This window comes from Chanodichthys erythropterus, chromosome 9, assembly GCF_024489055.1.
Source record: "Chanodichthys erythropterus isolate Z2021 chromosome 9, ASM2448905v1, whole genome shotgun sequence".
Taxonomy (NCBI): domain Eukaryota; kingdom Metazoa; phylum Chordata; class Actinopteri; order Cypriniformes; family Xenocyprididae; genus Chanodichthys; species Chanodichthys erythropterus.
Window position 1 is genome coordinate 37,064,990 of NC_090229.1, and position 144,179 is coordinate 37,209,168.

The 144,179-nt window shown below is 37.9% G+C and overlaps 6 protein-coding genes and 2 long non-coding RNA genes across 11 annotated transcripts; 4 read left to right on the forward strand and 4 right to left on the reverse strand.

Annotated features, from left to right (window-relative positions):
* The first annotated feature begins 18,744 nt into the window (after window positions 1-18,744).
* On the forward strand, window positions 18,745-24,807 carry bcl2l16 (BCL2 like 16). 2 transcript variants are annotated; one of them, XM_067394093.1, is made up of 3 exons: window positions 18,745-18,876; window positions 22,289-22,886; window positions 24,547-24,807. In XM_067394093.1, the coding sequence occupies exons 2-3, from the start codon at window positions 22,419-22,421 to the stop codon at window positions 24,676-24,678; spliced, it is 600 nt and encodes a 199-aa protein (XP_067250194.1). In that variant the 5' UTR covers window positions 18,745-18,876; window positions 22,289-22,418; the 3' UTR covers window positions 24,679-24,807. The 2 variants fall into 2 exon arrangements, with proteins under 2 accessions (XP_067250194.1, XP_067250195.1); XM_067394094.1 differs by lacking the exon at window positions 18,745-18,876 and adding an exon at window positions 18,898-19,016.
* Window positions 24,808-25,801: 994 nt separating this feature from the next.
* On the reverse strand, window positions 25,802-28,803 carry tubb2b (tubulin, beta 2b). Of its 2 annotated transcripts, XM_067395512.1 has the most exons (5): window positions 28,652-28,754; window positions 27,485-27,521; window positions 27,291-27,399; window positions 27,092-27,202; window positions 25,802-27,009 (listed from the first exon to the last, which is right to left on the reverse strand). In XM_067395512.1, exons 2-5 carry the CDS (start codon window positions 27,488-27,490, stop codon window positions 25,949-25,951), a joined length of 1,287 nt encoding a protein of 428 aa, XP_067251613.1. In that variant the 5' UTR covers window positions 27,491-27,521; window positions 28,652-28,754; the 3' UTR covers window positions 25,802-25,948. The 2 variants fall into 2 exon arrangements, with proteins under 2 accessions (XP_067251613.1, XP_067251612.1); XM_067395511.1 differs by lacking the exon at window positions 27,485-27,521 and having other exon boundaries at window positions 28,652-28,803.
* Window positions 28,804-47,472: 18,669 nt separating this feature from the next.
* On the reverse strand, window positions 47,473-48,892 carry LOC137026677 (endonuclease domain-containing 1 protein-like). Its single transcript, XM_067394095.1, has 2 exons — window positions 48,584-48,892; window positions 47,473-48,306 (listed from the first exon to the last, which is right to left on the reverse strand). The coding sequence occupies exons 1-2, from the start codon at window positions 48,890-48,892 to the stop codon at window positions 47,728-47,730; spliced, it is 888 nt and encodes a 295-aa protein (XP_067250196.1). The 3' UTR covers window positions 47,473-47,727.
* A 9,663-nt stretch (window positions 48,893-58,555) lies between these two features.
* On the reverse strand, window positions 58,556-79,718 carry wdr46 (WD repeat domain 46). Its single transcript, XM_067394096.1, has 14 exons — window positions 79,588-79,718; window positions 78,649-78,795; window positions 77,937-78,017; window positions 77,504-77,616; window positions 73,083-73,170; window positions 72,529-72,590; window positions 71,351-71,455; window positions 70,302-70,452; window positions 69,412-69,647; window positions 67,850-68,003; window positions 64,951-65,101; window positions 63,245-63,435; window positions 59,313-59,426; window positions 58,556-58,897 (listed from the first exon to the last, which is right to left on the reverse strand). Exons 1-14 carry the CDS (start codon window positions 79,654-79,656, stop codon window positions 58,784-58,786), a joined length of 1,776 nt encoding a protein of 591 aa, XP_067250197.1. The 5' UTR covers window positions 79,657-79,718; the 3' UTR covers window positions 58,556-58,783.
* Window positions 79,719-85,916: 6,198 nt separating this feature from the next.
* On the reverse strand, window positions 85,917-111,451 carry nadka (NAD kinase a). 2 transcript variants are annotated; one of them, XM_067395515.1, is made up of 12 exons: window positions 111,250-111,451; window positions 106,822-106,997; window positions 102,261-102,344; window positions 100,255-100,384; window positions 97,535-97,640; window positions 97,195-97,280; window positions 95,402-95,501; window positions 94,562-94,701; window positions 92,006-92,105; window positions 88,942-89,099; window positions 88,784-88,866; window positions 85,917-87,355 (listed from the first exon to the last, which is right to left on the reverse strand). In XM_067395515.1, exons 2-12 carry the CDS (start codon window positions 106,995-106,997, stop codon window positions 87,208-87,210), a joined length of 1,311 nt encoding a protein of 436 aa, XP_067251616.1. In that variant the 5' UTR covers window positions 111,250-111,451; the 3' UTR covers window positions 85,917-87,207. The 2 variants fall into 2 exon arrangements, with proteins under 2 accessions (XP_067251616.1, XP_067251615.1); XM_067395514.1 differs by having other exon boundaries at window positions 95,402-95,504; window positions 111,250-111,450.
* Window positions 111,452-115,251: 3,800 nt separating this feature from the next.
* Window positions 115,252-116,263, forward strand: LOC137026680 (uncharacterized). Its single transcript, XR_010895906.1, has 3 exons — window positions 115,252-115,349; window positions 115,510-115,699; window positions 115,845-116,263. It is a non-coding gene; the product is annotated as an uncharacterized lncRNA (long non-coding RNA).
* A 500-nt stretch (window positions 116,264-116,763) lies between these two features.
* On the forward strand, window positions 116,764-118,108 carry LOC137026679 (uncharacterized). Its single transcript, XR_010895905.1, has 4 exons — window positions 116,764-116,841; window positions 116,924-117,028; window positions 117,137-117,210; window positions 117,304-118,108. It is a non-coding gene; the product is annotated as an uncharacterized lncRNA (long non-coding RNA).
* A 17,135-nt stretch (window positions 118,109-135,243) lies between these two features.
* LOC137026681 (polymeric immunoglobulin receptor-like) lies at window positions 135,244-136,715 on the forward strand. The gene is made up of 3 exons (XM_067394097.1): window positions 135,244-135,522; window positions 135,619-135,945; window positions 136,069-136,715. The coding sequence occupies exons 1-3, from the start codon at window positions 135,273-135,275 to the stop codon at window positions 136,128-136,130; spliced, it is 639 nt and encodes a 212-aa protein (XP_067250198.1). The 5' UTR covers window positions 135,244-135,272; the 3' UTR covers window positions 136,131-136,715.
* Window positions 136,716-144,179: the final 7,464 nt, after the last annotated feature.

Sequence of the window (144,179 nt, forward strand, 5' to 3'; positions counted from 1 at the left end):
TCTCGTGTTACGCAGCACGTTTGAGCTTCTGTAAGAACCAATGAGGTTCATTCTCGTGTTACGCAGCGCGCTTGAGCTTCATCAAGAACCAATGAGGTTCATTCTCGTGTTACGCAGCACGTTTGAGCTTCTGTAAGAACCAATGAGGTTCATTCTCGTGTTACGCAGCACGTTTGAGCTTCTGTAAGAACCAATGAGGTTCATTCTCGTGTTACGCAGCACGTTTGAGCTTCTGCAAGAACCAATGAGGTTCATTCTCGTGTTACGCAGCACGTTTGAGCTTCTGCAAGAACCAGTGAGGTTCATTCTCGTGTTACGCAGCACGTTTGAGCTTCTGCAAGAACCAATGAGGTTCATTCTCGTGTTACGCAGCACAATTGAGCTTCTGTAAGAACCAATGAGGTTCATTCTCGTGTTACGCAGCACGTTTGAGCTTCTGCAAGAACCAGTGAGGTTCATTCTCGTGTTACGCAGCACAATTGAGCTTCTGTAAGAACCAATGAGGTTCATTCTCGTGTTACGCAGCACAATTGAGCTTCTGTAAGAACCAATGAGGTTCATTCTCGTGTTACGCAGCACGTTTGAGCTTCTGCAAGAACCAATGAGGTTCATTCTCGTGTTACGCAGCACAATTGAGCTTCTGTAAGAACCAATGAGGTTCATTCTCGTGTTACGCAGCACGTTTGAGCTTCTGCAAGAACCAGTGAGGTTCATTCTCGTGTTACGCAGCACGTTTGAGCTTCTGCAAGAACCAGTGAGGTTCATTCTCGTGTTACGCAGCACAATTGAGCTTCTGTAAGAACCAATGAGGTTCATTCTCGTGTTACGCAGCACGTTTGAGCTTCTGCAAGAACCAATGAGGTTCATTCTCGTGTTACGCAGCACGTTTGAGCTTCTGCAAGAACCAATGAGGTTCATTCTCGTGTTACGCAGCACGTTTGAGCTTCTGCAAGAACCAGTGAGGTTCATTGTTGTGTTACGCAGTGCGCTTGAGCTTCTGCGAGAACCAATGAGGTTCATTCTCGTGTTATGCAGCACGTTTGAGCTTCTGCAAGAACCAATGAGGTTCATTCTCGTGTTACGCAGCACGTTTGAGCTTCTGCAAGAACCAGTGAGGTTCATTCTCGTGTTACGCAGCACGTTTGAGCTTCTGCAAGAACCAATGAGGTTCATTCTCGTGTTACGCAGCACGTTTGAGCTTCTGCAAGAACCAGTGAGGTTCATTCTCGTGTTACGCAGCACAATTGAGCTTCATCGAGAACCAATGAGGTTCATTCTCGTGTTACGCAGCGCGCTTGAGCTTCTGCGAGAACCAATGAGGTTCATTCTCGTGTTACGCAGCGCGCTTGAGCTTCAGCAAGAACCAACGAGGTTCATTCTCGTGTTACGCAGCACAATTGAACTTCATCAAGAACCAATGAGGTTCATTCTCGTGTTACGCAGCACAATTGAGCTTCATCAAGAACCAATGAGGTTCATTCTCGTGTTACGCAGCACGTTTGAGCTTCAGCAAGAACCAATGAGGTTCATTCTCGTGTTACGCAGCACGTTTGAGCTTCTGCAAGAACCAGTGAGGTTCATTCTCGTGTTACGCATCACGTTTGAGCTTCAGCAAGAACCAATGAGGTTCATTCTCGTGTTACGCATCACGTTTGAGCTTCAGCAAGAACCAATGAGGTTCATTCTCGTGTTACGCATCACGTTTGAGCTTCTGCAAGAACCAATGAGGTTCATTCTCGTGTTACGCAGCACGTTTGAACTTCAGCAAGAACCAATGAGGTTCATTCTCGTGTTACGCAGCACGTTTGAGCTTCTGCAAGAACCAATGAGGTTCATTCTCGTGTTACGCAGCACGTTTGAGCTTCTGCAAGAACCAGTGAGGTTCATTCTCGTGTTACGCAGCACGTTTGAGCTTCAGCAAGAACCAATGAGGTTCATTCTCGTGTTACGCATCACGTTTGAGCTTCAGCAAGAACCAATGAGGTTCATTCTCGTGTTACGCAGCACGTTTGAGCTTCTGCAAGAACCAATGAGGTTCATTCTCGTGTTACGCAGCACGTTTGAGCTTCTGCAAGAACCAGTGAGGTTCATTCTCGTGTTACGCAGCACGTTTGAGCTTCAGCAAGAACCAATGAGGTTCATTCTCGTGTTACGCAGCACGTTTGAGCTTCAGCAAGAACCAATGAGGTTCATTCTCGTGTTACGCAGCACGTTTGAGCTTCTGCAAGAACCAGTGAGGTTCATTCTCGTGTTACGCAGCACGTTTGAGCTTCAGCAAGAACCAATGAGGTTCATTCTCGTGTTACGCATCACGTTTGAGCTTCTGCAAGAACCAGTGAGGTTCATTCTCATGTTACGCAGCACGTTTGAGCTTCTGCAAGAACCAATGAGGTTCATTCTCGTGTTACGCAGCACGTTTGAGCTTCAGCAAGAACCAATGAGGTTCATTCTCGTGTTACGCATCACGTTTGAGCTTCTGCAAGAACCAATGAGGTTCATTCTCGTGTTACGCAGCACGCTTGAGCTTCAGCAAGAACCAATGAGGTTCATTCCCGTGTTACGCAGCACGCTTGAGCTTCTGCAAGAACCAATGAGGTTCATTCTCGTGTTACGCAGCACGCTTGAGCTTCAGCAAGAACCAATGAGGTTCATTCTTGTGTTACGCATCACGTTTGAGCTTCAGCAAGAATCAATGAGGTTCATTCTCGTGTTACGCATCACGTTTGACCACCTATACCCATGTATTCATTCTTCAGAATTTCTTTTCCTTCCTAAAGATCTCACTTCTATAAACAGAACCAGTGTGAGAAGTGTCTTAATGACATCATCATTCTATGATAACAATTTATGGAAAGATAGAGTGTGTTTATATATTATAAACTGTGTCAGTGATGCCAAACGCACCTAAAAGTGTGTGTAGTGTTTGTATGTGTTGATCATGTGATGTGTGGGCTAATTAAGAGGATGCACTTGTGTACTGCTATCTATTAAAAATAAACCAGCGTGTGTCTGTAGGAGTTAACAGCTTGAAGAGATGGCTGAGGATTAAACAACCTCATCTCATAATCACTAATGGGGTTTATCATTAGTTCAAAATGTACTAATTCTTTAGACTTGTTTGCTAAGCCAAGCATCATCACTTTTCAAAACCCCTAACCCTTGTAATTTACCTAACAGATATGAATTATACCTCAAATTGTGCAAACTGTTGAGGTGAAATGTACTTTACTTTTCTAAGTCATCAGATTACCTGGCACACAAAAATCAGACTTACAGACTCAAGCCGAATTGTCATGGAAGCCTGAGGGTGAACACCACAGAAAAAGCATAGCAACATACTAACAACTACTAAAATCACCTTAGCAACCACCTAGAACACCTTTTTGTTTTTACATTCCTAAGCAATTCCATATAATCAAGTCCATGGCAAGAAGCATGTGCAAGTTCTGAAAATATCTCTAGGTTCTGTAAAACCTGCCGCCATAATAAAAAAATAAAGGGCTTGTAGATCAATAAAAGCTTTTTCCACATAAGGATCCCCAATTTCCTCTTAACTACCCAAACTGCTGGTCCTGCTGGGCCCACAGATACAAAGTTACAGCATCAATACCTGCAATCTACCATGGTGGGGTCTTTGTGTGTGTGTGTGTGTGTGTGTGTGTGTGTGTGTGTGTGTGTGTGTGTGTGTGTGTGTGTGTGTGTGTGTGTGTGTGTGTGTGTGTGTGTGTGTGTGTGTGTGTGTGGCAGTAGACAGTGTGTTATCCTGCAAGCAGACAATAATTGGGATGCCACCAGTTTGCATCAATTCAGTGCAGTAGGGGACAAAACAGGGGACCATTTAATGTGCTTCAGAATAATCAAAGAGAAACGCTTGTCCTTTGTTTGGGCTGGTGCACGTGAGTGAACGGCACAGAGAGATAGTCGCCGACCAAAGAAAAAGCCATGTCTTTTCATGCTTGGAGGGGATCAGACCATAAGGTGTGATCGGCATTTTAAATGATTGGAAGATTCAGTGTAATTTCTTCCATTCAGTGGCCTGGCTTCATACTGAGAGAATAATGGAGGCCTGAGAGAGCGTCTGGATGACCGCTACCGTCCTGCTGCTACAGTGAAGAGGAGAGGGATGCTGGGTAATCGCACACACCAATCACCTGTTAGCTCTCCTGCAGTCACCTTCAACTCACTGTCAACACCACAGTAAAAGAGGAAGGATCATTTGCAAATTTACACTGAATAGTGAAGGTCTTCTGACAAACATTCGGACTGTGTCCGAAAGTCTTGAAACTTTTGCTTTTGCTGAAATGATGCACTTTCAAAAGCATGAAAGCACATTTTAAAGGGGAGGTTACATGCGATTTCACTTTTTTAACTTTAGTTAGTGTGTAATGTTGCTGCTTGAGCATAAACAGTATCTGCAAAGTTACAGCGCTGAAAGTTCAATGCACACAGAGATATTGTCTTTGAAAGTTATGGCATTTTATTGCCTACAAAAATGGGTGGTTTGGACTACAACGAGCTTCTTCCCGGGTTGGTGACATCATAAACCCTTGCTATTAACATAAACACGCCCCCGGGAACACGCAACAAAGTGGGCGAGGCCATGTGGCGCAGCATAATGAAAGCGGAAGAGTTGTTTACACCGAATGCGAGCTGCGCGACGCGATGCGTCAAAAGATATAGAACCCATTATAATCTGTAATATTTTCTACACTGGATGCGGTGCTGAAGACAGCTTCCAGAATCTACACGAGTTTAATGCTGGATTTGCACAAAAGCTTTTACTGAAAGATGAAGCAGTTCCTACTTTAAAAGCAGAAGCTGCTGTTTATTGTCTTCAAACTGTAAGTACATTTTATTGTTTGTAACTTACATGTCTTTTAAACGTAATGTTATAGTTCTGTTGCTATTTTTAATGTATCTAGGACATATACAAGGAGCAACTCGTTTTTGCTAGCCAGTTAGCTAAATTTTAGTGCAACAAACACCAACAAACTCCTATGTTCATAGACAAACAGTTGTTCATGCTATAAATTAAACGCTACCTTTACAAAAATGTGACTACTCAGGCATGTATTCGGCTACAGTAAAGCTTTAATCAGGATAAAACTGTATAATAAAAGCTAACAAACAGCAGTGACAGCATTATCTAAACACTTTGACACAAATACTAAATGAAATACCATTCATAAACGTCCTTTAAAAGCCGCGATTGGAGAGGTTCTGCTTTTTCCTCTTCATCTGGGTCTGATTCGGCTCAATTTGATACAGCAATATAGGCGCTTTTATTTACTTTCCACCTAAGTGCGTAACTACGAATGGTAAGGGGCGTGTCGTTTCCGCACGCTTCAGCGAATCACGACAGACTGGGCCAGTGACCAACCTGCTAACCAATCTGAGCACACTGCGTATTTCGGAGGGAGTGGCTTCATAGAAGCAGGAAGTCAAACGAGCCGTTCATATGACAGTGGAAACAGAGGTGTAGAATAAAGATAAAATATATGAAAAATACAGCGTTTTCAAAAAAACGAAGCATTAAGACATGTTATACTGTGCCCCAAAAACACAATCAAGCCTAGAAAAAAAACACGTAACCACCCCTTTAAGAAAAAGCTCCCAACACCATATCATTTCTTATGATATAAAAGTATATAAGGACATTTACAATAGGTGCATCCCAAACTTATGCACTATTCTATAGTAAAATAGATTGAGTATGTTCACACTGAAATTCCAACAAGAAGAAGTGCACTTTAAATATGTGGATGATGCACAAAATATGCTGGACACTTCATGAACTATAACAGCTATTCACTGTTTTGATAAGAGGTAAATGTTATGATGGCACAATTAAACTGTATCATCTGATCATTTAAACATAAATTGCCCTCTTAGATAGCTTTAATGTAGTTAACTACTTCTTAAAGGTTAGCTTGACTGTAATTTAACTACTTTAAAATATGAGTAACTTGTACCATTTTTACAGTTGGATTGCATGTGGTTTTGATCTATACAACTAATTTTGCCCTTCATGACAACTCTGAGGGGGGGTGAATTTTTTTCTAACTCATCCGTTTAAATTATACTAAGCCTTATTAATGTTCTGCATAATTAAGGGCGTGGTCACTTGAGTGGCAGGTTTGGCGCTGCTTTTTTCTGGCCTTTTCGGGATTATTTTATACAATTATCAAATATTATGGCTTGCTGTGTGGTTATATGGTCGAGACAGATTCTGCGTCGGTGTAGATGTGCACACAAGATAAACAGAACACACGTTGTTGTATAGTGGCGTTGGCTAAATGTTTTGTTCGTGAGATTTACTACAATGACAATGGCTGGAAAATATAAAACTCTGACAGCACTGCTTGGATATTATAACTAAAACTGCTCTAGTTTGAAAAATTATACTTTGAACAAGGGCTCATTTGTTTGTTAGAGTCTAATGTATACGATCATACAGTTTTACAACATAAACGCTGCTCAGATTGCATCATTTCTTGAAGAACGATGATGGAGAGCAGATCATTCAGAAGAAATGTGATGCAAACAATGGACAATATATCAATATTTTATGGATTTAATGCTTTTGTGGTCAAAAAGTACTGTTTTTTGTTTTTCAGTGGACACTCATGGACATTTTACCCAAGTGCAATGGATTGGATTCATCTCGCGATAGCTATTTCATTATAAAGGCATGAATTCCCGTTCTGATTTTGTGTGTTGTCATTTGCACACCCTACACAAAGGTTGAACCACTGCAGTCACATGACTGTTTTAACGATGTCTTTAGTACCTTTCTGGACCTTGAAAGTGTTGATTATATTGATGTCTATGGACGAGTCATATACCTCTCGGATTTCATCAAAAGTATCTTAATTTGTGTTCTGAAAATGAACGAAGGTCTTACGGGTTTGAACAAGATGAGAGTGAGTAATACATTACAGAATTTTCATTTTTGGGTGAACTAACCCTTTAAATGTGAATTGAATGTAATCTTTTCAGACACTTAACTGCATGTTATTTATATTCAATGCAATTAGAGTGTTTTTGGCCCATTTACTAGAACTTAAATATGTTTATATGTAATGTCATATGGTTAAATATATCATTATGGTTAAAGTCACAGTACTGCTGAATGTACTGACAAGCATTTATGATAAACTAATAATATATTATATTATATGTAAGGGATGTTTCTATTTAAAATTGCATGTCACATATTTATAATTGCAATGATGAAAGGTAACTTTGTTAAATGTTACGTGTAGTTACTATAGTTATTACTATAAATTGTGCTTAATTACATGCACCTAACCTAAACCACAATCTAACCCTATAGTAAGTACATGTAATTATTCATTATTATTACTCAGTGCTTAAATGTATAATTACACTGTAACACAGACACCTTAAAATAAAGTGTAACCTGATGTAGTTGCAAATTTAGTACATTTAAAACATATAAAATAAGTGTACTTCTGTAAAGCATGACAAAAGTTTATTAAAACATGATTTATTAAAGTAAAACTTCTAATTTGACATTATTTCATTCTAAATGTGTACTAAAGTGTCATGAAAGTGAAGTCAGTGGCGTTTTATTTCAGTAATATTATATTATCTGCATGTACAGTTTTCAATATACTTTAAAGATTTGAAGTACACTACAAGTGCACACTCAGTAGAATTAAGTGCACTTCTTTTTCACAAGGGTTTCAAACAGCTTACCCAAGAACGGCCTTAATGCTGTCCTACGCTGTTTTTCTGTCAGATGCAATGTGTGTTTCAATCACAAATTTTCGGGCTAAAACATTTTAACCAGCGTCTGGCCCTTTTTACCCCTTTGTGTCGTTTCTCATGTTTTATAGATTCAGTCTCTCTTTCATTCTCTTTATCCTGCTCTTAATGTGTCAATAGGAAGACTTAGCTTTTGTTTGAGTTTAGCACTGGAGACCCAGTGAGGCCATTAGCCTAGCAGTCCCAAACAGCTAAATTACCTTCTTTCTCTTCTTGTCTCATCCCTATTTTTATAGTAATAACACAGAAAATTTCCCCTCTTTTCTTCAGTTCGATGCCATCCTCCACTTTGCTGGAGCGATTCAGAGGCTAGAAAGATGAACTGTGAGAGGCAGGGGTTTAAAATAAGTGATAGGTGTATAGAGAGGAGGGAAATTGGAAGCCGCCCTTGGTGCAATACAATAAAAACATCCTGTAATTTGCAGTGACTCCCTACTCTTCTCTCTATCAAATCAGACGTGCTCAGCCGGTGAGGTGTACTCACTCGCTCTTTTATAAAATCTTCTCTTTTCCTCCCTCTGTGTCACAAAAAGATTATTGATGTTTGCTAACCCATTTCAGAAATCACAGCAAATGGAAAATATACAATAAAACTAAGGAACTAAACAAAAAGCCCAACAAAGTTATTTCAAAGAACGTGTTGTTTTGAGGCTCACTTTTAGATGTTATGAAACAGCAGTGTCAATGGTGTTGTACCACAGGTAAAACTGTGAAAGGCATCATCTTCAGTATTACAATCTTCAATAACCTTACCATTAAACGGTGCATATTAGAACCTTACAGTACTATATACCCTTAAGGTAAACCTTTTAGAGGTACCTTATAGATAATTTTTTGAGAGTCCTTTCATGAACACCAATCTTGTTCAGTGTTTTTCTGACATATAAATAAAGACTTCTGCAGTTTGTATAGTTTTCTGGAGGTCATTTGCTGTTCTTCTTGGGTTCCTTCTCATCTATTTTAGGATTGCGTTTAGGATTGAGTTCTTCAAATGATCTTTGCAGGAATCTCTCTGGAGAACAACCAGGATTTGTGTGCCTTTATTTAAAAGGCAGGGCACCTGTGTGACCCACACTCCCAATGCCATCTACTTAACTGATTCTCGGTAGCTTTTGGTGAAGTTGTAATTACAGCTAATTTCATATCTTATTTAGTAAGTTTCACTTATTTTTTTCAGTCTGATATTTTTAGAGGGTTCAAAAACTTATTTGGTAACACTACTTAAAGGATTAGCCCAGTTTCAGAAAAACATTTCCTGATATTCTCCTTATAGTGGACTTCAATGGGCACCAAATGGTTGAAGGTCAAAATGACAGTTTCAGTGCAGCTTCAAAGGGATTTAAATGATACCAGACGAGGAATAAGAGTCTTATCTAGAGAAACCATCGCTCATTTTCGAAAAAATGCTGTATGTCCTACACCTTCCCTACTTACGGAAAAACAGAACTGGCACTGTGTTCGTTCCATAGGTAGAATTGGGAAGGCGTAGGACATACAGCGTAAGCTTTTTGAAGAATACAGAAGTGCCGTTTTGGCGGAAGCACGTGCAAGGCGATCGTTTGTTTATATAAAGCATATTGTAACGATTCATCACTCGACATGGGATCCATTTAGCAAGCTTTATTGAAGTACTCGTGGTCGTACAGGCAGGGGTCAGAACCAGCAAACACAGCAATGTAGAACAGGCAGAATCGTAATCAGAGGCAGGCAGTAGATCAGGGTCACAAGCAAGTATCACAGTCCAGAGAACAGGCAACAGGTCAAAAGGTAGGCAGCGATGAATCAATAAACGGTAAACAGACAGGAATGGCAACGGGAAACAAACAGGGTATAAACGCTCAGAAATGATAGCCGGGGCAATAAGCGGTGAAGTGGTGTGTGTGACAGTCCTTTATAGTCCTGGTTATGAGCTGCAGCTGGGTGTGGTGATTAGTGTGGTGTGCTAGGGTGGATGTGTCAACAGGTGATTGGTGTGATGTGAACATGTGACAGACAGGGAGGATTGTGGGAAGTGTAGTCCGGGAACTGACAGGAGCAGGCGATGATCGTGACATAACGCCAGTGCCCAAGGAAGTTGACCGGAAGTTGAAGTCGGCCGGGTGCCGCCATCTTGTAGCAGAACTTCACTTGCGTTAGCATCCCCATTGACTCCCATTCATTTTGGCGTCACTTTGACAGTGAATAACTTTACATCTGAGGCGTTTAAAGACTCAATTTGTCCATTATTTATTTCCAAAGATACACAACAATGTATAAAGGGCTCCATTACCTTCTATGTTACATTATGGCCCCGTAGAAACAGTTTTTGTAAAAATAAGCTAACGATTGCGTCATAACCACTCAACTCTCTGTCGCACAGTAGCGAAATTACCGTACAGACAGGAGGAGAAACTCGCAGGCAATCGGGGAGATTATCTTAATATTGCGTACTGGCGTTATATTTTAAAATACTATACAAAATAATTAATCAGAATACTTACTCCTGCTCACTCACGCCAAAGAACTCCCCGCTCAAGCTCGCCGTCTCTGCAAGATTAACGATGGCAGTTTGCACGCACAGCTACTAGAAGATTTACATCTGTCAGACAGGTTGCGGACGTCATCAAGCTTAGTGTGAGTCTGCGCGTCAGAAGCGGAAGTGCTAAAATTCGCTAAAAATGGGCTTCACTTGACTCAATTGAGTTCCAATGGGGTCGCTGTGTCCATTTCTTTTACTGTCTATGCATAACTTTTACTGTGGGTGCATTGGAGATCTAACAGCAGACGGGATCTCCAATGCAGCCCCAGGGACTCAGGCAGCCACGGTGGGTCAGGTGGTTCGGGCGGCCACGCCAGGTCAGGCGGCTCGGGCAGCCACGGCAGGTCAGGCGGCTCGGGCAGCCACGGCAGGTCAGGTGGCTTGGGCAGCCACGGCAGAACAGGGTCTATAGGTGACCCCAGCGGTTCAGAGTCCATAGATGGCCATAGTAGGTCAGGGGCCCTTAACGGCCATGGTTGAGCAGGGTCCCCACCCACAAGCTCCCCACCCTCAGGTATACTGCCCCCCCCCAAAAAGTTCTTGGGGATTTCAGCAGGGTCCATAATAGGTTCGTGGACCGAAGGCCTGGATGGCACCAGCAAGGCAGAACGCTTGGGCGGCGGCAGCGGCAGTGCAGGCGGCCTGGCTGGCGGCGGCAGGGCTGACCAAGAGTGTTCAGTGGTCATATAAGGGAGAGCGGACAGCTCGGTGACGGCCTCCGTGGCCGTATCAAGGAGAGCGGACAGCTCAGTGATGGCAGCAGGCTCAGGCTGGGGCTGCTCTGGCACGACAGCGGACGGCTCGGGCTGCGGCTCTGGGACGACAGCGGGCTGCTCGAGCTGGTCTGGGACGACAGCAGACGGCTTGGGCTGGCAGACTGTTACAAAGTCCATAGAGCTCGAGTTCCTCAACGCACGCAGGACAGCCAAGACATAGAAAGTGAGCACGACCCTCTGGGCCAAGACAGGACAGACCAGGAGAGCAGGCTGTGCTGGAGCAGACTCACTGGCTGGATCGGACTCTGGAGCGGGTTCACTGGCTGGAGCAGACTCACTGGCTGGAGCAGACTCACTGGCTGGATCGGGCTCTGGAGCAGACTCACTGGCTGGAGCGGCCATCTTGCCCGTGGGCACTGACAACGCAGCCATCTTGTCCATCGCGTCCAAGGCGCTTGAATCCATGGCAACCGGCGAACTGGAGAGCGTTGCAACCGGCGAACAGGAGAGCGTTGCAACCGGCGAACAGGAGAGCGTTGCAACCGGCGAACTGGAGAGCGTTGCAACCGGCGAACAGGAGAGCGTTGCAACCGGCAAACTTGAGAGCGTTGCAACCGGCGAACTTGAGAGCGTTGCAATAGACGAACTTGAGAGCGCTGAAACAGACGAACCTGAGAGCGACGCGGCCACCGGGCTTGAGAGCGAAGCGGCCACCGGGCTTGAGAGCGAGACGGCCGGTGAATGCTTTGGAATGCAAGCCGCTTGTGCTGAAGACAGCGGTGGATCAGCCACACTGGAACGTAACCCTCTCCGCTCCCTGACTGATCTAGAGACGTGACGTGACTCTGGGCGATCAGCGGAGACATGAATTGTTGCTGTTGTGATGGTAGCCGCCATTTTGTGTGTGTTATCTGGCGCGGCGGCCATTACGGGGTTCACCATGGTGTCGCATTCCTCCGCGACACCCACAGTAAACGGAGAGCCAACAGTCAACAATGCATAGTCCATAAAGCTGCTTAGTGACGAACGCGGTCCCTCTCGTCTTAGTTGATTTTGGAGAGGTTGGTTGACGCCGTCACAGAAAAAGTCAATCAGTGCACAGTCCGGAAGATCAGAGAGGTAAGCAATGTCCAGATATTCCTGCACATAATCCTCTAACGATCGCGTGCCCTGCGTACTCCACAATAACAACTGATCAATGTCCATACCGTACAACTGAACTCCGGGAAAGCTGCTGGATCGTTGTTGTGGCAAAGTCTTCTGTAACGATTCATCACTCGACATGGGATCCATTTAGCAGGCTTTATTGAAGTACTCGTGGTCGTACAGGCAGGGGTCAGAACCAGCAAACACAGCAATGTAGAACAGGCAGAATCGTAATCAGAGGCAGGCAGTAGATCAGGGTCACAAGCAAGTATCACAGTCCAGAGAACAGGCAACAGGTCAAAAGGTAGGCAGCGATGAATCAATAAACGGTAAACAGACAGGAATGGCAACGGGAAACAAACAGGGTATAAACGCTCAGAAATGATAGCCGGGGCAATAATCAAGACTTTGCGGTGAAGTGGTGTGTGTGACAGTCCTTTATAGTCCTGGTTATGAGCTGCAGCTGGGTGTGGTGATTAGTGTGGTGTGCTAGGGTGGATGTGTCAACAGGTGATTGGTGTGATGTGAACATGTGACAGACAGGGAGGATTGTGGGAAGTGTAGTCCGGGAACTGACAGGAGCAGGCGATGATCGTGACACATATACATTTACATTTTTTTTTCCGAAAATGACCGATGGTTTCTCTAGATAAGACCCTTATATCTCATCTGGGATCATTTAAAGCTCTTTGAAGCTGCACTGAAACTGTAATTTTGACCCTCAACCGTTTTAAAAACCTTTATTTCTTTTCGTCTGAAGAAAGAAAGACATGAACATCTTGGATGACATGGGGGTGAGTAAATTATCAGGAAAATTTTATTTGAAAGTGGACAAATCCTTTAAATCCTTTGTAAAAGTATTACCAATGTATGAATTATTTCTTATAATGCATTGTATGTTCTCATGAATAACTATAGGGTTGTTTTTTATGGAGGACAGTCTCGTAATCACCGTTATAATCAATGTTTGGGAAAGTTACTTTTAAAAGTAATGCATTACAATATACTCCCTAAAAATGTAACTAATTGCGTTAGTTACTCTTTATGGAAAGTAGTGCATTACGTTACTTTTGTGTTACTTTTTCTCACCTGGGCTGGGCTCGCTTGTTTGTTTTTTAATAACAACAAAAAAGTTCTATTTTTGGCAAATGTTAAAGGGTTAGTTCACCAAATAATGAAAATTCGGTCATTAATTACTCACCCTCATGCCGTTCCACACCCGTAAGGTCTTCATTCATCTTTGGATTCGGAACACAAATTAAGATATTTTTGATAAAATCCGCTGGCTCAGTGAAGCCTCCATTGCCAGCAAGTTAATTAACACTTTCAATGCCCAGAAAGCTACTAAAGATATATTTAAAACAGTCATGTGACTACAGTGGTTCAACCTTAATGTTATGAAGCGACGATAATACTTTTTGTGCCAAAAATGTTTTTATAAATAATGACTTTTCAACAATATCTAGTGATGGCCGATTTCAAAACATTGCTTTACAAATCTTTTGTTTTGAATCAGTTGTTCAGAGCGCCAAAGTCACGTGATTTCAGCAGTTTGACACGTGATCTGAATCACTGATTTGAAACAAAAGATCCTTAAATCTTTCTATAGATATATTTCTCATGTCTGTGAGGCAAGTGTACGCTGAGTTTTGGTTCATTTTTGTTACGTGCTAAAGTTTACTGAGACGGCAGAAAGCTCATCCTGTTTGTTTTTTTTATTTTACAAACCTCATCATTGAAGGTCAGCAGCAAAGACATTGGTTAATAAAGTGAGATTAAATACATAAAGTTGTCAGGTTGGGTGGGTGGTGGAAGGAGCGAGGACTCAAATGCAGGGAAGGAAGGGCTTTTTATTAATAATAAAAATAAAACAAAAACACAACAAAAACTACCCCGTGGGGGAAAACAGACTTGACAAAAACAGGACACGACTTGACTTGACTTGACTTGACTTGACTTGAGGAAAACACGAGGGAATAAACGACAACGAACCAGCAAGCAAGAGAACCAGACAAGAGAGCGCACAGCCCCGAGAACACTCGAGACCGTACGCTCACACAAAAACACGACAAGAATGGGAGTGTCAGAGCTCTGTCACAAAACCAAGAAATAAACTAGACCGAAGTGACAGAACCCTGACAAAAGTATATTTGTGTAATTTAATATATTTTATTATTACAGGTTTGCAAAAAAATCTGAGATTGCATTTCACTGTTTTTATTCATTTTGAGGAAAGAAAAAAAAAAAAACTCCTGCACCTCCAGCAGGCAGTCCGGAGACACAAGGAGCAAGCTGACGCCCGCCGACGACCCACTCCTCAATATCAACCAGGACAGCAAGTTTGGCTCTCCACTCGGGACATCCGCCTCCGGCTGCCTGGCTGTAAGCTGAGTCCCCGGTACATCGGACCATTCACCATCGAAAGGCAGCTGAATGAAGTGACCTACCGTCTCCAACTCCCAGCACAGTACCACATCTCACCATCCTTCCATGTTTCGCTTCTGAAACCCTTCACTGACCCTTTGTCTCCTCCTTCTACAGAGCCTGGTGATGATGCCGTACTTCCTCCTCCTGCCATCGATGAAGACACCAACATCTACCGGGTGAGAGCTATCCTTGACTCGCGGCGACGTGGGTCCCAACTGGAGTACCTAGTGGACTGGGAGAACTACGGCCCAGAGGAGCGATGCTGGGTCAACCGCCAGGACATCCTTGACCCCAGTCTACTTACCGAGTTCCACCAAGAACATCCCGACCGTCCCGCTCCTCGAGGCCGTGGTAGACCCCCTCGCCGCCGTCGTTCCCAGCCGTCAGGAGCCGCCCGTGGAGGAGGGGGTACTGTCACGGCTACACAACCTGCACCTTCAGACACAGACACTTACGCCACGCCCACTCGTTCACAATCACCGGAATACTGAACACCTGTGCATCATCACCAGAGCCACATATAAGCACACCAGTCCCATTCACTCATTGTCTGGTCCTGCACCGATCCATACCCTTTTCCTGAACCCTTATTACCTGGACATTGTACTTACCTGTTGTCTTCTTCATCTTCAGTCCTGAGCCCTTCGTTGTCATCTGTGCCATCATCTACATCTGTCAAGGAAAGTTATCATCATTATACCAATTGTCTGTTATACGTGTCAACATTCCCTACCTGTTTTATCACCTGTGTCTGAAACCTCTGTCAATAAACACTGTTGCACTTACCTCATCTGTGTCCTCGTCTGTGTCTGACAATAGTAATGATAAATTATGTTGTGTTAGTAAATTATTACACAGGGTTACTATTGTGGAGATGAGTGAGCATTCGCTCAGGCTGTGCATGTAATTTCTGCTTTGCTCAAAGAGTAACGTTTAGCACTTAGCATGTTAATATGTGCTAATGCTAACTAATATTTTGTTAGTTATAGCTAGTAAGTACAATCTTATTATTCAGTCATGTGACACAAATATATAGTATACTGAATAAATTAATCATGTCAGGGAACCATATAAAATCACTTTGATACTTAATTGGGTCAATGAAAATGACTTTACTCCGTGATGATGAAATTACGTGAACAAATTATGTTTGTTTAACTTAATTGATTAATGTGGGGAATGATGCACATGATAAAATCATGTAAATCCAGCACACTTTTTTTTCAGTGCATAAAGCTATGTAAAACCAGTTCAATCTACATTTGTAGCACAAGAGGAAAATGTTCTGCAGTCAGTGGGCTGAGCCAGATTCGATCTAATAAAGGACGGACATGCCAGTATAGTTGTGTCAGAGTCCCGAAACTGAATTATCCCGGTTTAGAGCAGAGAGAGTAAAAACATGAGGTAAAACAATCAACGATATGGGACCAATATGAGGGAAAGCTGATGACACAAGAGCTATGGGGAGCGAGGCTTGAACATGCTTCAGACCCAAACCTCCCAGACTGTCCCACACTTAGCAATGAGAGCGAGCAGAGGCTTTGATCTCTATCTTAGCTGCTCCAGGAAATGAGCTCCGTATTAAAATCCTACATGACACACGAGCCCAGAGCTGAGCACAGCACGCTGTAAAAACAAAAACACAAATCCCCCGCGCGCGCACACACACACACACACACACACACACACACATCTGAGCGCACTGAACTCGACAGGAAATTAAAAACCTTTTAAAATTACCCATAAACCACAGAGGCTTCGAAATAAGAAAATAATCAGTGATTATTCGCAGCGTTTTAAAGTGGACCGGTGAAGAATTTGACGACGGCTCTCGATCTCTCACGCTTGATAACTTCTTTTAATAGGAGTCGTCCTGCACGCGCTCTCAGGCTTTCCACGGTCCTTTCCAAAACTATATGCAAATAAATGTCAGCACCTTTGCAAATCAAGGTCAATCATTCAAACACAGAGGGTAATCATATTAATTAAGAGAGACTATTAAGAGAAACCATGTAGTCCAAAAAGGACCCTTCAAAACTGTAATGCATTGCATTTTACATTTTCAAAACACACTGAAAATCAATTTAAAACCGTGAATAATATTTTGTAGCTCTCATCTATTGTGGTTTTAGCACAGTAGAATAGATCACATTGTGTTTCATGTTGAATTAAACAGTGGTGTAGTACCCTATAGCTTATTAATGACTAATGTACTTGGAATCATTCTTATTAATTTACCCACCCTGTGTGAAACTAGTAAATAGGCCTACTTGAAACGCTCTGTGGGTGATGTACATGTTCAGAATATTAATGATTCATTAATTATCACCGTTTAAAATGCATTCAGTGAATAATTCACACACATGGCAGCAACCCATCTGATGTTGTTATTTCTGACAAGAGAATACAACTAAAGATATTGGGCTGGTTTTGCAGGTCATTTGAAAGTATAACAATGCCCCCTAGTGGTCAGTAAATGTCTGGCTGGAGGGGTTTATTTTAAGGGTTTATTATTGGGTCTTTTAAAACAACCAATCCTATGCACTGCCATCCGATCCATTTGAACACACAATAATGGTGAAAAAAAATATTACTGCGTTCAGTTCAGTCAATTGATTTAATAGTATATGAGTATACATTATATCATTGCATTACATTCAAAATATCCAAACCAGTGACAACTGCAAACAAATCAAATGTAGACTTTTTACTAAAGTATCAAGGTGATTTTTAGAGGATGCATGAAGCATCTCAAGCTTGAAATGACTTTTATTCTATATTTATTTTAGGAAATTTGCATTCCTATTTTGTTATATGATCCATAGACATGCACACAATTTAAATTGTGACATAAGTATCAATTTTTGGGGCCAGTGTATTTGAAGAATTATTTTAGACATTTTAGATTTAAGTCTGCAAAAACATTCCATTGTTTGCAGGGTTTGAAATGAACTTTTTCACTCATCAGGCAATTTAACTACTAACTTTTTAAGTTACCGACCATTCAGAACTTTTACTACCAAAACAAAAATATCAGAAATAGACCAAATTATAAACCAGAAATCACTGCTTGGATTTAAATATATATCATTGAATTTTAAGTTTTCAGTTTTAAGACAGTCATTCATTGTTTGCAGATAACATAAAAATAGGGTGACTAGATTTCTCATGGTGGAATACGGGACGAGTGTGCAATATGACCATGATATAAGAAATTTTATTTCACTATATTATATATATATATATATATATATATATATATATATATATATATATATATATATATATATATATATATATATATATACACTGCCCTCCAAAAGTTTGAAAACACCCCTGGCCAAGTGTGGTTTTGGACGATATCAGCATAAATCCTTATAATTTTTTGGTGCAAATACATTACAGTAACTTGACATTATCCAGCAAAATAATTTTCATTTTGATTACATAATAATGGCAATATGTACATGTCAACGTCAGACATGCCCCTTTGCCAGCTGTGATGCTGGTTACTGGTTTAAACTTGGCCCAGTTTTGTAAAAGATTTTTGGGTCAGCACACCTTAATAGCTTCAACAATTGATTGCCAATTAAGTTTAGAATACAATGAACCAATCAGAACCCAGTTTAGGTCAGATTACTACGGAAGAGGATTAGGGCCAAGCAATAATACAATTTCGAGAAAAAAGTCGAGATAAAATGTTGAGAATAAACTTATTAAATTACGAGAATAAACTCATTAAATTATGAAAAAAAAGTCGTTAGATTATGAGAACAAACTTGTTAAATTATGAGAAAAATGCCGTTAAATTTCGAGAAAAAAAGTCGAGATAAAATGTTGAGAATAAAGTCATTAAATTATGAGAAAAAAAGTTGTTAAATTACGAGAACAAATTCGTTAAATTAAAAATTTCCAAATTAAAAGCCATAAAACCCCTTTAAATATATTGTTCAATTTCAATGCAAAGTAGCCTGATATTACTCTGGAGCTTTAAGTTATAGACAAACACACCGTGCGGGCACTGAATGTGGGTTATGTTCCTGCATGTTGAGTATTTATAGCTGTACCCATGCAGGACAGTGTCATGTCCCAAAGGACTGAGCATGCTTTTCTGTATCTGTTACAGACAAGGGAACTAAATATAGTCCGAGCCGGACAACAGCATGCAAATCTCACAGACCTCGACTCACTCTAGAGAATCTCCACATTGTCCTTGGGTCAGCTGTTAACCAATCCTAATTGTTTGGTTATGGCATGATTCACATCTGCTCAAGAAGGGTGAGTCACTGGGCCTTCACTGCAGTGTGTGTGAATTTGATATTTCTTTTCATTAATGATCGTATCAGTAACGCAACAATCTGGACATAAATGAAGTGCTTCTGCTGATGATAATCTGATGGTCTAAAACTTTTCGTCAGGTTAAGATGTTTTATTTCCTTTAATGTTAGACCTTTTTATAGTGAGGTCAAATGCAATCAAGAGTTTAAGGAATATTCTTCTTCTTTTTTTTAAAGTCTAGTTTACAATACAAATGCCAAGTTCTTAGAAATGTACTTTTTGTATTCATATTGGGTTTGAAAACGTTTATACCATTTTCAAGAAAAGAACTTTAATGATGGTTTGAAGTAAAAAAAGTATTGATATTTTTTTTTACACCAACAATGAATGCACATCTCATTAGTTTTAAATATAATTTTCAATGTGGAAAGTTTTATTTTTTATTTTTTTATATCATTAATTAATAACTTTTTGGGGAGTAGCACCATTTAATTTTACGCCACCATTGTACAACTGAAACTAACATTGTCACATAAAGGTCAGATTTGCTGATGTTTTAAGAGAATTATTGACCTTTATAAACAGTCATGTTGTGCAGTCATGGTCTGCATGAGCACTTTCTGTGATATCATTTCCTGTTTTATTTTTTGCATGTTGGTCACACCACAAGCAGTTTCGTAAACAACAACTAAGAAATAATAATAAAAGCCAGTAACTACTTGATAGTATTCAAGAATTTAATTTAAAAAATATCAAAATGTATTTTAATACAGAAATTTAAACGGACGTTATAGAAGATGTGTACTAGGAGTGTGACGAGACACGAGATTAAGTTCACGAGAATGAGATGAGATTTTTACACACTATTTTTAAGAAATCCTCATTGATCCTCAAAAAATTGTCTGCAGGTGTATTTGAAATATTTTAACTAATCATCTTGTAATGAATGTCATTTCAATTCTACTTTCTGAGGATGAATTATCATCAATACTCAAGCACTGTAAAAGGTTTTGCCACAAACTCAACTGACTGGCTTCTCTCCTTTCATACGAGTCTCTTCAGACCTTGCTGTACATGATTTATGAGCTTCTACAACTTCTGACCTCCTAACTGAACTCCTTTCCACAAAATTGATCATAGAAATAAAAACAGTATAAATAAAAATGAATAACACAGTTTTCTCTTATTAAGTGCAAACAATAAGCGCAGCCATAATCAAAGTACTCTCTCAGTATTCAAAGTGCAAATGAAGACCAAATTTTTCTCCAAGCATGAAACAAAGCTTGGTTAAAACTACACATCCCAGCCTAAGATAGCTTTCAGACAGGGAGATATTTGCATGCATGTACAAGATAAGACATTTGTCAGATGCTTAGGCTCAGTTGTGCAACGAATCCTCCGCTATGGTCTTGTCAGTCATCTCGACACGTGATCAGTGAACTCTGATTCCTGCTGCACTACATACGATTCTGCTGCTCATGTTGGATGAGCTGGATGGGATTGAAATGACCGTTATCCAACTGAATGAAATGGTTTTTATTTCTATAAAAAGCAAAACGACAGTGGAGGCGTAATGTTAAAGTAGCGGTGGCATATTCTGTTTCAATTTCACCCTCATACTCAGTTTACATGTACACTTGTCATTCAGATTAAAATCATTCCGATTGGAAGATTTAGTTTACATGAGAATTATGAGAGATTTTCAATACGAATTACTCTGTGACATGCGCACATTAGCCTATGTCCTGTTTTCCACCTTTTATTCCTGTCAACATGGAGTTCCATTATTTCTCATGTGCGCTATTTTTATGTAAAGTGTTGCTCTTAATAAAGCAATAGCGTGAATTTGTAGCATATTACTGCTGTAAGTATGGGGAAAAGACGAGCGCAGGAAGCTGACCTTTTCAGTGGCTGTGCATCTCTAAGGAGCATCGTGTGGATGAAGGTCCATAGTAATGACGACCCCTGACCTCTTGACGTGATGAAGTAGATGCAAAGTAATCGGTTTTAAAGGGTTAGTTCACCCAAAAATGAAAATAATGTCATTTATTACTCACCCTCATGCCGTTCTACACCCGTAAGACCTTCATTCATCTTCAGAACACAAATTAAGATATTTTTGATGAAATCCGATGGCTCAGTGAGGCCTCCATAGGGAGAAATGGACACTTCCTCTCTCAAGATCCATTAATGTACTAAAAACATATTTAAATCAGTTCATGTGAGTACAGCGGTTCAATATTAATATTATAAAGCGACGAGAATATTTTTTGTGTGCCAAAAAAACGAAATATCGACTTATATAGTGACGGCCGATTTCAAAACACTGCTTCAGGAAGCTTCGGAGCGTTATGAATCTTTTGTGTCGAATCATGATTCAGATCGCGTGTCAAACCGCCAAACTGCTGAAATCACGTGACTTTGGTGCTCCAAATCATGATTCGACACACTGATTCATAACGCTCTGAAGCTTACTGAAGCAGTGTTTTGAAATCGGCCGTCACTATATAAGTCGATATTTCGTTTTTTTTTGGCACACAAAAAATATTCTTGTGGCTTTATAATATTAATATTGAACCACTGTACTCACATGAACTGATTTAAATATGTTTTTAGTACATTAATGGATCTTGAGAGAGGAAATGTCATTGCTGGCTATGCAGGCCCCACAGAGCCATCGGATTTCAACAAAAATATCTTAATTTGTGTTCCGAAGATGAATGAAGGTGTGGAATGGCATGAGGGTAAGTAATAAATGACAGAGTTTTCATTTTTGGGTGAACTAACCCTTTAACACATTTACATGGCAGAGTTTTCCCACCCCTCTCAAACCGATTAGAATTTCATTCAGTTTGGGCATTTATATTCTGATTGAGGTGTTTAAATGGAGCATTTTCATTCGGATTGGACTTTTAAACCGATTAAACGCACCTAGTCATGGCAACATTGCACAAGACAGATTTTCACCTCGATGAAAAATCTCGTCACACCCCTAATGTGTACTGAAGTCACTGCCTGCAATGTAATTTGTAATAAATTAATACATAGGACAAAAAAAGAGTGTTACGTCATTGACGCAGAGACATAAGGAAAGTGTTTCTCAATCAGGAGCCAGTTGGCGCCCAATAAGTTTGCCAAACTGAACAGCCAATCAGAGTGATCTTTCTCACCCACGGCATCAACGCCGTTTCAACATGCTGAATTGAGCAAAGTCCTGCCGACATGAGCCCGATTACAGCTGATATGTGGAAAACACAGCAAAAACTACCCCGACAGACATGGTTTGGTGTGCCCCGGCCCTTAGACTGGAAGACCTGAATATTGTCTTGGCTCTTGGAGTCTAAAAGGTTGAGAACCACTGATATAAGGTTTATCTGAAGCATCTGATCTTGCATTTTCTTTTATTCCCAAGGAATTGGATTATCAGAACAGGCAGTTTATGTAGATGATCAATGGAAAGTGACCTTTACGTCTAACATGAGTGGGTGCTAAAGAAAGACACCGTGACATTGACATTGGTGCTTTAGCTGCTTATTGTTGTGATGGGACTGTCGGATAATGCTGTGATCGGCCGAGGCCTGAACAGTCCTGACCCGCTGGTACGTGAGGCCTATTTGATGGCGTACGACTATATCAACTATGTGACGGCCAAACCTGGCGTCCCATTGGGTGCAGCACCATCCCAAGCCACGGCCGCCCTGCGTCACGCTGGAGATGAGTTACTCGCTCGCTTCCCAATCTTCTTCCGCCGCTGGCCGCGTGTTTTCCAGGACGTGACGGACCGAACGGCCTGCTCGACCCTGATTTCCATCCTGGACGAGCACTTTGCACCCACACGACGTAGAGAGCTGGCCTGGAGCGCCGTGCTGTCCGTGTTTGTCCTAGCTGGTCAGCTGGCACTGCACTGCCAGGAAAGGGGCATGTCTGCTACCCTGCCCCAGATTCAGGAGTGCGTGGGTAGCTACGTAGAGAGGGTCATCTGCCCGGAGATCAGGGACAGAGGAGGATGGGTAAGTGTCAAGGGTCAAAAGATGTTTTGTGTTTTCCCCTTTGGTTCCTGTCTGAATCATTATGATGATTCATTAATGTCAGCAGATGCTTGTTTCACTGAGGCAGGTGTTTCAAAAATACTAGGTAAGTGAAATCTGGAAGAGGCTGTGGAGAAAGATCCGCTCTCCTGCAGAATTGGAACGACACATTTAAATATTTTGGAAATTAGTTTGTGCTATTAGTTTAACGCACTGTAACAAACAGATTTCTCATGCTAACCTTCATGGGACATACTTTATTATCATACCTATCATCACTCTCATGAATTGAGCATGTGAAAAATTCTTTATTAGAAAAGATTTAGTGCTGCAGTTAACTGCACTGGAAAAAAGAAATAACTGTTTATTTACCTTATTTTTAAGGTAACACTGGGCGCATCCTTTTTTACCTGAATGTTGTCATGAGAAATTGGGTCCTCCCTTTAAATCAGGTCTCCACAAACTATCGGTTAATGATTATCCTAAGTATATACGAATTATATTAATTTAAAATGCACATAGCTTACTATAAAATGTGTAAAGAAACAAATTAGTGCATAGTTAAACCAATTGAACGTAATTTCTTAAACTTAATAAACTGTTAATTAATAAATAATAATAATAATAGGCTATTAAGTGAATAATTGAACATCATTAATTTATTTTATTTATATCTGAAATATTCAGACATTTAACACATAATATATTAAAGGGTTAGTTCACCCAAAAATGAAAATAATGTAATTAATTACTCACCCTCATGTCGTTCCACAACTGTAAGACCTTCGTTAATCTTCAGAACACAAATTAAGATATTTTAGTTGAAATCCAATGGCTCCGTGAGGGCCTGCATTGGGAGCAATGACATTTCCTCTCTCAAGATCCAATAAGGTACTAAAAACATATTTAGATCAGTTCATGTGAGTACAGTGGTTCAATATTAATATTTTAAAGCGACGAGAATATTTTTGGTGCACCAAAAAAACAAAATAACGACTTGTATAGTGATGGCCGATTTCAAAACACTGCTTCAGGAAGATTTGGAGCATAATGAATGAGCGTATCGAATCATGATTCGGATCGCCAAAGTCACGTGATTTCAGCAGTTTGGCGGGTTTGACACGCGATCCGAATCATGATTCGATACACTGATTCATTTATGCTCCGATGCTTCATGAAGCAGTGTTTTGAAATCAGCCATCACTAAATAAGTCGTTATTTTGTTTTTTTGCCGCACAAAAAATATTCTCGTCGCTTTATAATATTAATATTGAACCACTGTACTCACATGAACTGATTTAAATATGTTTTTAGTACATTAATGGATCTTGAGAGAGGAAATGACATTGCTGGCTATGCAGGATTTCATCAAAAATATCTGTGTTCTGAAGATGAACGAAGGTCTTACGGGTGTGGAACGGCATGAGGGGGAGTAATTAATGACAGAATTTTCATTTTTGGGTGAACTAACCATTTAAGCCCATCTCTGAGTTTACTGCAGTTACTCTTTAGCCATAGCAACTAATGAATAGGAAGTCTCGCACATTCACAGGAAATAGCTTACTTCCGCGGTGCAAAATAAGGTGGATACTTATTTATTGTAAGTTGTTATTACATATCTGACTTTGTGTTTTGTTCTTAGTCAGGTTTTGTCAGTCGTTTTGGCCAGAAGCAGAATCTTGAAGACCAGGTGATGCGGGTGTGCTGTTGGTCTCTGCTCTTGCTGTGTTTTGGGATCTTTTCCTACTTTGTATGGACGAGAAGGAAAACTTAGACAACAGCGCCATCTGCTGAGTAAATGTAATAAGGACACTCATGGTTCACATGGTTGTGTAAGATTACTAATATGGTTTTGAAGCTTTAAACCCAAATTGTTATATAAATTGTGAAGAATAAAACTTCCTTTGTTCATAATTACAATTTTTTTTTTTTGCTGCACGTGACTGAAATGTTTCTCATTATCTCCCTTTGATATTTAAGGGTTTATTTGCTCTAAAATGAAAATTGGTTACCATCATTCTTCAGAATATCGTTTTTTTTTTTTGCAGAATAAAGTCGCTTGTAGAGGAGGATGAGTAAATGATACTTAATTGCCTGAAATTAGCAGTGTAGAGTAATAAATTATGTGGCATTTTTATTTTGCTTTTTACACACACACACACAAAAAAAGTATTTTCAAAGCCAATGTATGTTCAAACTCCAATAAAATGGCTTATAAACATCCACCATGGAGTTATGATACATAAAAAATATCAAAAGAAAATTGGATTTAACATTTCAGGTCTCTACATAACTACCACATGCGTTATTAGTTTTGGGTGATGAAGGTGATTGCACCAAGTACAACATGGATCAACATACCAATCAACCAATCAGGTTTGAGGGACAAGTTTACCATTTATGTCAAGTTTAGGCTTACAACCTGGGTAAGCTGCTTCTACATCAGTGTTATTCAACTATCATTTCCCTCTGATTTTAGGGATGTTATGGGTAGGGTTAGGTTTAGGGGTTGGGAAAAAGGACTAAATTTTCAGATAGGAATGTTCCAGGATCAACAAAATATGGCAAAATCAATGAACCCTTATTAAAATGTTTAGTATTTGTTTTATATAGAAATGAACATCAAGACTGAAGTAAAACACTTTATTTCATGTTAGTAGCTACTGTTGATGTTCTTCTAATAATGTGTGGGAAAGTTATGACTGGAAGATTATCAAACTTATGACTGGTAACATAAATATACTTTGGCACGAAATGGTGTTAACTCAACCAGTGATGTCTGGAGGCAATCCCAACAGGTTTGACAAGGATCTGTCAGTGTATGTGACCCGTGAAGTATGAGGATGGGTTCAAAATATTTTCATTCACAAGTGCAAAGTGATTAAATAAAGACGACGTATTAACAGAAGAAAAAGCCTTTTAATGACATCTGTACAAACAAGAGGCAAGAACAGAACAAGAAAATTGAACTTTGGAACATTTTTTTTATCTTGTACAGGAGCAAAATGATACAGCCTGAAAAACGACACTTATATTAGAGAGATTTAAGCCAGCTCCTCTTCTCCCTCCTCCTCAAACTCGCCCTCCTCCTCTGCAGTGGCGTCCTGGTACTGCTGGTACTCAGACACCAGGTCGTTCATGTTGCTCTCGGCCTCGGTGAACTCCATCTCATCCATACCTTCTCCTGTGTACCAGTGGAGGAAAGCTTTGCGCCTGAACATGGCTGTGAACTGCTCGGATATGCGCTTGAAGAGCTCCTGGATGGCCGTGCTGTTGCCGATGAAGGTGGCTGCCATTTTGAGCCCACGGGGCGGGATGTCGCAGACAGCGGTTTTGACGTTGTTGGGGATCCATTCCACAAAGTAGCTGCTGTTCTTGTTCTGAACGTTGAGCATCTGCTCGTCCACCTCCTTCATGGACATGCGGCCGCGGAAGATGGCGGCGACTGTGAGGTAGCGTCCATGACGTGGGTCGCAAGCGGCCATCATGTTCTTGGCGTCGAACATCTGCTGTGTGAGCTCCGGCACGGTTAGGGAGCGGTACTGCTGGCTCCCCCTGCTGGTGAGAGGTGCGAAGCCAGGCATGAAGAAGTGGAGACGAGGGAAGGGCACCATGTTGACTGCCAACTTGCGCAGATCTGCGTTGAGCTGGCCGGGGAACCTGAGGCAGGTGGTGACGCCGCTCATGGTGGCGGAGACGAGATGGTTGAGGTCACCGTATGAGGGTGTGGTGAGTTTGAGTGTGCGGAAGCAGATGTCGTACAGCGCTTCGTTGTCGATGCAGTAGGTCTCGTCTGTGTTTTCGACCAGCTGGTGGACAGACAGTGTGGCGTTGTAGGGCTCCACCACGGTGTCAGACACCTTGGGCGAGGGCACCACGCTGAAGGTGTTCATGATGCGGTCGGGATACTCCTCACGGATCTTGCTGATGAGGAGGGTGCCCATGCCGGAGCCGGTACCTCCACCCAGAGAGTGGGTGAGCTGGAAGCCCTGAAGGCAGTCGCAGCTCTCGGCTTCTTTACGAACAACGTCCAGGACGGAGTCAACCAGCTCCGCTCCTTCAGTGTAGTGGCCTTTAGCCCAATTGTTTCCAGCACCACTCTGACCTGTCAAAGTAGTTAAAATATTTAAAACATGTTAATCTTGAATAAATATATGGCATTTCATCTAACTAATAACAATACCCACCAAAGACAAAGTTGTCTGGCCTGAAGACCTGACCGAAGGGTCCGGATCTCACGGAGTCCATGGTTCCAGGCTCCAAATCCACCAACACAGCACGGGGCACGTATTTGCCTCCTAAAACATTATAAAACAATATGGTTTAATATATTAAAGATAAAAATGTCTACCATAACGTGTTGGTTGTATTGATATGTGGACGTACCTGATGCCTCATTGTAATAGACATTGATCCTGTCCAGCTGGAGGTCGCTGTCACCATGATATGTGCCGGTGGGATCAATACCATGTTCATCACTGATAACCTCCCAGAACTGTAGGATATAATAATTAATATAAGTGACTTGTGTAGCTGGGATAGTTCACCCTAAAATGAAAATTCTGCCATTATTTACTCACCCTCATGTTGTTCTAAACCTGCATGAAGTTCCTTCTTCTGTTGAACATAAAGGAAGATAATTTGAAGAATATGCGTAACCTTTTGACTTCCATAGTATAGAAAACAAATACTATGAAAGTCGATGAGGACCAGAAACTGTATGGTTACATTCTTCAAAATATCTTGTTTTCAAGAAAGAAAATCATACAGGTTTGAGGGTCAATAAAGACGACAAAATTCTCATTTTTGGGTAAACTATCCTTGCTACAGGCAACAATTAACAACGATGTTATCAGTAATTAATGTCAGATTTAAAATTAACAATGTATGAGTTCATATTGTGCACTGAAATATTTATTTAAAACTGATGTTTTTCAAATATTCACCGAGTGGGCTTTACAAAATACGCCAATTGTTCACAAACTCCCACGCAGATTCCACATTAACATGCATTTAGGCCTCATAAGTTGAATACAAAATCGTTGGCACATCATCTGCGCTTTTACACATAATAACTTAATTTGTTTCAGCATCACAAACAACTGAACGTGTTTGAATTGCTCCCGCGCAATTCTCGCGCGCGCGGCACGCGCACCGGTTGGCTGACATCCATTTCCGGCGCGTTCATACCCTAATCGATTTAATGGGGCCTAAATTTCGGAAATAATGAAATATATATTTGAGTTAAAAGGTCAATTCTATTATATTTTAGTTTTTTTAATATTTAGTGCGATTATTTAGTTAAAAAATCTGGGATGTGGCTGTTTTTAGACTGCGCGTAAACGTTCACTTCCTTTTGTCGCACTGCAGTGAATCTCACAAAGGGAAGCTCCAGACAGACGCCGGCGAGGACGAACAGTTGGCATCAAAATATCTCCCTTTTTTTGGGCAATTACTCAATTTAATCGTCTTTGAAAATCTTCCAAGCGTTTCACAATGTAACAAAATAAAACTCAAACGAGGAAGCACATGGATGACCTAGATTTCATTCAAACGAGATCAGAATTTCCTTTTATGCGGCTCGTATTGGATTATACAGCACAAAAGAAAAAATAATAACGATTAGATTGACTAATTAGATTAGATTTCTATACATATTCTGTTCTATAAATACTATATTAAATATTAACCCCAAAAACAACAGCAAATTTCGATTTAAAAAACAAAAAACAAAAAAAAAAACAGACCTTGGCTCCAATCTGGTTACCGCATTGTCCGGCTTGAAGATGCACGATTTCCCTCATTTTCACTTTTGAGTGATAAGATTTCAGAAGGTGGTTAACCTTTTTCTTTCTTCAACTGGTTGGGACTGGAGACTTCCCCCATATAAATAGACTCCTCACCCCCCCCGCCCCGGACACAAGGTTAGTATGTATCAGCACACCATTAGCTGTAGTTCTAACGCCCGCCCACAAACGACATTCTGCCCAATCACAGAAGAGCACGAGAATGCTGATTGGCCCTCAACCACTGTCAATCAAATTTGATGTCAACGTATGATTTTCTACGGCAGCACTTTTTGTAAAAAAAAAAAAAAAAGAAAGAAAAAAAGAAAAAAAAAGGGAAGAAACGAAAATACTTGAAATACCACTGAAGCAAAGCTCTATAATGAAGCTGTAAATGTTCGAAAACACTTCTTTGTTTATGTCTCTGAAACGTTGTGTGTGCCAAGGCTTAGTATAATAACAGGAAGTAAAATGTAACATTTTATTTACAGGCAAAAATATCATAACATAAATAGAAAAATGTATAGAATATTTAATAAACACAGAATATCTCAGTACCCATAAGTGTTAAATCAAAATATTATACATTTGTCCTGCGTTTACTACATAGAGCACTTGTTTCATTATTGAGTGCTACTGTGAAGCAAGTGCAAAGAGCCAGAGATAAAGCAGCATATGATGTTTATTAATGGTTTGGCAACATGAAGCCCAGTCAGGCTTCTCAAATCAGAAGTTAAAGGTCTTTTGTGCTTTCGTGTATGTGGAAATGAAGAAGTGTATTAATAGAGATTCATGTTTCTGGTTTGGCTGCAGTTGTATTATTAAAGCTAATCTGACTGTAGGAGAGGGAATGCATGGTAATGTAATCTGCTTTGGCGCAGTTGCTGTGACTTAAACCTGGAGAATGAGGGTTTGCCCCATGCAGTCGTCCTGCTGTATCATGGGCAAAGTCCTCAGGGGTTTTCAGAGGGCTGGCCAGATAAGACTGCAGATACGGTTACAGAAGCAGATGGTTCACTGATGCGTTTGTGATTCAGATCATTTGAAGTGAGGCTAGTTATGCACTCCTATTGTTCCACAATTAAAATAGGTTCATTACAGTGAATACTTACAGATTACTTAGGTGAGTCATGGCAGTTTCATGAGGTTTGTTGAGCATTAATGAGTTCAGCCTTCCAGTTAATGTATGCTTACAATTTTGCCAAAACTGATTCCCCATCTTGTCGTTCCAAACCCATAATATGTCTTTCTTCTTATGTTGAACACATTTGAATGCTTTTTGCACCCTGACAAGAGAAGAGATATAAAGAATGAGGAATATAATATTTAGTAAGTATGCAGTGAGAAATATGATGTGCCAGTTTCCCAGGGAAGGTGTGAGTAAAAGAGGGTGGAGTGGGTCAGGGTTATGAAAGTGAGATCTGGGTGAGAGTCAAACATATTTGAAAAATAGATATATTTTCATTTTTTATGATGTGTGTCATGTTTGTGAGATCTAATATATTAGACTAGTGTTAATTTTTACTGTTCATTTTACCTTACCTTCTACCAAATTCCCTTTAAAGTCAACATAACATGCATGTTCTTAAAGTCGTCATGAAAATAAAATTCACCATATCTGTTTTGTTAAAGCATGTTATAGATCTTACTGTAAAGGAATAGTTCACCCTGAAAAACGAAGTCATCAGTTACTCACCCTGGTGTTGTTTTAATGCAATACACCCTTCTTTCTTTTTCAGACCACAAAAGGACAATTAAAAAACGTCCCGCTCGCGCTTGTTCATATAATAGCAGTGAATAGCGACCAGCGTCAAGCTTTTTAAAAAAGATGCAAAAGTATCTCAGAATGATCTCATGTAACATGTGAGATATATTTCAAGTGTTCTGGGGGTTTATGATAGGGTTTAGTGAAAAACAAATTAAATTTAATGTGTTATTTAAGGAAAATCCTGATCTTGACCATTGGTCTTCTGTGCACGACTGTGCATTCATGAGACACTATTAGTGCCGCAGTTCACTCTGACTGTGAGAAATCCAGACTAATAAAAATGTGAAATGAAGTATAATCTATGTACTTTCTATATACATACAATATATACAATATCTGTTGTGTTCAACTAGTTATTGTGTTCACATCCGTCAGCTGTTATTCTGGAGATATTCAACTGTGATGAAAGTACACAGATAGTGATGGCATGGGATTTATTCTGTGATACTTTACTTTTTTAAAAAAGCTTGATGCTGGTCGCTTTTCACTGTCATTATATGGATGAGAGCGAACCGGTCTTCTTTTTTTAAAAATTTCTCCATTTGTGGTCCGAAAAAGAAAGAAGGGTATACGGCATTAGAACAACACCAGGGTGAGTAAATGATAACTTAGTTTTCATTTTAGGGTGAACTAACCCTTTAAACCCACCTCTCCACAATTGAATACAAGCTCACATTCTTTTTTCAGTGCAATTCAATCAACAACCGATGCAGAGCATCAAATCCTTGCCCTGTATTGTTTTCATTATTAATAACCCATTACACATGGATGTACGTCACAATACAGAATAAAAGTTCCACTTCACCACGACTTTAATCAAAATGTGAAAACTGACTTTCCTTCTCTATTATTGTCACCTAGGCTATTCAGTAATGTTTAGCAATATCCAGATCGCTACAATCTAATCGACCCTTCGCCGGTAGTTTGATTGACAGGCGATCTAACCAATCATAATGCCATATCCGCCGTTATGTCCGACAAAGCAATCAGGGGAGTTAAAGGGGTAGTTCACCCAAAAATGAAAATTTGATGTTTATCTGCTTACCCCCAGTGCATCCAAGATGTAGGTGACTTTTTTTCTTCAGTTCAACGCAAATTATGATTTTTAACTGCAACCGCTGCCGTCTGTCAGTCAAATAATAGCAGTAGATGGGAACTTCATCTATAACAGTAAATAAAACTTGCTTAGACAAATCAAAATTAAAACCTGCGGCTCGTGACGGCACATTAATGTCCTAAGACACGAAATGATCGGTTTGTGCGAGAAACCGAACATTATTTATATAATTTTTACCTCTAATACACCACTATGTCCAACTTCGTTCAGCTTCCTGTTAGTGAGGTCAAAAAACGCATTCTGAAGACGGAAGTGATGTCTCGCCCATATACTTCAATGAGCGCGAGACATCACTTCCGTTGTCAGAGCGCGATCAGACCTCACTAGCCGGAAGCTGAACGAAGTTGGACATAGTGGTGTATTAGAGGTAAAAAATTAAATAAATAATGTTCGGTTTCTCGCACAAACCGATCATTTCGTGTCTTAGGACATCAATGTGTCGTCACGAGCCGCAGGGTTTAATTTGGATTTGTCTATGGAAGTTTTTTCAACTCTTATTCAAGTTCCCAATCACTCCTATTATCTGACTGACAGACGGCAGCGGTTGCAGTTAAAAATCATAATTTGCGTTCGACTGAAGAAAAAAAGTCATCTACATCTTGGATGCCCTGGGGGTAAGCAGATAAACATCAAATTTTCATTTTTGGGTGAACTATCCCTTTAAGCCCTGGGTATACTTCGTTTTATACGTACACTAGTGTGCACAGTCGAATGCACAGCCTTGCAAAGTATACTTCACTTGACTCGTACATGTAAACAGGCATTTGACGCATGCGCAGTTTTGAGAAATGACTCACCACGAGTTACAACCCATCTATGTAGGCCTCCATCGTCGCTGTAGCTTGCATGTGTTCCGGTCTGTTCTGTTTATGCAGTTTTTTCTTTGACTATCTTTTGAATCGACGCCCCCAGGGCACGGCTGCCACCTTGTGGAAAAACTAATTACTGCAAAAGAAATTAAATGTGCATGTGCAATCTGCACATACAAGTATGCACGGTTACAAGAACGTGGCGGTGTGCATACAAAACGCGCATAATTTTCTGATGATGAAATTCACATCACACACAATGCACGATGACCTTCATGTACGTGTAAAAAGTGAACTGTACTCCGGGCCTTAGTAGCTAGATTAACATGCGGTTGAAACATCAGAAACGATCGGTTCATGAGCCGTTTGAACTGAGTCGCTCTGTCACGACGCATTAAAGAGCCACAAAACTGTATTTATTGCTTATATTTCTTTAAAAATTACTTCTTTGTTTCATATCAAAAGTAACCTGCGTTGTCAGTGTCCTCTTTGCTTTTCACTGTGTGAGAACATGATGCGTGTGTGTGAGCGGCATGGCTTGTCAGACATAGCAACAGTAACTAAAGGGGGCGGGTCTTTGCGAACAGTCAATTACAATCCAATGAATTCACCATGGATAAAATCATGTTCTGCACTATTTTTTTTTATTTTTTATTTGGTTTCATTTGGAAATATGTGACATTACAGAAGTAAAATCGGTTACAAACAGGGACTCACACTGACTCACACTCAGTGGCCATCTTGCAGAAAATAACATTTTAAAGACAATTTGGCACACCCTGTCTACCCGTCTCTCTTCACGCCTCTCTAATAGTCCCACGCATCAAAATATGTGTACGTCATTACAGCACAACAAAAGATTATTAAAACATAATGATTTCAATTCAAGGTAAAACATCTAATTTGATATTATTAGAAGCAGTCATGAAAGTTCACTTAAGTGGCCTTTTATTTCATTAAAATGATCTGTATAAAGATTTGAAGTACATCAAAAGTATTACACACTCATTACAATTAAACTCATTTCTTTTTCACAATGGGATGAATGCTGTTAATGAGGAAGTCACAGGCTCGTGTCTTTTCTTCTTTCACCACTTCTTCTTTGATCCAGCTGTCGCAAAAGCTTTTTTTTTTTTTTGCCTGCTAAATGAATTATTTATGCCACAGGGGAGCTGAACCTGCACATTTGTGTTGTTACACTGTTTTGTTTGTACATTTTAAGTGATTCTGGATAACAGCAGTACAGAGCCATGAGGACATTGTAGTCTATGTTACAGTTTGGTTTTATTGAATTGTCTGCAGTGTCCTTGTCTTCTGTTGGTTGAGCGTCTGGTCAGAGATGCCCTGACGTGACACACTGAATGACTCTTGTACTGATTCAGCATATGTCCTGCCAGTGAACCATGTTTGTGCTTACGAAGGCAAGCAGTAGTATTACTCACACTAAAGACTCAAGATTTATAGTTCTCATGCAGTGGATGATAAAACAGGGTAAAAATGATAATTTATCATAATCAGAATATCTTCCCCTTGCAGCATCTCTTCTCTTCTTTGATGATGAGGGCGGGGCAACCTGTCACTCACATGAGATCCACCAATAGCAAACCACAACCATCCAATCAGTTGCCCACAGGCAAAATCAAGCCCCGCCCTACATTTGTTCTTGTTCGAGAAGCATTTCATTCTGATATATGTCACAATAGGGAAAAACACCAGCACAACTTTATTACATGTTATTTACAATTCAGTGAAAATGTATTATTGTTTAAACTAGATATTGGATATTTTGACCCACTTAGGAGTACTTTCTTATATAGTATATTTAAATAATATGCTAAAATATACTTCAGTGTCACTTGTATGTCATGTATTCAAGTATATTTGTAATTGCACATTTATAATGATGAAGGTGAAATTTTGTAATAAATGTAAAATATATTAACTTCTATCAACACAGATAAAATTATTTTAAATGTGCTTTAGTATGTAGGTAAACACATTAAAATACTATGTGTACATATTTAAAGCAATACAAATGATTATTAAAACAATGATTTAAAATGTACTTTAAAGTAAAACTTTTAATTTGACATTATTACAAAGTGCACTTTTTAAAACTACATAAGTGTGTTAAGAAATGGTCATCAAAGTGTATCTCTTTAAGTACACTTAAGTGGCTTTTGATTTCATTAATATTATCTGCAAGTAGTTTTTTTTTTTTTTTAATGCTTTTAAGATTTAAGTACACTATAAGTTCACATTTAATACAATTAAGTGCACTTATTTTTCCACAAGGGAAATCATCATACAAAAATGTCCTTTAGTAGATTAGTGTTGTTCCTCAGAGTATCTCTCTCTAAAACGTGTGTGTGTGTGTGTGTGTGTGTGTGTGTGTGTGTGTGTGTGTGTGTGTGTGTGTGTGTGTGTGTGTGTGTGTTGGGTAAAGCAGACATACTAGGCTGCAGCTCTTCATTAGTCATGCTAAGATCTCAGTGTGGAATATCTTGCATATGAGCAGCTGTTTCTCACTGAGCATCGACTGTAGATGGGAAATTCATCCAGATCCCACAGGATATCATGATCCACACAATCAATATGTCTTGATCAGTAGTTCACCACTGTATATAACACATTAAAACTGCAGTGTGACATAAAGCACTGCGTCAGATGCGCTTTCTGTTGTCTATTATTCAGGAACTGTTCCTTTAACGTGTTGCTCTTTGTCTCTGGTACAGTAACGCTGCCCTTCCCCCACAGCCTGAGTCACAGCCCTTCATATCACTTCCCAGAGTCAGCTGTTCTGGACGCCACTGCTTAGTCTTCTTACACCGAACTCACAAGTGAACACCAGATTAGTCTCTCTTTATACAGCATTGGCTAGAGGTCTTGAATTCTGTAAATCAGTTTTAGGCTGTAATCAGCTCTCTGTTTTACCCTGTTATTTAAGGTTAGGTCCACAGATTTAAAGGGAAAAGCCCTGCATGTTTGACTGGGAATGTAATGAATGAGACAATAGCTCTGTTTCAAAACCTAGAGATTTATGTTGGCATGTTGCTAAGCTGTAATAATAAGCATAAAATAACATCACACACAAATATCAGTTAAACTGTAGTTATTTGAAGTAGACACAGAATATAAAAGGGCAATTCCAGCGTTATGGACATGACATTTGGAGTCAAAACTTGAAATATAAACGCTCAAAGAATGCATTTAATAGCAACATATTGAACCGTCTATTTGTATATTCATAACCCCTTACTAAAGGAGTCCAGACATTAGAAAAATGTCAGACTATACAACTGTTTTATATTTTAGATGAGGAAAATATACAGCGTTACGGACGTGACAAAAAAAGTCACTAAGCTTTGGGTGACAACATATTTTTTACGAATTCTGTGAATTACATTGAGCAAACCAAAAGTAATAATGCCCACCGAATGAAGAAGGGTTGGCTCTCCACAGAGCATAAAATAATAATTTTATTTCATTTTTCGTGTTCGCATTAATGAGGAAAAAACAACGTTACGGATGTGACAGTTTTCCGTTACGGACGTGACCGGTCTGAAAGCGGCACAGAAGACTGCTTTAAAAACTGCTTTAAAACTTTCACAGAGACCTCAAGCAGGCATTTAAACCACCAAATATTGAAATCTGGGATACCAGTATGGTAAGACCCCACAATTTATTAACTTTTTACTAAACTTTTTACAACTTTATACTCTGTATTGCAAAAGGTTATAGATTAGACCTATTTCTCATGTTGACAAGCGTGTGCGTTCAAGATTCAATTTAGAGACCATGATTTTCCTTCTTACAGAACTGCTTGCTAAAATACATTGACAAATATTAATGTTTATCATAAAGCAGTTTAAAATCGCAAGTTTTCCCCACAGGTGGACCGATTGACGTAGCCTACACTATTGCCAATCGCAATCATGTCAGTTTTGTGTGTGAATGAACCCACGGTTTTCGGCTAGTTTCACAGTTTAAGCGGAGTCTTGAGTCAAAATGATCAAACTTTATTTCAAGTCAAAATTATTGCAATGTTATTAGCCTATTTTGTTAGCTTGATCGCACGGATTGTGATCAAGGCTAGGCCATTCATTTTTTAACCAACAGGTAAAAACGCGACATCCCAATTCCCGAGGGAAATGTCCTATGAGACACAATGCTCTTCTATAAGTTGTACTGTATCATATAGGCCTACCTTTTGATGTTCATATTTCGTTCTGTAAATGAAGGTCTAGGCTACACGGTGCGAATTTTGACGGTCAGAAGATCGTATGTCCACGTCACGAGTGAGTTTATCTGAAAATCGCACGGACGAGGTGATAGGCTATACGACACGATTTTTCGACCTGCCGATTTCCGAAGCAATCGCACAAAGTTCAGTGTGTGTGAGCATGCGAGCAGAGCGCGAGCTCAAATCAGAATAGCCTACCCTTTGACATGCTAAAATAGGCCTATAAGTTTTTTTTTTCTCCTTCAAGTTGTTCAAGCCATTAGTTGACTATCACATTTAATTACTTAAATACTGGAGAGAATATTATAATTAGCATTTATATAGGACTCAAGCGCAAGCATAAAGCTTGCCAAAGAACTGGCAAAAGAAATTATGAATGTGACAAAAAAAAAAAAAACAGCAAGGAGACATTTTGATTGTTTTTTTTTTTGTGTTTTTTTTTTTACAATCTAATGTTTTCTAAATCAGTGTCGGCTGCAAAGATGAAGTTGACATTGCTGACTCTCATCATCTTCGCAGTGGATGTGCAGAATGCACTTTTCATTCGGATTACATAATCAGAGAGTAGCCCATTTCTTTTAGTTTTTAATTATTTCGTTTAAAAGAAGACATTTCGAGCTTTCTATAGATATTTTTCTCGTGTCTGTGAGTCAAGCAGCCTATGCTGAGTTTCGGTTCATTTAGCATATAAGACGCGCTCCAGATCAAGTGATCGCGCCCGCGCATCCATGAATATATTTGCTTCTTATTTATTAAATCCAGGCAATTTGTTGATGAAACATTGATTAAAATTAAGATTCAATTTTTACAAAACGAAATTCACTTTAAAGAAAGGCTTTCTACAAAAGAAAACTTAATGAAGCGATCAAAATCATGTCTGACCCACTCCATGGGCCCCATAATACACCCGGCGCAATGCGACGCAAGGCGCAGCACAAGTGTGTTTGCTAGTTTGCGTCCGGCGCCGTTCGCGTTTTCCCGTTCAGCGCCAAGTCCTTAAATTAGTAAATGCATTTGCGCCAGTTAGTGCTCCCATGGGCGTGCTCGTCTAAAAAAGAGGTGTGTTCAGGCGCATTGCCGGCGCATTGCTATTTTAAGGAGCTGAAAATAGACTGCGCCATAGACCAACTCAAACCTGGTCTAAAGTCTAAAGTCAATGGCACAATATTTTTTTGTTAGAGCGCGTTAAGAAACTGCGCCTCTGGGCGCGTCCACAGTGCGCGTTGACTTTGCTTATTGGGATGCGCATCAAACAAACATGCCAAATATTAAAAACAAAAGGATTACAGTGTAAAATAATATTATTGCGTAGGCTACATAAATATAAAAATGTAATGATGAATAGTCATTGCGTTTATTAGAATTAGGCTACCTATTTTCAATTCAGCCTATTAATAGTTATAATGATGAACGAAAAAGGCTAATTAATTGAACAATCGTGCCAATACTCATCGCGCGGAGCTATTTGAAAGCCTGCATCCAACGCAGACGACTGAAAGATTGACTGGCCACTTAACAGGTAATTTCAGCAAAACACCACTCGTTGAACTCCTCAGTTGAATCGGTGTGTTTAATAAGTCAGTGTATTTTATAATGTTACGTATTTTCGAATTGTTCAGCCAAATGGAGTACCTGCTCGGCCAAAGAATCGAAAGACGGAGGAGGCATAATAAAGGAGATGTCCTCCGCTGGCGTTAGGTCTGGGGTGGCTGTATGTGGCTTTTCCAGCTTTTCCGCCAACAAATTCCGCCATGTAAATAGCAATCCGCCATGGCTCGAGTGCATCTCGCTCTTAAAGGGAATGGGAGATGACACTGATTGGTTTATTGAACGTTATGCCCATTACTCATTAAGAGAATAGGGACAACCCATTTCAAAAATGCACCCCGGCGCACGGACCGTTTTCCGTCTTTTAAATAGCAAAAGTGGATTTGGACACGCGCCGTGCGCTTTACACTTTGCGTTTAGATCGTTAAAATAGGGCCCCATGTCTCCAGATGTATTGCGCATCTTATGATGAAATTAAAAATAAATAACATTATAGTAGGCATATTTAAACATAAATATGAAATTAAATATGTTTTCTTTAATGGCTACCAAAGTACAGTAGTACAGAGAAATGTCATGTCGGGATCAAGAGTGGTTCATGAGTCGAGTCGGATAGCTTAATTAATAGAAGCATAATTAATTTTTTAACCTGATAACTGTAGCTCTTGGGCGATCCGCTGTAAAATATCATCTTCAGACAACCCTGTCATGGTACACACTGCTTGACACAACATGCTTGATCAGCTCTTGATCAAGACATGAAATTTCTCTGTACTACTGTACTATATGTGTTGGTAGCCATTAAAGAAAACATATTTAATTTCATATTTGTTTAAATAACCATATTATAATATTTATTTTTAATTTAATCTATTTGATTAAGACAAGTGAACAGCATGACTAAGATAGAATAAGATGCGCATTACATCTGGAGACATGGAGTAGGTCAGACATGATTTTGATCGCTTCATTAAGTTTTGTTTTGTAGAAAGCCTTCTTTAAAGTGAATTTCGTTTTGTAAAAATTGTATCTTAATTTTAATCAATGTTTCATCAACCAACTGCCTTGATTTAATAAATAAGCAACAAATATGGATGCGCGGGCGCGATCACTTGATCTGGAGCGCGTCTTATATGCTAAATGAACCGAAACTCAGCGTATAGGCTGCTTGCCTCACAGACACGAGAAAAATATCTATAGAAAGCTCGAAATGTCTTCTTTTAAACGAAATAATTCAAAACGAAAAGAAATGGGCTACTCTCTTATTATGTAATCCGAATGAAAAGTGCATTCTGCACATCCACTGCGAAGATGATGAGAGTCACCAATGTCAACACTTTGCAGCCGACACTGATTTAGAAAACATTAGATTATAAAAAAAATAAATAAATAAATTAAATATTAAAATGTCTCCTTTTTTTTTTTTTTTTTGGTCAAATTCATAATCATTTCTTTTGCCGGTTCTTTATGGCAAGCCCTATGTGTGTGAATGTGAATAATCAACTACTCAATGTGATTAGTCCACTTATGGCTTGAACAACTAGTCGGAAAAAAAAAAACTTATTTCACATAGGCCTATTTTCTATCCAGCATGTCAAAGGCTATTCTGATTTGAGCTCGCGCTCCGCTCGCATGCTCACACACACACATACACACACTGAACTTTGTGCGATTGCTTCGGAAATCGGCAGGTCGAAAAATCGTGTCATATATCACCTCTTCAGATAAACTCACTCTTGACGTGTGCGTGGACATACGATCTTCCGACCAATTCGCACCGTGTACGCCCGCTTAACTGCCAAGAGGAAGAGAAGATCGGTTCATGTGCGCCTGATCCGCCGCTTACAGGCGCTGCAGCTAATCTGTCACGCGCCATAGGCTATTAAAGAGCGACATCTATTGCTTGAATTTTGTTATAAAATCGACTGAATTTGAAAGTTAAACCTTTTTCATATTAAAACTAACAAAGCACAAAGAGTATTGCGATTATTTGATATTTTCTGATATGATAAGCCTGAAACAGATGATAGCAATATAAAGAAGCAAACTCATAGGATTTAATATGAAGCGTCCGTAACGGTCACGTCCGTAACGCTTATTATGGTTGTTCAGAGCAACGTAGTGAAATTAATTGTTGATCCCAATAAGCATAAACATAATTTAGCTTTGCATATAAAGTTTCAAGTTATTTGCATTTATAATTGTTATATGACATAAACTTAATCTTTAAAACGTTACGGACGTGACAGAGCACTGAAGCGTCTTGACCTCTTTATTCCAGCCCTTATAAATTCAACAGGCAGTGCTGTTATGACTAAATGAGTGTATTTATTTCTCAGGCATGCCTCCATCTTTCTACACAATGCTTACTGTTAAAATAAAGTTTAAAAAGGGGGGGTCTTTGATCCCTTTTTTGAAAGCATGAAATATGGTGGGTTGAAAATTAAATTTAAGCATTGTTGCTTACCACATATATTGTGGATAAACAAGGCAATTTTCTTAAAATTTCTGTTAGAGCACATTATTACAGTATATTACAGACCTAAATGGACAATTTAAAAAGGGTTTTGTTCTTTTGGTTAAAACTTTTTTTTTCATGGTAAAGTTGACATTTGCGTGGAATTGCTCAAAACTATTTTAAAAAATAAAATTCAGTATCCTGTTGAATATCACCATTCAAAAGTTTGGGGTTGGGAAGATATTTTAATTGAAAGACATCATGGCTGCATTTATTTGATCAAAAATTACAGTAAAATCAGTAATATTGTGAAATATTATTGCAATTTAAAAATAACTGATTTCTATATTAATATATTTTAAAATGCAATTTATTCCTGTGATCAAAGCTGAATTTTCAGCATCATTACTCCAGTCTTCAGTGTCACATGATCCTTCAGAAATCATTCTAATATGATGATTTATTATCAATGTTGGAAACAGTTGTGTTGTTTAATATTATTTTATAACCTGTGACACTTTTTCAGGATTCACTGATGAATAAAAAGTAAAAAAAAATCAACATTTATTTAAAATAGAAATCTTTTGTAACAATATACACTACCGTTCAAAAGTTTGGGGTCAGTAATTTTTTTTCTTTCTTTTTTTTTTTTGAAAGAAATGAATACTTTTATTCAGCATGGATGTGTTAAATTGATAAAAAGTGATAGTAAAGATTTATATTGTTAGAAAAGATTTACATTTTGAATAAATGCTGTTCTTTTTAACCTTTTATTCATCAATGAATCCTGAAAAAAGTATCACATGTTATAAAATAATATTAAGCAGCACAACTGTTTCCAACATTGATAATAAATCATCATATTAGAATGATTTCTGAAGGATCATGTGACACTGAAGACTGGAGTAATGATGCTGAAAATTCAGCTTTGATCACAGGAATAAATTATATTTTAAAGTATATTAAAATAGAAAACCATAATTGTGGTAATGGTATATTATATTATATTATATTATATTATATTATATTATATTATATTATATTATATTATATTATATTATATTATATTATAGGTAAAACTTTAATTTAGGGTCCAATTCTCACTATTAACTAGTTGCTTATTAGCATGTATATGACTAGGATATTTTCTGTTTATTACTTATAAAGCACATATTAATGCCTTATTCTACATGATCATATTCTACATTCTTAATCCAATACCTAAACTTAACTGCCTTACTAACTATTAATAAGCAGTAAATTATGAGTTTATTGAGGCTGGAAGTCTTAGTTAATAATGAGAATTGGACCCTACACTAAAATGTGACCATATTATATTATATTATATTATATTATATTATATTATATTATATTATATTATATTATATTATATTATATTATATTATATTATATTATATTATATTATATTATATTATATTCACCTGCCATATATTCATTCTCTTCCTGAACTCGTTGTATTCTGGCATTGCCGTCTTCAGGCTTTAAAATGACAGAAAGCAGCATAATTCAACCATCTACCTTTAAACCTCATGAGCGTGCTTTATGCCTTAAAATGCTGTATTGGTAGGCTGCTTACTATGTAGTGGAACAGTGCTAATGTTAGCCTAATGTTAGGCTTTGGATCCCAGAATGATCCTCAAACAGTCATCAATACAACAGCGGAGCAGATGGAGATTAGGAGGCTTTTCTCAACAGCTGTAGTAAAGATGAAGATGGCAGGAGGGTGATTTGCATATGTATGAGCAATGCACCTCTATTGTAGTAAATCATTGACATGTAAGTCAATCATCCACAGTATCACCTTTCATATTCAACTCTCTTTTGGTGTGCTGGAACGAATGTGAGGCGGAAAAAGAAGCTGTTTAAATGGTTGAGTTCTTCTCTTTGGCAGTGGTCAGTGTGCATTATGTGGTCTTGAGTTATGCAGAGACACAGCTGTGGGGGTTGAGACTCCCACATCTGATTGAGTCTTGCTCTCACAGTCTCTCTAGGGAAGCGCTGGCAGGATATGAGCTCTGATGGTAATGCAAGTGGACCATCCCTCCCCCTCCACTCCTCTCCGCATGCAGTCAGTGCTGATGAGACCCTGGAGACACGCTCAGAGGAACACGGATGTAGGCCTTGCAGAATATCACTGTCCTCGGAGATAGACACGTATGAAACAGTTTTGTCATACTGTAAAAACTGGTGCGACCGCACTGGGCCTCACGCCAAACGGGCCCACCCTGTGCTGGGGACGGCCCTGATGGTAAGACACATTTTAGTGCCAGTGCCTGAGCATTTCTTTTTCTGTTCTGAAGGCCTTGTTGAGCTCTGGATGCTTATTGGTTTTAGGGGGAGGGTTTTGCATCTTCTCAATCAATAGCGAGACTTTAATATGGATCAAAGGTCATTAGTGTGCCGCAATCAAAGGAAGGAAGTCATCTGCCAACAAAACATCTGCTGTCACTGAATATAGTTGTTTTCTTTATACATTTATATCAAGATTATCTTGGTCAGTTATTACCAGATAGCTGTTACACCAGCTACACTGAGAAACATTTAGTGTAGAAATTCAGAAATTGCAAGTAAATTTCACAATCAGTAACAAAGAAATTTGAAAATTTGAAGTTGAAAACCTGAAATGGTATTTTCTTGTAAAACATATAATCTTGTTTCATTTGCAACTTGAATTTGAAAAATCATTTTTACAGAGTACTAGTATGATGCAAATGTATGCAAAGAATTGGTTTAAACACTGTAAAAATCTTTAAAATATACAGCTTTTTCATACTGACATCTTGTGTGGTATAATTACAGGGTTACACTTTATTTTGAGGCGTCTTTGTTACATTATAACTGTACATTTAGGTGTTTAGTAATATTAATCAACAACACTAGTACCAAGGGTTTGGTTTGCATGTTATTATCCATAATATATAGTTATAACTATAGCAATGTAACATGTGAAACAAGGACACTGTAAAATAAAGTGTTATCAATACAGCTGTATGACTAATGCAAAGCATGTTGGAAATGCCATCTTCCGCTATGAAGAACTGAGGCCTCGCCCAGGTTTACCTTACAAATAACTGTGGCTCCCTCTAGTGTTTAAAAAGAGGCATTCATTGGCAGATTTTTACGGTGTCCAGGAAGGGACATGTTTGGGTCACATTTTGTCATATTAACTCATGGGAACCCTATTGAACAGTCATTTTGTTGAGGTAATACCTCCTGGAAATGAGTTTTTGATGTCTGAGTATGTCCTAAAACTTGCTTACTATTCTGCTACACACCCAAAAGTATGTACTTTGCTCAACAAAAACAGTACATACTTTTACAGCACTGTATAAGTGGGCAAAAACAAAAAAGAAGAAGAAGAAGAAGAGTGAGCTGCTGTGGTAAAAGGTACACAATCTCAAAACATGATAAATCTTTATTTTTAGCTTCAAGCTTATGCATTAGCATTTTTGGCGCTTTGACAGATGCACGTGTGTTCCCAGCACAAAACGTTCATTTTATGGTTATATCCTTATAAATGTTACAAATTCACATGAGTATTTCCATTTTGCATGAAGGCGCTTCCTGACATTTTGCATTAAAGAGGTCATGAAATGGATTTTTTTTTAATTATTTTATAATGTTTCCTGAGGTGCACTTACTGTATGTTAATATGATTTTTTTCTTCTAATAATTGTAATAATTTAGAAATAAATGGCTATTTTCTTCCCTAATTTTAGCCTCTGGTTTGAATGCTCTGTTTTAAGGGGCGTGTCTGCTGTGACTACAGTGTAAACGCCCACTGCTGTGATTGGCTGACATCTTTGCATATGAAATAAGTATTACATGTGGAATCCTCTAGAATAATTTAACTACATTTTACTATTACAGCTGTCGAGATTAATGAATAGTGAAAAGTGTTGATTACTGCATTATATTTAGATCTACTCCTATCACATGAAGGTTGATTAACAAACAGTCTGTAGATCGTGTGAAATGCAGTGATCTCATCATCTGCACTCTCACAAAATGCTTTTACTGTAAACATCAATGCAAACATGATTTACATACAGTCTGATTCATTGTGTAGTGTAGAGCATCCAGATCAACTTGCACAGCTTCGAGCCTTTATAAAGAGAGCGTTCTTAGAAGTAAAAATACCAGGATTATTCATTATGAATTAACCATACCACACCAGTGGACGGGGACAACGATGCGATGATGTAAAAGTAGGCGTTGTTGTCTTGCTCCAGAGGTAGTCATATGCAAATGAGTGTGCCCCTGTGACGTCACATGACACCTCTGTTCCAAACGGCTTGATTATATAAATGCTTTTTTATTGATGACGAGGACGTTTTAAGTTATGGAACTTGCAGGATGTAATAATGATACAAAGCTAATAAACCTCTTATATGCCAAAAGAGCAATGAAAATTTGATTTCTCATGTCATGACCCCTATAAGCTTTGGTGTGCGCAAAAAAAAAATATTTTTGCTGAAATTTCTGTTGTTGGACGCTAAAATCAACATACACTCTAACAAATGCTGGGTTAAAACAACCCAAGTTGGGTTGAAAATGGACAAACCCAGCGGTTGGGTTAAATGTTTGCCCAACCTGCTGGGTAGTTTTATTTAAACCAACTATTGTTTAAAAATTGCTATATGTCTAGCTTAAAATGAACCCAAAATAGTTGGGAAATTAAAAACCAGATGCAATTAGAGGCAACAATAATAGACAAAAGCTGAATGTTTATGAATAAGCTTTAATATTTTATCAATATAAATTTAATAGTTTAATAGTTTATTAATATAAATTTATTAAAACCATGGTTAATTTGTGGTTACCATGGAATAACTACAATAATTTGTTTTATTATTATTCATATTAAAACCATGGTTCATTGGTTCATGGTTCAGTCAAAATGCACTCTCAGCCGCGCATGTGCATTAAGACCTGCACTCTGCATATATGAAGACTTCAGATGCAAATAAGCATTTTTATCAAGCTTGTATGTTTAGGCTCAGTTATTCCACTTTAATGGCAAATAATAGGTCCTTTTCATTGCAATTAAAGTGAAATAACTGAACAAACATACAAGCTTGATAAAAATGCTTATTTTAGAAGAAAATTTCAAACGGCACTTAGAGGCTTTTTGAATCTGAAGTCTTCATTTGATTATTTATTTGATTTTTAATTTTTATGCTTATCAAGGCTGAATTTATTTAATGAAAAGTACAGATGCAAAAGATACAGTATTGTGAAATATTATTGCAATTCAAAATAAGAGTTTTGTAATGTAATATATTTTTAAAAAGTATTTATTTCTGTCATGCAAGGCGTAGGACATTCAGTGTAAGCGTTTTGAAAAATACGGAAAGCGGAAGCACGTACAAGGTGACAATTTGTGCTTATAAAGCATATACAGTTGTATTTTTTAGAAAATGACCGATTGTTTCTCTAGATAAGACTCTTATTCCTCATCTAGTATCATTTAAAGCCCTTTGAAGCTGCACTGAAACTGACATTTGGACTTTCAACCGTTTGGAGTCCATTGAAGTCCACTATAAGGAGAATAATCCTGGAATGTTTTCATCAAAAACCTTAATTTCTTTTTGACTGAAGAAAGAAGGACATGAACATCTTGGATGACATGGGGGTGAGTAAATTATCAGGAAAATGAAAGTGAACTAATCCTTTAATATTCGTCATGATACGCACCTAAGAAAAAACTATGCAAAAGAGGAGAATTAAAAATATACTGAACAATAATGGCTGCAACCCCTCTAATAAAACCTACTTTTCACAGAGCCACCTGCTTCTCCTGTTTGTCTCTCGATTTGAAGAACCATTGTTAACAACATTAAGATGTTATTCTATCTTTATTTTAAATAATTTTAAGTAACACATCGTCTAAACAACAATTATTCAGAGTGGGTCACCTGCAAACTTCTCTGTCACTATATTTAAAACAACAGACCCAAACAAAGAGCCAGTAAAACAGTCAACTTTTTCAACGCCTTAACAAAATAAATTTAGATCTTCACTAATGATACTCAATAGCATGACGGATACATCAGATATCAGGATAGTTTCGATAACATTATTAAACAACACTTTTATATCTAGCATATAATCTTGTATGAATGAGGTGAATTACTTAATGGTCGTCAAATCCTCTAAACACGTGTTAACGCTGACACCTCTGCATGTGGGATATACCAGATAAATAGCAGAATCGTTTTTAGTAACATTTATCAAATAATGAACAACTCTTTTAATTTAACTTAATCTTGTACAAATTGCATATATTTACAAGTAGCCTGTAGGTGCATTAAACGCGTGCGTCTGAAAGCGCATGTAGCGCATGTCCACGTGTCTGAGAATGCATGTGTCGGACTGCGCATGCACTCAACTGGCATGTTTGTGTAAAGGACAGCACTGGGCAGAATGTAAAATAGTGTCAATAAACAAAGAAAATTGAACTTTTTATCTGATTAATCGAAAAATAACCAGCCAACTAATCGATTATCAAAATAATCATCAGTTGCAGCCCTAATCAAGAAGAAACGCCTGCAAAAGTTTGAGAAGGCAGAAAGAAAGTAATGCAAGTTAATCACTAAATTTATTTAATTAATAACATATACAGGTTCACAAAGAGGTTAAAAGAAAACACAAATATTAATTAAAATTAAAAGTTTCATATTAATTGTAATCATGTTGGTAAATCATCAAAGTGTGAGATACATATACCTCATAATAGGTAAAAAAAAGTGTTATAACACTCCCCAATCACTGCTATCTTCTGAGGGAAATATGAAACACTTCTTTAAATGTCAAAATAATTGAATGAGCTTGAAATCTGCTCTGTTAGCCTCTGCCTCTCTCTAATGGAATATAATGATCAAACTGACAAAGAACTCAAAACACATCTGAATCACCAGATACTTCTGCAGCCTGTCTGAAAAAACAAATATTCATATGACGTCCAACAAGAGTTTTCAAAAATATATCAGTCAGATGTGAAAAATTAGACGATCAGCATTGGTTTCTGCTATATTAGCTGCAAAGAAACATGATTAGCTGCAGTTTTTCTTTTAGTTACATACATATTCAATTCTGGGTTTTTTAGGCAGTCTATCTTTTGGTATGCTTGGAAAAATTTGTAATTTTGTGAATATATTTGTAACTGTATTGTAAAAACCTATGAGCTTTTCCTGAAGTTTTATTATTGTTAATTCCTTCACTTCGCCATTGTCCGGTCCATAGTAGCCCTTCCCTGTGTACTGATCACCCTTTAGACAGCAGAAGGCTCTCCAGTAATACAGTGACACAGTGACTTTACCATTCAGTTTGGGGACGTTTTGGTCCAGATTAGGAACTACACCAGTCACCACATAAGCCTGCAGAGGATCATCACAGGATTTCAGGTCTTCAATAACAGCCTTCTCATGTTTCAGCCATTGTATCTGATTGAAAGAGGCACTCTGTGGAGCCGCGTTGGTCAGTGTGGATGTGGCCAGCATAGACAGATGATTGTTGGTGTGGAGCACAGGATAGAGGTGGCCTTTGTTATAGTCTTTGTAGTTCTTATAGTCCTTATAAACAGCCTGATTTTTGCCAATATTTTTACCATAGCCTGTAGGCCGCATACATGGCTCTTCATCTCCATCCAGCTAAACAGAAAGAGAAAAGGGAAAAAAAGACTCAGACTTTTAAAAATAGACATCATTTATTGTTATTTCAAATAACTAAATTTTAAAAAGAAATATGCAATTTCTGCCTTGGATTTAATTGAAAAAAAAAAAAAATTACTTGTTAAATAAAAAAAGTTTCTCAAACACTCCCTTTTAGTCACACAAACAGATGAATGATTTATTATGTTTGTCTGCACATCAAACACTGGAATATGCAAGTATTTTAATATACGCACTGAATTTAAACAGCATTTACCTGAGGTTCAATGTACCAAACGTCACATCTCCCAATATTTGGGCTGCCAAACTTATACGCAGAGTAGACGGGGATCTTCCAGGTGGTGCTGTACAAAGTTGCATAAAGATAAACTTGCTCATCGTTGTCATTCCAAAGACACTGGCAGATGGGCGTTAGGCCTACTGAAACGCCCAATGCTGGTGTGAAGTCAGGAGGAGCGTTGTTCAAAAAGAACTTTTTGCATTTGCTAAAATTATTATCTACAACTTCACTCAAAGTGAAGAAACACACAGAAGAAAGTAACAGAAGAAAAACAAGACGTCTCATGGTATCTGTTTACCAGAGGACAAGAAGAGTGAAGAGAGAGGAGGTTAACGCTGTGCTTATATAGTTTATGGGTAGGCATGGGAATCACATGATTGACATTTACCTTTGTGATTTATATTCTGTGTACATGTGTCATGATGTCACATTACTATTTCCCTGAAATTCAATTATTTGAAGCTCAAACAAAAGAAACACAACCCACATCTTTGCTTGATATTTACATAGATTTATTAGATAATACAGTCAAACCAAAAATTATTAAGATATTTTTTTTTATATATTTTGACTAGTGGGTTCAGGACACTATAGTTCATTTCTGTAAGTGAGGATAGCAAAATAAAGTATTATACCCCTCAATTCTTCATACAGTGAACTACCAGTAAAACTGATGATTGAGACGCTTTGATCTGACCATGTTTTGCTAAAGTGTTATCTGACATAATTAAGATCATTTTTTTCTGAGATCTTGTCATATTTTATTAACATTTTTTTTTTTAAATAAGTGAATAAACTGAATTAATGAATGAAATGTTCAAGGTGTCTGAATACATTTTGGTTTGACTGTATGTTTGTTTCGCTAATTATTAATCACTATACTGTATTAATCACTATACATGTGCACTATACTGTAATGGACTCTCACTTTTAAAAAAATATTTAATTAATTCGCTTTTTTATTGTTAGACCTTGCAATAGTGGTGTACCATATTAAAGGATGACATTCAGATAATAAAATAAAGTAAAAAAAAGTTTAATCAAATTTAGATTAATCAAATTAATTGTATATTTAATTGCTTTTTAATGTAATAATTTTGATAAAAAGAAAATGAAAATATTTCTGTTAAAAAACAAACAAACAAAAAAAAAAACAATCTAGTGAGCCAGTAAGTAATCATTTTATTTCAATATCTTCAATAAGTTCATCATACAGTTGTACAGTCTATTTCCTGGACAATTTTATTTGTTAAAATGATTAAAAAGATGTCTGCAGAGTCACAATGTTCACTAAGTAAAATAGAAAGTCTTTAATTCACAAAGGCTACTAGACAAAGTTATTTTTGATGGATCATTTGGCTAAACACACAGAAACCATTGCTATCAATGCACACATCTCAAATAAAGTTTGTACTGTTTGTTTGAACAGGATTTGGGAACAGGTTTTGATATAAATCATTATAATTTTCTCATATGCATTTCCTCTTGGTAATTAAATACAAACAGTGACTGATCTTCATCACGTGCGGTGATGTGTCCTGTGACCGTGAAGGATGTGACATCATATTGTGGAACCGGAGACAACAGTGCACCTTATTTTTCATGCAGGAGTGCCATTTTATAAGGTGATATATTATTATCACACACACAAACATCCTTTGGATATATGAAGATCTGAGTTTATAACATTTATAAAATACCCCAAGTAAAATGATTATCGTTATGCAAAATGCCAATATGATTCATTTTTATATAGTTTTATGATTTGATTTGATTTATTTATCCTTTATTTAACCAGGCAAATCCCATTGAGATATCATAATCTCTTCTTCCAGGGAGACCTAGTCAAGACGGCAACACAGAGTTCCATACAAATACAAAAACAAAACAATAATCCAACAAATCAGTTAGGCCAAAGGTCAGGACAAGCACTTACAGGACTCTTTAAAAACCGAACACAGAATACATTTAAGAGTACCCAAAGGAGGCAAAACTCTAATTTCAGTATATTTTGCAGGTCGTTCCAAGCCCTAGGGGCATAAAAAGAAAAAGCATGCTGACCAAATTCTGAGGATACCTTTGGGACTTTTAGCTGCAATCTCCATAACCATTATTATAAAAAGCTAAATATTTTGTAATATAAGATGGTAATTTAACAAGAAGTGGCTTGGTAATTAATATATACATATGGAGGACCATGATAAAGATTCATTCAGTCTGATGTGTACGTAATTCCGCACCACATACAAAACGCAACGCTGCATGAAAGACAGAGTACAATTTCCTTAATAAAGATGAAGCTGCATGCATGTAAACAACCATAATCAATTACAGATAAAAAAGTGCTCTCAACCAGCTTCTTTTGAGCCTCATAGGAAAATAAATATTTTATAGGAACCCCAATTTTGGTTTAAGCTTCTTCAGAAAATTATCAATATGGACATTAAATGCTATTTTCTTTTTATCTAACCATATGCCTAAATATTTATAAGAACTGACTCTTTCAATTTGTGTACCATGTTAGCTGAAATTGTCACATCTGTATCATTGAGATGAGTCATATATCAATCATATATTTTGTCTTCTTTGAATTTATAACTAATTTCAATTGTGACAACGAATGTTGTATAACGTTAAATGCTTTTTGTAAATTCACCAGAGCTTGACTGATTTATAGATCTTGCTGCTGTATAAATAATCGTGTCGTCATCGGCATAGTGGAGTCTATACTCCAAAACCTAAATCACTGATAAAAATAGAACACAGAATAGGAGATAAAATAGATCCTTGCGGAACACTTTTTTACTTGAAGAAAAGGAGAATTATAATTTTCTAAATTCACACATTGAGTTAGTTATCAAACCATTTGCAGCTTCGCTAATAGATCTAAGTTTCTGTAACAAACTATGATCAACACAGCTTTTGAAAGGTCAACATATAATGCTGCACAGGACTTTTTACAATCTAAAAAAAATGTGTAAGGTCATTAGTAACTAACAGAGCTGCAGTTAAGAACCTGACTGGTCTGGTGACCATTAAGAATATTATTATCTGTTAAAAAATGTTTTAATTGGTTGTTTATCAATGATTCCAATACTAAAGACTAAAACTGGTCATCTAGAAATAGGATGACAATTACCAGAAGGATCTCCACTTTTTAAATAACTGATGCCAACTTCCACGCTCTTGGTATAATATTTGACTTAAATTAAAAATAGATGCAATTGGCTCTGCTACAATACCAGCAGCCATAAAAAAAAAAAGGCTCAATTTTGTCAACCCCTGCAGATTTTTTGACATCTAGTTTCACTTAAGCATTATAAACCTGAGATGTTGAAAAGGAGAGAAATTAAACTTTTATCAGGGGCAAGAGATTCTGTAGAGGTAGAGACACCTATATCAATTTGTTGCTTCGTGACGCATGCGTCCGGTGTGGCCTCGCCCACTTTGTTGTGTGTTCCCGTGGGCAGGGTTTATGTTAATTGCAGGGTTTATGATGTCACCAACCCAGGAAGAAGCTCGTAGTCCAAACCGGTACTCCAAACCCTTCTCAAGAAAATGGCAGTTCAGGAGATAAGCAGTAGATAAGATGCCATATGATATCGCTGAGCCAGGTCTTTGGTAACTTGCCAACTGGACCTCACTGGACATTTTTAGTTGCATCCCCCATCCTACCCTGCGAATCTTGAGCCCCGGGACAACCCTATCGCTTAGAACGCAGCCATAGAGTAGAACTTTCCCACATGCTGCACCGGGACGGCTCGCAGGGGATTCCCGCTCATATCATTGAGCAGAGGTTCAAACTCTGGTCCGAATGCCACTGGCCACGAGCTCTGGGATCCTCTATCACGAACATAAATGTTAAAATGTAAGCCATTGACAATTGGATGAAGCCAGAGCCAATAGCAAAAGTCTTTGCACTTGGAGACCCCACCCCGTTTTAGAGGTCCTGCCCACTTTTGGAGTTCACGCCCTATTTTGGAGATCTCCAGTCTATAGTTATACCTACTTGGAGGTCCCGGGCCTGTAACGTTGAGGCTCCTTGATGCCAGCTTTAGTAGTGAGCTGCTTCCTCAGGGCTTTTCCACCTGTGAATTTGCGAGTGGCCTGCTTGGTTCTTGCCATTGCTCAATTCTTCTACTGACACACAATATACTTTCTACTTTTTGGTGCATTACTGCCACCCAGTGCTTCGAAGTGTGGATCTGGGCCCATATGTATAAAGCCGCTCAGAGTGAAATTTCAGTCTTAAGTGAGTCAGAATCCAAAGAATGACGTAATTTTACTCTTATTCTTAGACTTAAGAATAAATGCGATTCATAAAGGTTCCTAAGTGTCAAGACTAGGTCTTAGCTCCTAAATTATTTAAGAGAGCTGTAGAAATCTCACACTCCAATAATACTAACCAGGGTGAGTCGCCACCCTGCTCCGAGTCGGTCTCGAACCCCGGCCCGATCACTGCTGTCATGTGAGGCAAATGCACTATCAATGCCATTAAACACCTCACTCTCAAGCGAACATCAGTGTGCAGTAGTTTACCTGCAAAACTTTCACTATCTAGGCTCTGTTACACAGGTAATGAGAGTGGATGTTTATTCATCACAGCTGACGCAAAACAAATGCTTCACGAAAAATAAAGCGCAGATGATGAACGAACAACACATCGTTGCTCTAACTGTAAATGAGGAGACATACATCAATAGAAAAAGATCTGACACAATCAATACTGATTTGTGATAATTTTGCATAATGCAAATCCATTGCTTTTAAATAAATGTAAAAACATTTTTATTATTATTATTATTGTTGTTGTTGTTGTTTTTATAATAACATTAAAGGTGCGGAGGAACATGTTTTTAAAAGATGTAATATAAGTCTAAGGTGTCCCCTGAATGTGTCTGTGTCTGTGAAGTTTCAGCTCAAAATTTTTAATATAAATTATTAATAATTTGAACTGCCTATTTTGGGGCATCATTAAATATGAGCCGATTCAGGTTGCGGCCCCTTTAAATCTCGTGCTCCACGCCCCAAGAGCTCGTGCTTGCCTTAAACAGCATAAACACAGTTCACACCGCTAATATAACCCTCAAAATTGTTATTTACAAAGTGTTCGTCATGCAGCATGTCTAATCGCGTAAGTATAGTATTATTTGGATGTTTACATTTGATTCTGAATGAGTTTGATAGTGCTCCGTGGCTAAAGCTAACATTACACACTGTTGAAGAGATTTATAAAGAATGAAGTTGTGTTTATGAATTATACAGACTGCAAGTGTTTAAAAATGAAAATAACGACAGTCTTGTCTCCGTGAATACAGTAAGAAACAATGGTAACTTTAACCACATTTAACAGTACATTAGCAACATGCTAACGAAACATTTAGAAAGACAATTTACAAATATCACTAAAAATATCATGTTATCATGGATCATGTCAGTTATTATTGCTCCATCTGCCGTTTTTCGCTATTGTTCTTGCTTGCTTACCTAGTCTGATGATTCAGCTGTGCAGATCCAGACGTTAATACTGGCTGCCCTTGTCTAATGCCTTGAACATGAGCTGGTATATGCAAATATTGGGGTCATACATATTAATGATCCCGACTGTTGCGTAACAGTCGGTGTTATGTTGAGATTCGCCTGTTCTTCGGAGGTCTTTTAAACAAATGAGATTTATATAAGAATGAAAAAACAACAGAGTTTGAGACTCACTGTATGTGACTCACTGAACTCGTTATTTAACTATGACGAGGTAAATTCAATTTTTGAATCTAGGGCACCTTTAAATGATTGGTGTTGTGCTGCTGTGACTTCACCCTTCCAGGCTCACTATTGGCTGATTCAGAGATTGAGGGCAGCCATTTTGAGTTGACATCATTGCAGTACTTGGTTCACAACACTTAAGTCAGCACTTAAGAATCCATCTTATACTTTACTAAAAGTTGCTTTTAGCTTCTTTATAAAAGTTTCCTACTCTTAGAAAACTCCTACTCTTTACTAAAGGTTTTGTGACACTTAAATCAAAACTTAAGAATAGTCTTAAGAGCATTTCTGAGAAGTTTTATACATACGGGCCCAGATTTCAGGTTTAACTCTTTCTTTGGTGAGGGAAACATACCATCATATCCTGAGACAAAGCCCTGTTTTCCTCAAAAATCTATTAAAACATGTAATATATTAAAGCGTCTTTGGTGTTTCCATGGTTTCTACAAAATAAAACCGGAAACCGAGGGTAATGCGGGTATGACGCAATTGACAGGCGACTCCTCACACGTCCCGCAGCCTTGGTTAAAATTGCAATTTTCTCACAATTTACAAATAGTTGCAAACATTTGGGATATTGTAAGTACTCAACTGAACAAAATATATTGGCCTGGTTTTTGGATATTTTACTGCAAAAATCATACACATTACACCTTTAAAGTCCACGTGAACCGGAAGTTGCAAACGACTTTTCTCCAGTGTTGTGACGTATTTCCAAGTGAAACGGAATATTGATTAGAGGGCAGGGATTTACTTTAGCGCTCCTCCTCTCCATCTCTCGCTCATAGCAGACTAACGGTTGCAGAGTGGATTACGCGTTTTCAACCCAAGCCGTCAAACTGACGTCATCTGAGAAGGAACGCCATTCCAGACCGGAAGTAACTTTTCAGATTTTGATTAAAGATTACCGCGAAAACCAATTTTTGCCGGTGTTTTAACTTGCACAGATTCATTGTTTACCACAAGACTAGTAATATGCACTAACAAAGTAGATAAGGTCAATTTTGATTTCATGTGTACTTTAATAATAAAAAAAAGTCTGAAAAAAATAATGTGACCCTTTATGCCAAGGCTATTCAATTGGCGGCCCGCGGGCCACATGCGGCCCCGAAGCAACCTCCAAGTGGCCCAGCCTAGTCCCGCCAAAAACGTGCATTCATACGTAAATTCATACCACGTAGTCTAGCAACACACAAACAATGCAGAGCATGCCGGTAGTAGCCTAGATTACTATCAATATGACTTTCTCAATAGTGAAACGTAAAATTGTCAATGAAATCCAGTGAAGGAGGGATAGGCGGAATTGCGCTGAACGACACACAACAGAAGCGCTCTCTGTCGCGCGCGCAATCAGTTTTCCTCGCGCCTGAATAGTCAAATACACGTGCACACAGATGTCTAAATGTCCATCGTATGGAGTATCTCACGTGAATACAGTCGGTTATGGCTTAAATGGACGTAAACAGGTGGGTAATAACCGGATATGCATCAGTTACGTCCATGCATTCAGCAGCCCAATTAAATAGGTCTACCTGTCTGTCATTAATGTTAATCAAACAACAGAAAATGCTAAATAAATGTAGGCTATATGTTAGGGTGTATTACAATATTCACTGTATTACAATATTTTGCTGTTGTAAAATACAGTGATTTTGCGTGTTTTAAAGAGAAGTGCGCACTTTGCTCACACGATCAGCAGGTGACATCAAAATTAAAGCTCAAGGATTTATCTTAGAAATTGGCTACAAATAGTATTTTAATTTCCCTATACGTTGTGTAAAGTATATCCTAAAAAAATAAACAAATATATATATATATATATATATATATATATATATATATATATATATATATAAAAGAGTGCATTTGTTACAATAGCCTATATGGATATTATTGTCATATGAATAATTATATAGCTAGGCCTAAAACATTATGATATTATTATTTTATTGTAATAATTGTTTGGCATCCTAAAACACCTAAAACGATGTAGACTTTATATCACAACTAAAAAGATGTTTGAACCCTCTTTAATGTCCAGGCACAAGTTAATGCTGTTTCTTTGTTCAATGTGCACACTGTACATGTGTTGAAGCTCTTAATTTTGAGCTTCCAAAGTGCACCAGATTGATGCATTTAACCTTATGTGCAAAATTTTCTTCCAGGGGGGCATGCCCCCTAGAAGAGGTATACAGAACATTTTACAAATTCCAGTGGGAAATAATAATTTAGCCTACATTTTATGAACTTTACTCAAGAATACTACAACAAAGCTCCTTTCATGTCAGTAAAGCTGTTAACAGAAGATTAAAATGTCATTGGACAAAAGTTGTAATTTCGTACAGTATAAACAGCTTGTGAAAATGTTGCAAATATTGTTTGTGTTATTTATCTCACATTATATTTTGTAATGTGATTTTTCAAAATAGTGTAATAGTTTAATAGTTTTTTGTAGTTAGGCCTACTGGCTAGTTATTTTGGTGAATTGTATTAAAACCAGACCAAAAATCCTAATGAAATTAAATCAATGTTTATTAATGTAAAATGTGAAACCAACAGCAATAAAAAAAAATGTACTGTGCCTGTTTTTTAATTAATAGATAATAACAAATGAGATTTTGGTGGTATTTTGACCACTCACATAGGAAATGTCCCCGGTTTCCATTTCAGAAATCTGGTCACCTTACTATATGTTAAATAAACCTACTGTATCTGAAAAAAAAAATATATATATATATTTTGAATTTACTACTGTTTTTGTAATTTGCTTTTTTTCCCCTTTTATATAGCCTAACACAATAAATTTATAATTCGCTTTGGATAAAAGCGTCTGCTTAATGACAATGTAAATGTAAATTTCTCATATTAGCCCATGCTCATATTGTCCACCTCTTGCCCACCTTTACATACCAGCTGATATAATGTAGTCTTGATTTAGGTGGTCAATCTGCATTTAAAAGTTTGAAAGGGTTTTAAATCTTCTTAATCAAGTAAAATGACTCAAAATAAAGTAATTTAAGTATAACAAAGTCAACTTTAATCATAAATGTAATTTACCGACATCAAAATTGTGGCCAGTGAAAATGCTGAGTGGCTAGTAACTTTGGAAAAGCACTAGCCACTGTAGCTGGTGAGCAAAAAGCGCCCATGTCACGCCCTGATTGCGTCTTACAACCGGAGATGTGCAAACTGATCAAAGTTAAAAGAGAAACAATGAATAAACCTTATGTTTTTCAATAAATTTGTTTGTGTTGGTTTTAAAATTTGTCGTTACGAGCTGCTTCGTCGCTTAAATGACTGGCCCAGCTAACCTTCTTGGTTTGAAAATCTGGCCCAACTGAATTTGTAATTGAATAGCCCTGCTTTATGCTTTTGAATTGCTCTCGTAGTCCGTTGACATCGTACACCGATGGGTCTGCACAGCACCAATTCATCTCGAACAAACATACTAACTCATTAAGACAGTCCCTTGCTGCCCCCTACTGGCAAAACATAACCTGCAATGAAAGCGCTGAAAAATCGCTAACAGACTGACTCTTTCTCAAAATCAGGTATGCCAATATTATTTTGGATGCCCTGTAATTTGTGTAGAAAAAAAATCCTTAAAGTATAAGCATTAGTTTTAGTGCAAGCAAGTAATTAGATAATATAATTATAAATAATTTTATTTAAATTATTATAATAACTAGTTAAAATGAATAACTTTACATTACATTACACATGAAATGCTGTTTTTTCTTGTTATAACATATGGCACTGAAATTTCTTGGAATTTATTAATGTTCTCATATTTGCACCATCATTGCGTAATTTGCATGTGCTGTACTTTATTTCTACCAATTTGATTTATTGGTGTATTTTTATATATCTATTTACCTTGTTTAGGGTTTCTTGTTTAGAGATCTTTTGAGATTGTTAGTCCTTGGAAAAAAAAAAAAATCTTGAAAAAGTCCTGGAATTTCATTTTACATAATCTTTCCAAAACCGCTAAATGAAAAAGCGGTTATCATTGAACACTTCCTTTGTTATTCCAAACTTGTATGACTGTGTTATTAGACGATAGGCGAACTGGATAAATTAAGCATAATGTTCCTTATTCACCATTCATACAGGTTTAGACTGTAATAATGCAAGAATGAGTTAGTTTTTTTTTTTTTGGAGTGTTGTTTTAAACCGGGTCTTTAAAGATAAATACATGTGCATTTTCTTGTAGATATAATAGGTATTTTATTCATCAAGCAAAAAGCTTTGTTTTGTACACAATCATGAAACACTAGAAAAGACCCCCAGAGGTTTTGTTATAAAAATTTCTCGTACAACAGCATCCTCAAACGCGCAACAGACGAGCCTGTGTGAATCCTGTATTCTCCAATGAGTGAGTCCTCATGTTCACAGCAGTCAGGGATCTTCGCTCTACTTCCTGAACCGATCAAGAGCTGTCTTCTTTTCCAACTCCATCGCTTTGGCCTTCTCTTCCAGCTCTTTCTGTTTTTCCATTTTCTCTTGTACAGACTCTCGAATTACATCCTGCAGAATCAAAATGGAGAGGAAGTGATGTGAACAGAGAGTAAAAGAGAAACACTATGCTGAGATAGGATTGTGGGTAAGTTTTACAGATTTTGCTGTGCATATCCCTCAAGTCTACGATATTCTGGCCTCTAGATGTGGTATGCTGTCATTTTTTTTTTTTTACCTGTTATCAAGCCAAAAATGAATCGGCTTGTTTAGAGACGTAACCTCTCCTCCTTAGCAAACGTTCTCAACAAGCTACACGAGGCGTCGTCATGTCTGTGACTCCAAACACACCAAAGTCTAATACTCTGGATTAGGGATTATAACTAACCTCAAAAATATTATCAGTATCAAGTGGTGATTGCTTTGCAAAAATCCTTAGGAGTTTTTGAGCTAGAAAATGCAAAAAAAAAAAAAAAAAAGGAAATACCCTCTGATCCTCATAGGCGACCTTCTTCTTTCTTCTCTCCACAGCACCAGCCGAGCTTCTTCCTTTCTTCTTTGCTCTGGGTTTAAATGGCTCTTTTCCCAATGGATCAAAGCCCTGAAACAAAGACAAGACAAAGTCAGAACTAATGACATCAAACTGATTTTTCTTTTTCTTTCTATCACTAATATTGGCACCCTTGGTATATACAGTGCTGCTTGAATAGAATGGTCTATATTAAACTCTAGTCTATAAGTAGGAAGCCATAACTTCCTGTTTCACTGGGGTATGAATATAAGGTAACACACAGGCCAAATTCCTATCACTATGGGCACTCCATGGCAAATCCTGAGTAGCCGATTGGTTGGATCGGGTCCTTCAAACCTCTTGTCTATTGCATGTGAATTCAGAGACAAATTCAGCAACTGCAGCAGCCCACATCCCCATCCACAAATACCAGGAATCTCCATTCACAAGTTGCAGCTTATGTAGGGATGCTCATTTCGGTTAAATTTCTCGACCGACAACCGACGCTCGTTATCCGATTATTAACCGTTAACTGATAAGATTATAATATTGTATAGCCTATATGAGATGATAATATGACATATATAGGCTATGACATTAAATAAAAAATACAATTGACGAGTGTCTGTGTCTTTCACGGGTTTATTTTAACATGCAAACAGCAGCATAGAACAGATAAACAACAGAACCTGGATTCACATTATCAAATTGTCACACACCTGCAGCGTTTCTGACAACAGAAAAAAAAATAATTTAAATAAAAGGCATAAAATAAATAGGCCTACACTAAATATTTTTCACTTAAATGTTTAACAAATTAAGATGAAAAAACAAAAACACGGTGAATCCATTGAAGCTTTGAACAACCGGTATTTTAGACATTTTTTCCGTCAAATAAAAATAGCAGGCCTACCTCAAGGATTGTTATTGTTATGACCACGGACGGTGCACGTGTGCACACCGAACGCGTCTTTCCGCGCTCATGGGCAAAGGAGTTTCTTTGAAAGGCTCGCGCACGAGACTGAGCGGAATGCGGGAAATGAAGTATACCATGGCCCTAAATTGTAATGGACTGGAGCTCACGGTTCACATCGAGAGAAATGGGAACGCGGGGGCACCGCGATGCGACCGCAGAAGGCACTTTCACTTTCGTGATCAAAGTGCATGCCACTGATAAGCTTTGTAAATGCAGTATTACAGTAGCTATACACATACCAATTAAACGCGCAGGTCTCCTCTCGTGCGTCCTCCCCACTGTGTCGCCGGTCGAGGCAATAATTTTCGTTTCGCTTTTAGATATCTCTTTTATAGATGCCATCAATGCTTTTAACTTCCTAGATACCGAACTCAAAACAGTCCATAAACTACAAATCCTCACGAAAACTTCAGTCAAGCCAGCTCGCGGGTCAATCTGAGAGATCAGCCTCTTACCTTAAAGTGTAAATTTCTCGGTTTCTGAATGGACGGTTTTGCTTGATTGACAAACGCTAACGTTCAGCCACGATTTATATACCATCAACCTGTCCTAAAACGTTAGCACGCTGTGATCGATTGCTTGGAGATCGCGTGTTTCTCTGTTCGAGAGCGCATTTCCTCTTCTTCACATCTGCGACAAAACAGTTGATTTATTTATGAACGAAAGCTCACAGAAACGTGAAAATGGTCTCATTTGAAAGAAAATATCCTAAGCTAAAAGATGATATATTGTGACTGATTGAAGCAGCCCTTATCAAAAGTGCGGGGGTCGATTTCTGTCTTTTCAAAACTGCGGGGGTCCTGACCCCCCTGTCCCTCGTTCCAACGGCGCGCCTGACCCTTTCTATCGAAATGGTCCGTACTTCTTTTCGCTCGTTTCAATTTGCTTGTTGCTTAGCGAAATATGTCTGGCAAGTGTGAAACGCCCTGCGAGTTATAGGTATATATATATATATATATATATATATATATATATATATATATAGAGAGAGAGAGAGAGAGAGAGAGAGAGAGAGAGAGAGAGAGGTATATATAGCATATTTTTCTTTAACCATGCAGCAAACAGCAAAAAAAACAAAACAAAACAAACAAAAAAAACGTTTAACTGATAGTATTAATCGGTTAAAATTCTTACTTTCGGTTAACGGTTAAACGGTCAATGTGAGCATCCCTAAGCTTATGGCATTCAAGTTTCCCATTTGTCACTTCTTGCTATCAGCATTGGGATGTTATGTACCTATTCTACCCTATTTCTCCACAGGAAACCATAATGTTTTGTTTTTTCACAACATTCAAATACTCTGAATATTTATGGGAATGGTGAATGGAAAGTTTAAAGATTCGACTTGGGAGTGGAATAGTGCATCATTAATTTGTTATTTGGGTCATTGACAAGGTTTTTAAAAGTAAGAAAAAAAACCCAAAACAATGGACAATTTGAAGTTTTTGAATAATTTGAATAATTTTGAAGTTTTATTAAGTGTTAATGATATTATTTGGCTTTTTATAATCGATTAACTCTGTTTTTGTCATTTTTTACAAGACGGACAAAATTTGTCACTAAAAAAGTCATTCGGTTTAAACAAAATTTCAGTTTTACCGACACTTTTTGTTATACCGAATGACGATATTTTCAAACAATGCTAACAGGCTGATATCTAGCAAAATGACAATCAAACATTTTATATTTAGAACAAGTTTTTAAAATATTACAATATTTTCCATGTTTTATAGCGATTGTACCAAATGACCTGATGTTTCAAGACATGCGTATGAACAAAAACATGAATTTTTCAAGTAGTTAAAGAGTTCTTTACTTCACGACCATGTGGTCTTTTGCAGGTGTCTGAATGATGTCACATCCTGCCACATGATATTGACCACATGACTTGATCCAAAATGCTCCCTTTTATCGGTAACTCCAAATGAAATCAATGAAATTTATTTTTCCAGATATTCTTTTAACACCATTTTGCACTATGTTGATATATGATGTTATAAAATCATGCCAGAACAAATAATAAATACATTTATTACATATTTTAATCACAAATGAAATGGCTCTATTGGCTTTTGGACGGTTAAACCGAATGACCTTTTGACACTTCAAAATCTTTAAAATACCTTTATATGTTGCAAAATATAATTAAAACCTTTTGGATTCAATAAAAGAGTATATACTTAAGATGTCATATCTTTGTTTTTTCTAATTATTAAGGCCTTAACAAAGAAAGACCCGTCATGTCATTGACCCTTTTATGTATAAACAACTGAACAGTACTACTTTAGTTTTTGACATTTTAGGGTGATAAAGAAACATGCATGAATGTGCTTGAGGTTAAAAAGAGTTATAAAGCACAATAAGCCGAGTGGAGTATTCACATAAACACAGTCGGTTATGTCTGAAGTGAATGCAAACAGAGTGTAAACCGTCATTAATGTTAATTTAACCACAAAGAGAAAAATCACTCACTGCTCTTGACTGAACAACTTTTGTATCTTTAGTAAGAATCAATTGATAAATAATTCATACTAAGCCGTGTTTTACATTTGATTATTTAATTTCTGCAGTATTTAATACATGTTAAATAAAACTACTGAACCTAAAAAAATAAAAGTAAAAAAACTTTGTAATTTGCTTATTTTTAATGGAGCCTCAAAAGGGACATGATGGGAAAAATATGAGATGGAAGGAAAAAATATTTCTTATATTTATTTGTTACATTTTTTCCCCCATTTCATGTGCTTTTCCTTCACCATGTCCCTTTAGGGACTCCATATATTTTTAATAAATAAAAACAAATAGCTATATTGTGATATATATCTTTATCTTGAGATAAAAAGTTAATTTTGGTCATTTTGCCCACTGCTAATTCCTGCTTACTTTGTTCTCCCCCATATGTATTTAGTGCAGTTAGCAGTGTTGAACTTACCAACGACTCAACCTTTCTCTTGTGCCTCTGCTCAAAGGTGGCCTTGTCGATTTTACCCAGCTCTCCCGGGTCCAAAACTATCAGGTCAGGCTGCACCTTCTCCAGCAGAGCCTTGACCTCCCATTCCTGTCTCTGCTTAGCGCTGCGGTACGGGTTTGCATCAAGGGCGTCAAAATTCGGTTCCCCGGCACCTGGAGAGACACATTCAAGAATCTGAAGTGAATCATGTCAGTGATCACTGATTAGCTCTTCAAAGATTTATGAATATTTTGTTTTGAATCAGTGGTATAAGTGTCACGTGATTTCAGTAAACAAAGCTTTGTTACGTCATAAGAGTTTTGAAAAGTTTCGAAATTTTAATGGTTCACGTGACATTGGCAGTTTGATACACGCTCTGAGTCACCGACACAAAAGATTTGTAAAGCTTCATGAAGCAGTGTTTTGAAATCACCCATCACTAGATATTGTTGAATAATATTGTTATTTTGTTTTGTTTTTTTGGTGCACAAAAAATATTCTTGTCACTTCATAACATTAAGGTTGAATCACTGTAGTCACATGAACTGTTTTAAATATGTCTTTAGTTGCTTTCTGGTCATCTCAAAGTGTAAATTATGTCAATGTAGGCCTCACTGAGCCACCAGATTTCATCAACAATATCTTAATTTGTGTTCAGATACAAATAAATATTATATATATATATATATATATATATATACATACTTTATATTCTGTAATGCGATATATCACGAAAATGAATATGCTCAATATTGTTACAATGGGTACTTCAAAATACCATAAATAATAATTAATACCAATTATTACAATTTTTATATTGCATTTTAAGAAAATACTTTCCCCATCAACCATAAAATGCACAACAATGAGCTTGTGTCAAAGGGACACGCGCTCAGATGTAAACAAGCCCAACGTGCACGAGAAGCACATGGCGGAACGAGTGAAGGAGACTTGCTGAATGAAAGTGCGCGTTCACTCTCTGACAGCAGAGGGCGCTGATGGAACAGCAAAAATGCAGCGGTTAACCCGGAAACAAAGCAGCTGCAGTACTGAACAGCCATTCAATCTTTTTTTTTATTCGCAGTGTTGTTCATCACAGCACCAAATACTTACTACTGACTTAATGATCAGTTATGTTTCTTAACATTAACAAACAATAATGCCTTCTGTCACAAATGTAGCTATTGCTCAATCTTAGTTAATGCGTTAACTAACGTTAAAAAATGAGACCTTATTGTAAAGTGTTACCTGTTGTTCTATATAATTATTTTGCACTTTAATCTGTTTGAAACATTTTACTTTATAATTTGTGTACTGCATTATTGTATTTAAACATTCAGAGTTTTTTGTTATAAGAAAAAGAAATCTTAAACCTGTTATCTGACAACACTTTTTTTTTTTGCAACTTATTTCAATATCGAGATAATACCGTATACAGTGATAAAAGCTTCAGCAATTATCACAACATGAAAATTTGATACTGGCACATGCCTATCCGTGGCATTCATCGAATTCTATATGCCACTTGTTATTAATATAAGAGTTTATTACTAGTCTCAAATCAAAGAGTGTAATTTGACAGTCTCCTATTCTTGATATAAAAAGCTTAACTTCATATGTCCAGTGTAAGACTCCAGGAATGAAGGAGTGAACATGTTCTTTGCGTGAACTGATGCATTGTGTCTTACCTGGTACGATCATGCTGGTGAAGCCCTGTCCATGTCCGATTCCCAGAACATCCTCAAAGGGGCAGTACGCGACACCGCAAACTTGCCCTCGAAGGCGGTGAGCCATGTAAGGTTTGGTTAAAGGATTGCTTCCACAAACGTCCCGATAAACCTATGGATACATACACTGTCAGTTCAAATCTGATTGTGTATCCGATTGGAATCTGATCTATATTATTGGACTATCCAGATCAGATGTGTGTCCAGTGTAGCGTTTCATTTTCGGGAATATCTGCATTGGTTTCTATGGCAATGATGGTGTGTTGGTAGGTATACGCCAAAAAACAGCAGCATTGTGGAGGGGTTTGCAATACATATGTTTCTTATTTGCAACACGACAATATGTGGCTTTATTCTGTGCCGTCATCTCTGCCGGTCTCAAAACATCTCCATTATATTGTAATTTTCTGCATCACCAGCTCAACAAACAACCTTGTTTCTTCAGAGACTTTCAGCATGTTTCCTATATAACAACGTCTGACATGTTTACATTTTACATGGTGTAAGAAAATCACATAAACCACTCAAATCTGATCACAGTAGTCAGAATGAAGTGGATTGACAAAAATGCCATTTAAAGGGGACCTATTATGCAAAATTCACTTTTGCATGGTGTTTGGACATAAATGTGTGTTGGCAGTGTGTGTACACAACCACCCTATAATGATAAAAATCAACCCACTCCTTTTTTTTAATCCCCATAAATCATAAGCAGTGTCTCAGAACAAGCCGTTTCCAGATCCCTGGCAGTGTGACGTCACTTCAGCCACAAACCCCGCCCACGAATGTTGACAGACACTGACGTTTTAACACTGAACCGCCCTGAGCGAGTACACAGCGAGTTGTACACAGTCCGCCATTTCTACACTGACAAGAATGTCTCCCAAGTGTTTTAGGTGTTCTGTAGCTGGATGGATTAATCCACAAAGCTCTCTCCATTTACTCCTGAAATCTGAGCCGCTGAAGATGAGGTGGATTCATTTTGTTTTTGAAGAAAATGCTCCCTCAATTCTACCGAAATTCATTTATGTCTGCGCGAATCATTTCACACCGGACTTTGTGAATGAATGTCAATACGAAGGGACAATACAAAACAGAGGTTGAGCTAAAAAGTTTTTTCTCAAGGATAGATCAGTAACTGTTCGTGATCCAGCTTACAGTCTCCAGAGTGATACTGGATATGACAGTAATGAAGGTGAGAGCACTTTATTACAGTTCATCAGAGTTGATTTACAGATATAAAGTTTACCAGTTTATTAAGCACCACCCGAAAAGGCATAAGGTCTGTATATATTTGTTTACTGTTAGCTGTAACGAGTGTTTCTGTGTAATTCGCTGTGTATGTTGATGATAATGCAAGGGAGAGAGAGAGAGTTTATGGATAATTTTTTAATGCTCACTTACACTGTGTTTTATTAAACTCTTACAGTGATTTTCTAGAGTGAAAACAGATGCTTCATATTTTGTGTAAAGTACAATAAACATTATAAAACTCATCGGCAAACAGGCTTGTACTAATGGATAAAAACAAGACGAAAATATAAGTTATAATCGTAATTTAACTAAACTATACCTGTTCTATCTCCATGCAGCATATATTCACAGGTTCTGACATTATAGTCAGGTTCTGACTGAATCCTGACACCGGAGAACGAGCTCTTGAAGCTCCGCCCTCTTAGGCCGAGCAAAGCAGCTCATTTGCATTTAAAGAGACACACACATTTTTTTGCTCACCCCCAAAAAGTGACAAATTTAACATGCTATAAAAAATTATCTGTGTGGTATTTTGAGCTGAAACTTCACATACACACTCTGGGCACATCAGAGACTTATTTTACATCTTGTAAAAGGGGGCATAATAGGTCCCTTTTAAATAGGATTTCAAAATACATGTGAATGTAGCTAAAACAGAATTGTAAAAATCTCATTTCATGTGATTTTCTTTTGCTGTTCACACTTCAATCTGATCAGATTGCAATCTGATATGCACAAAATACTGATTTGGACTGACAGTCTGAAAAAGGCTTAATAGCAGCTATTAGCAGTATTATAACCTCAATTCAAGTTTATTTGTATAGCGCTTTTCACAAATATTGTTTCAAAGCGGCTTTATAGAAAATGTTTGTTTCAATGTTACAATTTAAATAGTATTATACATTATTAAATTGTTGTGTACTATTCCTAACTGCAACTTGTGTATCTGCAGTGGTTTATGTCTTTGGTATTATTCCCTATATATAGAATTCAATCTTATGGTGCATGATGTTTTGACTTCACAAGTGAATTAGAAATAAAGGAATGTCTCTATCTTAAGGTTAATGTGAAGCAGTTTCAGACTGACTTTGTCTTGCTTAGATGGGGTTTAAAAGAAACATAATATTCAACATTATTATCGATTTGACTGCAATAACACCAGCATAATATATAGCTTAACTGATGAATCAACACTGTAGTGGCTCAAAGTAAATAATGACACTTTTGTATTCAGTAGAGCTGCTTATTAAGTTATAGCTGAAATTAAGTTTTCCTAAATTGTTGAAATTTACAGTTATTGATCTGAACTGAATCAACTGAACTAAATTGAGCTGAATAATTACACTACTGTCTTTTTAGAGCTGCTGTACAGCAGAATTTGTCTCATATTTGATGAAGTTTGCATCATTGATTCTGTAATTTTTCCTGTTTATCACTATAAAGCTGCTTAAAAACAATCTGTATTGTATAAAGCACAATATAAATACAGGTTACTTGATTTATTTTGGTATTACTGCAATTGAATGTGTGTGCTGGTCTGATTGGGATAGGTTATTGTTAAGGGCTGGGTTAGGACTTGTGTGTGTCATGTGTCCATGTGCACTACCTGTACGACATCTCCAGTAGCAACACTAAGCAGTCCTCTCTGGCTCAGAGACAGGCAAGAGGCTCCAGCAGGAAGGAAACAGGAGTGAAGGTGTTTAAACGTTCTAATGTCATACACCTTTAGCTTCCTGTCCAGACCTGACGTCACCATGTACCTGAAATAAACAAATACAGCATTTTATTGGTCTAAATTCAATTCAATTCACATTTATTTGTATAGCGCTTTTCACGATACATATTGTTTCCAAGCAGCTTTACAGGAAATGCATGTCAACATTACAATTTAGACTGATCTGTTATCAGAAGGGACTGTGTACAAATTATGTAATTTCAGAAATGTACATATACAAACAATGCAGTTAGCTAACAATGTATCAATTTAATGTGATGTAGAAACAATGAACTCATTAAGGTATGGTCTAGGGCTGCAACAAATAAGTCAATAATCAATAATGAAAATAATAGACAGATTTGACACAGAAAACATCAGAGAGTCACATATGTACAAAACGCATCTGAAAAATAGCAAAGACACAGAACGAGATGCTGCAGGAAAAATTCATGACCCAAATTGTCCCAAACATGAAAATTCTTTGAATCACAAACATATTTAAAGAACATAATTCTGCTTGACTGTCAGGTGTGCTTTTTAAATATTTAACACAGTTAAAATCTTACATTTATCTTACATTTCCATTTTGATGCATCCTGAATGCAAGCGTCTATTAAAATTTGCAGATTTCGACGAAACTTACATGACAGAATGTAAGCACAATAATTCTGACTAAAATATACATTTTACATTTGTTGATGACATCGAATGTAGGTTCTGTAAAACCTGTAAAAACTCTAACAATCCTTTTTTGCACATTATATAAATAGTAGCCTTCATAGATTCACTATATTTGTTTTCATTGCCTATCATTTGCATATTGTTAGGAGGAAAAGCTTGGGCAGGATGTGGAATAACATTTAGTAAAATATAGCAAATAAAAAAAAAAAGTGTCATTTTCACGTTATTCATTTTTGCCCGGAGATGGCCTTTTTCTTGCTCAACAGAAAGATATCTAGCAATCACTGCGTCCAATGTCAGCGCTGCCTAACTTTTGTCACATCATTATTACAAAGAGTCAAAACAACAGTTTTGCAGTTTTACAGCTTAACCAATAGAGGGCTAAATCGTCCGTACAGCAGCTTTTAAAGTCACCATGAAATCAAAATGTACAATTATAGTGTATGGAATATTGCAGTATTTATTCTAAAAGACTTCATCATTTTGAAAAATAAATACATGCCCTACATTTGTTCTTGTTCCAGAAGTCATTTCACTCCGATATACGTCACAATAGGTAAGAAAAGATTTTTTTTTCATGCCTAATTTTAATAAAATGTGATGCATTTAGCATTATAACACACATAGTAGGCCGCTCAGATAATTGGTCCACATTTTGTGGTTTTGTCTCACTTTTTTTCAGTGGGATTTCTTTTTCTGAAAAATTGCCGGAGAGTTTTCAATACCCACAGAAAGCACAAGAACTACACCTCTCAGCCAGTGATACTCACGTGCCAGTTTTATCCACCGCTAAGGAGCGAACAGCACCCCGATGACACAACAGCTTCACGAGTGGCTCTTTCTGTTTGGGCGACCACAGACTGACGGTGCCATTTGGGTGACCCAGGTGAATTACTGCGTTATAGGGATTCTGTGCCATCACATCCAGCCGTCCCATTTTTGTGCAGATGGCTGCGATCTCTTTCCCAACCGACACATCCAGATATTGCAGAAACCCTGTGGCACTCTGAAAGGTAAAAATATTATTATTGACGCATGGAAAAACTGTAATTTGGGGAAAATAATGTTTTGTTTTTTTTGAACATTCAGGCATGAAACCGATTCTGGTAGAGCCCCAAAACAAAATCAAGACTTTGTAAAAGTGCATAATAGGTCCTCTTTAAAGATCAGGGTGCAATATGTGACAGAAACTGTCCTCAAGACTGGATTATTGCAATGCACTCCACATCTTCAATAGACACAACATTTAGTCCAAAAATGCAGCTGCTAGAGTTCTTACCGTGTCAATTATATCACTCTAATTTTATCAACATTGGGTACCTGTTAAATTCTGTATCGATTAGAAATATTGCAGCTTGCTTTGAAGATTGTTTAAAGGACCATTTAGGGCCTTATATCAAACTACAATCCATCATGCTCTTTAAGGTCACAAAACTCTGGAGTTTTCATAGGACTGAGGATATCAAAGTCAACCAAAGGAGGAAGAGCTTTCTCACATCTGGCTCCTAAACTCTGGAACAGCCTGAACCGAATAAGCTGCGCATGGACACTGAACAAAGCACTTTTGAAATAACAGTGAAATATCTATTTGGAATTGGCTGCAAGGTTAACAAAGCCTTAAATAAATTGAAAGTTTTGCCAAAAGTATTTGTTGACGCACCGCAGTGGCGAGTAGGAAGTGGTACGGCAGAAACTGCATTTTCAAGACGTCGTTGAACTTCTTGATGCAGTGGAGCTCCACGCCTTTAGAGTCATAGATGTAGAGCCATCTCTTCTGTGCCACAGCAAACATGGCCTCTGTGTGAAGCCACCTGGAGGGAGAACGATGAGCAGAGTGAGCTTTAAATGAGAACAGACGAAGAGAATTACTCATTACTAACTCACAGGGGTGTAGGACATACATGGATAGTGATACAAACCCTACATAAACAATCTGGACTGACTTTATTACAAAACTGAAATCATTTCAAATGTGTCAGTCCAATGAAAAGAACTTCCTGCTTTGGCTCAAGAGATGCCCAGAAAAAAGCTTGAATCAATCAGTGTTTTTGCTATGCAGCTTTGCTTTGGCTGAGGAAATGCATCAGATGGGGTGGCTGAAAGCAGCAAAAAAAGTATTAAAAAACCCTACAGTATTATGAAAATGATGATCGAATGAATATCATAACATTCACATTTTTATGCAAATGAAAAAAAAAAAAAAAACAGGAAAAAAAAAAACTCCACAGGAAGTGATGTCATGCAGTCTGTGAGTCCTTGTGGTAATTACAGTATGTCGGGGAGGAAATCTAAATATTCGCATATCATCCATCAACCTCAAATATGTCTTTTCATTTGAAACAAGCATTTGAAGTAGCAACTTCACATGACCGTTCACTCTGTGCGTTATTATTAGCCGCATATCCAAGTGTTTGTACGGAGTGTGGAAGCTGAAGTATAGCGTGCTTACAGGAAGACACAGAGGCGCCGGCGCGATCACTGGCATATTTTTTCCTGATAACAGCGGAAACAATTTAAGATACTCCATTTTTGGTCATGCAGGTAAGAATAATGCACATTCCGAAAGGGTCTAGTTTCATTTGCGTGCACTTACAATAACAACAAAATGCTTAGCTTAGAAAATTCTGAAAGCAATAAAAACTAATTCATAATTGTGCATCAGAATTCAAAACGTGCGACAGAAATCAATAGATGTGTCTGTGCACTTACTTGACGTCATTCACCGTTTCCATGACATTCACCTCACACATTAGGTCTTTGGAATGCCAGTCGATGCAGGCCACATGACCTCTCTTTCCACCCAATAGCAGGTGCCTGTTGCAGACAAATAATTGTTATGGATCATATTTAAAAAAATAAATAAATAAATACAATAAAAAGGCAATTTAAATAAACCTCTTCTATAATTAACACATTTTCAATTTCTGGATTAAAATGTCCATAGTACATTGATGACAACACTCATGACTTTTTTTTTTCTTCCTTAAAATCTGATAATTTGATTTTGACTTGGATTAATAAGTTTAATTATGGTGAAAACAGTGATATTCAAGAGGGAAAGATCAGGGTTGTCTGTCAATAAAAATATGATGCCAATTAATTGCAGACTTTTGTTTGTTCAATCGTTAACATATTTATAACTGTTCCAAGAAAATACAAAAATGTAATTACTAGGTATTAAAATTATATTAAAAGTATATAACCAACTGTCAGACAATATATAAATACTGAGGTGTTCTAACCCTATATAATATATATATAATATATATATATATATATATAATATTATATATATATATATATATATAATATTATATATATATATATATATATATATATATATATATATATATATATATATATATATATATATATATATATATATATATATATATATATATATATATATATATATATATATATATATATATATATATATATATATATATATATATATATATATATATATATATATATATATATATATATATATATATATATATATATATATATATATATATATATATATATATATATATATATATATATATATATATATATATATATATATATATATAAATAAATAAATACAAGTACAAATTTGTTCATGGTGTGAACAGCTATATACAGCATAATGCTGTTTCTATTTAAGATCTGGTTCACTTCATGCCAAACATTTGCATGAGTGCCTGTACATATTAATGCTATGAATAATGGGCCGCATAAAGAGTCTTTTTCCCCATCCTTTATTGATAAACAAGTTAACTTGACATGTTTAAAAAAACAAATAGATATCTAAATGTTTCTTTCATTCTTATTTGTTACTGAGCCTTTTAATATAAGTACATCTACTCATCCATCCATTCTACATGCGTATAAACACATACCGTCCATTTTTGCTGTAGTCAAGCCTATACGGCCCAAACTGGGAAAGATCCAAGTTGAAGTACTGTGGGGAGAGAAAAAGAAAAAAAACACACACCAAATGAAGTGAATATCCGACTGCAGCAGGACATAAACACTGTAGTTGGCAAAGGTCTGTAAAAATCTGTGCAATACTTTACACTACCATTTCCGCTTGTTCACTTTCTAAATGTCATATTTAACAAAAAATAGAACTAAAACTATTCAAAAGCAGCTGAGTTAACTGTAAACAGTGCGGAGTAATCACATCTCCGTCAGAGCGTTATGATTGGCCCAGAGCAGACTTCTGACGACAGTGTGCCCTCATCTCACACATACTCACACTGGTAATCATATTCTGATTTAATGGTAGTCCTAAAAAGATCCGGTTCACATACAATCTCTAAATGTAAATTTTCCAGTAAAGACTGTATGTGTGTAAGGGGCACTACATGTTTGATTAACCATGCTGATTTTTAACAAGCTCTACTGTTTATTAATGGCCTCAATGCAGTTTCTAGAGCTCAAATAAATTCACCTTCGATCCAGAAGTGATGTCAACAGCATCTGCTATGTCATCCTGAGAGATTGTACACGTGTCTTCATCCTCGTCTCCCTCCAGGAAGCTGATGACAGGCAAACAGATAGATATTAGCTCTATGTATGTGTACATTTACTAAATGTGATGAATATACACTACCAGTCAAAAGTGTGGAAACATTACTATTTTTAATGTTTTTGAACAAAGTCTCTTATGCTCATTAAAGCTGCATTTATTTCATAATAAATACAGAAAAAACAATAATATTGTGAAATATTATTACAATTTAAAATGGTTTTCTATTTTAATATACTTTAAAATATAATTTATTCCTGTGATCAAAGCTGAATTTTCTGCATCATTACTCCAGTCTTCAGTGTCACATGATTCTTCAGAAATCATACTGATATGATGATTTATTATCAATGTTGGAAACAGTTGTGCTGCTTCATATTATTTTATAACCTTTGAAACATTTTTCAGGATTCATTGATGAATAAAAAGTTAAAAAAATATCAGCATTTATTTAAAATAGAAATCTTTTGTAACAATATACACTACCATTCAAAAGTTTGGGGTCAGTAATTTTTTATTTATTTTTTTTTAAGAAATGAATGCTTTTATTCAGAACGGATGTGTTAAATTGATAAAAAGTGATAGTAAAGATTTATATTGTTAGAAAAGATTTATATTTTGAATAAATGCTGTTCTTTTTAACCTTTTATTCATCAGTGAATCCTGAAAAGTATCACTGGTTCCAAAAAAAATATGCAGCAGCACAACTGTTTCCAACATTGATAATAAATCATCATATTAGAATGATTTCTGAAGGATCATGTGACACTGAAGACTGGAGTAATGATGCTGAAAATTCAGCTTTGATCACAGGAATAAATTAAAAACCATAGAAAACCATAATTTAAAATTTTAATAATATTTCACAATATTACTGTTTTTTTCTGCATTTATTATGAAATAAATGCAGCCTTAATGAGCATAAGAGACTTTGTTCAAAAACATTAATAATAGTAATGTTTCCAAACTTTTGACTCTTACTGTATGAGGAATAGTTCACCAAAATATTAAACACACACTTAAACCAAATGTCCAAGCTAATCTTTTCAATCCAGCTTGTTTTTAGAGCAGGCACTGACAAGCTTTGGATATGCACTTACTTTGTTAGTGCATATCGCCACCTACTGGGTTGTTGTGCAATCATTTTTAATTAGATTTTTTATTCTATAATCTTAACTCTTTTTTATGTAAAAAAGATTACATACTTTGTTTGATGCTAAATATATAGATTAAAGAGTGACTAAACAAAAAAACAGTCTGTGCTTGCAAAGATATGACTGCACAAGTTTATATGTAAAGGTGTTTTGTTTCCACATTTGTTGTAAACATGTCACACTCACTGGATCCACATCAGTAGGGCATGAATAAATCTGAAGTAAACGACCCTAAAACATGATCTATCTTATAGTTATTTACCTATAGACCTTATTTCTGTTTTCCATGTGACACAGCGCTTCCCACAAGGCTATTGCTTCTACATAACAGCTCATATTTATCAGTTCTTGTCTTTGGGTCGTTATATCTCACAGATTTCTGCTCGCTCTAAATCAGATAAAGTAGCACAGTAAAGATTACATTTATATGAATGCATTAGTGAGAGCGTGATTGTGAATTTATTCTACCTGTGCAGCGTGAAGCTGTGGGTTCCAGTTACTAAGAAATGCATGCTAAAACTTTTCAGTTTCTAAGCTATTTTATTGATAAATTACAGAACAGTGTTGACAATACATTTCTGCACTCCTGAATGTTTCTGTGTGCACAATCTGTGCAACGTATGTGATGTACGCTCTGCTGTGTGCGTTACAGTGCAGCACGCATTAGTTTAGAACGGCGATTAACATCATCTGATTGATACTGACCATCCAGATGGTATAATCAAACATATCTTGTGAAGCGCTTTCAAAGTACACATTTATTTGTCATTTACAGTTGTGAAATGTGGATTTAAAAGATTTCTTATCCTTTTACACCCTCTGTAGGTCTTGAGCAGTCACTAGTTGACGTCATGGCAGGGCATTAAAGTCGACTAGTCTGTGCAACCCCCACTGGTGTGAGGGTTTCAAATACAATGGCTGACAGCAAATCATTCTCTCTTCTGACCATTTTTTCCTCTTTTGGAGACATTTTTCGTTTAACTATTTTTTTTTTAACCTCTTTCCCTACCAGCATTTTTTTAAGTTGCCAGCCTCTGCCAGTGTTTTTGATCATTTTCACAAATCTTTCAAAGCCCAACAGAATATTTTGTTGTATAAATATCTGAACATGTAATAATCAAAATAAAGAACAGACCCTCTGCTTTTAAAACAAACAAACAAAAAAACATTTTATTCTAGCTTCATGCATTGTTTTTTGTATGAACACTGCAATAAATGATAAACGCCTCATTTAAAAAAAAAATGAACTGACTGCTGTGCGTTATTCTCCACATACAGCACGTTCTGAACCCTAAATATGTTTTCCACTGTCAAGGCATAGCAAGTTCACGTTTCACAGCATAAACCAACAAGCAACCAATAAGCCAGTTTTAGCGGATCAGCATGCAGCATTCAGATCAGGTGACAAGGCATCTAGTCAAAAGATGCGCTAGCTGAGGGGAGTTTCAACAAAGCTGACTAAAAGTGATCAAGGATTTATCATTTTGACTCCTGCAACTCCCTGTACACTATACAAGTCTTACATGCTGAAACCTTGTTTGTCCTTTTGTGTTTGTTTGTGTGTACTTGTTTCGGCTATACTTGTGAGGACCAAATGTCAACACTTATATTGGGAAATACCCAACTGCAGTTTGACTGATATTACTTGGAATGCACAATAAAAAAAATAAATAAACATGATTTATGAGAATTAATAAAAACGGAGTTATATGTTTTTGCAAATGAACTTTTTCATAAAAAAGCAACACTGAGCAAAAAGCTAAGAAAAATCACGTTTTTGTCAAAGACTACATCTGGATCGGATTCAAAACACAGATGGAGTTGAAATCCATCAACACCTCAAAACTTCACAGTAGGCATGTGACTGTATCAAATTTTCATGTTGCGATTTTATCACAGTATACGGTATTATCACAATATTAAAATAAGTTGCAAAACCATTTTTGTCAGTTTAACAGGTTTAAGAACTCTTTTTGTAATAAAACAAAAACAATGACTGAAATTTTCAAACAGATTAAAATGCAAAAGAATTAGGCTATAAAGAACAACAGATAACACTTTACTCTATTTAATGCATTAACTAAGATTGAGCAATAGCTGCATTTGTTACAGAAAGTGTTATTTTTTGTTAATGTTAGTTTAGAAACACAACTGATCATTGTTAGTTTTATCTCGGGTCCATTAAATAAGTTATTTTGATTTTAGTAATGTTATTAAATAGTAACTAAGAAATTAACATTAATTAATAATAATTAATACTTTATAAGTATTTTTATTGTCAGTTTAGTGATAATGAATTAACATGTTAACTAATGAAGCTGTATGTTTTCACAGTTTTACTGAACAATAACAAATAATCAGAACATTTCTAATCATTAGGGCATGTTGTAGTCCAGATTAAAATATAAAAATGTTTAGGTTTGAAAATAAATATCCTTTTAAGTCTTTTTTAAGCATTCAGTATTTGGTGCTGTGATGAACAACACTGAGATTACAAAAAATGAATGGCTGTTTGAAGCATTTTAAAAACTTCACTAGCACAGTTACTTTGTTTGCACGGTTTCCGTGGTAACCGCTGTTCCATCAGCACCCTCTGCTGTCAGAGAGTGAACGCGCACTTTCATTCAGCTCGTCTCCTTCACTGGTTCCGCCATGTGCTTCTCGTGCACGTTGGGATTGTTTACATCTGAGCGCAAGTCCTTTTGACGCAGAATACAGCGGTGTTGTGCATTTTATACGATTGATGGGTAAAGTATTCTTAATTGCCTTATAAAAAATTATTAATTGGTAATAAATTATTATTTACGGTATTCTGAAGTGCTGACGATTACAATATCGTGCATATTCATTATCGCGATTTATCGCATTACCGAATATCGGCACAAGTCTACTTCACAGTCCTAACCACTTCCTGTGTTCATCATTTCATTCAGTAACGTTAGGCAGATTTGATTTATATGCTGTTTAATGTTTGATGATCGCGTTATTTTACATATGCATGACTACAAATGCCATCGCTTGTTTCTGCTTCTTCTTCACCTGTGTTTTGATCAGGAGATTCAGCACTCTTTCAGAAGATGCATAATAGCGCCCCCTACAGTATTACAGCGGGGAAAGAGTCATATTTCTGTGTGTTTATAGTCAGTGTCATTCTTCTTTTCATCTGCCACAATGTGTGAACTACATTACCCAGCATCCTCTGGAAGCAGGAGATCAAATCGTGCAGCCTGATCCTGAGCGAGATCAGACACCGTCTCCGAGAACTTGATGGCTGTTTTCAGCTTCCTCAGGGTATCTGGATGCTGAAATATCACAACAGAGAGAAACAAACGCAGTCCACATAAAGATTCAGATAATGTGTCAGCTAATCTAAATCAATGGCGTATGAACGTTTGGTGAATGAAACTGATCTGACACAACAATCTGAAAGATTAGAAACAGTGATATGTAAAATTTCTGTGAATATCAGTAAAAGAACATTCCCAGAAGTCAATGCTTGATCTCACATTATTACATTTTATTGAAATAGTTGTTGCTCATATTACCCATACCTAACTGCGATTAAGACAATGTTAAATACACAGGACTGCATCTGGACAATGTCAGAAATATCTGGACTCACCCATTTGTATTTCTCTCCTCTCTTAAACTTCTGGAGCCGTTCTTTTGGGACAGGAGCCACACCAGGAAAAGGGTCCAGTTTCTAAATGAACAATATGATCCGATGAGAAGGGCATGTGACCGTGGTGTTGTTCATTCACAGCCTTCGTTTAGCTTTTGACTTCTTCTGATTGTGTTCAGGCTCCAAAATTCATAAGAGTTGTGTTCATTTGTGAAGATTAATCACGATCAAAACATGTTAGGATCATAAACGTTTGTTGGTCACAGAGCTTATTCTCTGCAAAAAGCCAAAAGCCAAAGGAAAAATGGGATGGTCGCTAACGGTATATTGATACAAAAGGTATTTCGAACTTCTTTTTACCCCTTAAGTGAAGAATGAAAAAGAAGTTAAACTTTAGGCTCACATTGTAATTGACAAACAACACACAATGTATGACAATTAGTTGCATCATAAGTGACAACTTCATAAGTGTGACAGCCCTTTATAAAGTTTAAATTAAGTTTTTCTAAAGAAATGAATTCGCACATGAGTACTAGTATTTGTGTGATGCTCCACATGTGCTGATAGATCAAATCAAACAGGTGCAACAAACTAAAATGACTCTGTGCGCCTTTAAAAGCCACAAACATTGTTAATAATTTGAAGCATTGATCTGATTTCAAGATATTAATATCATAAACTAGAGTCACTGAATGGAAAAACAAACTCTCACCTCTTGTTCCGGACCTTCAAATTTCTTCCTTTTTAATGGCCTGTTTATCGGTCTAGCTTTATTCTGTTTCTGCGCATCTTTGCTCTGTTCTTCCCCTGGTTTCCTTTGGTCGGGGTTTTCTGTTTTCTCCCAATAGCGTTTGGAGGGCTGAGAGAGGAAAAGCCAAACACATTGATCAATGTTTTCAGAAATCAGCTCATAAATGTTTTCTTTTTTACATTTCCTATCAGGAATAAATGTCTTGCATGGGAAACAAAAACAAATGACCATGACAACAACTGTGCCTGAATGCTATACAATATTTACAATGTTTACCTTAGTGGATAAATGACAAATTAGACTGTCCATGGTAAAGAAAAACCAGCAACACTTTATTTTACAGTGTCCTTGTTACACATTACATTTAATATGTATAAATTATGCATAATTATATGCAATATGTAATTTAATTAATGTTACTCAGTACTTAAATGTAGAATTACACTCTAACAAAGACATCTTAAAATAAAGTGTAAAAGACAATCTAGTTTAAAACAAGTTCATAAAAATAAAAACAGTAATAAGTCTCTGCAAATGATTTGGTGGATTTTGTTTTAGTGGGACAAAAGGTTTTCAAATATTAATAAGCAGTGAAAATGTTAATGCTGCAAGTTTAATTTCTCTTTTCAAGAACTTCATTATTCAATAAGGATTTTTTCCATTAATGAATATTAATTCATCACATGCTCATTACAGAAGATGAAGTATGTAAATAATATTGTATATATTGTATATATAATATTGTATTTTAATAAAGCAGTTAAATCAAGAAGCCATGAGTTGAGCGATGATGACAACATCTAATCGTTACAGTGAGTTTCCGACATCAACAAGGACATTTACAGCGCTGTGTGAAAAGCGACAGCAGTTGTAACCAGAGCAGTGCTTGATAATGTTTACCTTTTTCTGTTTCTTATTCTTTTTCTCCACGTGTGTGCTCGGCAAACCCTCCGGCATCGGCGCTGCCATTTTTGTTTTACAGAACTGTAGGCTGATTCTTCTTCTAATCGTATGGGCGATTGTCAAACAGCTTAAAGGCTCATTATCGCCACCTGCCGATCTGGAGTGAGGAGACGCTGCTGCTTTTGTCCTGTAACGATGTCTTCAATGTTCCTTTATTTATTTAATTTTATTAAATAAAGAAAGGAATAAAATAAGGTTTAAAGGGGATCTAAAGGGGATTAAAGGGAATAAAACATAATAAAAACGGTTTTGTTGTCAAATTTTCATCGTGAAATTATTTGCAAATAATATTTTACTTTAAAAATATGCACACATTCACTCTTATTCCTATATGTAATATCAAAGTCCCTTTAAGACAAGTAATTTCACTCGGCGGCCATCTTTGAAGTGCAGCTCCTATCTCTTTGAATGGGGAAACATCAATTCTCCACAGCTGTTTTGTCAAACTTTCGATTAAATTTCCTATTTCAAATAACCTGAAATCTGACAACAACTGTCTCATAAATTTTGTTTCTAAACGCTCGAATAATGACAAAAAAAATGTATTTTTCAGGCTGGATCAAGCTAATGCGCATGCGCAGTCCTAAATGTCTGACTGTTTCTATAGAAACCGGAGCTTCTAACTGCCGCTGCAGTGACGCGATGACTTTACCAATCAGCGATTAGCTCTTATTGAGAAGGCGGGCCTTATTCCGCCATATTGCGCGTTGTACTTTCTCCCATTCTAATAATACGAGTAACGTGACTTGTGTTATTAGTCTTTTGTAATATCTCAAATCTTTGTCACATTCACTTATGAATTACATGACTTGTGTAAATGATAGCATGTTTTCAAAATGGCAATATTTGATAAAACAATTGAGTTTTTTGCATCACTGTGTAGCCTATCTGTAGGCCGCTAAAGGGGTCCTTGATTATGATGTCACTTTTTTAACTTTAGTTAGTGTGTAATGTTGCTGTTTGAGCATAAACTTCTTTACTTGCAAGATTGATAATATTAGAGAGAAAATTAAAAACATGCAACCGTCTACAGTTTCTCTTCAGACAGTGCACTGTAGTGTCCCTGAGGTAAAACTAGAATCATTCGCCGCTATAGGAGAGGAAGAATTATCTAAACTTATCAAATCATCAAAATCAACGACATGTATGTTAGACCCAATGCCGACTAAACTACTGAAAGAAATGCTTCCAGAGGTCGTAGGTCCACTTCTTGATATAATTAATTCATCTTTAACACTAGGACACGTGCCAAAAACCTTTAAGCAGGCTATTATCAAACCTCTTATTAAAAAACCTCAACTAGATCCGAGAGATTTAGTAAATTACAGGCCAATCTCGAATCTACCTTTTCTGTCAAAGATACTAGAAAAGGCAGTTTCAACACAACTGTGTTCCTTTTTAGAAAGAAATGGAATCTGTGAGGATTTCCAGTCAGGATTTAGACCATACCATAGTACTGAGACTGCTCTCGTTAGAGTTACAAACGATCTACTCCTATCATCCGATCGTGGCTGTATTTCTCTATTAGTGTTATTAGATCTCAGTGCTGCTTTTGACACTATCGATCATAACATTCTTTTAAAAAGACTTGAAAACTATATTGGCATTAGTGGAATTGCTTTGGCATGGTTCAAATCATACTTATCTGACCGTTATCAGTCTGTGGTAGTTAATGAAGAGATGTCGTATCGATCACAGGTTAAATATGGGGTACCACAAGGCTCAGTATTAGGACCGTTGCTTTTCACTCTGTACATGCTGCCCTTAGGAGAGATAATTAGGAAGCATGGTGTTAGTTTTCACTGCTACGCTGACGATACTCAGCTCTATATTTCCTCGCGCCCTGACGAAACCTACAAATTCACAAAACTAACAGAATGCATAGCTGACATTAAAAACTGGATGACAAGAAATTTCTTATTATTAAATTCAGAAAAAACTGATTTCCTAATCTTTGGACCAAAAACTTCCTCACGAAAAAACCTTGAATACTCTCTAACACTTGACGGGTGCTCCATTAAACCTTCGTCCTCAGTTAGGAACCTGGGTGTGCTCTTTGATACCAATCTTTCATTTGAAAGTCATGTTTCTAGTATCTGTAAAACCGCCTTCTTCCATCTAAAAAATATATCTAAATTACGACATATGCTCTCAATGACAAATGCGGAACAGTTGGTTCATGCATTCATGACCTCAAGACTAGATTATTGTAATGCTCTACTGGGTGGTTGTTCTGCTCGGCTTCTAAACAAACTACAGTTGGTTCAAAATGCGGCAGCTAGAGTTCTTACTAGAACCAGAAAGTATGACCATATTAGCCCAGTTCTGTCAACATTACATTGGCTCCCTATTAAACATCGTATAGATTTTAAAATCTTGCTACTTACTTATAAAGCTCTAAATGGTTTAGCTCCCCAGTACCTAAGTGAGCTCTTAATGCATTATAGTCCTTCACGTTTATTGCGATCTCAGAATTTAGGCCAGTTGATAATACCCAGAATATCAAAATCAACTGAAGGCGGCAGATCATTTTCCTATTTAGCACCTAAACTCTGGAACAATCTTCCTAGCATTGTTCGGGAAGCAGACACACTCTGTCAGTTTAAATCTAGACTAAAAACACATCTCTTTGCTCTTGCATACACATAACACATTATCAATACATTAACATTTTTCAAATCCGTTAAAGGATTGTTACGCTGCAAAAATTAGGTCGGCCGGAACCGAGAACATTTCCTATAACACTAGATATACCTGTACATCAGAATAAGAATGGCATCTACGCTAATATCTGTCTCTCTGCTTATCCTGAGGTTTGCCGGGTGCTGGATCCAGGCCGTATCCAGGTCAGATGGAGAACCTGCGTCTGGACCTGACTACAACGTAGCCCAGGATCCCCGTATCCGCTTACATATATTTATATATAATCGATTTTTAATCTCTATAATAAAAATGTACAATTCAGATTTTGATCTCCATATACATTTACATATACATATCTTCCAAGGGGTTTTTTCCCTCCTAGGACTTTTTCCCAGTGCTAGCACGCTGGGTTTTTCTCCTAGGGGGTTTTTTCCACCCCTGGAAGTCAGCCGACATTGGCTTAATGTAGCACCATCTTGTATATGTTACATATTACCACGCTTGTTTGTACAGTTTTAACCACTTCCCTTTTTTTTTTTCTGTGCTTCTAATATGTAAAGCTGCTTTGAAACAATTACCAATTGTAAAAGCGCTATATAAATAAATTTGACTTGACTTGACTTAAACAACATCTGCACAGTTACGACGCTCAAAGTTCAATGCAAAGGGAGATATTTTCTTTTACAGAAATCACTTTTTAAGGACTACAACAAACGGCTGGTTGGGTCTACAACCAGCTTCTGGTTTAGTGACATCACTAACTCTAAAATTTACATAAACCCCGCCCCCAAGAACACACAACAAAGGGGGAGGGGCCATGTTGGGCTGCTTTAGAGAAGAGGAAGAGTTGTTGTAGTAGAGTGTTGTTCATGCCGTCATTTTACGCCGGACTGCTTCACAAACGAGGGTCAATTCAACACAAAAGATGAACATGACGACACATGCTAGTGGATGAGTTGAATCAACTCCACAGCAACTACATCAATTTATCCACTAACCATTCAGAAACGTCTAAAAGTTGTAACTTCTTCCTGAGTCTCTCCATCAGTGTCGACTCCGGTTTGAACAATGTAAGGCTGAACACCGTTACTGACAATCCTCATTTTGGCTGCGTGAGATTCTCCAGCTTTGTTGTTGTTGAGCTGTTAAAGCTCCGCCCTCTTCTGGAAAGGGGCGGGAGCAGCAGCTCATTTGCATTTAAAGGGACACACACAAAAACGGCGTGTTTTTGCTCACACCCAAATAGGGGCAAATTTGACAAGCTATAATAAATGATCTGTGGGGGATTTTGAGCTGAAACTTCACACACACATTCTTGAGACACCAGAGACTCATATTACATCTTGCAAAAGAGGCATTATAGCACCAGTTTAAACATTTTATGTCATCATAAAACAGTCAAATAATAAATGTTTAGATACTTACATCTTACTACATTAAAACTAAAGCATTGCGTTGGAATTCGCACTTTAATAAAAAGCCCTAAATTTATAGAGAATAATCTGAAAGGTTGTTTTTAATATAGCCTATTTTGACAGAATTTATATATTTTTCTATAATGAAAAATGATCAACAGTAGCCTATAATATAGCCTACTGTAATTGAATTGTGACCGTAAAATGTGCTCTGCATTTTTAAAGTTTATTGCATGTAATTTTACAAAACTGTATTTTACAGTAATTTGACCGAATCCATCTTGAAATTTGCTTCTAGACTTTTTACCTTTTTCTTTTTTTGTATTTTCTACGTAGTTTCACCAAAAGTGATTTAGGATCCACATCGCAGTGCAACACTAAGAAATCAGTTGGGAGACGTCGCTTAAAGATCTGTTCTTTTTTTAATACCATGGCATTTTAGTTGATATTGAAAAATATATTTGAATGAAACAAGAGTGTAGTACAATAGTCACAGATAATCACTGAAATGGATCATCAATCGTTCGTTGTGTTTCCTGCTGTGTCTAGACCAGAGAAAACACTCTGCCCTTTTGTTGCTTCATGTAAGAGATTAGAGGAAAAAGGGAAAGTCACAGTGACACAAGGAAATTCTAGTGAAAAAACCTTACCTCATGATTACATAATAAAACTAACCCTAACCCAATTATGTAGTAAAGAAGTGTAATGTTTAATCTTTGTACAGCCTGACTCTTTCTTCTATGAAACAATCAACACAAAGAGTGCAGGAACAAGGAACGAGGAAGAGATTATAGGTCCCTTGTAGGCTGAGACTCCACTTTTAGATATGCATTGTATACTATTTTACACAGTATTCTTAAAAACATAGTAGGCAGTGTGGGGTAGTAAGCAGTAAATTGGTGTGCATTCTGAACACAGCCACAGTATACACATTGCATGCTGCAGTATGGTAGTATACGATTCCGAACACAGCTTCCATACAGATTTCAGTAAAATATATGGTCAAATATAATAGGTCATCTGGGTATGCACAGTATACATAATGGATACTGCAGAAATAAGAGTAGTATGATGCAATTTTGAACACAGCCATACACTCATGAACTCCCCTAATTCTGCCATGTAAATAGCAACGTTACTCCCAAAACACAATCATGACGCATTAAGAGACTAGGTACAACCCTTTTGGATCATTTTTTCCATCGTTAAACTATAGCAAAAGTGCATTCGGACACGCCCTAAGTGCACCTACGCCATGCACTTAAGACTAGGCACTTAGATTGTTAAAATAGGGCCTTCTTTGAATATATCTTTATATCTTTGAATAATGCACCCTAAAGGAAGCATATATACTGAAAATAAAATTGGTCCCAAGACCGATCCCTGAGGCACACCATACTTCACAGTGGAATAAGAAGACGTGCAATTATTTAAGGACACGCAGAGCCTCCTATCCGACAAATAAGATAAAAACCAGTCTAAAACAGTGGCGTATATCCCCAACCAGTGCCTCAATCTCTCTAAGAGGATGCTATTTTTTTTTTCCCCCTATACTATGGAAGTCAATGAGGTCCATCAACTGTTTGGTTATCCATATTCTTCAAATTATCTTCTTTTGTGTTCAGCAGAAGAAACAAATTCATACAGGTTTGGAGCAACTTGAGGGTGAGTAAATGATGACAGATTTTTTGTTTTTGGGCGAACTATCGCTTTAAGTCCACAAGACTGTAAGTGCATATGAAGTGTGTCATTTGGGACAAGGCCATAGGCAAACAATGCCAAAGAAAGATAGTGCATAATACGATTGTCTTTAATTGACCACTAAGAGAAAGCCATTGATAAAGTGGAATTTCATCGTCTTATCTTTGAGTGTAGTTATGTGAATTATGAAAAATATTCATAATTTTTATAATTATGAATAAATGATTCATAAAATAGAATTTTTTCAAACATAAAAGGAGAAATGCTGTCAAAGAAACAAAAGAAATTTGTCTATCAACTACAATGCATTATTTATCTAAATTTGTAAGAGATAAAAACAGGAAAGTCAAATGATTTAATATGAATGGATAGAGATGTAGTTCTGTCTCAAGTTCATTAAAAATATATAATGGTCAGTTACAAAATGTTACAAATATACACATTTTGCAGCGATAACACCAACTTTGAGAACAGAAAGAGACCAGAAGGATCAACAAAGATTTTGTTTGCTATGAAAATGTTCTTTTTAATAGTAATAAAAAGTTCTGACAGTAAATAAATCCTGGCTTCTGACATCATGTTGTAAAACACAGAAGCAGAGATCAGATATGATGTAAACGGAGTAAAAGGTCAATGATAAATTGTGAAGCTGTTACAAAATGTTTTATCTCATATTCTGATATAAAAATCGTACATTTCAATTCAATAGACTATTGCAAAAACAAACAAAAACATCAACCTGTATGATTTTCAGGTGCCTTGATAAGTACTATTGTTATTGATTTGCTTCAGGCCATTTTTAAATACTTTCAGAGCAGAACTGAAAAAAAAAAAAAAAATGTTTTTCTTTATGATTGAAAATATTACACATTTTTGTACATTGATCATGGACACAATTAATTTTTTTGTAGTGTGCACTTTTCCTGTGGTCGTTTTTGAGAAACTCGTTGAATTCATTGCTAATTAGGCAGCTTGGCCTGTAAGACAATAATGGAAAATGTCCAGTGGAAAAAAACCCAGAAAAATAATAATAATAAAAAAAAAAAAGAATATTCAAGCTCAGATATGTACTATATTGATAAAGATGTATGATACATTCTAAATAAATAAATTTCGCCCAAATCACTGACTTTGATGCAATGCTCTATAAGGCACAATATAATAGATTGAAATGCAGTTATTGCTTTAAATGACCTTGTCAGCCAAAAACTGACAATACATGTTACTTCATTTAAAGTTGTAATGGAATGCACAGATGTCGATTAAAAAGTAATTTTCATAAAACGTGCCAAGAATATGTGGCCACGCATAACGGGGTCATATTTCACCCAAAATTTGAAGGAGGGAAAAAACAAACAAACAAAGCCTTCAGAATTTTTCACACTTTTCCCCAAAATTCTCATTACCGTAACGCAAAAAAATTGCTTACCTGTAATGAAAATTTACCAATAAAAAAATGGTAGACTCTTAAGTATTTATACATCATGGCTGTAGTCATTGTACTGTTTTTCATGTATGCATATTTAAATAAAACAGCAGTAGTTGTCTACTGTCATACAATAATTAAGACTATTACAGTACTGAGAATAATCAGAATTACACACACTCAAAAAGTTCTGGGGAAAAATATCACAATGCAAAAAGTCCTAATGGTCCTCAAAATAGTTTTTTTTTTAAGCAAAATATAATATTGTAATTGGATGAAATGAGACCGGTTTGTTTTTTATGAGATTCACTGTTAAAAGTCTGTTAAAAGGACATGTGTTCAGTAATAGTGTTGGGAAAGCTGGGAATGTGTTCAGAACTCTTCCTCCTCAGAACTCAGATGGCTCTGTCTCTTGCGAACGTTCCAGTGTAAACATTGGGCCAGACTCTCGAACCAGTCGTTCACCGGATCACGGAAACAGATGGAAGGAACAGGGAAGCATGACGACGTGATGGTGATACTAGGAAGTAGAGAGGAAAATCATTTGTCATACATCAAGTTTACAAGAATGCATGCCAGTCTGCTTTACTGTGTTGACATACATGCTTACACACAAAAATATTTTGCATGCTAATCAACATTGCTGGGTAAATTCCATTCGGTTACTGATTCCAAATTACATGACAAAAGTTGGTAACATAATCCATTACATTACACATTTAAAGGATTAGCTGACTTCAGAATTAAAATGTCCTGATAATTTACTCACCCCCATGTCATCCAAGATGTTCATGTCTTTCTTTCTTCAGTCGAAAAGAAATTATGATTTTTGATTAAAACATTCCAGGATTTTTCTCCATATAGTGGATTTCAATGGGGTTCAACGGGTTGAAGGTCCAAATGTCAGTTTCAGTGCAGCTTCAAAGAGCTCTACATGATCCCAGACGAGGAATAAGAGTCCTATCTAGAGAAACCATCGGCCATTTTCTAAAAAAATAAAAATGTATATACTTTTTAACCACAAACACTCGTCTCGCACTGCTCTGTGATGCGCCACGCGTTACGTAATCTTGGAAAGGTCACGCGTGACGTAGGCAGAAGTACTGATCCAGTGTTTACAAAGTGAACGTGCGAAGACTAAGTCAAACAAGTCAAACGCCTACGTCATGCATGACCTTTCCAACATGATTACGTAATGCGTGGAGCATCACAGAGCACTGCAACATGAGTGTTTTTGGTTAAAAAGTATATAATTTTTTTTTTTTTTTTTAGAAAATGGCCGATGGTTTCTCTAGATAAGACTCTTATTCCTCGTCTGGGATCATGTAGAGCTCTTTGAAGCTGCACTGAAACTGACATTTGGACCTTCAACCCGTTGAACCCCAGTGAAGTCCACTGAAAAATCCTGGAATGTTTTCCTCAAAAACCTTCATTTCTTTTCCACTGAAGAAAGAAAGACATGAATATCTTGGATGACATGGGGGTGAGTAAATTATCAGGACATTTTAATTCTGAAGTCAACTAATCCTTTAAGGTAATATAATCTGAATACTTTTAGATTACTATTGACCTAACTAATTTATCAAATTGCTCTGAGTATGATATTATTGTATCATATTGATATACAAATACAAAGATAAAGAAAATATAATCCATTTTTTGTTAATAACGTGAATTCCATTAAATATTACATTATGTCAGGGTTTTTCGTGAGTTTAATGAAAAGCTATTAAGTAATTAAATCATTAAAAATTAAAATTTAAATAAATAATAACAAAACCTAAAAAAATTATTGATGAACGAGGAAGCTCAGAGGAAAACAAAACACCTTTAATGAATTAGAAGAATTTAAAGAGAAATGTTGGAGGATTTTGATATACGAGGAGAGGAGCTTGAGTTTCACTTTTGGGTGAACTATTCCTTTAATGTTGATGCTGAAGTCACATACCTGTCCCCATATGCAATCTCCTGCCGTTTCCTGCCATCGAGAGACACCCAGGCCGTGTTTCTGGCATCACGGGTCAGCATAATCTAAAATCATATCAGGGTTCAGTGAATGTCCTCATGCAGTCAAAGCCCAGGAGCAGTGGCTGTGCAGTGTATCACCTTGAGCTCAACGCCAGCAGGCACGACGATGGGTCTGAAGGACAGGGAGTGAGGGCAGATGGGCGTGATCATGATGGCTGGAACGTTCGGATGGATCATTGAGGCACCTGCTGCTACTGCGTATGCGGTGCTTCCTGTGGGAGTGGACACTATCACACCTGACACAGGGCAAAGAGAGCAAGAAGAAATATTTAGAAAGGCAAATCTTTGAACGTTGGACAAAATGCTTTCCTTGAATTTCTTTTTCAGTAAAAACATCTAAACAGATGATGACAGTTTGGTAGCTGACAATGCATGAGGTCATTTAAAAACAGTAATCCGTTCTCCTTTATCAGAGTCGAGTCATAAACGGCTTAAGCATAAACCGATCGATACAGCTAGATTTTTGCCCCATACCTCGATTTCGCCTGGCATGTAAACACATTAAACTGCGTTCTTTAGGCTTACTTAAGTGTGCATATGTGATTTGTGACAGGAAAGAGTTCTTATTGTGGAATTTATTGTGGATTTATAGCAAACTCCAACTATGAAAACTTGTTTCCGCCACTAAATAAAAAAATAAAAAAGGTAATTGCAACTTTTTATCACGCAGTTGTGACTTAATATCTCGCAGTTCTGACTTTATAATCTCGCAGTTCTGACTTTATAATCACGCAGTTCTGACTTTATAATCACGCAGTTCTGACTTTATAATCACGCAGTTCTGACTTTATAATCACGCAGTTCTGACTTTATAATCACGCAGTTCTGACTTTATAATCACGCAGTTCTGACTTTATAATCACGCAGTTCTGACTTCATATCACGCAGTTCTGACTTTATAATCACGCAGTTCTGACTTTATAATCACGCAGTTCTGACTTTATAATCACGCAGTTCTGACTTTATAATCACGCAGTTCTGACTTTATAATCACGCAGTTCTGACTTTATATCACGCAGTTCTGACTTCATATCACGCAGTTCTGACTTCATATCACGCAGTTCTGACTTTATAATCACGCAGTTCTGACTTTATAATCACGCAGTTCTGACTTTATATCTCGCAGTTCTGACTTTATAATCACGCAGTTCTGACTTTATAATCACGCAGTTCTGACTTTATATCACGCAGTTCTGACTTCATATCACGCAGTTCTGACTTAATATCACGCAGTTCTGACTTTATAATCACGCAGTTCTGACTTTATAATCACGCAGTTCTGACTTTATAATCACGCAGTTCTGACTTTATAATCACGCAGTTCTGACTTTATAATCACGCAGTTCTGACTTTATAATCACGCAGTTCTGACTTTATATCACGCAGTTCTGACTTTATATCACGCAGTTCTGACTTTATATCTCGCAGTTCTGACTTTATATCTCGCAGTTCTGACTTTATATCACGCAGTTCTGACTTTATATCTCGCAGTTCTGACTTTATATCACGCAGTTCTGACTTTATATCACGCAGTTCTGACTTTATATCTCGCAGTTCTGACTTTATATCTCGCAGTTCTGACTTTATATCACGCAGTTCTGACTTTATATCTCACAGTTCTGACTTCATATCTCGCAGTTCTGACTTCATAACACACAATTCTGAGAAAAAAGTCAGAATTGTGAGATAAAGTCGTAGTTATCTTTTTTTATTTTTTATTTCATGGTGGAAACAAGCTTCCATAATTTCTTGATCCAAGAAATTATAAAAATGTACTCTCATCTTGTGCAGAAGTGGTACAGTCAAAATGCTGCATCTGTAACTTCCCTGAGCCTTTAACTTTGTTACAATAATATACGAGTCCTGCTGACATGCTGGAACATGTGTTTTAATGCTTTATTTAATATTCACAACAGACAACTGGATTATTCAGAGTCAGATACACAAATAATTATGTTCTGACGTCAAACTGGGAAATAACCTGATTTATTAATAAAGTCTCGTAAACACAGTCTTCTTGCGTTGTCAGGTTATTGGTTTGCATGTAAACCGGGACAACAGGTTATTTCAATATGCTGCTTTTTGTGAGTTATCAGTGTATTGGTGTGCATGTTAAATGTGCTCGTTTGTCCGGTATGTTTTTGGTACAGAAGGGGTGAAAAAAAGACAAATATAAATTTACTTTATATACCACCTTTCTGCAAACTCAAGGTCACTTTAAAATGCAATAAATAACATGACAGGAAGTACAGAGAACACATACAGATAAAGATAAGCATACATAAGTGAAACAGATGAAAGGGTAAGAGTCGGAAAAACATGGCGAAAAGATATAAGTGGTGGGATATGAAATGATGTATAGATTGTGAAGTGTATGGCTCTGTCTTTAACTTAAAAAGTCTATCAATATTGCTGTAACCGGCTGCAACACACTGCAGTTTATGGTGCAAAAATGGAGGAAGAGGTTTGAAGTACTTCCACTTTTGGATAAAAAAAAAAAAAAAAAAAAACGTATCAAAATATATTCTAGTCAGAATTATTGTGCTCCCATTCTATTGTGCGCCGTCCGTTTGATGCACATGAACTGAATCTGTAAAGTTTTAATAATGACTCGCTTGCTGTCAGGAAGAGCCTTTATGCAAAAAAGAATTTCTAACAATTACAGATAAAAAAGATAAAACCTTATTACTGTGTATCAAGAGCTGAGGAACAGCTCAAATTCAGATATGCTAATGGCTGCTTGGTTTCTGATACGTGCTGTAAGCAGTCGACCAACCACAACAGACTTGGTCATCTGACCAATCAGAACAGAGCAGGCTCTCAGAAAGCAGGGGTTTAGAGAGACTGAATCCTTTATCGAAGCATTTCAGACACTGAGAGAAAAGAGCTGATGCTGCAGTGGATATTATGAGAAAATTAAAGTGTTTTTGACCTTGGATACATGTAAACCTGTTGTAGGAGACTCCAGAAGAACATTAGGAACCTTTAAAATAGCATGATAGGGGCACTATAGGGCATGAATCAATTAAGGATGTAGGTATTTTTTACAGGAAACAAACAGAAAAGACAAAAATCTGATGTTTTTTGCGGTATATAGACTGTCACAACATGAGTAATTCACTGGATTATGTTTCACACTAACCATCTCCCTGAACAGTGGTGATCAGGTGACCATCCAGAAACAAGTCCAAATTAGAGAGGTAGGATGACGGACCTCTGTCTACAACAACTTCATTCAGCACCTGACAGAAGAAGACAGATATATAATTTACAGAAAATAAGACAACAGCTTAATAATTAAAAATATGTGAAAGCAACAAATGAAACCCAATTTAATAACTGCCAAAAAAAGGTAAACATTCTGAAGTGAAGAATATCAACTTTATCAACCAAATAAAGTTGGTTTTATTAACATGATATCAGATTAAGGATGTAATTAAGGGACTAAAAATCCACCCACTCCTTTTTTTTTTTATATTCCCCATGAATCATAAACTGTGTCACAAAATGAATCATTCTTGTTTTCTATTCATTATTGTGTCACATTGTAATGTCCCTGTGCCCATGATCCTGTATCAATGTACACACAACATGTTTTTCCACCCCACTGCGCTACTTGTCCATTGCTTTTCTATGTAAATGTGCTAGACGGACATGTTTGACCATTGCATTCACGTCTCGCGCTGGAAACGGCGTTCTAAAAACGCAGTGCTCAAGTTAAAAAGTTTTAACTTTTAAAAACACGTCTCGACACCTTGCGTTTTCCACTGCCTGCGTCTCGTGTTTTTAGACACTAAGACGTGTGTGAATGTTGTTTGCCGGAGTATCCGAGGCATGAGCAGTAAAGGCTCCGCCCTCTTCTGGAAAGCAGCTCATTTGCTTTTAAAGATACACACACACACACACACACACACACAAAAAGGGGCATTTTGGGCAAGCTATATCTGTGGGGGTATTTTGAGCTGAAACTTAACAGAGACTTATTTTACATCTTATTAAAAGGGGCATAATAGGTCCCCTTCAAAATCAATTAGTCAGTTGATTGCCTGAAAGAAAGTAGTGGTTGAGAATGCCTTTTATGATTTTGGGTCATATTTATCAGGGATTTCTTAGTGACATGGACACTTAACGCAGCTCCTCAATAATAGTGGCATATACTGTAGTTGTTTTGACTGATATTCAACAAGTAAATATGCTAAATAACCTTTCATTGCATGACACCATCAGTCCACACATCATTTCTGCATAAGAAAAGGAGAACTGCACAGAGCAAACCACTGCACTGAATTGGTTACAGAAGTACTGCTTTTATTCTAAGAAATGGTTTGACAGCATGCAGTGCTTTGTTGTGCAATGTGAGTGTAGCAACATTTCCTGGTAGCAGTGCAGACAGCGGCGCTGATTGTTAAAGTATTCAGCGCATTTCAAATGCTCTGCAAAACCTACAGTAAGAGAGTGGTATAGGCCCTGCCCACTGGCTGACATTTGCCTTCACTGGATAGTGTTGCCAATTTAGCGATTTTGTCGCTAGATTTAGTGACTTTCCCACTCCTTTTGAGACTTTTTTCAAAAGCTTAGAGACAAATCTAGCAACTTCTTAGACAAACCTTATCTAGATTCCATGCATCGCCCACTGATCAATATTTATATTAATATAGTTCAGTGGACTCGCCAGTATGAGGTCATCTAGCGACATTTAGTGACCAGTTTTAGCTACTTTCAGCTGAAAGCAATTGGCAACACTGTCACTAGATGGGAGCGCTGGGTCAAAAGCAAATAGAACCATAATATAATATAACTGACGCTGTCTACGCTGATTCAGTACACAGATGTGCGTTCAGTTTCTGAAGTCATTATAATCACTGACACCGTCTACACTTCTGTTCTGACATACTCCACATGCTTGAGTCTGTGGACAACAGGACAAATGGAAGAGTGAAAAAAGTTCAGTACAGCTGGTTTTAGTCTCTGTACAGAATTCAGAAGGATCCCAGCATCGGAAACAAGTGGATGATTTATTTTAATGGCATCCTGGATCACATTGGAAGATTATATGTTTGTTCGGAGCATATTATTTTGTCAGCAAGGGACAGCGTAATGAGAGTTCGCAAGGAAACTTTTGTTGAAAGATGAAGTGGTGACTCAACTGGATCTAACAGCGGCTGTATGACAAACCGTGAGTAAATGATTTCAAAACGCTTTGTCTTTAAAATGACGTTTTTTTATTGAATAATGTTTTCAAAACTCTTGCAATAGTGAGTGGGTGTTGATACCATTTCCTATGCACTGATGTTAGCCAATCATAACAGTGGCCGTTTAAAAGGAGCTGTGCCTTAGAAACAGATCACTTCAGACAGAGGGTCAGAATGAGGGTTGAAATTAATCAGTTTTTCTCATATATACTTGTCTTTTTGTGTGAAAAAAACGTTATTAACATAAATTGAACCTTACGAAACATTGAAATCTCTATTAAAATAATAAGAAAATCCATGTCATGAACCCTTTAAATGGTTTGCTAAATGGCACATGCCAACATATTGAAAGGACAATTACTTTAATGTGGACGGGATTTTTAAAATTAAACATACTTTATTAAAATCCAACATCTAATGCAAGTAGCTACTGAACAGTTAGTGTAATGAGATTCCTGGAAAATAAGTGTAATTCCTTATATCATTACAGGAAATGTGGCACTCACTTGATACTGCATAGTTTTGTGTTTGGGTTCAGAGTCTCCGTTAGTGATGATTAAACTCGTTTCTTCTACAGGTTCCTTCTCTCTGCATTCTTTTACTACTTTCACTTCCAGACGACTGCGTAAAATGATTGCAGCATTTCCTGCAAAAAGAACAATAAAATACTGCCTAAATCCTCTACACATATAATAATTAAACTGCATGAAAACTAAAACATCAAGGCAAGCAAACAGGTATCTGTCTAGGCAGACATCTAACTAGATTTTTAAACACAGCTATCGGTTTCATGGAAAGAGGGACTGCATGAACCCAAACAAGACATAATAAGATTTTGACTAAGAGTTTGATCAGTTACACTTTATTTCAATGGACATTCTACTAACTATAAGTAACTTTAACTACATGTCAACTAACTCTCATTAGACTATTAGTAGACTATCAGTGTTTGGGTTAGTAGAATTAGTTGACATAAGCTGACTTACTGTATAGTCAGTAGAATATCTAATATCTGTATATAAGTGGACAACTGAAATAAAGCGTAACCGTCTGATCTTCGATGTTGAACTTCAGTAAAACACTTTCAGCCCCATCTAAAATGTATTAGATTGATCTGATGTCTATTGTTGGTCCTAGGTAAAGTAGTTCTCATAAAGCAATGCATCAGATTTTTCAGACATTTCTGTCCTTTACAATACAGCTGCAGAAGAGCAAAGATTTATGCAAGAAACCAGATGGGAAAGTCCAATATTTCAGACTTTTTTTTGACAACCTGGAACCTAAGAAAAGTGTCACAAATATAAACTGTGATAAATCAGATGTCTTCTCATCGTGTAATGACTTACCTTCTATAACCTGGTTGACCTGAGATTGGTATGTGTCGAAGTTAAATGGTGTAAGAAAGCCCAGAGAACCCAAATGGAAGGCCATGACTGGAGGCACACTCTGCTACACACACAAACACATATATTTAAAGCAGGCGTCTGTGTAGGTTGTAAGTTTATAATAAGCAGGTTCTGTGAATGAAAAGCAACCTGTTAATGAGCATAATTTATAGACAAAATGTTTGTGCGGAAATGAATGCCAAAATCTTTTGACATTACACTAGTTTGCGGGTGGTTAGGGAAGTGACTAAGACCCATTTAGTTTAGTTGGTGTTTGAGATTCAGTGTTCATGTGCACTTCACCTTTTTTTAAAAGTAGGTTATGTGTTTTTTTAAAAAGTAGGTTATGTGTATTTACTTTTTCTTAATCATTATCATGAAAATGAATTAATTTCTGGTAGGTCTTTATGGTACAGTAGGATGGCGCAGTGATAGTAATAGGTTTGGGTCATTTTGGACTTTTTTTGGCATGTTACAGAAACTTGATTATGGTTCAAAGGTAGCAATTCAATTACAAAGTGTCATGATTCATCTTTTCCTTCATTTATACACACTAGGAGTTTGAGTAGCTGGTATAAATACCAGTGAAATACAACAGTTCTTCACTTCAATTTTTGAAAAATACTAATAAATTAAAACAACTGTAAGTCAAGTAATTCACAAGCAATTAACAAAGAATGCTATAAATACTTACTATTAATACTCTTTAGTACTAGAACCAGTTTTTACAAGATGTAATATAAGTCTAAGGTGTCTCCTGAATGTGTGAACGGTCTATTTTGGGGCATCATTAACTATGCACCGATTCAGGCTGCGGCCCCTTTAAATCGTACGCTCTCTCGTCTCCGCGAATACAGTAATAAACAATGGTAACTTTAACCACATTTACAAATTTACAAATATCACTAAAAATATCATGTTATCATGGATAATGTCAGTTATTATTGCTCCATCTGCCATTTTTCGCTATTGTTCTTGCTTGCTTACCTAGTCTGATGATTCAGCTATGCAGATCCAGACGTTAATACTGGCTGCCCTTGTCTAATGCCTTGAACATGGGCTGGCATATGAAAATATTGGGGGCGTACATATAAATGATCCCGACTGTTACGTAACAGTCAGTGTTATGTTGAGATTCGCCTGTTCTTTGGAGGTCTTTTAAACAAATGAGATTTACATAAGAAGGAGGAAACAATGGAGTTTGAAACTGTATGTCATTTCCATGTACTGAACTCTTGTTATTTGACTATGCCAAGGTAAATTAAATTTTTCATTCGAGGGCACTTTTAATGACATCATAAATAGTGGCAGACTTACTAGGTTGCGCTCACACTAATACACAGATTACTCTGACATATCAGATGTTTTAACAACTCAAAAACTCTTCAGTTCTCACACACACAAACACGCACACACACACCTAAAAACAGCTGTCTGTCAGTTAGTGATTCTTGTGTATCAGAAATACTGCATTCCAAACGGCATAAATGATGCTTTCATAAGGCATTTGGGAGGGGAAAATACTAAAATATTGCAGAGACCACAGATAGAAAGCATTGCACCTTCGAGCAAAAGCCAGGGTTCACTTCACCTTGTTTGTATAATTTTTGGGAGGATCTTTTTTTGTTTGGAATTTGCATGGGTGTCTAACAATATTATTAACAATATACAATAATACAACAATAAACAGTATTATTTCTTTGTCACTGCATTATTCTGTCTATATTATATCAGTTTACAAAAGATTGTCAAACCTGGAAGAGAGAGGAAGCATACAGCAAAGTCCCATCTCCTCCCAAGCAAATGATGAAGTCGACACAATTGGAAATATCATCATAATCTATGAAACACATGTCAACAGGTCACAACAATTTTACATATTTCACCTTTTACCATTAACCGTTTAAAATAACTAACAGTTCGAAAGTAGCACATTATGTAGTTGTGTAAAAGTCATGGAAAATATTTAACTGTCCGTATTCACACTACAGTACACAATTAAATAATATTCTATTATGTATTCATCAGTTCATCTCCATGCACACTGAAGCACACACACAAACAACAATTGGATACTTTTGGATAATATCTCACCTTCTCTAAAAGTGCAAAAGTTCTTCTTGACGGAGACAAAGCCCTCATTAGCAATGGCTGGATCTTCAATGACTTTTCTCTCCACATAAACAATCATATTTTTTTGCTAGAAGCCAGTGACACAAAGAGCACACACAATGTGAAAAACGAGCAAATATAATTGATAATTGAATTGAACACTTTACAAAAGCATTTTAAAAATGAAGCATGTTAATGCAATCAGTGACATACCAAAGATACTCATAAAAAATAAAAAAATTCACAAACAGATGGCCTTTAAGAATGTGCATACTTCACAGTAGTGTGGTTAGTATACTGGTTCATCTGGTATACTGGTCTCAATTTTGTGTACAGTATGTATTTTTGAAATACCGCCATACTGGTGTGTAGCTGAAACAACTGCTGCATCTATTCAATGGCCACGAGAATGCAATATTGTGACGGGACCTCTATTAACTGCATACCCTTCTTATTATAGGTTATATTATACAACAATAACCCACAAAACAAACTTTCTTTAACACTGCAAATACCATGTAGAGCCCTATGATTTCAGCGATGCGGAAAATGCAGACGGAATCACGGAATCCAGTCATAAATGGAACTTACTGTATAAAGCGGAATGTCACAGAATTTTTGGATGAATGAATCAAAAGTAGGGCTGTAGAATTAATTAAAACTCCATATGGACTAGTGTCTATGAATATTAAAAGCTCAAAAAGACTGCTAATCAATTCTGAAGTCTGCTTGTTCTGCTTGTCTGTGTGTGAATGAAGCATGCGAGAAATTCAAAAGATACTCACGAGAACCCGTCAAAATAAAAGTTCAGTTTAACTGGAAGAAATTATAACAGAAATACTGGAATTTACTAAAAACAATGTTTTTCTTCCTTAAGACTTGCAATGGTTTAGGTTATCTTGGAATATCTAAAGATTTTTTTTTAAAAAGTCAGACTTTTTTCTAATATCAGGCTCAGAGACCTAAACACGGATTTTCTCCATGCCATTCTCGTTTATCAGATTGGTTTTGTTTGTTCAATTAGTGTAAACAAACCTTTACCAAAAACATGGGCTTTTTGCACTTAGTGTAAACAGACAATGTAAATGTAATATTAAATATAAATGTAATATTTTGTGCATTGCTTTTAGATTATGGGCTCTTCAGTTTGTCTGTCATGACAGCTGTCCTTATTTTTTAATAGAAGATAAAAAGTCAGGTTACTCTTTATTTTGATGGTTCACTTGTCAATTAACACTTGTTAAAGTATTAGTAGACTCTTAAAGGGAATCATTATACATAATACCTATTATACATAATTCAGTTTTATAAGGTGTCCACAGTATGTATCTGTGTGTATAATGGTAACAATCCACTTACTCGTTTTTTTTTTTATAATTCCCTTAAATCAAAAGCATTCTCTTCAAAAGCACTGATTCACATTCCCCGTCCAGCCCCGCCCACAGCCAGTGACGATCTGCCCTATTAACATAGACACACCTGAGTAAGAAGCACAAAGCCCACCATTTCTGTTTCTTTGCTGTAGCAACATTACATGTTGTGTCCATCTAAATTGCCTGTCTGAAAGAGCTTGTTGGCACATACGGCTAATGTTGCTAAAGTTACCACTGTCTCTGCCTGTTTTCACTGATGCTGCCCTCATGGGCTATCAGGATTATCGTAAATATCATTTTCCTAGTTAAAAATTACATATGAACGCCTTTGAAGTACTATTTCTGATAGCATGTGAAGGCACCAGGAGACCAGAGCTACGTCATCATTATTATACCGCCATGCTCACCATCAGCGTAATTAATAAACGTGCATTTATTATGCACAGTACAGTCAGACGACTGAACATATAAGGCTGAACACTGCTACTGACAGTTTCTGACATTTTCAGTGCATGAGATTGTCCTGTTTTGTTTTTGCTGGTATGCCAGAGCATGAGTTCTTGAAGCTCCGCCCTCTTCTGGAAAGGTGGCGGGAGCAGCAGCTCATTTGCATTTAAAGGGACACACACAAAAATGGCACGTTTTTGCTCACCCCCCAAAAGTGCCAATTTTAACATGCTATAATATATGATCTGTGGAGTATTTTGAGCTGAAACTTCACACACACACTCTGGGGACATTTATTTTATATCTTGACATTACACAAGATATATTTTATATCTTAATATCTTATTTTATACTTGCAAAGTTAATTATAGTCATTTGAATGTCTGCTGGGAGCATCAAAATAAAGTGTTAGCAGATATAAAGCAGACAGCCTACTAATACTCTAATGACTGCTAATTGACATGCAGTTGCAAAGTTACCTATAGTTAGTAGAATGTCTACAGTGGGCCATCAAAATAAAGTGTTACCAAAAATGATGCGGTCATTGTTTTGGTAGTAAATTGTGCACAAGACAAGGAGAGTGTGATAAAAATGCCTACAATAATGCATGTCGATTTACATGGCAAACATGAAAATGCTCCTAATGATTCAGTATGCACACGTACTGAGATTGAATATAGTTTGCTCATGTTTAATTTGCTCGACCGTTTGTTGCATTACAGTTCTGAGAGAGATTTACAGATTCACTGGCCAAGCATATCATCAGCACTGCTTTCCTGTGTCAGAACATGCCATCAAACGATCCTTTTCACTTTGATGCACAGTCTCAATGGCCTCATCTGCATTTCTTCTTTTTTATTCTGTAATGTTTTATGTTCTCACCTGTGTCAGGAAAACACAGAGTTCTTTGAAAGGCTGTAGCAGACTGGCGTCTCTGATTTTCTTTATAATAAGGACACTTTTGGGTGGCTTGTTCCATGTCAACCTCTGACTGGCTGGATCCTGAATATGCCTGAATGCACAGATATGAACCAACACTTTTGTCAATATAGCACTATTAAATTTAACATTTGAGTTCATTGGGTGATGAACAACTAACTAAATAACATGTTAAGGATTAAAGAGGTCAACTGAGTAATCAAATTTCCTTGATCTTTTGACATGCAAGTGGCCACTGTGCTGTAAAACACACAAAATATTCTATAAAAACTGACTTCCTTATAAGTCCAAGAACAGCTTTTAAACCAAGCTGCCAAATCAGCTTGTTTTCTACTTCCTTTTCTTTTAATAATGTAATGAATATCAGTCTGCCTGTGAGTAACAACACCTACATCATCACATTGTAAGTGTGGTAATAAGGGCAGACAGGAGAATTACTAAATCTAAATCACTGGAATTAAAATGGCATTAACTTCCTAAGCATCATAAGGAATTAGAAAGGTGGCTGTTTATTAATAACTATGTTTCAATTGAGAATGATCTGTTCTGTTCATTTCACTGTGGATAACAGATGTTCTTTGTCACAAAATCATTTAAAGGGGTCATGAACTGAGACATCAAATTTTGTGACGCTAACACTGGATCGAGCAACTACGCGATAAACTTGCCTTTGAAGAGTGCAAAATGTTGTGCAGCGGCAGATTGTGGAAAGACACAGTAGCTGCAGTGGAATTGAATGGTAAACTTTAAGTTGTTTCTTTTAATAGGATGAAAATAACCTGTTGTTTAAACTGTGATTAAATTATATATAGAAAGCGATCAAAGAACGCTCCCTTTACAATCGCTAGAGCTGTCAATCAAACTGCACATGCTGGAGCTGTCAATCAAACAGTGCAAGTTTATCAGTTGTGAACTCTCGCCAGAACTCCAGTTATAATCAACAACTCTCTTATTTACAGTGTGTTTGCACTGTTATGATCAAAGCATTCGTTAGTGTGCAGAAATCGAGCAATCACGGCTTTCATGCGCTCAACAACATGTCTTTGATCAGCTACATGATCATCACTGCAACCTGTCATGCCATGATCTAAATATAATGCTATGATCAACACTTTATATGATTAGTAAACCTTGAGAATTGAAATAGTAAAAACGTGCTAAAAGTTTTTGAGAGAATTTCACATGTAATACTTAGCTATATTTAATATGCAAAGCCAATCACAGAAGTCTCACAGCAGACACACCCCTTAAAACAGAGCATTCAAATCAGAGGTATTTCTAAATGATGACAAATTCTGATGTAAAAATCAAACTAACATTACAAGTGCACCCCAAGAAACATTATACAACAATAAAATAATGCAGTTCATGACCCCTTTAATGCTGTCTAAGCATCACTATGACCTGAGAAAAAGCTCAAAGACAAGGCTTACAGTAAGCCAGGATTAGGCCTTAGTTAAATTAAGACATTTAAGTAGCTTTTATACATGTGCCTTAAGAAAACTTTACTGGTGTGCATCTCGGGACAAAACAATGGCACCGACATATTTTAAGATATCTCAGGGCAAGCTGCTTTCAATTAAAACAGCTCAAACATGCATTTTAGTCTGGGACTAGCTTAAGCCTTGTCTGTGAAACCAGGCATAAATCAAACCAGTGACTAATCCCTCAAATGGTTCCTCTTAGTAGAAATGAAAATCATCTGTTATGAAAAGCACTTCAGTTCAGTGCAGGCTCTCGCCAGAACACCCATTTTAATCAATGATGCGGCTTCACAATGAATCTCTTATTTACATTGTTTTGGTTATGTACCACTGCATTCCTGCTCATAACAGACATGACCGTGCTGGGCTACAGTGCTGCAACCTTTCATGCATATTATAGTCATCTTTCACAATCATTTATTCTTAGCATCATTTGTTAAATGCAACTGTTGTAAAATGACTCACATGACAGCTTTAGGATTTTTCAGCATGCTGGCTTTGGGCCCAAATGTGGTGACAGGGCTTGGTCCATGAAGTGACTGTGTCCTCCTTTAAAAGAACACAGAGAGATGAGAGACATGTCTACAGCATTAACCTGTAATTTTAAGTATATAATATAGCTGCAAGCAGCGATGACAGGCCCAAGCACTACGGCACCATCGCAAATTGGTGGCTCTAGACAAACAATGCACATTGAGCCCATGCATTTAAATGGTTAAAAGTATAAGAGGACCATGTCAGAACTTTACAGAACAACGCTGAAATTACAATACTAACAATTATGGTTGTCTTAATTTCTTTGCTTTCAAATGTTAAACCATTGAGCCAAAACAGCAGGGAGACCTTAACGCTGCTCTTTTTTAACAACAGATTTATAAACGATTCTCAATACGAATTTGGGAAGATGGTTGCAGCATTTTGTGTTCCCAAATGCAAATTATAAGTGACTCAAACACACAGCACTTGCAGAGAAGCATTTACTGTGAATTTAAACTGAAAATTAACACAGTGCTGTGATTTGCTATGAAACATGCAGTGCGCCAGACTGTGGGCCCTATAATACACCCGGCGCAATGCGACGCAAGGCGCAGTGCAAGTGTGTTTGCTAGTTTGCGTCCGGCGCCATTCGCGTTTTCCCGTTCAGCACCACGTCCTTAAATTAGTAAATGCATTTGCGCCAGTTAGTGCGCCCATGGGCGTGCTGGTCTAAAAAAGAGGTGTGTTCAGGCGCATTGCTATTTTAAGGAGCTGAAAATAGACTGTGCCATAGACCAACTCAAACCTGGTCTAAAGTCTAAAGTCAATGGCGCAATATTTTTTTGTTAGAGCGCGTTGGTAGAAACTGCGCCTCTGGGCGTGTCCACAGTGCGCGTTGACTTTGCTTATTACACACAGGGATGCGCATCACACAAACATGCCAAATATCAAAAACAAAAAGGATTACAGTGTAAAAGAATATTATTGTGTAGGCTACATAAATTAAAAAATGTAATGATGAATAGTCATTGCGTGTATTAGAATTAGGCTACCTGTTTTCAATTCAGCCTATTACTACTTATAATGATGAACGAAATTGGCTAATTAATTGAACAATCGTGCCAATACACACACATATATATTAACTGACTCATCGCGCGGAGCTATTTGAAAGCCTGCATTTGCAAGCCCGCTTTAACTTCGCGCACGAGCAGATCGGTTTCTTCGCTTGAAAAGCGTTCAGCTTTTCCACCAACAAATTCCGCCATGTAAATAGCAATCCGCCATGGCGCGAGCGCATCTCGCTCTTAAAGGGAATGGGAGATGACACTCTGATTGGTTTATTGAATGTTACGGCCATTACTCATTAAGAGAATAGGGACAACCCATTTCAAAAATGCGCCCCGGCGCACAGACCGTTTTTCCGTCGTTAAAATAGCAAAAGTGGATCTGGACACGCCCTGAGTGCACCTGCGCCGTGCGCTTTACACTTTGCGTTTAGATCGTTAAAATAGGGCCCTATATATTTATATAATTACATCACAACCGATGCAATTTGATGATCGCACAAATGCATGTCACATTCTCACAATGATGCATTGTCAAAATTCATAAAAAAGTTAAAGTAACTGGCGAGTAACCGTTTTTTACTCGCATTTGGCACTTTAATCCCTGGCTAAAATGTACAGTGCTGTCAGAAGCGATCAGTTCATGAAATAAAGGTATTAGAAAATGTAACATTTTGCAGTTTATTTAGTACCAGTTATTGTTTTAAGGCCATTACATGAATTTATTTTTTGTTTCTCAGATTCACATTTTTAGGTTGGATAATAAGTAAATCTGTGTAAATGTGGAAAAATCACAATCCCCGTTTAATCCCTTGCCATGGGGAACACCGTTTGGGTGTATCAAAAATCTGCAAGCAATTTAGCATTTTCAACATCTTGGCATAATGTTGACCCAGTTTGGTGAGATACACATTAATCACATTGGAGGAGTATTTAAAAATGTAAAGCCTGACATTTTCAAGATGGAGAAACGCAAACAAGCATAAAATGCAAAATGTCAGACTTACTGTCGGAGCTAATGACTGTAATTTTGAAATTTTTCCGGTTTGATGAAAACAATATATGTGCAAAGTTTGATGAATGCAGCTAAAACTAACCCCATCACCAGGGCCAGAGCTACTAGCTGAGACAAACTTTTACTAAGGAATAAACAGAAGTCTTAAGCTAAGAGTAAGGGCGGGGTTGACCTCGTTGCCATGGAGTATACACATGCAATACAAATGTTGCCGTATTCAAATAAATATTTTTTAATAAAAAGTTGCCATATTCAAATAAAGGTTTTAAATGTAGGCTAAGTGTCATTAATTAAACTAGTATATACAGTTAATCGTCCACCTCTTGGATGTCTGCATCTCAAGAGAATGCAAAATGCAGGCGACAAATTATGTTTTATAAACAAAGTTTGGGAGGAACACATTCAAGCGGTCTTCCTATAAATCAGCTCGAGAGGAGGAATATATACACAGATGAGAGCCGACTCGCCTATAGTTACTTTGACAGTTTTCTGCATCCCTCCGCCACCCCGCTCCTCACTCTTGGCTGGGGATATGGGGAGAACTCTGGGTTTGGGCTAAATTCCAAGCTTGGAGCCCTTGATCCCCTTGGACAGTTCACTAAATACGCTTCTTATATATTTTATTACTCTATTCAATCATTTGTAGGTGTGAACTCATGACAAACCACTGCCACAGGTAATCGGTCAATATTAATTTATTTGTTAAAGCTTTATTTTTGGCGTCTCATCGTAGATTCAAATCTATAAATCAAAATCTATTGTATTTATGAAGAAAAGGTTCAGCACCCAAGGCTCTATCGCTATTGGCTCAATGGTGTACAGTGTCTTTAGGTGGATTAGGATGGTTTGTGATTTGATCTTAGTGACTTAGGAGTCCTTTTGACTACTCCTAACGTTTCACAGATATAGGAGCTAGTTTTAGCACTAAAATGCTTTGTGAAAGCAGAAATTTAGGACTCCTGAAATTATGACTGACACGGACATTATTTTTAAGAGTTTCTTCTAAATTGCCGATTTAGGAGCTACTTTTAGCCTTAAGATGTTTTGTGAATAGGGCCCCAGATCTAGGTATAACAAGTCAGTTCTTTGCTGACAGCAGGTCAATGACCAAACAACAAACAAACAAACAAACCAACCAACCAACCACAAACTCAACAAAGACAATGAATAGCCGATACAGCCATTTCAATGACGAAAGAAAGTAGGGTTATCATACTTGGGGCAATTATATGTTGATGCCATATAATAAAACACAATTACACATCTCACAATGACAATGCACTGGCAAGTATTAGGAAGAGAAATAATGGCCATATTCCAGGATGACAATGTCAAGATTCATCAAGCTCAAACTGTGAAAGAGTGTTTGGGAGGGAACATGAACTCTTGACTCTAGCATTGTCAATACAAAATCTTGACCAGAAATTTATGCACCTCATGATGGAACGAACATCACATTCTTCATGCTCCCTCCCAACCAATCTTTCACAGTTTAAGCTTGATGAATCTTGACACTGTCATCCTGGAATATGGCCATTATGTGTCTTCCTACATGGTTGCTTAAGAAATGAAAAGCTACACACTCCATCTGTTAGAAGAACTGCTGCCAAACATATATATTTTTTGGCCGTCAGTGTATATTTGAGGTAAAAGCACATAATCCACTGGCAAGGCAATGCTATTAACTGGCCAAGTGATACTGATAATTGTTTGGTGTCTAAATATTGTCCAATACATACAAGTTATGAACTTTTAAAATGGTGCATTAAACTGTAATGGTATATATGGTAGAGTATGGGAAAGTAAAAAAAGCCATCTTCCCTTTTACCGACATGACATTCAATATCACAGTAGTGCAGAACTAGTACATTTTATAAAGCAGAAGTGTTGTAAGTGTGGAAAGACTGTGATGCATTGTGTGGTAAGATAATGCAATCATGTGTTTCATGTGTAGATTAAACTACATATACACACAATTGGTGAAATCAGGCAATAAATACATCAATTACTCACAGGAAACTACTACTGAGAGACACTGCAATACACGGTTATACACCATCTAAACAGGCATTTCACTGTCATAGCTATTAGTATTGTGTAATTTTGGCAAGATCAAGACTGGAACCATCCATACAGTTCCACCACGTCCATGGCTTTTAAATAATTTTGACCAAATTATTAAAAATTAAATTATTAGGAATGAACTGGTGTAACGTCAATTCAGGCCAAAACCAAGTTCTGTTTCTGGAGTTCAAAACAGCTTGCCAAATCAAACCTTCCAGAAAAGTTTGCTCTTGCTGATAAACATCTTTAAACTACCACTGGTGATGATGTAATAAGTGGGTGTGGCTTTGAGACCACGCCTTCTTTGACGTGGAAATCATCGAATGAAAAAGAACTTTGCCTAGATATATTGGGGCCTTAAGTCTAACTTTATTCTTTACCCTGACAGACAGTCTTGTTTTACCTGAACTTAGCAGAGCAAGGTGCTGATGGCGTAGACATACTCCTGGCTTTAGTTCTGTTCCGGAAGACTTTTCCACGGAAATGCTCCTCACTGCTATCACAGGCTGAGCAACAGTAGGGAAAAGGCTCTGAGCTCGCATCGGACTTTGTCCATTTAGACTCTCCAGAATTCTCCATCTTGATGCCAAAGGTGGAACAAAAAAGCAAAATACGAGCGTCAGTTCACAAATAACTCCTGTTACCACAACTTTAATATAAAAATTCTAATTTATTGTTTTAATTAAAGCTTTTAAAGTTGCAAATATTTTTTTTAGAGTTCTGTTGACGTAATAATGTTGATCATTACATCAACTTAATATCGTCTGTAATTTACACTCAAATTTCTGTTCATTGGCTTTTTTAAAAAATTAAGTTGTAGTAACGTAATAAAATTGTCTTGATAACTTCAGAAATCAGGCAGTGGATTTCTAGTTCCCAGCATGCTTTGCATAGGACTGGATAAGAAGAATAAATGTTAAAATTAAGTGTTAATTTATTTGTTTTTAGTGAAGGAAAATACCTGTTAGTGTTTAATGCTGTTACGTTTGACATTTAAAAGAGTTTCTGTAATGTTGAAGTTTTTGTGGTTATCATTGTGCAGAAGAGTAGAAACATTTTAACATTTTAATGCCAGTGACAATAATATCTTACTTGTTCATTAAATATACATGTTAAATAAGTTGTGTTAACATGTCAAAGGATAGCTGTTGATTTGAACTGAAATGGATTAATTGGTTCCAGAGCTACAACTCTGGTAGTTGGAGTGACTTTATTTTTTTGAGTAATCAACTTAAAAATGTGTGTTTATGCTACAAATGAAGTTCCTCTAACTCAACGTAGCTTGTTGGTTCAACGTATATATTCACTCAAAATTGTCATAACTTATTAATGCAAACTGTTTTTTTTTTTTTTTGTACAGCCAACACATTACATTTACATTTAATAATTTAGCAGATGCTTTTATCCAAAGCAAATACAAATAAGGGAGAGCAATAGAAGCAATCAAACTAACAATAGGGCAACAACATGCAAGTGCTGTGACCAGTCCCCAGTTAGTCCAGCGCAGTACACATAGCAAGTGCACATACACATACAGTGCTGAAAGACACAGTCTGGCAAGTTTCTCCCAGACCTACACACAATAACACGCAATATGCCACATTCAGGAAAAAAAAAAAAAAAAACCACTTATCAGAGATCAACAATGTTCCACTTCTTGAAACTATGTTCTGCATTCCTGCAATCATGATGAAACTGTCTATACGCAAACCCTTAAGGTATTAGACCAAAAGTCAAATAGTTGGTATCATTGGGGTATTTTAATTAAGTTTTTTTTTTTGTTTTTTTGAGCTGGGAACACTTGATGAAACTTGTTGATTTAGGGTGCAATTGTTCCTGGCAGCCCCTCGCAGCGCTGGTCTGGTTTCAAAATCAACCTGATTATATCGAACCCAGTGCTTTTGCAGGATTAATTACATCTTACATCTTCACAAACGTGCACGCCGCATGATAGAAAACAGGACACAGGTCAATATATTGTGTTTTCTATCATGTCCAAAATAAGAGTCTGTGTTAATGTAAAATATGCATAATATATATATTATATATATTATATATATATATATATATATACACACACACACACACACACACAGAGTGTGAGCCATTCATTACTTGATTCATTGCTCTGATTGCACTCACTACATGTGATTAAACCCTATACTTCACTTTTTACACGAGGATCAGTGTACAGTGCGCATGACGCGAATTTCGTCATCAGAAGAGTACGTGCACCTCCAGATTTGTGTACCACACATTCTTTTTTTGCAGTAATTAGTTTATCCACAAGGTGGAACCGTGCCACCTCGGTTCACAAGGTAGTTGAAGAAAAACTGCAAATCTTGTTCGGCTTCTCAAACAAGAACAAATGTAGGGTGGAGCCTGATTTTGAGCCTGAATGGACTATATGCACGGAGCGTTCTTTAGAACTTCCACATTAATATAAGCCAGCTGAAAAACTTCCGGTGAGAGTCATGTGCTGGTGTGTTGAGCATCAATAGTGTAATACTTAGTTTATAATCAGAATATATTCGCTTAAATAGTCAGGCATAGCATTAATTTAGTTATTCAAACGTAAGACAGCATAAAAAAATAAATAAATAAAGATGTACCTCAGTGTTCCTCCTCGGCTAAATTCAATTCGACCATCAGTTTTCATACTTTATGTGAAAAAAAGCTTCAAAAATTTAATTTTTATGGTGCACTTTAGTTTGATTCATTGAATAAAATGTGTGTTTTTACAAGTGTGCTGAAATAATTGATCTTGAACTGCACTGACTGACAGCTGCAGTGATTAGAAAGAGAGAGCGGCGCTCGCTTTCTGTGTCATTCACAAGAAAAGTTATTGTTTTTCATGAGATTTTTTTGAGTATTTCATGCTTCACATTGACAAAATGTATTTTTAAACCTAGTCATTTTATAAAGTTTAATATTTAATCAATTTTTTTTTTTTTTGTTTTTTTTTTTTAAGTCAAAAATTAAGTTAAAAAGGATTAGAGGAAATGGCTGATATATGCACAAATAAATGCTACTTTGCCGCCACCTGCTGGTTAAAGTGTTAATTATTGTCTTTTTTATTTTTAAATAAGTGTTTTCTATCAAATGTTGAATTTCCTACATTTTTAAATCTCAGAAGGAAGAACAGATAATGTTTGTGGTCATCACATTAAAAATAACATTTGAAGATCTAGGGAAAAAATGTGTGTGTGTGTCTAATTACAGACACAGCGTTTTTAAACGTCCCAATAGCTTCGTCTTTATTGCAATCAATAAAACGGGTTTATTGGCAAATTAGGTAAATGTGATAACTGCATTAAAATATGAATACAACATTAAAAAGTCAACCATTGATGGTTTTGTGTCGATGTACAGCGACTACAGAATGAACAGATAACAGTTCACCGGAAATGCCCGAGCTGGCTTAACGACATCCAGGAAGTAACCGTGCATATAGTCCATTGATTGGATGGTTGTGGTTTGCTATTGGTGGATCTCCTGTGAGTGACAGGTTGCCCCGCCCTCATCATCAGAGAAGAGAAGAAATGTCACTGCAAGAGGGAGGGGAAGATATTCTGATTCAAGATTACGAGGCACATGAATTGATGTTGTGCACAGAGAAATTATTTAGAATAAATAACACAATATACAAAACAAGAATTGTCAATTTTGATTTCATGGTGACTTTAACGGTTTTGAGCCACCCATCTGAAAATCATTCAGTCACTGCTGGAAAGGGTTAAAATATGCAATAAATGCTTAAAAACGGATGAATCTGCAGGATCTGGAGGATTTTTCTGAAGAACAGAGCTCAGTTTAACTGCTCAGAACAAACAAGAGACTCATGAACAACCATCACAAAACACACAAACAGTCGTGGATCATCAGGTAACCACACACAGTATTGAGAATCAATGGTTCACATACTTATGAATGGGGTTATTTTAATAAATTCAGCTTTTTTTTTGTCTTGTGGGCTATATGTAAAAATATTTTATGTAAAATATCTTACTCAGGACAGTACTAAAAAAAATAACGTGCATTTTGTATGATCTCTCTTATTTTGTTACATTTTTTTCACATTTTCACAGATTCTGCAAGTTTTTCACATACTTTTTCTTACAACTGTATAAGGAGTACATAGAAGTACTGTTAGTCAGTTTTCTTAAGTTTTCAGGAGGAACTCATGACTGGAATAGACCCCGACAGAACTGAAAGATCTAATATGTCATTGTGGTCGCTCTAGAAATTAAAAAGAAAAAAAAGTTTTTATTGTAACAACGCTGAATTTATGTATTATTTATTTTATTTTTACAATTTATTTTTTGTGCATTAATCTGCCCAAGGAATACTGATGAAATTACCAAATCTAGCACATTTTACATTGACTCTTTTTATTATAAATGTGCATTGTTCCTGCTTAAACAAATCAAGAATGGCATGAATGAGAAACATTTGAAGTTGATTAAATTAAATGTCACTCAAACACTTTTCAAAACAAAGTGACGCCCTTGTACCATATCAATGAACAAAACGGAGGTCTGTAGAGTTTGCAGTCAATACACAAAGCCTGAAGCTTCACACACTGATTGTTCTTGAGTGGAAAATCTTGTTTCTAATCTTGTTTCTAAGCTGTCTAGGCAGCATTTTTGTCGAGATCCCACTCAAAAACAACACAAACACCTGTGACAACCACAATCATGCACGAGCCACAATACGCTATCGTTATAAGCGGCTCGGTTTGACAGAAGGAGTGTGAAATTAAAGCATTTCAGCGCCGGTTTAACGAGTTAGCCGCTAATGTGCTGGATGAGTAACAGTACTGTAACGTTACCTCACAGGCTCGATCCCGATCCTTTCAAAACACAAACAAACAAGCGGATATTTAGCCCACTATAAGGCTAACAATACAGCAGGCGTTATCCTCTTTGACTCTGAATGAAGAGTATTGATGCTTCCATCGCTGAATGTGTCGGGACGGTGAAGGTAACCGGGTTCAACAGCCTCTCTTCAGCTGTCAGATATACACGAGCGGAGCGCGAGCACTTCCTCGAGATGACATCAGACCTCTGCGCCCATTGGACCATTCTGAAAGGCGGTCTTTGGCTTGACTAATGAATATTCATTACTTAAAGACACATGTCTAATAAATATTTTTAAAACAATGTCATTCCCCTACATTAATGAGAGATACAAATACAGAACATGTCTCAATAAACTTAAACCAATAAATCCAGAAGCAAAAACATGACTACTTATATTAATTAAATACATAAATAATTAAATAATAATAATAATAATTGACCAAAATCACAATTCAAAGAGACAAAAAGCTGATTTTTATAGTTTTAAAAAGGTATTACGTACAGTAGTGGTGGATGTTTGCACAATATTTGCTTTTCATGACACTTTAGGTTCTAGTAAACAATCCAAAAATGAGGAGCATGTTATATTGGGAAGAAGAAACTTGCTTAAGGTATTAAAATGACAATTTGGCAAGAAAGGCAAACTCCAGCATATAATTAAAGGGTTAGTTCACCCAAAAATGAAAATAATGTCATTAATTACTCACCCTCACGCCGTTCTACACCCGTACGACCTTCGTTCATCTTCAGAACACAAATTAAGATATTTTTGATGAAATCCAATGGCTCAGTAAGGCCAGCATAGCCAGCAATGACATTTCCTCTCTCAAGATCCATTAATGTACTAAAAACATATTTAAATCAGTTCATGTGAGTACAGTGGTTCAGTATTAATAAGTATATTAATATTAATGAAGCTTCTGAGCATTATGAATGATTTGTGTCGAATCAGCGGTTCAGAGCAGTTTGGTGGTTTGACACGTGATCCGAATCATAATTCGACACGCTGATTCATAACGTTGATTCATAACTCTCCGAATCTTCCTGAAGCAGTGTTTTGAAATCGGCCATCACTATATAAGTCGTTATTTATTTATATTTTTTGGTGCACCAAAAATATTCTTGTCGCTTTATAATATTAATATTGAACCACTGTACTCACATTAACTGATTTAAATATGTTTTTAGTACATTAATGGATCTTGAGAGAGGAAATGTCATTGCTCCCTATGCAGGCCTCACGGAGTCATCAGATTTCAACTAAAATATCTTAATTTGTGTTCAGAAGGTGAACGAAGGTCTTATGGGATTGGAACGGCATGAGGGTGAGTAATTAATGACAGAATTTTAATTTTTGGGTGATCTAACACTTTAAATGTAGGTTTTATTGTATTAGGCAATAAAGGCATTAAAAAAACCCTGAAAAGCTCACAGGAAATAAAGCATGCACTAATTATGTAATCTGCTATTATTTTTACTAGCGATTATTAACTATTTTGTTGGTTCTCCCTTGCTTTTGATCACAGCAGCCATTCTCCTGGGAATCGACTCACTTTGTGCAGTTTAGGTAGATTCCAGATTTCTTTAATGGAATCTACCTGAATAAACCAAGGAAAATCTCCTAAATGATTTAGTCTATGACACCATGAATTTAATATTTCTATTGAAAAGTGCTTTTTATTTTAAAGCTGCAGTTGTATGAAACAGCAGCCTGAGTAAACACTGCTTTCAGAAGTTTTTATTTTTATGTCTATTTTTAAGCTGTATCCAAAACTTGTAATTGAAAAGTGAAGATTTCTTTCCACCCAAATCTTATTTTCCCAGCAGCCACAGCACATTTTCAGTTTTGTGCCGTCTGAGTCAAGAGATGAAGATCTGCTGGCTTCAGACATGAAGGTGGTGGAGTTGTGTGCTTTATTTTGTGTGGTGGAAAAAAAAAAATTCATTCTGCTTTGGCTTGTGCTCAGCTGATCATATATGATCACATGCATCTACTAACATCATATTATAGTGTTGTGTAACTATAGCAGTCTTCAGACTGAATATTTTCATCCATCTGCTTGACTGTAATAGTTGAGGTATTCATCACAGTACAACTTTAACACCTTCATCGATCCATTGCACTGAGCAGAGGGCTTCAGATATGCTTTTCAAACTAAAACTTCATGTCTCATCAGTAAATAATGTAAATGTATATTGATGTATTCGGGTTTTGTGTGTCTACAGTTAAATAAAGAGTCTACACACCCATGTTACCACAGCTGTTTGGTTTATCATTTTTGTGATGTTAAAAATGAAACAAAGTGACACTAAAAAAAAGATATGAATAAAAATGTAAAATACCCCAAATGCATAAGTCTGCACACCCTTTAAACCGCATTTGTGCATTGGGGTCAATATGAACCCGATCGACTTTTACTTGTTAAAAAAAGAAAAGAAAAAAGGTTTTCTTCATCTCAGTAATATTTTGTGATCTTTACACAATGTTACAATGTTTACATTACAGTATAAAATTGTTCCCTTTGAATGGATGATCATGAAATTGAAAGATAACGCTTGTGAAGGTGATCAGTTTCATCTAATTGCTTTGATGGTGTTTGATGTTTTAGATTCAGAATATATTTCTGAATCTAAAAACAATATTACAATATTACTGTAGAAATGCAGCATATTTCTGTCTTATTCAGTTTTGTATTATGTTATTGTTCTGAAGTTTTGAAAACAGTATATAAGCACGTGCAAAAACTAGACACTGAGTTTTGGTGTTTGTTGTGTCGAAGTTGTAACGGTGGCAGCCCATCCAAATTAATCTTTTAAATTTTTTGGTTTTAACCAAATAATGTTCGGGCGCCAGGTATAAAATATACCAGTTACATGACAAAAAAAAAAACTTCAAATCATGAGACAAACAGGTATGCAGTTCAAGTGAATGTATATATATATTTTTTTTGGTCAAACAATAAAGAAATTGCAATGCAATTATACCACAAAGATCACATTCAACCAAAATAATAACAGCAAGAGAAAAAAAAAAAAAATTCCATATATTTACGTCCTGGGTATTAGTAGCGCAGTTTCACCGTTCCAGGTGTCCAGTTTTTCTCCACCTTATAACTCCAAAATGAGCCACACAAAAAATAAAAAAACTAAGCGAAACTAAGCGAAGCAAATAATGGATTAAATAAACCCAACAGTTCAAGTTCATAAAAAAAAACAACAATATGCCAACAGGCGATAACGAAAGTAAAGATGTGAATGCGGGACTCTGTATAGTATGTGTGTGTGTGTATATTTTGGTGAGTGTGTGTGTGCGCGTGCGGGTTGTTCTTTGTGGTGAGGCCTTCGAGAGAGTTGAGCGTTTTCAGAGGACGTGCATGGAGATGGATACCTGAACACTCTCTTCTGCAGGACAACGGCACAGGTCTGCAGCTATTGTTAGGAGTAAGGCCTTGCTTTGTTCACTCGACTCGTTCGCCACGGCAGATGCGAGTCGCGTCGTCTCAGAAGAGCTGGTGCGAATTATTCTGCACTCTTCTGCAGGGAAACAACACGATCTTGCTCCGTAGCCAGTATTAGCAATAAACCTCTTGGTCTCACTCCAGTTTAGCCATGGCAGATGCTGCGATGCGCGTCAAGGAGGAGCTGGAGCTGCTTCACCAGGTAAGTCAATTCTGTTTCCTCTCTCGAATACTTCACATCCTGTCTACAAGTTGATGTCCTTTAAGTTTTCTCTTAATTTTTTTTTTTTTCCCAAATATGGGCACGGATGCTGGAAGGCTCGTGGACTTCCGCACCGTCACACTCTCCCCCCCAGGAAAAAACAACCCATGGTTGATGAAACAAACAAACAGGTGGGTTTTTTTTTTTTTTTTTTTTTGAAGCCCAAGAATTCTTCATCATCTGAGCTTTGCTGGAATAACTGTCTAAGTTTTTCCCTTTCCTGGGACTCAAACTCTTCTGAGGTTGGGTAGCATGGTTTAAGGTTACATATGTGAGCTGTACAGACGTCCTCTCCGGTTTCCTCCAGTGCTATCTGGTAATTCAGTGGGCCTAACCGTTTTAATACCCGGTAAGGTCCTTTCCACTTTGGGGCTAGTTTTGCAGTAAAGTTGTGTTGAGCACTGGACTGGGGAAAATTTCTTAACCAGACACGACTTTTTTCCTCAAATGAGGCTTCTCTCCGGGTTTTATTGTAACTTCTGAGCTGTCTTTTTTGGGCTTCTTTACAGCACTCATCTGCTTTCAACCTCAGCTGTGCAAGATGGTGGACAACATCATAGGATGGAGTGGATGGTGAAAGACATTTACCCTGGAGTAATTTATCCATGGGACCGTGCAGTTTCCTTCCAAGTTGAAGTTCTGCTGGGGACATCCCAATGCTCTCCTGTACTGCTGAGTTCATGGCAAAACGGAGTTCAGGTAAATACTGATCCCACTTCTTGTGGTTGTCATCCACATATGAGGCAATCATGCATTTCAGTGTTCGGTTAACTCTCTCAGTCATATTTGTTTGTGGATGATATGCTGTCATTAGTTTTTGAGTGATGTTCCATTTTGCACACAGCTCTTTGAATATGGAGGAAACAAATTGGGTGCCACGGTCAGACAAGATGAAGTCTGGAACGCCCCACCGGGTGAGGATTTCAGTCCTGAGAATTTTCGCTATGGTTGGAGCATTAGCGTTGCGCATGGGGAAGAACTCAACCCAGCGAGATAAATAGTCGACAAAAACCAAAAGGTACTCTTGACGTTGTGTGCTGCTTGGCAAGGGCCCCATGATGTCGACTCCCACCATCTTGTTGGGTTGTGACACAGAAACGGGTTGTAGTTTGCCAGCCGGTTTTTGGTTTTCACTTTTCAGTGTTTGACATTTGGTACAACACTTAACATAATGTTTGATATCAGTCCACATCCCTGGCCAGAAAGCAACATCGTGCAGACGTTTGTAGGTTTTATATATACCTGCATGGCCACTTAAAGGATGGGAATGGTAGTATTTAAGGACAGCTGGTATGAGACTGCGAGGCAGGTACACTCTGTAGTGGACTTGGCCATCTGACAGGTGGGTCCTATGATACAGTTGGTCCTCTCTAACCTCATATTTGTCCTTCAAGTTGTGGTTGTTCTCTGCCAATGCTTTAAACACCTTGATAATTCCAGAATCTTTGTGTTGTTCCTCCCAAATTGACTACATTCAGTTTGCCTTTTCGGTATTCAATGATGAAATCAAACCTTTGCAATCGTAGGGCCCATCTAATGAGACGGCTGGTGGTTTTCGGGGAACCCATGACCCACTGTAGCGCAGTATGGTCGGTGACAACAGTGAACATCTTGTGCTCCAGGTAATGCTGCCATTTTTCAAGTGCCCATACGACTGCTAGGCACTTTCTCAGTAGCAGAATAGTTGGATTCAGCTTTGTTAAGGGTGCGGCTTGCGTATGCAATGACTTTCTCCAGACCTTGGTTTTTCCATTGTGTTAAAACAGCACCGAGTCCGGTATCGCTGGCATCGGTATAAACCATGAAAGGAAGTTGGAGATTTGGATGGCCCAGAATAGGAGGTGATGTGAGATGAGTCTTCAATTTTTCAAAAGCTTCCTGGCATTGAGGTGACCAATGAAAAGAATGTCCTTTCTTTTTCAGTGCATTGATGGGTTCTGCGATTTTGGAGAAGTCGGGGACAAAATGGTGATACCATCCCGCTAATCCAAGAAAGCGCTGGACCTCTTTGATGTTTCGTGGCACAGGGTAAGATCTGATAGCTTCCACTTTGGATGAATCTGCAGTGATACCATTGACACTAACAATATGTCCCAAGAATGTAAGTTCTTTAAGGCAGAACTTGCTCTTTTTAAGGTTGATGGTCAAACCTGCTTCTTGCAGTCTATGGAGAACAGTTTGGAGGTCGTTGAAATGATGAGCTACAGAGGGTGAATATATGATAATATCGTCAATGTAGACGAAACAAATGTTTCCACGTAGCTCTCCCAGTACAGTCTCCATTAAACGTTGAAATGTTGCAGGTGCATTTTTCAACCCAAAGGGCATGACATTAAAGTGGAAGAGACCGGATGGAGTGATGAATGCTGTCTTTGGCTTACTCTGGGGGTCCATGGCCACCTGCCAATAGCCGCTGTTGAGATCAATTGTTGAAAAGATGGCTGCTCCAGAGAGAGATTCAAGGATTTCAGTGATGTTGGGAAGTGGGTAAGCATCATTCTCTGTCATAGCATTGAGCTTACGGTAGTTAACACAGAATCTAAGGCTACCATCTTTCTTTGGAACAAGGACCACAGGAGAGGCCCAGCCAGAGTGTGAGGGTTCCACAATTCCTGCATTCAACATCTCCACAAGTTGCTCTTGTACCACTGCTTGCTTACCAGGGGACATGCGGTAAGGTCTCGGTTTAATGGGCACTGTGTGCTGGGTATAAATAGTGTGTTGGAGGACATCTGTACGACCTGGTTGAAGAGAACATGTTTGAGGGTTGGACTCCAGGATTCCTCTCAAGGTATTTTTTGTCAGTAAAAGGTATGTGAGCTTCACTCACAGCACTGTCAATTAAAGTTTGTACATCTGTACTGTCAAGTGGTGAGGATCGGCATACAGGTTGTGGTGGAGGGATAGAACTTAACAGGGTGAGGCTTTGGTTAAACATCTTTACATGTCCTGTCTTTTGGCGTTGAGGATTTATATCAGGAACACTGGCATTTCCTGGTTGAAAGGGATAATCTTCTTGTGGTGTGGACTTAAATGAATATTTTTGATCAATTACATTGATTTGCAGGCCACTGAAGAAGATGAAATCCAGTCCCAGAACTACAGCATAGGCAAGAGCCTTCGGGGAAAGGACAGCAACAGGTAAGGTGAAAGTTTTGTTGTGTATATGAATTGGTAATTGAAACCACCCCAAGGGAATCTCTGCTTCACCATTAGCTAAATACAATGGACCAAGAGACCAAGGTTGGAGGCTCTCTTGCGGAGAAAACTTTTGCCACAGACTTTCATGGATCATGGTGTAGCTGGCCCCTGTGTCTACTATGGCCTTTCCAGACCAACCACCAATGCGGACTGGAACAACCAGTTGTTGAGGGATGACTGGAGAAGTAACAGGTTTTGGCTTAGAGGTAGGTTTCTTGGAAGTGGACAACATTTTATTTGTTGTAGCAGTCACCGAATTATTCATTGCTTGACTTCCAGACTTACGGGAATGAAATGGCCGTTGACTGGTGAAAGGATGTTGTGGTTTTGCAGGTTGATTTGATGGGTTAACGTTAGAATAAAGTGGACAACAACCAGGTGAGTGAAGTCCCTTGCATCTCCAGCATTGTACTTGAGGCTGAACAGTTGTTTTATTGGTGAGGGGTTTTTGAATTGCTTCTTGTGGTGGTTTTCTGGTCATGCATCCTTCATACTGCAGTTGCTGCTCGTGGTCTTTCTCTATCTGATGTCCCAGTTTTACCAGTCCTTCCACGGTGCTCACCCGACTACGTAGCTGGCTGGCGAGGTAAGGTTTTATTTTTTTGAGAATCATTTTCACCATTTCAATTTCAGTTAAGGAAGGTTTCCATCTTCTGCAGAGAGCACGATATGTAAATGCGAAATCTCTGATGGTTTCTCTCTCACCTTGATACCTTGTGCGGACTCTTTCAGCCAGCTCATCTTCATAGTCTTCTGAGAGGAATGCTGAGAGGAAAGCAGTCTCGAAGTTATTCCAGGTCGTTACTTACGATCGGGCGACCTCCCACCAGTCACGTGCAGTGCCATGGAGTACGCTTCGGAAGGTTGCCAGGATGTCAGTTTCTGAAAGTGGGTGCAATGCCAAAAAGTCCTGACACCGTGTAAGGTACAGCAAAGGATCACAGTCATCAGACGGTCTTCCAAATGTGGGAAAGGTCAACTTTAAATGGTCACTTTTCCCAGCAGGTATAGGAGGACACTCTGGGACATTTTCTAGTGGTGATGGTGTGGTAAGTGTGGCAATAGGTGGTGGTTGTACCCCTTTACTTAGGTGATCAGACATTTCCTTTTCCTGTTGTTCGTCTTTCGTCATGTTTGTTTGAAGTTCACTTAATTGGGTAGCAAGCTTGTCAACCTGGGTGATGCACTGGTTACATTCAGTGGAAAGCTGCTCATGATATGTTTGAAGATTCTTATAGGCATCTCTGAATTTCAACCTGAAGTTGATCCACCATAAACCGGACTTCAGCAATCAAGGTAGACTCCACTTTTTGTAATTCCTGTGAGATCATCACTTTTATGGCTTTGACAAGTTGATCTGAATCAGATGAATCAGCTTTAGTTGCAGTTAATGTGGTGAGAATTTTCTGTTGGTTGGCCTCCATTTTGGCAGTCAGGTCTCCAAGTTGTCTATCACTATGGGAAGTGGCAGTTTTTTGCTGTTGAGTGAGTTCACTCACAGCTTTCTCCTGCTGTTTCATGAAGTCAAACAGGTTATCCCAATTACCTTGTACTTGTGTGGTAAGATGTTGTATGTCTTTTCCAGGAGTTGGAAGATAACCAGGCAGTTCGTGCTGAGCTCCTGAAGATGATGGGGAAGTGTCAGGAGAGGTGCATATTTGCATGGGATCTGATCCTACTTGCCAGGTGGGAACTTGGACTGGTGGACTGACATCTGGTGTTGGGGAGACAAAACGCACATGGGTTCCAGGCAGAGCACTGCTGGACTGAGTGGGTGTTGAATAGAAGGTGGGGACATGTGGTAGTGGGTAAACTCTTGGTTGCTGCTGTAGCAGTTGTTGCTCAGGAAGCCAGACAGGGGTGGATATGTCTGGAGGTGGATCGATGTCCACAAAAGTGGTTGGAGAGGGGGTTGAAGGAGGCGTAGAAGTGGCCATGTTTGTGTTTGGTGTGTCAATGTGTAAAATGTTATGTAAATAATCAATAAATGAGATGAGTGATTTGGAATGTGTGTGTGTGTGTGTGTGTGTGTGTGTGTGTGTGTGTGTGTGTGTGTGTGTGTGTGTGTGTGTGTGTGTGTGTGTGTGTGTGTGTGTGTGTGTGTGTACAAGGGGTCAGAAAAAAACAACGTACAGGAGTACGGTTTCAACAATTTCTCCCCATTTTCACAATTTCAGCAAAAACAGAATGTACAAAGTAGAATTTCACAAATTTCTCACATTCACAATTTTTTTTTTTTTTCAGTTCACAAAAAACACATCAAGTGTTTAGATCACACAAGAATTTACCATAAGGTTTTCTGTAATTCAACACAACCAATTCAACAAGTCACAAAAATTGTAATGTTCAAGTCCCTGTTCGGGCGCCACTCTGTAACGGTGGCAGCCCATCCAAATTAATCTTTTAATTTTTTTGGTTTTAACCAAATAATGTTCGGGCGCCAGGTATAAATATACCAGTTACATGACAAAAAAAAAACCTTCAAATCATGAGACAAACAGGTATGCAGTTCAAGTGAATGTATATATTTTTTTTTTGGTCAAACAATAAAGAAATTGCAATGCAATTATACCACAAAGATCACATTCAACCAAAATAACAGCAAGAGAGAGAACAAAAAAAATAATTCCATATATTCACGTCCTGGGTAGTAGTAACGCAGTTTCACCGTTCCAGGTGTCCAGTTTTTCTCCACCTTATAACTCCAAAATGAGCCACACAAAAAATAAAAAAACTAAGCGAAACTAAGCGAAGCAAATAATGGATTAAATAAACCCAACAGTTCAAGTTCAGAAAAAAAAAAACAATATGCCAACAGGCGATAACGAAAGTAAAGATGTGAATGCGGGACTCTGTATAGTATGTGTGTGTGTGTATATTTTGGTGAGTGTGTGTGTGCGTGCGGGTTGTTCTTTGTGGTGAGGCCTTCGAGAGAGTTGAGCGTTTTCAGAGGACGTGCATGGAGATGGATACCTGAACACTCTCTTCTGCAGGACAACGGCACAGGTCTGCAGCTATTGTTAGGAGTAAGGCCTTGCTTTGTTCACTCGACTCGTTCGCCACGGCAGATGCGAGTCACGTCGTCTCAGAAGAGCTGGTGCGAATTATTCTGCACTCTTCTGCAGGGAAACAACACGATCTTGCTCCGTAGCCAGTATTAGCAATAAACCTCTTGGTCTCACTCCAGTTTAGCCATGGCAGATGCTGCGATGCGCGTCAAGGAGGAGCTGGAGCTGCTTCACCAGGTAAGTCAATTCTGTTTCCTCTCTCGAATACTTCACATCCTGTCTACAAGTTGATGTCCTTTAAGTTTTATCTTAATTTTTTTTTCTCCAAATATGGGCACGGATGCTGGAAGGCTCGTGGACTTCCGCACCGTCACAAAGTGAGTAAAGAATTCATGTAATTTGAAAGATTCAGTCACTGAATGCATTTTGTGCCAAAGCAATGATAAATGATCCACAGTTTATCCCAGAGATTTCTGTTGTGATCACTGTGTGAATAGTTTAGAAAAAAGTTCACAAATTGTTACACAAAAGTTATGAAGAGCCATATCCAGTAAAATGAATGGCTCTCTATGGCCCCCTGCTGGTCAAAACAATTTCTTTCTTGAACTGTAATTCTTTTAGGTTAATCTCTAACCAGCAGATGGTAGAATTCTACACCTAACACCAGATCAATATCCAGAAACAACTTAAATTGTATATTTAATTTAGATAATCATTTAAGTGTTTTTTTTTCATAAAAATGTAATATTTCACATGCAGGCTAATGGTGTTGTTGAGGAATCTTGTGGTCTTAGTACTTTGTATCTCCCAAAACACAACATTAATGTATAGATGGGAAGTAAACAAAAATAATTTATATATTATTTGTATAAAAAAAAAATAATAATAAATAAAAAAAAAAAAAAAATATATATATATATATATATTCACATGAGCTATATATCAAGCTCATGTGAAATAATGCACACCTTTTTCACCTGAAGTGATTAACTCCAATTAAATCTCAGCTGCTCTTGTAAGATATTTCTGACACCATCTTGGTTTCTGCTTCAACAAGAGCCACAAAGAGCTTATGAAACATTGACAAGATCTCATTGTTGAGAGGTATTGCTCAGATCAATGTGACTAAAGATTGGACAAAAGTATGTTAGCAATTGAAAAAAACTGTAAGATTAACATGAGATTTTTTACAGTCTATGTGTAGAGCTCAGTCAGACTGATCAAACAATTCAAACTCTAAAGTTCCTGTTTTAATCACTTATTGATTGATTGATTCTGACATAGAGAAAAAATTAATGTAGTCAAAAGCACTTTATAAAATACAGTAGAAAGCTATTAAAGGTCACATTGGGATAAAATCTAATAAATATATAATTGATGGATCAGCACAGAGATGAGCATTTAAAATGAATGTGAAGCACTGAAGAAACACTTAATGAAACTCTTGAGTCAGATAAAAACATTTAAAATTACGGATCTGAAAAAAAAAAAAAAACCCTGTAATACAAAGTCTTTAAAAACAGAATCATTCTGTGAAAATGTAAAATAACACTTAATAATGAGTTTTATCTGCTTGTATCTTTTCTGTCTGTGTTTGTGTGTTTATTAAAAATGAGTGAAGTAGTTTCACTTCCCTCTCTATTAATACACTTTCTCTCACTCTTTCTCTGTATTTCTCTCTTTCTCTCTCTGTCAGAGGAAGAGGGCATCTTTTTTGGTCACATTTTATTTTAAAAGGTGCTTTCAGGAAACATTCAAACTCATCCGAACACTTCAGAAGAACTGAATCTACAGAGAAGATCATTTAATAAGAGAGAAGGATGAGGATCATCTTGACTTTCGCTCTGCTGATGATTTCTGGTAAGAATCAAGTTCTGATCCAACAATCACATCAGAAGAACTAGAACAGAGATTAAAGAATGACCAAAAGTCTTTAGCTGCGTCTCAGTTTGTGTACTTATGCACTATACGCCATTTTGTAGTATAAGTAGTTATGGAATAAAATAATGACAAATGTTTTTGAAACAAAAAAGCTTGTTGATCTGTACTAAGGCTTGTATTTTTGTGGGCTGAAATTCAACATGGTTGTTGTAACGAAGGCGGGACTCAGGTAGGGATCCAAATGCAAAGCTTTATTTACAGTGAGCGTTGTCATACAGGCAGGGTCAAACGGGAGCAAACGGGAACAACAAGGAACAGGCAGAATCATAGTCAGGGTGCAGGCAATGGTCAGGACAGGCAGCAACGGGTCAACAAACAGGAAACAGGCAGGAACGGTAAAACAGGACAGGCAGACAGGATATAACGCTTGGTAATGCAACACAGGGAAAACAAGACCTAGCAGTGAGGTGGCGTGTGTATGAGTCTTTTATGGTCTGTGTAATGAGCTGCAGCTGGGTGTGGTGATTAGTGATTAGTGTGAAGTGTGTGCAGGTGAGTGGCAGAGAGGATGATTGGAGATGTAGTCCGGGATGTGACAGGAACAGACGTGATCGTGACAGTTGTATATTTAAACAATGAATATTTCACTTCATTTCACTCACATTTTCATTATTAACCATACAACATCGTTATACACGTTACTAACTTAAACAGCATTTTAAGAGAATGACTTACAGTCACAAAACCAACTGTAACGTTCATGTAGATATCAAGTATCATTCATTCAAAACAAATGCACATCCTTGAATGAGCGCGGATTTCCAGCGTATTTACTTGAACTTATTGGGTAGGCTAAAATTTATAATGGACTGAATAAAGCTTTCTCTGAACTTGACGTGCAATTCCACACTTACTGAATATGCACGCGAATCACGGTCACATGCTCAATATTGTTTTAGCTATGTTTTATAGTATTAAAATATTTAGAAGGACAAAAACATGAACTTTATTTGCTTTACTTCAAGTCAGCTGTCACTTTGGCGTGAGCCCCTGTGCACTCACACACTTGGCACAGCTCTTGCAATGTTTCTGTCATTAATTCATATGAATTAATATAATTAGCCTTTTGCTTGACTACGTTATCAAACAGCTAATAATGTGTTGCTAATGTTACACACACCGTTCCTGTTCTTCATCTCAGAGTCAGACAGATGCCTTCTAACAATCAGTATCCTTAAACGCTTTGAACGACTCAGGACATCAGTGGAGAAAGGCTTATAGTTCATCATAACATCCTAATAGACTCGCTATATTGATAAATCTACACAATTTTTCATATCAACAGTAAATATACCAGGATAACCTGCTTCTCTCGAGACTTTCCTGCTTCAGAGCAGTCATAGTTGGGTCATTCTACAGAAACGTCCACTTTTCTGTCTCTAGACTTTACAGAAATATTACACTTGAAAACACTTTAGGATTACATTTTTTTATATATATTTTAATATGAAACAATATGTTATTTGAACAATTAAACCTTCTTCAGCATCAATGTGGCAATATTTGTTTTTAATTAATTATAATAATTCCAAACACCACAGAAGCTCTCGTCCCCACAGTCATGTACAGAGGGAAAGTGCTTTATTTTGAGCTCACAAACAGGTTTTTCTACCATTTCAATTACAATAATGTATGCATAACTATCAAATATATAATGTAAATGACATAAAAAAACAAAAAAAAAAAACAAATGGCGAATAAATATTATAAAATATTTAATGAATGAAGTGGTCCCCTGGTGTTGTGTCACTGGTGTTACCTTTAACAAAAATCTCTTTTTTTTAAATAAAAATGCCTTCTTCTTATTTCCTAAAGATCCATGAAGAAAGGCCAATGGAAAGCCCACTATCTCTTTTCAGTTATCAGAAATTTTAATTAGAAAATCGTTGAATTTAGTTGAAGTCACTGGTGTGACCTACTTTATTGTTAGGGAATTAAAAAAAAAAACTAGAATACAAATGGATTAAATTACTTTTATTAATTTTAGATTTTTAATTACATTTTTTTAATTTTTTTGATTTAGTGAATATATCATGATTGACAACATGTGGGTTGACACCTTGCAGCAGCCATTTTGTAAAATGCATTATTCAAGAAAATTGTCACTGGTGTTACCCGTTTATAGATAAACTTTATTTAAAGCTATTCATTTAGTTCTTTTGCATAAAATAGCACCAAGACTACATGATTATAACTTTTCTTTCTCATTGTTAATCCTCCTTTGGTCAGATATGGCTAAATTAAGGGCATTTGGCTAAATTCAATGCAGCGACTTTACAGACAGCGTATTTTACAGACATTTTTAAAATGTTGTTTATGATCTTTTACTGACTGCTTTCACTAATGTCAATGACAAGTCTTTGTATATCAAATGTAAAAATTTAGTCCAATCTACTTAATTCTTGTCACAGACACGTCAGGTTCCACCTCACTTCCTTACCCACGCACTCAATCACCAGCCTACTAATCACCACCACCTGCACATCATCACCGCAGTCATCAGCCACAAGATAAAAGCCACACACTCACACACACACATCGTCCGGTCTCGTTTGTGATGCAACCTGTTGTACGCTTACCTTCAAGGACTCCAAAGAGTGATACTTACCTGTCTCCATTATCTCCTTCGTCTCCATCGTCTCCTGGTTTCCCTGTGTGTTTACCTCCCTGTGTGTGAGTGTGTTCATCTGCCAGCTCCAGCATCTTCCTCCAGGATCACCTGCATAAAGAAAAAGGACAGTATTATCTACTATTCCCTTCCTTTATCCTCATTCACCAGTTTACTCACCTGTGTCTCTGCTGATCACGTCAATAAACAACTGCATTGCTTTTATCTCTGCCTCTGGTGTCTCTGTCATAACAGAAGACCGGACCATAACAACTATCGATCAGCATGAGCCATCATGACCCATTCCAGGAGCTCGTGGACGCTCTCCGACGAGCTCTCACTCCTCAATCACCATCTCCGTCACCTGTATCCACCGCCGCGGCTGCTTCCGCATCCACCACCGCCGCTTCAATGTGAGTTGGTCCTGGAGATGCAGCCGCACTTCTACCCTACCGACATGGCGAAGATCGCATTCGTGATTTCCCAACTACAAGGCAAGGCTCTTCAATGGGCAGATTCCCTCTGGACTCAGAAAGGACCTGTAGTAAAATCCTATGCTGCCTTCGTTTCTCACTTCAGAGAGGTTTTCGGAAAACCCGTGACTGATTCAACAACTGGTGAGAAATTGTATAATCTAAAACAAGGAAACCATTCAGTTAACGAGTATGCCTTGCAGTTCCGAACCCTCGCCGCTAACAGTGGATGGAACGAACAAGCCCTCATCACCACCTTCCGGCAGGGTCTGGAACCCAACGTGCGGCTGCATCTCACTGCATACGAGGACTCCTTAGGACTCGAACGCTTCATCCAGCTTGCCATCAGAGTGGGTTCTCGTATGCAGTCGTGTCTCCTTGAGCACCAGGGCCAGCCACTCGCCGGCACGTTCCTCCGTCGGTCCGAACCCGTCAGCCCTCCAGAACCAGCCAACGAACCCATGCAGTTGGATAACTCCCGTCTATCACCCGCAGAGAGACAAAGAAGGCTGACCCTGAATCTGTGCTTATATTGTGGATTACCTGGGCATGTAATCTCAACATGCCCAACCCGTCCTCCTCGACCTGTGGTGAGTGCCATAATTCCCTCTATTCAGAACATGAAACCACTCACTACAATTGTAAACCTTACTGCTGCTGATATTTCCATTCCAGTGGTGGCACTCCTCGATTCAGGGTCAGCAGGAAACTTCATCTCCGGCGCCCTCAGTCGACACTTCGGGCTCAAGACCTCGCCGTCTCCGACTAACTATCAGATCAACTCCATCAGGGGCAAACCCCTGAGCCGGAAGACGGTTCGCCGTGTCGCTGGACCCCTTCAACTACAAGTGGGTATCTTCCATCATGAACTCATCCATCTGCTGGTTCTGGAGGAGTCCACCGCTGACGAGGTTCTAGGGCGCCCGTGGTTGGAGCTCCACAATCCCACCATCTCCTGGCGCACGCGCAAAGTCCTGAAGTGGGGCGACCAGATTTCCAGACCTCTCCATCAATGCTACCTCCATTGAAAGCCCTGTAGAAAAATGCTCTGTCGACATACCTCCTGACTACGCCCCCTTCAGTGACGTCTTCTGCCCGCAACGCGCCTCCAAGCTTCCTCCACACCGGCCATGGGACTGCGCCATAGATCTGTTACCGGATGAACCAGTGCCTAGGGGACGCATCTACCCCCTATCAGTGCCGGAGGAGAAGGCCATGGAGGAATACATCAAAGAGGCCCTTAACCAAGGATACATCCGCCCGTCTACTTCCCCTGCTGCTTCAAGCTTCTTCTTCGTGGCCAAGAAGGACGGAGGCTTGCGGCCATGCATCGATTACCAGTCACTCAACAAAATTACAGTTAAATTCCGGTACCCACTCGTTTGTTTTGGTATATATCGATGACATCTTGATTTACTCCCGGAGCTTGGCCGAACATCGCCACCACTTTGCGGAGGTCCTCCAACGCTTACGGCAATACCATCTGTTCCTGAAAGCAGAGAAGTGCTCCTTCCACCAGCCCTCTGTCCACTTCCTCGGATACGTCATCGATCACAGTGGCATCCGGATGGACGAGGGGAAGGTATCTGCCATCCAGAACTGGCCAGCTCCAAGCACCGTAAAAGAACTCCAGCGATTCCTTGGTTTCTCCAACTTCTACCGTCGATTTATCAAGAACTACAGTACCATCGTCTCTCCACTCACCAACCTCCTCCGTAAGCAGCCCAAGTCTCTGTCCTGGTCCCAAACTGCCACAGAAGCATTTGAAACCCTCAAGAAAGCCTTCACCACCGCTCCCCTCCTCGTCCACCCTAATCCGGACCTACCATTCGTCGTGGAGGTGGATGCCTCCACCACAGGAGTGGGAGCGGTCCTTTCGCAGCAGCAGGGGAACCCAAGTAGGCTCCATCCATGTGCCTTCTTCTCCCGCAAGCTCAACCCGGCGGAGGTGAACTACGATATCGGGGACCGTGAACTCCTGGCTGTAAAACTCGCCCTTGAGGAGTGGAGGCATTGGTTGGAGGGGGCCAACCATCTCTTTCAGGTTCTTACCGACCACAAAAACCTTGAATATTTGAAAGCCGCCAAACGACTCAGCCCTCGCCAAGCCCGCTGGGCGACGTTCTTCTCAAGATTCCATTTTACCATCTCATACCGACCTGGCTCAAAGAACCTGAAAGCCGATGCTCTCTCCCGTCTCCACTCACCAGAGGAAAAGAACGAAGAACCTGAAACCATCCTGCCCGAATCCATTTTCGTCAGCCCCATCGAATGGTCAGAAGAGACCTTACCCTCCTCCAATGCCTCCTCACGCACTCCGCCGGGTTGTCCCCAAGGCTTGCGCTACATCACCAGGACACGACGCACTCCACTTCTGCACTCCGTTCACACTTCACTTGGCACTGGTCACCCGGGGGTCAATGAAACCCTCTCGCTGCTCAAACAGCGCTTCTGGTGGCCCAACATGGCCAACGATGTCAGGAGGTACGTGCAGGGCTGCAGGGAGTGCGCCATCTCCAAAAGCCCACGCCATCTTCCCACCGGCAAGCTTCTTCCTCTGCCCGTTCCTGAGAGGCCCTGGTCACACCTGGGAGTAGACTTTGTCACGGATCTCCCAGAGTCTGATGGTAACACCTGCATTCTGGTCATCGTAGACCGCTTCTCTAAAGCCTGCCGCCTTATTCCCCTGGAGGGTCTACCAACTGCTATGACCACAGCAGAGTTAATGTTCAACCATGTCTTCCGTCACTACAGAATTCCCGAAGACATAGTCTCAGACAGAGGACCACAATTCATCTCGCAGGTCTGGAAGGCCTTCTTCTCCCTCCTGGGTGTGACCGTCAGTCTGTCGTCTGGATACCATCCTCAGTCGAACGGGCTGACGGAACGGAAGATCCAGGAGATTGGCCGCTTCCTGCGTACCTTCTGTCATGGCCACCAGGACTCCTGGAACCAGTACCTGGGCTGGGCCGAGTACGTCCAGAACTCCCTCCGTCAAGCTACAACTGGATTAACACTTTTCCAATGCGTGCTCTGCTTCCAGCCCCTACTGTTCCCCTGGGACGGGGAACCTTCCAACGTTCCAGCTGTCGACCACTGGTTCCAGGAGAGCGAGAGGGCATGGGACTCAGCTCACCACCAGCTACAGAGAGCCCTGCGCAGGCGCAAGACGACAGCCGACCTTCAGCGCTCCCACGCTCCTAACTACCAACCGGGGCAGAAGGTCTGGCTGTCCACCAGAGACATCAAGATGCGCCTGCCCTGTAAGAAGCTGAGTCCCCGCTTCATTGGCCCGTTCACCATCCTGCAACAGATCAACCCTGTCACCTACCGGTTACAACTCCCAGCACAATACAGGAGAATTCACCCCACTTTCCATGTCTCACTATTAAAGCCTCACCACCCTTCTGTTCTTCCTCCCACAGAACCTGACGTGGCAGCCGTCGAGCCCCCCCTTCCACTCATCCTGGACGATGGAACAGCCTATGTTGTACGTGAGATTCTGGACTCCCGGCGCCGTGGTGGTCTTTTGGAGTATCTGGTGGACTGGGAGGGCTACGGACCCGAAGAACGGACGTTTTTTTAAAAAAAACACATAATCTCCTTATTTTTTGCATTATCATTATTTTTCTGTAACTGTTTCTGTAAATGTCTAAAAATGCCAGAGAAGTAAGGTAACACCAGTGACAAAAAAAAAAACAGGTACATGCGGTCTTTAAATAAATGCACAAAACAATTAAAAATCATTAAGCTGTCATTTATGCGTATTCATAAAGTCAAAGTGTAATATAATAATGTGGTCTAAGTTTAAATGTTAGAAAAAGAAATACATTTTAAGACATTTTGTCATACCAAAAGTGGACGTTTCTGTAGAATGACCCAGTTAATGATATGCTAAAGCCTGCCGGCACGTTGTTCTGATTGGTTACAAGCAGAGCTTGACATTAACTTTTTTGCTCACCAGCCACTGTGGCTAGTGGTTTTCCAAAGTTACTAGCCACTGAGCATTTTCACTGGCCACAATTTTGATGTTGGTAAATTACATTTTATATGATTAAAGTTGACTTTGTCTTACCCGCCACAGCTGAAATCTACCCGCATTTGGCAGGTTGGCGGGTGTTAGGGTGCTTTCACACTTGGTTCGATTGCCTGGACCGAACCAGAGTTCGATTGCTCCCCCCTCCCCCTTCCCCCACTGGACTGTGTTCACATTATATTATTTGGGTTCGACCCGCGTTTAGTTTGCGTCATCAAACCAGCAGCTGTTTACTCCGTTGCTTAGTAACGACGGCGCAGGAGAAGGTGGCAAAATGCATAACGTTGCTCTCCTCACTTTCATATTTTTGTTTTTGAACCGTTGGTTTTGTTCATGACAGCTCTTGCCTCTATCTGCCCGACTGTAGTACGGAAGGTGAGCGAAATAAGAAAGGCTACACTACAGCTCTCTGCTTGCAGCACGTCAGTCACACTCGTTGGGAAAGTGAGTGAAACACACACAAACTCACATTTTTATCAAATAATACGGCATTAATAGCGGTTCACTTCCGCAATTTGGTACGTTTGCATTCATATCAGAAGCGAACCGTACCGGAGTTCACTTGAACCGCACTAGCACTTTTGGTGCGCACCCGGGTTCGATTGACGTCAGAGTTCGGTACGTTTGGATGATGTGAACATGGTCTTCTGAACTCGGGTGCGCACCCGCGAACCGTACCCGAGTCCGCTTAAAAAGGGTGGTCTGGGGTGCGGTTCAAGTGAACTCCGGTACGGTTCGCTTGTGATATGAATGCAAACGTACCAAATTGCGGAAGTGAACCGCTATTAATGCCGTATTATTTGATAAAAATGTGAGTTTGTGTGTGTTTCACTCACTTTCCCGATGAGCGTGAGTCACGTGCTGCAAACAGAGAGCTGTAGCGTAGCTTTTCTCATTTCTGCTCGCCTTCAGCATTGTACATTCGCGGCAGATAGAGGCAAGTGTCGTTATGAACAAAACCAACGGTTCAAAAACAAAAATATAAAAGTGCGGAGAGCAACGTTATGCATTTTGCCGCCTTCTCCTGTGCCATCGTTACTAAGCAACGTAGTAAACGAACTGCGAGTCGAACCCAAATAATATAATGTGAACACAGTCCAGTGGGGGCAGGGGGAGGGGGGAGCAATCGAACTCGGGTTCGGTCCAGGCAATCGAACCAAGTGTGAAAGCACCCTAAGCGGACTCGGGTACGGTTCGCGGGTGCGCACCCGAGTTCAGAAGACCGTGTTCACATCATCCAAACGTACCGAACTCTGACGTCAACCCAGGTGCGCACCAAAAGTGCTAATGTGAAAGCACCCTTAATGTCAAGCCCTGGTTACAAGGTAGTCTGTGACGTCACAAACACCACCGATTTCAAACTGCGGGTTTTTGGTTTACTGCAGTTTGAAACATAAAATACTCAGAAATGGTGCTGACCTATGAATTTGCACATGGTTTGTCCTAAAGTATATTAAAAACACCACATAGACAAAAAACTTGATTTCATTTTAATTATTTCTTTAATTATTTTAGTTTTTGTTTTTTATTACAGTTTTTTACAATCACTTTGCTGCTATTTTCAGTACCTTGATGTCATTTTTCAAAACTCTAGACACAAAACTCAAAACGGTTATCACTTGTAACACTGTCAGGCTGTCTAATGTTCAAAACATTGCATTGTCCATTCACATCTTTAAAGAAATCTTGCACTTGCACAATCATTGGTTCAAAATACAAATTTACTGTGAAATACCATTGAAACATAACTATAGATCACCCACACACAAGCAACCGATAGTTTCACTGTGTCATTGTTCGTACAATCATTAAATATTGTAGAACAAAATAGGTGATACAGGTTTCATTATGGTACTGCATGTACAGTAAATACATCTCTGTAAAAGTACTGCAGTAGTGTGAGAATACTACTGACACAGTGGAATCATTTTACAAAGTTTGTAATATATTGATGTAAAACACTACAGTTCAATCACAACATAGGTTTATTTGAATCAAAGCAAAAATAATTAGCTATGAAATAGAAAAGAAAAGTCAGTACTGTAAAACATCAAATGCAGTGTTCCTCAACTTGCTTGTATTGTAAGAAACAAAACAGGCAAAACATGCTGTTCTTACTTAGAGTTTTTGTCTTGTTTCTAGTCAAAATATCTTAAAGTTCTTAAATCAAGAAGCATTTTCTTGACAAGTAAAAAATATTTTCTTGTTTTCAGGAAAAATAAGTCAAAATTAAGTAAGTTTTTCCTGAAAACAAGAAAATAATTTTTATTTGTCAAGAAAATGCTTCTTGATTTAAGAACTTTAAGATATTTTGACTAGAAACAAGACAAAAACTCTAAGTAAGAACAGCATGTTTTGCAGTGTGAGAAGGTGGTGCAGTATTTGGGACCATAGACACAGTGTCTGATGAAGCATTATGATAAAATATTAGGCTACATCCATGAAAGTTTCATGATTTACAGTAAACATGGAAGATTGTTTTTCTGTTTCCATACAACTATGCATTAAGAGTAATGCAACAGTTACTTATCATTTTGAGCAGTTGTATCAATTGATAGTTAGATCATTGTAAGGAAATGAATAGAGACTCATTTGAAATGTAATGTGTGAATTGCCTTTTGAAATAGTAGTACTTTGATGTTAAGTTGTGTCTTATTGAACAGGTGATTTTTGTTGAATGAACAAATGATCTAAGTTTTATGTGTATTGTATCCAAGCAATTGAGAAAAGATTTAGAGTTTTGAAAAATGTGCATTTTGATCATTGGTTGTGAATTTTGTGTCTAGAGTTGTGAAAAATGACATCAAGGTTCTGAAAATAGTAGCAAAGTGATTGTAAAAAACTGTACCATAATGCTTCATCAGACACTGTGTCTATGGCCCCAAATACTGTACCACCTTCTCACACTGCAAAACATGCTGTTCTTACTTAGAGTTTTTGTCTTGTTTCTAGTCAAAATATCTTAAAGTTCTTAAATCAAGAAGCATTTTCTTGACAAATAAAAATTATTTTCTTGTTTTCAGGAAAAACTTACTTAATTTTGACTTATTTTTCCTGAAAACAAGAAAATATTTTTTACTTGTCAAGAAAATGCTTCTTGATTTAAGAACTTTAAGATATTTTGACTAGAAACAAAACAAAAACTCTAAGTAAGAACAGCATGTTTTGCCTGTTTTGTTTCTTACAATACAAGCAAGTTGAGGAACACTGCATTTGATGTTTTACAGTACTGACTTTTCTTTTCTATTTCATAGCTAATTATTTTTGCTTTGATTCAAATAAACCTATGTCGAATTTGAACCACTAAATTTGTGGAAGCGAACTAAAAATTGCCTGTTAAATATTATAGGATGTATTTTTAAACAGACAAATATTTTGGAAGTGAAATCTGAAAGGTGAATATGGATCATTGCTTTTTTAATAATGCAAATGTGTGTGAAATGTTTTGAATTTTGAAATATTCACTGTTTAAATATACAACCATGTTTAATTTCAGCCCATTAAAATGCAAGCCTTAAAAATGTTTTTTTTTTTTAATTAGTGCAACTCAAAAACGTTTTTATTTCAAAAACATTTGTCATTCATTTACTTCCATGAATAGCACAAGTAGTGTTCAATTCAAAAAGAAATAGTGCACTTTAAATACAGAATGTTGGGCCTGTTTACACTAGTGTGTTTTAGTTTTAAAAAGCATAAGTTTTGCCACAGTTACACCTGTCTTTTACAGTACGCCGGTGTTTTTGAACTGAAAGACTTTCGAAAACGCTGCAGACCTTGTTTTAGTTTGAAAACGCAGAGGTTGTGTTTCAGTATAAACGGACCAAAACTGAGACTTTTGAAAACGATGGCGTGGCCGCCCACATGACCTGCGTATCCTTGACAACCATGTAAACAATAATATGGAGACTGAACTGCAGTCTTTGCTGGCTTTGTTGTCATTTTTAGCAGCCATTGTGCAGTTAAACTCTGCATTTTTTAATACTGCAGCTACATGTGCAAGAGGCAACTGAAACGCGCATGCCCAGTGTGCATGAATGGTCATGTGACATGCGTTTTCGGCCGTGTAGTGTAGACGGAGATCGTTTTCATTTTAAAATGCTGTTTTAAAACAAAAACGCACTAGTGTAAACGGCCTTGAACACTTCATGCACTCGACTGTCACAGCTTTAATTATGTAGCGGAGGGGCATCAGACTCTGATGTTGAATGACAAAATAAATTCATACACTACATGATTTAGTAGACTGCATAGTGTATAGTGTATCATTTGGGACGCAACTTTATCTTCACCTAATATGGTGAAATTACCTTTAGGGACACTTTAAAATAACTCTGTCTCCAGTATATGTTAGTGTTGTATTAAGATGCTGGTTTGTTGTAGGTGTCGTGAGCTCCATGAATGTGACAGGATATTCAGGAGGAGGAGTCAAGATCACATGCAAATATAAGACAAAAAATACGGCAATGTCTTTTTGTCGAGGTGATCAGAGCTCCACATGCTCTGAACTCATCAAGACTGAGACTAAAGATAAATGGGTTGATTCTGGAAGCTTCTCTCTGTATAACGACACAAGTTCAGCAGTCTTAAATGTGACTATCAGAAATCTGAGTGAAGAGGATTCTGGGACGTACTACTGTATATTTGGTAAAACAGGAGAAAAAGATTTCAAGACTAAAGTGAATCTGAAGGTTATAAGAGGTGAGTAACTGAGAGCTCAAACCCATGATGATCTCCACAACATCACGATACTCAACACTGACTGTAATTACTGCCGTTCACACCTGAAACTCATAACAGACTCCATCAATAACCTTTTGATCTCCTGATGGAAGATTTACACTCATAATCCTGACTTCATTCATAAATGCTGCAGCAAAGTGAGCAGAAATGTGTTTATATTGAGAACAAAATGACAAATTATCTGAGTTTGTGTTTAACAGATCAACAAAACAGGACTGTGAGAGGATATTCAGGAGGAAACGTCATTATAAACTTCAAATATAAGATGAAACACAAGAACAATGTGAGAGTCTGTAAAACTGCAGCAGATCAATGTTTGACTGTAATGAACACTAACGGAACAGCAGAACAGAAACATGACGGACGATTCTCTGTTTATAAGAACAGATCTGCAGATCTCTTACGTGTGTTTATCAGAGAGCTGAATGTGAACGACTCTGGAGAATATAAGATTACAGTCAAAGTTTCTGAAAAATACAGTGTCTTCTCTAAATTTAATCTGGACATCAGAGACGGTGAGACGCTTTCAGTCACTTATGCATTATTTGACAGAATCCATGAATATATCTGGTCATTGTAACATTGCTGCACTTGATTTGGGTCTGAAACAGATGATTGTTGTGAGAAGAGCATCAGTCTATCAGCTGCTGCAGGAGGATCTGTGAACATCAGCTGCAAATACCCACAATCCCACATTAATGATGTGAAGTTTCTCTGCTGGAGATCTGGAGATGATCTCTGTGCTGAAGAGACGTCTGTGAAGAAGAGCAGAAGATGGAGTCCTGAGGGAAAGATCCAGCTGTATGATGACAGAGAAAAGCAGCTCCTGTCGGGAAGCATCAGTCATGTGACTGAACAACATTCAGAATACTGGTGTGGAGTTCAGTCTGATCAAGGACACAAGAGCTTCATCACACGAGTCCAGATCAGAGTTACAGGTACAGATGATTTTCTCAGTGATATTAATCATAAATAATGCAATTGAAAATCATCATTAGCTTCCATTCAGCAGATTACTGTGTGTCAAAGAGACTAGTGACAGTTCCTTCTCTTTGTTTTAGACTTTTACGGAACATCATCATCATCATCATCAGTTTCATCAGTTGAATTGTGTTTAAAGTGATTAATTTATCTGGACAGAAAGATGTGCAGTAAACAGTTCAAGATGAACATCGAGCACCAAATGAGACGTACTGCATAAACAGATCATATTTAGCGTGTTTATACATTGCCTGTAATGTCAGAGGAAAACTGATTCCTCCAGATTAATCTATTTTTCTGTTTACAGTTTTTTTTTCTTGCTACAGTTGCTCGCTTGCGAATTTAAGGCTTCAGACATTAATGCATGATGTTCTGTAATGCTGTTTTGATTGAGCATTTAATGTGAAAAAGTAATTTTCAGGAGGAGTTGCTAGCGGCAGGTCGATTTGTTGCTAAAAGTCACTAAATGATGTTGTTGTGATGTCACTGTGTGATGATGCCGTTACATAATGACATAAAACCACATCGTTCGTAAATCATCTGTAATTGAATACTTCCATACTATGTAGTGAGTGAAAACAGTGCACCAATAGAGTATGTCAGAATACATATGGGTGCTTTTCATTTCTTATTTGTGCATCCTCACTTCCTTTCCTCGCTCCTTAGCTCCGCCCCTCTCAGGATGTGCGAGAAGGATGCAAGGAAAGAAAATGAGGACGAGAGAATCTTATTTGTCACTGGAATATTCTTGATCACTTGAGCGTCACTTCAGCTGCGCTCAAGGGATCTGCTCTTATGTTGTTGAAGTTTGGTTATTTGAGAAGTGCATAATAAATATTAATAAAGCAAGATGCTGTTGAAATATGTGAGATGAATGGTTTATTTGAACTGCAAAGGCAAAAATTAAATTAAAATGAATGTGACACATGTGTAGGTGGAAGAGAATTTACGTTTATGAGGTTTCTCAACAGGAAAGACTTCCACATACACCTGTCACTATACCTGACACACCTGACATTTAGACCTTAATGTATAATGTAAAAAATTGTTAATGTACAAATGATGCAGCCTCTGAATTTGGCCTTGACTATCCCATGATGGTGGTAAAGCGACACAACTGATGCTGTAGGAGGTCACATGACAATGCCAACATGGCAGATGTAGTCTGAATTTCATTCATACTATAAAGAGCAGGTCTGTCGAGTCCTGCTCCTGGAGGGCCTCTGTCCTGCAGAGTTCAGCTCTAACCCCGAATAAACACTTCTAATCCAGCTAATCAAGCTCTTACTAGACAAACTAGACTCTTCCAGGCTGGTGTGTTGAGGCAAGCTGGAGCTGAACTCTGCAGGACCGAGTTTGGACACCCGTGATATAGAACATACTTTAATGGTCGCAAAAGTACATCTAGTAGCTACGATACAGTATGCAATTTCAGACATGGCAAATGAAATTTCTCAAATTAACTGTTCATCTTGGTGCAAAATATACATGAAATATTTATAATCACAATTTTATTTGTTTAAAAGTAAACTGCCCTTTTAATTGTGATTTCCTAACCAAACAATTGTACACGCACAGAAAAATAGGGGTATAGTTTCTGTACCTAAACGTAAATTTGCTATGAAAGTACCATGTAAGGTACGGAAAATGGTCCTTAAGGTGACAAATTTGAACCTTTGTTTTAATTTAAAGGTACAAAATTAGTTCTGACAGTAAAGGGTACAATGTACCTTAAGCTTGTTAAAAGTACAATTATGTACCCGGTACATAATTGTACTTTTAACAAGCTTAAGGTACATTATGCAGCAAATCAGAGATCACAAAATCTTCATTTAAGAGAGATGATTATTAAAGTAAAAAAGGCCACTGGTAAATTTCCATCCAATTGTGAATGTCAACACAATTTCATTAATTACTCAGCTGGGATTTCAGCTAGTTCTTATATTTATATTGTTTTTATGCAAATTATAACTGGAGATATTTACAATATCATATCAGTGTAGGATGATGATATCCAGGTCGATTCAAATACCAAGAATATGGCCTCTTTTACACACTAGCAATTTTGTGTGATAATTTACAAAAAAATTTAAAATAAAAATGCATTGTTGAATGCATTACTTTGTGGAAAGGGTTTATCTCTTTCACATCATTATTTTGAAAGTACAATGTTTCCATAGCAACCGGAGCTTTTAACAGTCGCTGAGATGACGCAATGACTTTACCAATCAGCCATTGGCTCTTCTATTTAGAAGGCGCGAGCGCCATATCTACTTGCCATTGCACAATGCACTTTCTTTCTCTCATGCGTGAAATGAGCCAAAAATCTCGGTTAATTGTCCATCTTTGTCGAGTTTTTCCACGGATGAACCTATTCAGAAAATAATTGAAGCTGGGATACAGATTAACGAAGAAGAGGAAAGAAAATTCAGGGGTAAGTAACCGAATCTTGATTTTTTTTTCTGTTCATGCATGCTACTGTTAGCTATTGATAACGTTTACAAGCATAAAAGCTATCGTTAACTACACTAAGCACGTTATGGTTTGTTGGGTTTCGCACATGGTTATTTTAGAGTTATTTTGTTCATTTAGTCAATTAAGCCGTGGAAATGCTTCCACTTGCCATCGCCATTTAGCCCCTGCAGACTTGGGCAGTGCAACCCATTTTTCCGGCTTCGCGCCGTCTGCTGTGGAATATCAAAATCTGCTCAAATTAAATGATATTTTTCAATTCAGCAACAAAATCTTACATAAATGTTGTTTCTTGATTAAAAATATTTTTTTTCAGACTAAACTATCACGTCTTGTGTCTTTTGCAGCGTCTTGCACAAGAGCTCGTCGTTTTTATGCCTTCACTATCGGAATTATGGTAAATATTAGTAACATTAACTAGTTAAATATTATTGGTCAAGAACACTCTTAAATTAAAAACTGAGTGCGGTGAGCTGTTCTGCAACTAATTGTTTTACTAGCACACCTGGCTCATGTCTCTAAAGTGGAAATTGAAAGCAGAACATGCACCACTTGTCAGTGACAGAAGTCAGAAAGCTGAAGAAGTTCGGCTGTACAAAGCAGTCTAGATCCACGAGTGCATCTTAAAGTTTCTGTCGAAAGCCAGCTAGTGTAGAATATGTAACTGTTATATGCATAATTTATTTTTCAACTTTAATCACTTTTGCGTTTCACTTAGGGCAGGAAAATGTAAGGCAGATAATAGACATTTTTTTGCAAACACTTAACTCTTTCACTGACTGAACATTAGGTCTCATTGTTCATGCAGTTCAGTCTTTTTTTTTTTTTTATATTATCTAAAACACCTTGTTCAATGAGTGTGCAGACTTTTTGTTAATATATCTGTCGCTGTCATTATCTGTCACAGTCTAAGCATTATCTGTTTCTGTTGTTTTGACAAAGGAAACTATTGTTGGGTAGTGATGGGCAGATCGAGGCTTCGTGAAACACTGAAACAGCAAATGTGCCGTAATGATTCGAGGCTTCGAAATAATCTGACACCCGTCTCCACGGTGACCCCTAGTGGTCAGACCAGTGGAAATGCAACAAAACTCAGGCCAAACATGCATTAAAAATACCAATTAACAAATGTATTGCAAAAGTTTTATCGAAAGTAAAATCAATCAAATGGAATTAACTTATCATCTAATAAGATTAAATATAGAGTGTCTGTATAATATGTGTTCTTTTATCAATTTTAAAGGCTTGTTTCTTTGTTCCATGGCTCAAGCTAAACAGGCCAATAAGAGATTAATAACTACCATTATTCATTTTAATTATTCTAATGTATAATTAAAACATCTACAAATGTATAAAACTGATCAGAGATCAGGTAAAACCATAGGGTATAGCCCTAGACCAGGAGTACTCAAGTTCAGAGGCCAAGAGGGCCGCATTTCAACCAAATGAAACGCGAAGGGCCACAAGTTATAACTTGGATCGTAAGACTTTTTAGGCCTACTTAAGACAATATTTGTAGTTTTACTGTTTATTTACTAAAAGTGCAGTTTATTATCTAGCTAAGTCTTAATAGTATGGTGTCCTTTTTAAAGTGTCACTTAACATGATAAATGGCATTTAAAAAAATGGTTAATAGCTTGTCTTGCTGTATTCTTAATGTACAAATGCATAAAGAAAAACAAGAACTGATGAAAAGAAATCCTTATTCATTCCTTATTCATCCTTATTTAATTTCTTTTCACAAGAAATTTAAGGTCTGGCTGTTGTTCACTGGCTAATAAGAGTTTGTCCGTAAGACGAAAACATTGCACTTTTTATAGTTTTTTTTTTATACTCCATTGCACCTTTTTAACACTTTTTATAGCACCTATTTATACTCAGAGAATAAACGTTTTATTATTTATATTATTATTACCTTTTAATTTGGTAAGAACCCAAAAATCTTTTTTTTTTCTTTTTTTTTAATGTTCAATCACAATCTCATGAATTACCTAACTATAACCAACGTTGTAAACATGATAAATCAGATATTCTCCGTGAGCTCAATGATGTGATGACAGATCTGTAATGGGAGCGCTGCTTGCTTTCTGTTTATAACACATTGACATTAAGAATAAAAGGTGTGTTTTTCATGATGCTCGGCAACTTACAGACTGCAAAGTTTGAGGAATGTCAACTGCATTTCATCATGGAAAAATAAGGTTACTTTGTTTTTTACTTGCGCACAGTCTCGAGCCTTTGATTGCGTTCACGAACACAAGTGCTCGACACATGCGCACTAGAGAGATTCATGCTTGTCTAGTCTTTTTCGCTCAAATAGTTACAATAAAATGTCTTTGTACTTGTTTAAAATTAGAGTTGCTGGTATCTTTTAATCTAAAATGTTGTTACTCTTGTTCCGTCTGCAAAGTGCCTTCAGTTTATATTGTTCTTTGCGGTTAGAAAAACTTTGCTGCGCGTGTACTCTATACGCGTTCTCTGCTGATGATTACAGCGTCACGCGCACTGTACGCCTACCCTTGTGTACGTGTAAAAAAACGAAGTAATATTCACGCTAATTTTGGACGCAAATTATAATAAATATACATTTATATGTAGCATGATGCGGGCCACAAATGTAATGCTGACGGGCCGGATGCGGCCCGCGGGCCACCTGTTGAGTACCCCTGCCCTAGACACTTGTTCAATAGTTCTCAATGAATCTGCATGATTAATAGAGTCTGGGAACGTGACGTCAGCAGCGCATTGCATTCTGGGACATTAGGTCACGGACAGTACAGTAGAGACTGGGAAATAGTGGAGGAAGATGTTAAAATGTATATTATACAGTTAAAAACATATTAGAATGGTGAACGCTGGCTGTGGTATGAACTATATGCATATACTGACCAGCGTGGAAAACGGATGTGAAATGGAGCGCCATTTTGTCCCATTTTCTGGACATTCTAATAAGCTTAACGTGGCGTAATGTAAGTAAACATCTTACTAATAACCCAGAATTTGAACGAACGCAAGTAATAGTTACAGCAAAGCAGATAAGAATATGAACAGAACCCGTCTTATTACACGTTAAGTCACTGTCCATTAAGTGTTTTCTTTATGGGAGGGGGCTCATCTGCTTTTCTGTAGTAAACACCAAACTAATAAAGCATTAGCATTAGTAAATTAAGCCACTTTAAGCTTTTTCACGTTAAGCAATGTCCCTCATTTTCTGCCTTCCGGCTTAGAAACACTGTTACGAATACAGCTCCCCCGGTGCATCCTCCGGACCACCGGAGGGAGCCGTCACCCGAATATTGACTCTTAGCATCTGGACTCCATTACCCATAGGCCCGCATTCCTGGGACTGATCACTTCCACACCTGCATCCACTCACACTCACACTATTTAAGACACACACACACACCATCGCGAAGTCTTGATTTGCTGTAAGTGATCATTTCTGAGCGTTTCTTTGTGGATTGACCTTCTGTTATTACTTGGACTGTTTATCTCTGCCGAACCTCCGCCGCCAGCCTTGTTTACTGCCTGTTCTTCGATTCTGTGATTGTTTTGCCGCCTGTCTTGACCCCTTGCCTGTGACTCGACTCTGTCTCCTTGCTGCCAGCCTCGACCTTTGCCTGTCCCTGTTTATGGTACTGTCTTGCCCCTGTCTGTTACCATTGCCTTCCTAATAAAGCTGCAAATGGATCCATTGTCTACTGACCCATCATTACAGAAGACTTCGCCACTCAGCGATCCAGCAGCACTGGCCCAGCTCTCCAGAGTTGTCAGCTCAAGCCAGCCAATTAGCCATGCACCACCACCAGCTCACACGCCTCACTTCTCTCACGGAGGAGCTGGTGAAGACGCTGCAGGGCCTACGCCTCAATCCCACTGAGGTCTCCACACCGCCACCAGCTGCACCCATCACCCCCACGCCAGCCAATCCACCACCTGGGAATCCACGGCTGGCTCTCCCCGAGAAGTTTGATGGAACACCAAGCAAATGTAAGGGCTTCCTGCTGCAATGTTCGCTATATGTGAATCAACAACCCTCTTTGTATGCCCCAGACACCAGTCGTATCTCTTTCGTCTGTTCTCTACTGACTGGTAAAGCTCTGGATTGGGCCACAGCTGTCTGGCGGGACGATGGTTCGGCGTTCCTCTCATTTACCGACTTCCTACAGCGATTCAGAGAGGTATTCGAACACTCAGCGGGCGGCCTGAGCCCAGGCGATCAACTGCTCTCCTTGACCCAAGGCAAAACCACGGCGGCAGAATACGCTTTACAATTCCGCACTCTGGCAGCACAAACAAACTGGGTGGAGCACACACTGAAACTTCTATTCCGTCGTGGATTATCAATGGAATTACAAGCGGAGCTGGCATGTCGTGACGAGGGCAGCTCATTGAATTCCTTCATCGAAGTGTCCATCCATGTTGACCACTTACTTCGCACTCGACGTCCCACCCGGGCAGCCACCACCAACAGCTTGAATCCTGAGCCCATGCAACTCGGTTTTACACCTCTCAAACCAGAAGAGAGGGAGAGAAGACGACAACTACACCTCTGCTTCTACTGCGGGCAATCAGGCCACATCAAAGTTAACTGCCCAATCCGACCAGAGTCTACGAATCCCAAAGCGGTGAGTTCCATCATAGGCTCATAACTACTCATCAAACGGCTTCAAAATTCCTGTTCAACTCACACTTGATGATCGTATTATCTCCACACACGCGCTGCTGGATTCTGGGGCAGCAGGGAACTTTATGTCAGATACTTTCATCACAGAACACAACATTCCATTAATCGACTGCCATTCTGTATTGACAGTGGAAGCGTTAGATGGGAAGCCAATCGGAAGAGGAAAAGTAGCCCATCTCACCTCTGAGCTTCAACTTCAAGTCGGCATCCTTCATCAAGAACTGATCAGTTTCTATGTCATTCACTCACCGCATAACCCCATCATCCTGGGTCTGCCTTGGTTACGCTCACATAACCCACACGTATCATGGAGAGAGGGGGAAATATTCCAGTGGGACAACCGCTGCCTCAGCCACTGTCTGCGACCAGTAAAACCACTACCACTACGAGCACTAACGTTGCATGCCGAAACCCCTGAGAAAGTGAACATTCCCCCCATGTACGCCGATCTTGCAGTAGCCTTCAGCAAACAGAAAGCCACCGAACTTCCTCCGCACTGCTCCAGTGACTGTGCCATTGAACTTCTACCCGGAACAGTCCCTCCCAAGGGTCGGATCTTCCCTCTCTCTCAACCCGAAACCATAGCCATGAACACTTACATTGAGGAAGAGTTAGCCAAGGGGTTCATCCGTCCATCCACCTCACCGGCATCTGCAGGATTTTTCTTCGTCAAGAAGAAAGACGGAGGCCTAAGACCCTGTATTGATTATCGTGGTCTAAACGACATAACCGTGAAATTCCGTTATCCCCTGCCTCTAGTGCCAGCAGCCCTTGAACAGTTAAGACAGGCCAAGTACTTCACAAAATTAGATCTCCGGTGCGCCTACAATCTTATTCGTATTCGAGAAGGGGATGAATGGAAGACAGCCTTTTCCACAACGTCCGGTCACTATGAAACCCTCGTCATGCCGTTCGGGCTATCCAACAGTCCAGCTGTGTTCCAATCCTACATGAATGACGTATTCAGAGACATGTTAAATCGCTGGGTCATAATTTACATTGACGACATTCTAATCTACTCAAACTCCCTTG

Coding starts and splice junctions, on each gene's coding strand:
- LOC137026681 (XM_067394097.1), top strand. CDS start 135,273: ATGAAACACAAGAACAATGTGAGAGTCTGTAAAACTGCAGCAGATCAA. Junction 135,523..135,618: donor TAATCTGGACATCAGAGACG/GTGAGACGCTTT, acceptor GGTCTGAAACAG/ATGATTGTTGTGAGAAGAGC. Junction 135,946..136,068: donor AGTCCAGATCAGAGTTACAG/GTACAGATGATT, acceptor TCTTTGTTTTAG/ACTTTTACGGAACATCATCA.
- wdr46 (XM_067394096.1), bottom strand. CDS start 79,656: ATGGCAGCGCCGATGCCGGAGGGTTTGCCGAGCACACACGTGGAGAAA. Junction 78,796..79,587: donor AGAATAAGAAACAGAAAAAG/GTAAACATTATC, acceptor TTCCTCTCTCAG/CCCTCCAAACGCTATTGGGA. Junction 69,648..70,301: donor ACTTCCTACTCGCCACTGCG/GTGCGTCAACAA, acceptor TTTACCTTTCAG/AGTGCCACAGGGTTTCTGCA.
- nadka (XM_067395514.1), bottom strand. CDS start 106,997: ATGGAGAATTCTGGAGAGTCTAAATGGACAAAGTCCGATGCGAGCTCA. Junction 95,505..97,194: donor ATGCTTCCTCTCTCTTCCAG/GTTTGACAATCT, acceptor TTGTGTGTGTAG/CAGAGTGTGCCTCCAGTCAT. Junction 89,100..92,005: donor CACCACTGTTCAGGGAGATG/GTTAGTGTGAAA, acceptor GCCCTGTGTCAG/GTGTGATAGTGTCCACTCCC.
- bcl2l16 (XM_067394093.1), top strand. CDS start 22,419: ATGGGACTGTCGGATAATGCTGTGATCGGCCGAGGCCTGAACAGTCCT. Junction 22,887..24,546: donor TCAGGGACAGAGGAGGATGG/GTAAGTGTCAAG, acceptor TTTTGTTCTTAG/TCAGGTTTTGTCAGTCGTTT.
- tubb2b (XM_067395511.1), bottom strand. CDS start 28,708: ATGAGGGAAATCGTGCATCTTCAAGCCGGACAATGCGGTAACCAGATT. Junction 27,203..27,290: donor CTATTACAATGAGGCATCAG/GTACGTCCACAT, acceptor ATAATGTTTTAG/GAGGCAAATACGTGCCCCGT. Junction 27,010..27,091: donor GCCAGACAACTTTGTCTTTG/GTGGGTATTGTT, acceptor CTACTTTGACAG/GTCAGAGTGGTGCTGGAAAC.
- LOC137026677 (XM_067394095.1), bottom strand. CDS start 48,892: ATGAGACGTCTTGTTTTTCTTCTGTTACTTTCTTCTGTGTGTTTCTTC. Junction 48,307..48,583: donor TTTGGTACATTGAACCTCAG/GTAAATGCTGTT, acceptor CTTTCTGTTTAG/CTGGATGGAGATGAAGAGCC.